This window comes from Corvus kubaryi, unplaced genomic scaffold (genome assembly GCF_017639235.1).
Source record: "Corvus kubaryi isolate FWS band 111438036 unplaced genomic scaffold, C.kubaryi_AGA036_p1.0 split1-65, whole genome shotgun sequence".
Classification (NCBI taxonomy): Eukaryota; Metazoa; Chordata; class Aves; order Passeriformes; family Corvidae; genus Corvus; species Corvus kubaryi.
Window position 1 is genome coordinate 2563127 of NW_024582080.1, and position 144179 is coordinate 2707305.

General features: G+C 43.2%; 1 protein-coding gene across 1 annotated transcript; it reads left to right on the plus strand.

The window, feature by feature from the left end:
- The first annotated feature begins 14140 nt into the window (after positions 1–14140).
- FOXO1 (forkhead box O1) lies at positions 14141–79082 on the plus strand. Its single transcript, XM_042014131.1, has 3 exons — positions 14141–15026; positions 73056–74412; positions 74802–79082. Exons 1-2 carry the CDS (start codon positions 14421–14423, stop codon positions 74397–74399), a joined length of 1950 nt encoding a protein of 649 aa, XP_041870065.1. The 5' UTR covers positions 14141–14420; the 3' UTR covers positions 74400–74412; positions 74802–79082.
- The last annotated feature ends 65097 nt before the right edge of the window (positions 79083–144179 follow it).

Genomic DNA, 144179 nt, shown 5'->3' on the forward strand with positions numbered 1-144179 from the left:
TGGTGGTGCTGATGAAGGAAGTGATGATGGTCTGGACTGATCGTCATGCCTCCTGTAGCACAATAGCTAAGCAAACATTTGAGAAGGAAGAAAGCAGTGAGGGCAGAAAAAACCCCTCTATTTCTGTCCTATTTTTGGCTAGGCATTTCTCATGGTATCAGGACACTTGTGCTGGGCTGACAGGCCAATACAAGCTGCAGCTGATTCAAGCCAGATGATTTTAACAGGGCAAAAGGGTCAGCTGGCCATGGAGGCTGGTCATCTTCCTCCTATTGTAAGTCCTTGGGATGTCTCCCTAGTAGATCTGCTTTGATTTAACACTCTCTGAAAGCACTTGGGAGTGCCTCCACAAGCACTTAATGTACTTAATGCTTCTGGAGCCTACAGTCCATCCCTACAAATGTGCACAAGGTTCTGCATGTGCCAGAATTACAGCTCATGGGGTATCACAGAGCCTCTTCTGCTTCATTTTTTTTCACCGTTTTTGTAAGAATTCCCCATTTTTCCCCTCAGCTGGCACTTATTAAGTTGCAGAGGAAACTTATCCCTGGCTTTCATCCCAGGTTACCTGATGGCTGCCTGAGATCCTTCAGGTTTGTTCTTACCTTCATGAGCCCTTGTCCCAGCATATACCTTCCCTAGGAGAAACCTGGCATCTGACCCTAGCACTGCTCCTCTGTCCCTGTGACCATTTCCACGGTTTGCACGTTCAAGGCTGTGTTCTGCTTTTCTATCAAAGAACTCACTGCTGGAATGATCCTCTAAGTCTCAGCTGACCACGAGATGCTCTGTTCAGCAAACGTAGGTCTGCTCTTCCAGACTTTTCATGCTGCCTCTCAGTGCAGCATCGCTTTCTGAATCAGTGTCTCACTTCTAATGGTGAGAGTCACGTTCCTAGTCAAGGTGATGTTTGTGGCACTGGTCACAGCTGTCTCCTGAAAAGTCTCTCCTGGTCCTGTGTAATATTTCTCTTTCTTACTGTGCAGGTTGTACATGCTCCTCTTCTCAGTAAGAACTTGAAGCCCTGGTCTGAAGACTCTTGTGAAAAGGTTTTGTTTCTGTTAAGTGAAACAGATCTTTTGTGAGCCAGACACTGATAGTGTGTGCTTCTTTCCATGCCTTTGACAGACTTCCATGCTGTTTTCTGTAAGTTCATCCTTGGTGCTTCCTGCTGATGTCTCCCTGGACTTTCATTTTGTATCCCCTTTCTGCACACATTACCTTAAAGTAGTTCTTCCTACCTTCATGAAAAGACAAAAAATCCTCTCACATTCCCAAGGTGCTTCAACACGCTGGAATCCCTGGTTCCTGCTACAAGGTTCCATCTCTACTCGTTGCCCTGCCTCACCATTGCTCTTTGCCCTGCCTCCACTTCTGATATGAAATCAGCATTCTCTGCTGGTAGGTAAGGTGGGCCCTGCAGAAGAGTGGCTGATGGAAACAAGACTTTGTTAAAATAACAGGTTAGCGGGTGAAGGGAGCAATCTGAGATGGGGGAAACGTACCCCTTGTAGTGCCAGTACCAGCTTACTCTGTCCGCAGCTCTTCCAAACAAGAATATTCTGGTGTTCTAAAGGCCATTGATAATGCTGACTATAATCCATGCAGACTTTAAAGTCACTGTCAATCTTCTCTCCTTTTCCCAGCCCATTTTCAGGTCAACATACTCATTTTTAAATTGCTATTAGGACTGCAACACTGGCATGGCATTTTAAAGTAAATTCAGAGAGGTTGAACAACATTAACAGATTACTAATTTATGTAGCTTTTATCAAAGTGAGGTCCAAAGATGGTTTTGAATCATAGAATGGTTTGGATTGGAGGGGACCTTGAAGATCCTGCAAACTCATAGCTAAATATAAATCTGTGTGTTTGATAGTACTGTGTAATAATAGTAACGATGGTATTAATAAAATACTACTATTAGTCTTTTATTGTAGGTCAAGGGAGGTGATTCTGCCCCTCTACTTCACTCTCATGAGATCCTACCTGGAGTGCTGCATCCAGCTCTGGGGTTCTCAGCACTAGTAGGATGTGGATCTGTTGGAGTGAGTCCAGAGGACGGTCATGAAGGCGATAAGAGGAGGAGCACCTCTCCTGTGAAGTCAGGCTAAGAGAGTTGGGGTTGTTCAGTCTGGAGAAGAGAAGGCTTCAGGGAGACCTTAGAGCACCTTCCAGTACCTAAAGGGGACTACAGAGGAGCTGGACAGGGACATTGAACAAGGGCATGTGGTGGTAAGAAAAGAGGTAATGGCTTTAAAATGAAATAGGGTAGATTTGGTTTGGATCTTAGAAATTCTTTACTATGAAGGTAGTGAGGCACTGGAACAGGTTGTCCAGAGAAGCTGTGGATGCCTCATCCCTGGAAGTGTTCAAGACAAGGTTGGATGGGGGTTAGAGCAACCTGGTGTAGTGGAAGGTGTCCCTGCCCACAGCAGGAGGGTTGGAACTAGATGACCTCTAATGTCCTGACCAACCCAGACCATTCCATGATTCTGTGATGTCAAAACAGAGGACCACTCAGCCCTCATGTCTCTCAGGCCAGGCTTTGGGTAAGTGAATTTTCTCTGCCTGCTTTTCTTCCTCAACTACTAATGGAGTTAAAGGTGATTGACAGGGACCAAAACAGTGAATTTTAGATGCTTGAGTCATAGCAGGTGAATCTTGCCCAATGCTAAATAAAGCCACGCACAGGTTCTTAAATGCTCATCTCCCCAGAAGCCTTGGACAGCAGAAAAAGTACTTGAAAGCTGCTCTTCCACCTTATGACTGGGAAGATTGCAGGTACTTTCCCATTTGCCTGGAGATATTGTTAGAAGGCAGCAGAGGCCCATTTTACTGCCATAACAAGTTAATTAACTCAATTTTCCCCCAACTTAGCTGAGCAAAGGTTTTGTGTAAGCCACATGCACTGTACTGAGAAACAGGGCTTTCCTCCCACATTCTTGCTGTGCCCACAGTGATACGGCTAACAAAAGCTGTTGTCTTCTCAAAAGGAAAATCATACTTCTGAATTGTTTCCAATGGCCTGGGTTGCTCTTTTGGTTTCTAGCTAAACTCACTGCATTAGAAGAAATCCCCGTCACGAATTTCCTGCTTCCCCCACCAAACCCTTGTGAATCATCCACAAGGGAACGACACGGCACCGCTACCGTGCTGAGCGTAGCAGCTGCCAGGCTGCTCTCCTCATCTGCTGCAAGACGATGCCCAATTGAGCATTCAACAGCTCTTGTGGGTCGATAATATGAAATCATATCCAAAATTTTTGACCTATTTGTCATCCCAGTTGATTCAAACAAGATATGCCACCATGGTGTTGCAGAAGAGGTTTCCAGAAACTTTCTCACAGCAGGGCTGCCTATGACAAGAAGTGTAAAAAGTCTCTGCAAATCAGGGAACTTATTCTGTGGTGCAATCTGTGTAGGAAAAAGTTCACTCGCCACTTTTTGCTTGGCTCTGCCAGTGCAGATTCAACATCTTGCAGCTTCGATTCCCATGAAGCACTCTCAAAATATTTGTCACAGTCTGCTTTTGCTTGAAACCTACGGAGCAGAGCAAGCTGTGCAGCACAGCATGCCAGCATGCTTGTGAAAAATCCCTTCTGGATGCCTGTCACTGCTCTGCTTAGCACTTTGCACTCTGTCTCTAGCCATTTTCTTGACCTTGTCTTTACCTCCATGGCACTTACCCACTTCCTTGCTCAGCTGCAGATCTTGTTGGCTGGCTCAGACATTGCTGCACACATGGCAATCTGTCAGCTAGGCCGTAACCCTGCTGAGGGAGAGATGTGCTGATTTCATCTGACATTGGCACACGAATTTGATTAAAATATCAAAGAAAGGATCTAGTGGTGTAGGTGTTTTTGTAGACCCGTTTGCATGACTTCACAGATGTTGCTCAAATAGATGGTTTTTTCTGACCACTGTAAGAAAATCCTGGTCATGGAGGAGGAGTACAACCCATGGTGTAACAATGGTGTGTGGGACGAGGAGTTGTGTAACCAATGTGCTGGTGATCCCCAGCTCATGTTTTGCAAACCACTCATCTGGCCACTGAGATATTCTGGCTGCTGATTTCACACCACCAGCAACCACTGAGTCTCCTTTCTCACCTGCAGCTGGATCAAGCTGAAGACAAAGAGGGGATGAAAATGATCTGGGTGACTCCTTCTGCAGAGGCTTTCTTCTGGGCTATGTTGGGCCACAGAATACTGTCTTGTCCCTGGAGAAACAAGAATTGAAGTGAAAGATTAAAATGCAAATCTGTAATGCTGCAAAACTGCAGGAGGACAAAGACACGTTCCTGAAGACCTGTCAGAAAAGCAAATAAAACCAAGAGATGTTCTGGTGAGTCAGAAATATTTGGTCATCACTGCCTTCAAACTACAACCCTTGATAACCAGTCAGATGCAGGGAAATTCAGTGTACTCAGTGGTGAGTTTTACAATCTCTCTGCTCAGCTAACAGATTTTGATAGCTTTTTAGGAACATGATGACATTGTTTTGGGCTTCTTTGCCCTCTTTGTCCTCTCTCTTTCTTGTCTTCTCCTTTTCTTGTCCTTGCCACCCTTCACAGAGACGTCTACAAGATTACTGAAAACCATCTTCTTCACTCTTTCTCCAGCTCTTCAAACTGCCAGATATTCAGTATTGGTTGAAGTTGGTGCCCTGGAGGGGTCTGGATGATGTACCATTCTAGAAGAGGTGTAAAACTCAGTTACTGTCCATCTGTCAGTTTGCAGGGTGAAAAACCTGGACTGTTGGTGGCAATCCAAGTCATCTCCCAGCCTTGGGCTTCTACCTCTGCAGCTTCCTTCTCCACAGCTTTGGGGCTCTGGAGAGGGTAAGTCCTTTCCTCTCCTCTCTGCTTTTTAGCAGGCTCAGGCTTGGAGTCCGGATGGTTTGGAGAACTTTGAATGGGTTATACACTGCTGGGCGGGATTTTGGGTGTTTCTCTGGAGGAGGCTGAAGATCTGCTTCACGTCCTGGGTGCCCCTCTGCTAACAGGGGCTTGGGGAGGAAGAGTCTAGACAGGGTCAGACTGGTGCCTGTATTTGCACTCCTGATTTAGTTCTGATGTCAAAACCCCCCCACTCATTCGATTCACATGATGGAGCGGCAAAGAAAGTGTCTATTTATGGAGGCTGAGGAAAATCCACAGAGATGTGGGTTGCAGTTATTTGTCTGAATGGCGCCTCCTGACATCACGAGTGGCTGGAAAGGCTTGCTCAGGAACAACGGAGAAGGCAGCTCTGCCTGGCTCTGTTAAAGCCTAAACACTTTCAGCATCTAGAATCACATTTCTTCTTTTTCATTATAGAAGTCTTATTTTGCAGGAAGATGTGTAGAGAGGGTAATGCTTTTTGAGGCTTGTGAGAAAAGTGTACTTCTTGCTTGTTTGCCAAGTGACTGCACCATAGACATTTTACAGAGAGTAAGATGAGGTGTGCAAGTAAAAAAATAGAAAAGGTTTCATTTAAAAAAAATTATAGGAATATATCAGCTGAAAGGAAAACACATCTGACAGGTCTGGGAAGTAAAAGAGGAGTCCTGCTTTTCTGCACTCAATTTCCTGTAATGTAAAAATGCAATTGTACGACAGAACTATGAAAGGCTCAAGTTTTTAACAAACCCATATATATTAAGGAGTTCTTTAAAATTCAGTTTCATCCCTTGTCTATTTCATTTTGAGTCTTAAGTTCTTCTTCAAGTGTGAAACCACATTCAGTGGCCATCTCTGCTGGGTCCTCCTGGGTATATGGCTCGCAAGAATTGCTGAGGGTGCCTTGGCATTTATTCAGGTGGATCAAGGGGAGAGCAGCTGGCTGCCTGATACAACACCTCATCAAGAGCTGTCAGTCCCTGAGCCCCTCAGTCGATGTGCTGTGCCCCGTGCCCAGGATGGAGCATCGCTGGGCAAGGGCTCCTTTGTCAGCTCCAGATCTTGCCTCTTCTTGCAGCACTGCCTGACTTTGCTGGAACACCACAGGGAATTGTAGCCTGGGGGTGCTTACTCCCGGCTTGTGAGTGCCGCAGGGACACGTCAGCCATGCCCCAGGATTAAAGGGAAAGGAAATGCTGACCAGCTCATGCACGGCAGAAAGCGAGGCAGGACCAGCTTCCCAGCACACACTCAACCATGTGAACTTCACTGCAGTGTAGACTTTGGAAAAGCAAAATTGCTTCTGACTGCACCAAGGGCAGAAGCTGGATCCATTTGCCCACTAAATCACAGTGCACCCTGTGGTGGGCATGTGAATGTGGCCTGGGTGAGCCCTCTGGGGGACACCCATGCAGACCTTCCCTGGACACCTTGGGGAGGTTGCCTATTGTCCCTTGGAGCTCTGGAATTACAGCCCTTCAGCATATTTTAATTTTTTTAGTTTTGTTGGGTTTTTTTGTTTTGCAAAAGTTTCAATTCACGGTGCTCTGATACACATCTTCTTTCTTCATACAAGGGACATTTCTCTCCTTGTTCCATGCTCATTTTCCTCCTTTCTGTTTTTTTTTTTTTTTTCCTTTTTTTTCTTGATGGTTTTTTCCTCATTGTGACTTATTTTTGTGACTTCCTTATTTCTCCTCCACCCTTTCCTTCTTCCCTTTTTTTCTCTGTTCTCACCCTTTCTCTTCACTATATTTCCCATTCTCCAGTGGCTCTGGTACCTATTGGAGAGGACAGAGTATCCCCTGTGAATGCCTCAATGAACAGATCCCCACCCCAGCAAAGAAATACTAGAGAGTCCAGTTTCTGTCTTAGAGTCAGTTTTTGTTTGCTTGTGTCTTCTTTTTTTTGAGGTTTTGGATTTTTTTTTTTTGTTGTTGCAAGATGCTTCATCAGCCAGCAAGGTTCATAGCCACAATGGGAGTGAAGAGTGAAAGTGGGTGGCTCTCAGGGAGCCACTGCTGAGTTCCATGCAGCTGCAGCAGCATTTCTGTAATGTGTGGGTGGATGGATCTGAATAGCCTCACCTTTTGGTCCTTTGGCCCCCATGCCTTTCTCTGTCTCAATCCCCTCCTAAATCTCATTGGAGATCCCCATCTCCTTTAGGGATAAAAAGAGAAGCCACCAAACTGCTGCCCAGCATGTGCCTTCCCATTACGGATCATGTGGCAGGAACTTGTCTGATGGTGGTTGAGGTTCACTCTTTGGGGCTTCGCATTTGTAATTGTAAAATTGAAACTACGTTGCTCTTCTTATCTGTTTGCAGGCCGGCTCGTGGCGTGCCGCTGCCTCTAGGCAGAACCTGCCACTGGGACCGTGCTGCTTTCAGTTTCATCAGTATGTTCTCCTCCCTCACAGGCGAGGCACGAGCAAGGGTGATGCCCCTTCACCAGATCTCAAAGCACTTACACAGCTAACCATCAGGGTTGCAATGGGTAGACATTTTTTTATACCCATTTTACAGCGAGGTGGAAGAGTGATGCTGTCTGGAGTTGTTGTCCATGGGCTATGGGCATTTACCCTATGGACAGTATTTGTTCTCTACAGACCTTACCCACTGAGTGTCCTGCCCTAGCACTGCCTTCTGGGGTGTGCTAGTCACCAGCAGTATAGGAACAGATGCATGTGTGTCAAAATACTGTCTTACTGTTATTGTCTAGGCAAGTTTGCATCTATATAAATCTAGCACAAAATGCTTATAATGTTATCATGCGTATGTATTTGTGTAGCATGTACATAATCACCTCATTGTATGCAAATACAGTTATATCCATAAGTAAATACGCTTTTCAAGCATGAATTGCTTCAACAATGGAAAAAATATTTGCTTTTAAAAGGAAGACTTTATTATGCCTTCATGCTGATTCTACCTGTGAATTATTTTTCTTGTTGATAACAGGTAGCTATCAGTTTTTCAGGGAAACAAAGGAAAAGAAGATGAAATAGTTGTCAAGCATTGCATAGTACCATGCCATGAATTTTCCTTCCTACGGGCTGAAAAGAAACCACTGAATTATATTGTAACTGTCAAGCGTCCTGTTTTTAGTTTGTTGCTCAAACACAATAAAATTATTTAATATAAAAAAGCTATCATATGGAGCCCGTCGGTTTTTCCTTCAGCAATATAGAGAGGAAAACAAGGTATGAGAAATGCACCAGAAAATGTTGAAACATTGCAGTAGAGTGTTGGAGAATATTGCAATAAATCATATTTACGACAAAACAGAAACCCAACACCTTGGAAAACACACTTGAACTGTGTTTACTTCCAGGCACCTTGGCCTTTGCATAGGGGTGGGCCGGGTGATTCAGCTGAATCTGAAACCTGATAAACTCTTGCCTTCTGTTTTTACATCACAGCCAGTGATTGCACATGACACATTAGGAAGACGTACCGCTATGCAGACACTACCTTTGGTATTTATTGTATTGATCCTGCTACAGATCATTCCTTGGTCATGCTGTACTTCAGTCTTTCCCTTATGGGTGTGTGTATGTAGGTGCCAGAGGATGTATGTTTAAATGGGAGGTCTTGAGCCTGGATTGTGAGTTGAGAGAAGAGCTTGTGTGAAATATTTTCTTCTGTTTAGCTTCTGTTTACAAACTGTGACAGCAGACTCTGGTTCCCAGTAACTTATGCCTCATTTGAGCTCATTCAGTGAATATGCTTTTGTCCAAATGTTAAGAATCATGTTTAGTAGAAATTTGAGCTGCTTTAATTGCACCAACCAGTAAAGTTTTCTTGTTATTTCTTCTCTTTGATTGGAAAAACATGCAAGCAATTCTGGCATAAGAGCTAGCATGACAGAATTTAAGTTCTGATTCCTTATAAAATTGCCGCTTAGAAATGGTTCCATGAAACCTTGCCCTCAAATCTTAATTGTTTACATTTTTGCAGATATTGAGAACAAATGAGGTATAAACAACATCAAAGGAAATGGCTCAAAAACACATAGTACATATTTTTGGTATCTATTTTTAGGAAAAAAAATTATTTTAAAAATTCATGTAAATAAATAATTATAGCAGCACTTATTTTAAGCCAGGGTGGTCCAACGTCAGCAGCCATTAGGTCTGCCCCAAGATCTTGGTAGCCCAACACCCTGCAGCCCCATCTCCTAGCCTGGGAAGCACAACCCCACTTTTGTCCCACTTGACAACTCCTTCTCACCCTTCCTCTTGGCAAGCCCTCTGGCCGCTCTCTGCCACCAAAGCTGCTACAGAGAAACTGGGGGAGGAGGAAGGAGCTGGCTGCGGGTTGTTGCTGTCTGGTCTGAAGACTCACTGTCAACTGCTGGTGGTGAAGAAGAGGAAGAGGAGGAGGAGGAGAAGGAGGGTGAGGAGAAGAAGGAGGAGGAGGGGGATGCAGCAGCAGCTGTGTGAACCCCGGCCACACCAGCCCAGCTCCCTGCAGCAGTCCATGGGGAGATTAAGGTTTGGCTGTTTGGGCAGCTCTGCCATCACCAACCACAGTTCCTCATCTCCTCTGAGAAGAAGGGGTGAGCTGCCTGAAGGCTTTCTGGAGGCTGGAGTTGCACCACATCATGTGAAGATCTGTCAGTTCTCAACGCTGAAATATGTCCAGTGAGGTGGGCAGCCAGTGCAGTCAGCACGTGGCCTCAGTTCCAGCCATGTGGATGTGAAACCAGAAGTGCCTTGCTGCCTCTATGGGAGCATTCAGGATTTTTCCCCATGTGTAGAAGAAGATGGGCCTAAACCAAGACAACTTCAGACCCCTCACCAGTAAGTACCCTGACAACTCTGTGATGACATGAGGTTTTTTATTTTAAGGACCTGGACAAGAGTTGGTCCCTGCCTATACATCCTCTGTGAAGTCCTCTGCACATTATGTGAATTCACAGTGGGCAGCTTTCCCCCCTGCAAAGCAAGATGAGTCATTTTGCCTTTGTTTTGCCATCTCTCCGCAGTGCCCTGTCACCCTGAAAGCCTTTGTGTGCACAGCCTTTTCCTCACTGTTGATGCAATGGCAGAGGGGTCAGAGACCATGTATTTTCCATGTACTGTAAAGTGGGATGAATGGGATTTGCTGGCCTAAAGTCATCTAGCTGAAAGTGTGAACAACCTGGAGTAAGAGCCTGGCATCTCAAAGTCTGATCAGCTCCACCATCTGGGGTGGTGAATCACCCACAGGGAGAACATGTTTCTCTCCACTGACCATGGAGTGACCCTAAATGTGACACCCATCTCTCCCTGGGTCAGACAGACCCTGACCTGCCTGTGGGTGCTCCTGTCTGAGGCAGGAGGCAAAGGGCAAGTGGAAAGGGAGTGGGCTCACCATGTTGTGGTGAGGGATCTTTAAATTCCATCTGTGGTTTGTGCTGTTGGTGGGGAGAGATGTGCAGCCCCAGGAAGTCACTCACAGCGGTGAAGCTCCTGCTCTGAAATGCCGTGCAAGAAGGACTGCCTTTCTCCAGTGGCTCTGTAAGAAGCCTCAGATGGTTGGGAGAGCATCAGACCCTTTAAACTCGCTTGTCAGGGCAGTGTAAATGCCTTGTTCAGCCAGGACGTGTCCAAACCCTTCTGTGAGGCGCAGCCCTCAGCTGCCCTGGGCTGGGAGGGGATGTGAGTGAGGTGCCATGCCAGCTTTCTGGTAACTTGGGCTGCTCAGAAACACGCACTGCAAATCATGTCCCCTCTGAGGGACAGGGGAGGAAACTGAGGGTGCTGAACTTCCTCACACTTCCTCAGAAAATAAGATGATACCAGACACAACTTGGTATTTCATTGCTGCTTTTTATGCTGTTAAAACATTTGTACTCTCTCACCATGCACATATGTGTAGAATAAAAGAGCAGTACATAGAGTACGAGTGCTTTCAACTTCATGTAATCTCCTGCTGAATTTGATCAAAACCTCGGAACGTGAATTATACAGACAGTAGTAAAAAGACAGCACAGATCCTTTATTTTGGCTGCTTCAAACCCAGAATATGAATAGAAGGCTCTGCTTTATTTCAGTGATGATAATAGGCAATCTTCAGGTCTTAAATTTGAAAAAAAAATACAAGTTGATGCTAAGGTTGATAGGAGATATTGTATTGTAGAGGAGTAGAAAATGGGAGCAGGAGTAGGAGTAGAGAAATGAAAAGGCGGCGTGTAGGAGGAGGAGGGCGGGAGTAGAAAATGAATTGTGGTGCATCCATCAGCATTTCAGCATTGTGGGAGATGAGATAAACCTAATGCCGTCGATTTTGTAGATGCAGTAAAATTTCTTGTACTGAAACATCACTGTGCTGAGCTGTTTTAGGAGCAGGGAGCTCCCCTCAGCAGCTGAATGGGTGGATTTGTTCACGTGGCATCGCCTAAGGGTGGTCAGCAGTGTTGGAGTGCACTAGGACAGCAGTGCAGACAGGGTTAGACACTTTTATTGCGCATGGCATGTGTTGCTTTGACTCTAAAATCTGTTGATTCAATCTAAATATTTGATGGAGAGAAGAAATTCTAAAAAGAAAAGAGGCAGAGTGGTATGTGTGGACTGGGGCCCTACAGAAGAACTCACTTACCTGGGTGGTTCTGCCAAAGTCAGAGTGAACTACCAAGATTACTCATCCCAGGAAAGTGCACTGCATTGTCTCACTAGCCTTTATCCTTCCTCCAACCCTTAGCAGACGTGGTCCCAGCTGTTGGCATGCAATAGTCAAAATCCCTGCAGCTCAGCTCTGCCTGTTGCGTTGTGAGTCACGGGGGCCCACTTGCTGAGCAAATGCAGCATTTGGAAGCTTCTGGTTTTATCCTCTCCACCTCCATGTCCCTCACAACTCATTGCAAACTGCTGTCTGCACTCTCTGTATTCACTGCTAACTTTTGAGCTGCAAGAACATCAGTGACATGGGGCACAAAGGTGGCAGAGCCCTGCCAAGAAGGTGAGGGGAGCGACAGCAATGTCTAGTAGGGCCAAGAAAGGGGAATACAACCTCTATCCTGCAGAATGACCTGGACTGAACTACAAATGCACCAGGGCTTCCTAAAATCCCCCAAGAGTAGCTTTCTTCCCCGTTTTCACAGTTGGCATCTGACAAAGAAAGCTTTTTTTTTTTCAACATCTGTGTATACCAATAGAGTTCAGGGAATAGCATTTCTACTTCTGACAAAATAGAAGAGCAAGGACTGCAAGATTTAAAAAAACTCCTTAGAAGAAAGCCTGGGTAATAAATCCACTTCCTTTAGCAGAATGGGTGCCAGTCTGTCTCTTAGATCTCTCTTTTTTTTTTTTTCTCAGACACCAAGGAAAGAAAATGTTTCTGTGTTCTCGAGCACTTCTTTTGTTTTGGCTCCCATTTAAACACATCCATTCGCTGCGCGTCCCTGGCTGCTTCTCACCATTATATAACCTCTGCTTCTCCAAGGCAGGGTGCTCTCCCTTATTGTAGGGCAACTACTGCAGCCGAGTTGTGTAACACTGCCACATAAAGCTGTTCCAAGCTGAAACGTGGCATGCAAGTTATTAGGTTGAACTGGGACTACTTTGCTTTCTTTTCTTTTCTTTTTTTTTCTTTTTAACTGAAAAAAAAACCAATTAAAAAAGGTATTTTCTAAGATCCATGGGCTAAACAATACAAATTTGTGGGTTGAATCCCTTAAAGGATTTACAAAACACAGAAATGACTTAAAGGCAAAGCAACTCTGAAATCTGATGAGCAGCCAACCTTTAATAAGGTATATTCACCTTTGGCATTTGGTAAAATAAACATGACAAAACCGGTGCTTTAAAATGTGATCAGTTACTATGCACTTATGCATATTTTGCACAAACTATACAGTTAGGTGTCACCGCCTGTCTTAAAAAGTGTTTTCATAATAGTCAGCATGAGTATCTAGATGCATGATCTGACACCAAATTACATGCCATGGCCTAAATCCAGTCTTGTACTCTCTTGCCTTCATTAATGTTACTCATTTTCACAAAATATTTTTATAGGAACAACGAACTGCATTTAAACAACATTGTTGCAGAGAGGACGGAAGGGTAACAGTAACAGGTTTTCTGGCTCAGCTTTGACAGTTACCCAGCTCTGGTGGCTCTTTGACAGGCAATGTCAAATGCCATGGCTGGTTGTGAATTTTGTGACTTACGAAGCCATGTCTGAAGCATGTTTTTAAAAAGCTCTCCTCCTACTGAAAACAAAACAGATTTTCTAAAATTCAGGGTTTGCCAGTTTGAACAAGGTGTTGAAATGTGTCTCATCCTTGGGATGATTTCCCTTGCTTAAGCAAATGTCTTCTTTTTAAGTTTAAACGGAATAACACTTCTGTGTTAAGTCAAACATTTATCTATATGTATCTTTGTGTATTGATGGGCAGGGGAGGCAGAGGCGATGTGTCCTGTAACTGCTGTCTCTTTGGAAGGGAGGAATACAAGCCTTAATGAATTGAGCAGCCCTGGGGTTTGCCGGGAAAAATATAAAGTATGTCCAATAGTTGACTTAAAATGAAATTATCCCGTGCTTCGTGCCGGCTCACGGAATAAAACCAGCTCACGGAATAAAAACACGCTCAGCCGAAGGGGAGATTTATCACTTCGGGAGGTGCAGACACTTTTTGGCGAGGAGCCGGCCAGGGAAGGAGGGAGGGAGGGAGGGGGGGAGCGAGGCAGGGCAGCTGTCGCAGCCCCCGGTCCGATGTGCGGGGCTGCCAGGGCCCTGCGGGCCGGGCAGCCGGGCGGCAGCAGCGCTCCTCACGGAGCCAGCGATGCCGGGATGCTGGTGGGAACGGGGAGACGCCCCCCGCTCCCGCGCACTCCCCCAGCCGCCCCGCTGCAGCCGAGGGATGCTCCCAGGTCCCCGCTCATCCCCGGCGGCGACACGCACCGGGCCCGTCGATGCGGGCGGCAGGACCCCGCCGGTAGCGACTGAGGCAGAAACCCTCGCGGGGGCATTTTCCGTGGCCATCCCCCCGCGGATGGCCGTGAGAGCACTTACTGCCTTTGGGCAGCCCCGGCCGCGGCGGGCACCGCCGGCTGCCCGCTCGCCGCTTCTCTCCCCGCTGCGCCGCCGGGAAACAAAAACCACCCAGAAGCAGCACGGGGGCACCGGCACCCTCCTGCCAAACCGGCCCCGCGGCGGGAGGCGGGCGGCGGCGCGGCGCTGCCATTGGCGCGGCGCGGGCCGTCCCTCCCCACCGGGAGGAGGAGGAGGAGGAGGAGGGAGGCTGGAGGCGGGCCCGCGCGGGGCGGTCGCTCCAGTCGGTGCGCGCCGGGCGGCCGGGTGGCTGCTGTTGCAGTTGCCGCGCGGAGGGCAGGGATCCAGGAGCCGGGGCAGGGGCAGGGTTTAGGGCGGCGGGGCCGGGAGGTCAGGCCGGAGGTTTAGGGCAGCGGGGCCAGGAGAGGTGGTGGTCGCGCCGTCGGGGCCGCGCCGATCCGCGCCCGGAGCCTGCATGGGGCGGCGGCGCTGAGCCCAAGCCGCCCCACTGCTGCTGCCGCCGCCGCCGCCGCCGCCGCCGCGCTCCCGCCCCGGCCCCGCCATGGCCGAAGCACCGCAGCTGGTGGACATCGACCCCGACTTCGAGCCGCTGCCGCGGCCCCGCTCCTGCACCTGGCCTCTGCCGCGGCCGGAGTTCAACCCCCCCAGCTCGGCCACCTCCAGCCCGGCGCCGTCGTGCGGCGGGCAGCCCGATGGGGCGGCCGGAGCCGCGGCCGGGGCCGGGGCCGCTGCCTCGGGAGCGCTGAGCGCCGACTTCATCAGCAACCTCAGCCTGCTAGAGGAGAGCGAGGACTTCGCGCCGCTGCCCCCCGCCGCCGCCCCCCCGGAGGCTGCCGCCTGCCGCTGCGGGGACTTCCCGGCGCCCGAGGCCGGCTGCCGCCTCCACCCGCCGGGACCGCCGCCGGTGCCGCCGGTGCCGCCGCCTGTGGCCGGTCTGTCACCGGGCCCCGTGGCCGGGCAGCCCCGCAAGAGCAGCTCGTCGCGGCGCAACGCGTGGGGCAACCTGTCCTACGCGGACCTCATCACCAAGGCCATCGAGAGCTCCCCCGAGAAGCGGCTCACCCTCTCCCAGATCTACGAGTGGATGGTCAAGAGCGTCCCCTACTTCAAGGATAAGGGCGACAGCAACAGCTCAGCCGGCTGGAAGGTAAGAGGCGGGTGGTCGGGGACGCCCCGTCGGAGCGGGGTCCCGGGAGGCTCCGCCGCCCCCGGGCAGGAGCCGCGGCGCTGCAGGCGGCTGGCCACGCCACCCTCCCCGGCTGCATGATGCCCGCCGCGCAGCCTGCAGTGCTCCGGCTCCGCGCTTGCAGTTTAACCTCACATTTCTACTTTTTTTCACCTTTCCAAAGGGAGAACCTCTGAGGCAGAAAAGCGTTCTAGCCCTCCCGCCGGTGGGGCGCTGGAGGAACCGGGGCCGCCCCCCCGCTCTCCGCCCCCCCAGCCCTGCCCCGCCGAAAGCAAAAGTTCACGCGGTGTCACGGCGCCGTCCCTGGGCAAAGCCGGCGGGAGCGCCGCGGCCTCTTGCTCCTACGGGCCGTCCGGCGGGGCCCGGGGTTAGCACCCGTGTGCTGGGAGTGCCGCGGGAGTGCCGCGGGAGCTCCGACGCGGCCCCGGCGCTGCCCGGACCTGGGCTGGGAACGGGGGTGGTCCGTGCCGCCGTCCGCCCCGGCGCGGCGGGGCTTTGCCGTCGGGCGGCGGAGCGGGGACAGAGGCAAACAGGGGTGGGGAAAGAGCGGAGGCAGAACAAGGGTTGCAGAAATACGGTGTGTTTAATGAGTAAGCCGCAGTATTTGTCCTGATGGCTTTGTTAAACTTGAGTTGCGGGAGCGTCTTTCTCGTGTTACGTTGTGGGACGGAGCTCCCTCGTTCCCTGCCTCCCGCAGCGCAGTCCCTGCCGTCTCACCGGAGCGGTGGGAGCAACCTGTTGGCGGCCGGGATTTGTGCTCAGCCCCACGCCTGCGGCAGCCGCAGCCGGTGCTGCCCGGAGCCCCGCGGTGGGATCGGCTGCGGCGCTGCCACCCCAGCGCCCGGGGCATCCGCTCGCTTGGTCCCGGGGGACCCGCGGGCACGGCTGCCTCCCAGACAGCTGCGGGGCGAGCCAGGCGAAGCTGCGCTTGGGGCTGTGTGGCCGGGGTGGCAGCGCCAGGCCCATGGTACCCTCCAGCTTTGCATCCCCGTGGGTGATAAAGGCTTAGCGCTGCTGCGAATAAATTCTCTCTCTCCGAGGCCTTTGTCCAGAAAGTGTCACCCACCCGTGTCCCCGTGCGCGGCGAAGGCTCCGCCGGGTTTCGTGACACTGTTGCGTGAGAGCATTGTCAGAAAGAGCTTGTGCCATCAGCGTGCAGGCAGAGCCTCCTCCGCCCTGTGAGGGATTAAATGATGGCAATAAATGTGTGAGGTGCGCGCACCTAGCGCGGCATCGGCGCGCTGTGGTGTGTTCGGGACTTAGTTCTAGTTAGGGCCAAAGTATTTGCTTCGCTTTCTAGTATTTGTATTATCTGTCTTTTTCTTTTTTTTTTTTTAAGTGTAAACCTAAATCCTGTATTTATGTATTTTTAATTGTACCGCTAGGAATGTTTGTTACATCAGATTTTTGTAAATTTCTGTTTTCCTAGAGGTAGGCAATATCCTGCTAAGGAAATGCAGATTAATCTGTAACGCATTTTCAGCTGAAAGCTTTTAGGGCTTTTAGAAGTAGTTTGTAAGTTTCTATTGATGTGTTGGACTAAAAAATTTAAAGGATAATTGTCTGAAGCCATCTGTCATGAAAAATTTCAATAGGAGTGAAGTAAGTGACTGATAGCTGACAACTTTTAAATAAGGTAACTTGTCACTTGAAAATGCTGGGTTTTTTTCCAGTGGTATTTTAGTCTCCTTAAGTGCCTTTTCAGAATGAGTAGAAGGGAACTAAAATCCAAACAAACCAAAATAAAATTAAAGAGCTCCCAAATTCAAGCGAGCAAATAAGAAACGCTGAAATAAGAAAACTGTGTAACTTACTAGGTGCTTCCTATTTTATTACTGCTCGTCCTGTGGTGCTTCAGCAAGGAAGAAGTCTCGCACACCTCCCTCTAACAGATTGAGCACATCCTATGCCCACATACCTCTGCTGTGACAGGAAGAACCGCTACTGGTGTATTTTTTGGCTGCAGTACTCTCTGGTAGAGTGCAGTGCATCCCCTGCCACTGCCGGTGGGTGAATACACATGTACTCTCCTTCCATAATTAAACAGTCACTGTGTTGTGCATCAGGCACGTGTTGCCCCCATCCCTTTGGCTGCATAACTGCCGCGCTGCTCTGGAAGTAGCAGGCTTGCAGGTTTTACCTTGGCTTGAGCCAAGGAAGAGCAGAGTTTCTTAAGCACACTTTCAAGTTTAGTTACCAGCAGCCACTGGGTGTCAACCCTGTAGTTGACCCGGCTGAGGGTGCAGCCCGTTTGCCTTGTTTATCACCGATTCTCCGCGGCTCAGCTTGAGTAAGATTACTTTTATTTTTTTCCAGATTGGGAGCTGTTGGTTTGCCCGTGGTCTGGGGACCTGCTGTAGGTGCAGGCGTAGGGCTGGGAGCGAAGCCTGAGTCAGCCGAGGGCCCCGCAGAGGAGGAACATCGCTCCAGAGATGAGCACAGATTAGCGACCGACTTTTCTGCTGACAGAGGCAGTGTGGGTTCGCCTCAGAGCCTGGCACTGGCTTAGGGCTTGGGAGTACATTCAGCACTGCTGACGCAGGCTGAGAAACGGGGGGTAATTTTTTTTCCCCTTAAGTAAAACTTCGAGACACTTGGTCTTGTTGGGGTTTACAAGTGCAATAAAGCACCTTTCAGATTCTTCACAAAGTGTATGAAATACACAAGAACTGAAAAAGAACGTGCACTTTCTGCATAGTGGCAAGGCTGTGTTTCTCAGCCAGAAGTTGAGGGCTAACTGCTCTAATGCTTGTGAATATGTACTGCCCTGATTTAATATGTGATGTCGAGCTGCTTTTTCATTTTTCACTGAAGAAAGTTCAGAGGTGTCAGCATTATCTGTTAGGAGCTCAAAACGGCATGCAAGCTCTTCTGAATAAAAACAGTAAAATAAAAATGGCTTGTAAAATAAGGGTATAAGCCAAAGGTATTAACATTAAATTATCAGTAACATAAAATTGTTTAAGTAGATAAAATTGTTCTCAGCTATACATACATAGTAGTTTATTCCAGACTTTCTTGTCACAAACTCTGCTTTATGAACAAATCCTGTGTTGAACTCTAAGGGAGCAAAGTCCCCATGACCCCCCATGGGGTGGCTGCCTTGAAAGAAGCCCTTGGGATGTGCTCTGCCAGACTTGCTGCATTGTTGGTTGTGAATGAGTGCCGATAGTGACCGGTGTTGCTCAGAGAAAGTCGAAGCAAGAACAAGATCTGCTTCAGAGATAACAAATTGTTGTGAAGGTTGCAGGGAAGAATGAAACTTCTCTCGTAGTATAGCAGTCAAGTAAAAGCAACATTTTTCCTTACCTGTGATAGTGGAAGACACAAGGCTTAAGACAGAAGAGACAAGAACTCCACCGCAGCTGTAGATAACAATTTTTTGACACAAATATGATTGCTTTTTGGCTAATCATCATATATAAAATAGAAAACATCTCTGTGATGTGCATATTTCATGATGTCTTTGCGTTATGGCAAGTGTTGAGATTTATTGTAAAGGAGCTGTCACAGTTAAGCTTCCTTGAATGGTCTCATCCTTTCAGTCTGCTTTTGAAAATGGGTTCAAATAAAACCCTGTAACTTTCTTGAACAGGAGACATGGAGTTTTGGTGTTACTCATCTGGAGGTGGATGTGTTGTTGATTTTTCTTAGTGGCAAGTGTTAAGGTCCCATGGGCACATATACCTCCTGGACTTCTAGTCCCAAGGAAACTTGTTCGCCTAAATTGACTTGCTACCATTGTAGAAGGAATGAGAATAGATATCTAGCTGGAGAAGGATGAATGGATGTAAGCCTGAAAGCCTGAGGACAAAACAGGCATAGGACAGGTGCTTTGGGTGGCCTTATCATAGGAGTTCTCTGTGGTCAGCACTATTTTGTAATGAATCGGTCTCCATGCCTGAAATGAAATTCTGGGTTGTTCTGATTCTGTTGTATTTGGTTTGAAAATCACAGGTAGTAAAAAATATTAGAAGGACTGAAAAATCAAGAATAATCTTCACAGAAGTTGTTTAAAGCTTTTGAATCTAGATCAGCGAACAGTTTAAGTTGTGGAAATTTGAATTATTTATTTAAAGTGGAATGAGTATATAGAATCACAGAATCATGAAACAGTTTGGATTGGAAGGGGTCTTAAAGATCATCTTTGTGAGGTTTCTATTATGCATTTTTTTAACTTTTTTTTTAGATGGAAAGATCTCAATTGAAGATCGCCTTTAACTCAGAGTGTGTATTCCCTCAGTACTGGTTACATACCTGTGGGCATTTACCTCTGTCCCTTAAGATGCTTCCCCAGGTGATTTGTGGACCCCCAGCATCATGCATTATGTTACACTTTCATACAGCACACACACATGCATATGCAGGTAGAAGTGTGTGTGTTTGGCTTTCTGTCTGTGGATTCTGTCAGGGTAAATGCTATACAGTCATACCTTTTTACATGTGGCAGATAGCCTCAAGAGCTGCAGTAGAGTCTGCTCTGCCATGACACCTGGCTTCAACCCACCCTGTTGTGAGAAAACTATTTAGTGTCTTGCATACCTGCTCACTGCCACCAAAATGCATCTTGTAGCAGTCTACGTTGTCTGTGAGTTACCTTGCATTTTGCTTAGTTTCAGGTGTGAAAGTTCAGCTTAATCTTTGCAGGTGCAAGGTGCTCTCCTCACCTGTGCCTGAATAACTCATGGCGAAGCTGCGTCAGTGGTTTTGAGCTTCCCATCAGGGCCTTGAATTATGTTTTAATTTTATCTTAATTTTCTTTGCCCATTTTCTGTTTGCTGTGGTATCTGTTCAGCTACTCGCATGATTATTGTTGCAGTGGGGATACTGCAACATGCATATATCAAACCAGGAGTCCCGTGGAAAGGAAATATATACGGACAGTCAGATTCTTGATAGCTGTTTCAGAGAGATGTTTATTTCTCCAGCCGCATGGCCGGGGCTCTGCCCAGGAACTGTTCCAGTCACGGGACCAAGGGTCCTTCTGCCCGCGCAGGGAACACAAACCAACCAATGGGAACGAGGCTGAGCAGGGGCAGGGAAACCCTGTGTCTCCCCTCAGGGCCTCTCCCAGGGCTACACGGCAGGGGAGGGACCCCAACACCTCACCCGTTTTATTTTAATAAAAGGAGAATGAAAACAACTGGATAAACATAACAAGAACAGTTTCAAAACAAAACAAGCCACCCTCCTGAGTCTTTAAATGTCCAAACAGATTCTGTGGAACATCTTAGGGCTGACAGAAGGGAGACAGGACTCTCCGGGCATGCTTTGTGGGGAAACTGAGGCAGGAGAGGGTTTAACTTCTTCCCTCCCCCTTTTCATCCCCCATTCGGCATTAGAAAGGGATTTTTGGGGAAACAATTGGCAAAAGCATGGTTTTATGAGGGAAACCATGGGTGAAAAAACGGATTGGGAATACACTGGGGGTAATAGGACATAGGGTAAAAGGGAAAGGTGGGATTAGGAAAGGGAGACTGTAGGGGGGGCTTACAATGGAAATACTGTCTAACATAACTCCGATTTTTTGCATATATACTGCCTTTTACAGGAACACCATCAGGCCCAGTGACCTGCGATGCTTGTAACCCTTTTCTACCTCGTATAATTTTGAATTCCACTACCTCTCCATCTCCCAAGCTTGGGATGCATTTTTCAGGGTTATTCTTTTTAATAGCAGTTCTATGCACGAATATGTCTTGCTGGTTGTCACACCTTGTTATAAAACCATAATTTTGCTTAACATTATACCATTTTACTATCCCTAAGGTCTTAGTTACTATGATCTTTTTCCGAGTGGCTGCTGTTTTTTGTCTCGCTGCGTCTTTGCTCTCTCCTTCGGTCGCTCCCGTGTTGGAATTGTCGGGGCTGCTCGTGCCTGCGCGCTCTTCCCGGGGTCGCGTTCGGGGCTGCGAGGGCCGGGCCGGGCCGCGCCGCTCAGTTCTCCGTGCGTCGCCTCCTCTGGTCGCAGCTTCGCTGCCGATGCCGGGCGCTGCACCCACATCTTGGCCGCGCCCCCGAGTGACGACTCCCCTGCGCCCTGCTCCAGCGCGCGTCTCGGCTGGGCCCGGCTCCGTTCTACCGCCGCCGCTGCCGCCGCCCGCGCGCCGCCCCTCTCGGTCGGGCATTCACGGGGCTCGCTCCACCACGCGCTGCGCGGGGCCGGGCGGGCACTGCCGGGTCCCGCCGCGCCTCGCTCCGCCACCGACACTGCGGCTCACGTGGCTCCGCCCGCGGGCGGGAACTGCCTCGCTGCTGCTCGCAGAGCGCTCGGCGCACGTGGCCTGGGCCGCATGGTCCCTGCGCCAGGCTTCCCTTCACCAGGACACAGCTGACATTGCTCAACAGTCTCGGTAATTAAATAATATTCACGAAAATATTCTTCCATCGGCATATATTTTGACTCTAGTATTAACTGTGTCCAAACGGTTTTCCAAAAGCCCTTGGTAAGAATTAAATCCCAAGAAACATAGAAAAAGTTCTTAAACAACCATGCCAGGAAGTGTTTCAGTTCTTTTTGAGCTTGAATCAAGCTAAAATTTACAAATCGTTGTTCAAGAATCATTTTAAGTTTAAGATAAATGTCCATATGCGGCTCTGAGAGCCAACAGTCTTCCCACGGTTCCTCCATAGTTTAGATATGGAATAGCAAAGCAAAACCAAGAAGAGGAATCCAAAGTTTCCAGGGTTTACTCACACAAATCAGTCGCTTAGGGATCGGGGATCGTTCTGCTCACAATTTTCCACCATTATGTTGCAGTGGGGATACTGCAACACGCATGTATCAAACCAGGAGTCCCGTGGAAAGGAAATATGTATGGACAGACAGATTCTTGATAGCTGTTTCAGAGAGATGTTTATTTCTCCAGCCGCATGGCCGGGGCTCTGCCGAGGAACTGTTCCAGTCACCGGCCCAAGGGTCCTTCTGCCCGCGCAGGGGAACACAAACCAACCAATGGGAACGAGGCTGAGCAGGGGCAGGGAAGCCCCGTGTCTGTGCCCTCAGGGCCCCTCTCCCAGGGCTACATGGCAGGGGAGGGACCCCAACAGATTATAGGTAAGACTAAACAACAAAACAAAATGTGTGAGTGGCTTTGTATACTGACATAATGAACTAAATTTTCCCGAAGTGCCTGACTTTAAAGAACTTCACTACAAAGACGAGCTAACTGCTCTCTGCTGCCGTATTTTTTATGGCACGCTCAGCTGCCTCCTTATTATCATTATTTTCGTATCACATGGTTTTACAAGTTGTTGGTGAAGTTGGTCGTTTGGGGAACTGGAGCTTTTTGCTGCCTGTGATGGAAAGGGGAAGCAGTATGGTGCAAGGAGATAAAGATGTTTGGATAAGGTATGTGAGATTGTTTTCTTTTTCTCTTTTTCCTTTTTTCTTTTTAATACAATGGTCAACAATAATATAGGAAATACTTTTGGTGGTTTGGGTTTTTCAATAAGGCTCCAGAAATTATGTAGTATTGAGTTGTCTGCTGAGATCTTTTCGATTTCCAAAGCATGATGTTGCCTAAATACGTGTGTCTCTGTTTACCCAACTGGAGAATCATTTTGTAGAATAAGTGCTTGGCTTCTGGAATAAAAATGCAGATTTTGCAGCCACACATTTGTGAAATATGTAGGGCTGTGGCTAGAGAGATTCAACCCTCAACCCCTTCTGTTTTGGGAAAAAGTTCATATATGAAACAAGGATTTCTAATGGAAATGTTTTTAATAACCTTGAGTAATGAATAATAAAGTAAGACATAGTAAATATAACCTGATGAATAGTTTATTGTTTTCCTCTTTCAGAAATATGTAAAAGATGGATATATTTACTTAATTGTCAGCTCTTGTGAGGAAGGAACTTCAAATCACTGATGCTGGCTGCAGCTAGTCATATTTAAGCATATGGTAGTGCATACTAATATTTTAATGAATTTTGTAGCATTTTGTTTGTCATTCTGGTTGCTAAAATGGGTCTTAAGTATTGGGGAAACACTGCTCTTGGTGATATAGGTTGCACTTCAGAAATTAAGTGCACTGGAAAGAGTCACATTTTGAAGAACAGCATCTCTGCTGTTCCATAGAGAGCTTCAGCATGAATTGAATTGATCTGTGATGATAAGTGCTATTCACATTTAAGTATTATTTCTAAATCTACTCAGTAAACATTAATCATGTGTGTTCATCAAACAAAGGTGCATCATTCCTGCGCTGTAGTTTGTGATATGCAGATGTCTGAAGTGAGCAGTGCAGCAGCATGAGGTTTCTTGGTTGGTCTCCTTTCCTAACGGAGAAGGAATAAGAACTAAGATGCTTTTACTGGATTGATTTTTATCTTCTAAGAACTTCATTAAGCCTCATGCTTGTTCTGGGTTTCAGTAGTGGGTACCGGTCTTTACTAGATTGCTTAAAATGATACCTAAGGAGGCACATGTGATGAGTTTTGAAGCACTTCTGTAATGAATGGTGAAGGCTTAGCAATGCTTTGTTTTGTGGTACATGGGACCAGAAGTAGCTCTAGCTTTAAAAATACAGTCACTCAAAACCTCCTGGGACTCTTACAGCTGCTGCATCAGACAGAGATTAGGAATTGCTGGAGGAGTGGAGGGCAGCACTGGGTTTGCTTGGACAACTTACTGCGTTGTTAAAGGCATCTTGCATCACTGCACAGTATCAATGATGTTACAGTTCTGTCTGAAAATATGTCTTACTGTAGAGTTAGTTAAAGGTACAAGTCTTCTCTTACTCTAGTCTTAGAAACCCAGTTTATGGGGATGCTAGGAATCCATGCAGCTGGAAGTGCATTCAGTCCTGTTGCTGCTTTAAGACAGCATGCCAGGGATGGCTGTGATTGCATTTCTAAGTAGCCCATGTTTCTCCAAGTGCTTTACTGGTGTGTGCAATGTAGGCTTATGTTGGTGTGAGCATGTGGGACTCCTTTTTAGTTTTGTCAAGGCTGTTGCTACATAGGTCTACAGGGTGTAGATTCTGGGGCCTGGCACATGCATACTTGAGAGACTATACTGGGGTCATAGTCTCTGAAATAGTACATATTCAGATTTAAATTTGGACTGATTACTAGAAAAGTGCTTGCAAGCAGAGGTGCCTTTAACCATAATATTTGCTGGCTAAGTGATATCTTCTAGCTGTGCTCTGTAATATGCAAGAATTCTTATTTTATTAGCATCTTAATTATTTTTTGGTATCTTTCTCAGAGGCCACTTAGTGCCAGGCCTCCTTGCTGCTTCTGCACCAGGATGTGAAATGATGAAGTGGGCTGCACTCTGCTTCTTGCATGCTGGTGTCTCTCTTAGAAAATGTTACAGATGCCCCTCCTTCAATTCAGTTGCTACCAGAATGAGGTTTTTATCATGCATGGAAATGAGGAAATTAAAACCTTTTTTTAATGAAATGAGCGGTGTATATACATGTCGGAGTGATACGTGTGAGCAGCCTTTGTGCTGTCCATGGAAACTGTGGTTCTGGGGAAAGTTGAAAGTGTATGAGGCAGGAGATGCAGAGGCAGCTGCTTGCTGGTGAGGCTGACCTGTTACTTCCGTAGCCAAGCAGTATTGGTGCCGCTCTCATTCCTCTGTTGATGCTGCAGAAGAGGGTGACAAGTGAGCAAAAGTGCTGTATCTGGGAGAGCCCTACACCACTCCTGCTCACCTGGAGGTGGTTGTAAATTTCCACGCTGGAGCTGGCCCTGTGTGGATGGGCAGCAGCTCCTGGGCAGCCCCACTTGCCGATTCTGCTGGCAGAACCCCCTGCTGATGGTCTCTGCTTTGTGCCCCCCAGCATAGGCAGGACATTGGGCCCTTTAGTCTATATGTGACCTATTGGAATTTATACAGCAAAGGAGGGTCGTTGCTTTTGCTTTTTTTTTTTTTTTTTTTTTTTTAAAGGGGAGCTCTGGGGCGTTGGAGTATGGCCATTAATTTTGTAGGAGAAACTCAGAAGTGTGAAGTGCGTGCTTTTTTCCCTTCCTGCATAAGGGGTGTACACATAATTCAGAATGGGGACTCTGTCAATATACTGTTGGCGGTCTCACTTGCCGTGGCAAGGTGGCAACTCCTTCAGTTTTCTTGTGCTTAACTCCTGAAACTGGGACGTGGGTGGGGTTTCACTTACCCATCACTGACTTTTCAAACTGTGCAGTTAGATAAGACTGAAGCAACTTGCTATAAATGTGGTGACTTGTTAAACCGCATTTATTGTGCAAATGAGCTTACATCCTGCAAGATCAGCAGAAATGCTTGGTGTTTGCCTGGATGAAAATTAATTAAAATTTGGCGACTGAAATTAAAGGAATGGATTTGTTGCCCATTGTGTTACACGAATCTGCCTTTCAGTTCCCACAGTGGGAATTAGCACAGTTGCAAGTGGTTTTTTGGCATATGTGAGTTTTAAGTCGGTGCTAAGTTCTGGCATCCGTAGCCGCCTTAGATTTTTTCTGCCCTTTAATATGTGTTAAATATATATGAAGTCCCTAATGGGAGTAAGGATACTAACAATCCAAAAATATACTGTTGTGGTGGTGGTGTAGGCTCATTTGCCTGTAGCTTGCATTTGCTTAAAACTGATATGAGTTAATCTGCTAATTTGATTGTAATTGTTAGAATTTAAAAAAAAAAAACTACCGGTACCATACATATCTTGGGTATATATCCAGATTTGAATTTTGATTGCCTAAAGCATACTTACAGACTGAGATCTTTAGTGTTTGCCAACTAAATTATATCTTATAGCAATGCTTTGCAATATATAGAAACTCCTAATTAGATATTCAAAAAATGAAGATGCTGTTATTCAGACATGCTTCATAGCAGGCCTCCGCAGTTCTACGCTGTCACGATGTGAAAGGATTATGTACGCTGTGCTCCTGCTCACTGTTAAACGTGTTGATTTCTCTTTCCAAAAATATTCTCTTTAAATCTGAACCTTCAAGTTCAATGTAATTATTTGCCACCCCCCAACCTCTTCTCCCAGAAAACCTGGCTCTCTTAAGGCATCATGGTGGTGCTCTGAGGCAAGAGGGATTCTATGTGCTGTTGTTGTGTACGCCTGGGAAGCCGCAATTAGCAGGTGTAATTCGTAAGTGTTTGGTTAGATCTTCTCTTCTTTCCTTGCCCCTTCACACCGTTCCCCTGCAGGACTGCCCTACGAGGCTCCAGTGTCTGAGCACTGTGGGGCTGAGGGCTGCTCCCAAGTGCCCCTGGCCGCCGTCCTCACGGGTGCCAGCTTTGGAAGGTGTAGAGAGGTATGAGCACAAGGCTGCATGGGGAAGCTTGGAGCCTGGCTTCTGCCCCAGTGCTGGCAGGGTGCTGCTGTGCAGATTTCAGGGAGTGTTTGAGCCGTGACCTGGCAGCTGCCTTGCCAGGAGCAGAGCCCACCAGTTGCGTCCTGCTGAAACGCTTCCGTCTCCCAGGCCTGTTTGTGGGTACTTTTCTGCTTACTGCTCAGGTGTGAAGAGGAGGTCAGGGAAAGTAATTATATTTCCTCTTTGCAGTTACCAGAGAAGTTTGTAGTGATTCACTGAATAGATTTCTCACTACTTAGATCAGTTAAGGTACATCCCTTTCCCACTCCAGAGGATACCATGCTGCTGCCTTTGCTCCTCAGTAAGATCTTTCAATGTCTCTGGAGGTTTAGGTGAGGACAGCAATGCTTGTGCTAACATGCAAGATTTAAACTGAAAGAGAGTAGATTTAGATTAGATATTAGGAAGAAATTTTTTACTGTTAGGGTGGTGAAGCACTGGCACAGTTTGCCCAGAGAAGTTGTGGATGTCCTGTCCCTGGGAGTATTCAAGGCCAGGGACTTTGAGCAGCCTGGTCTAGTGGAAAGTGTTCCTGCCTGTGGTGGTAGGGTTGGAACATGATTATTTTTAAGGTCCCTTCCATCCCAAACCATTTTATGATTCTATGAAGTGTTGTTTTAAGGTAAATAATGTTTATTGATTGAATTCATTATTATTACTACTCATTATTTTTAGATTGATTATTATTACTACTAATTTTTTAAAACGATGTGGTCTTAAGGAAGGTTAAATTGTCAGAGCCAGGTCAGGCTCATATATTTGCAGCTGCTCCTATGCTTGCCCTGCTTCTTTGAGCTGAGCTGATGTGTCTGCAGCTCTAACCAGAAGCTATTTGAAATTCAGGATGAGGATGCAGCCTCATGTGTGATCTGATCAAATTGTGTTACATAAATTAAACATAATTAAAAATGCACTACACATTTCTATCTATCCAGATATATTTAGATTTTGATTAATATCTAGAAATATATAGTGGAGGAAGATATACCAAAAAAAACCCAATTTATTTACTTTTTTTTTTTTTGGATGTGAAAACCCAGAGTGTGGCTGAATGTTTAACTTAGAGCAGCTTTACTTTTTTATAGTCGTTATGGTATCTTGGTCCTGCCATCACTGGGATGGTGTTAAGGCAGAGCTGGAAGCCACTTCAGTGTTTTAGATGCTTGGAAACCTCAGAGATAGATGGAGATGGCTGAACCAGGAGCTTTCTCTTTTCACTTAGTTTGGGGGATTAATTTTATTGCTTTTTTCTCCTTTTTCCTTGATGAGTATGTGCAGCCTCTGAGTAAAACTATGGTGTCAGGTTTTTATGGCTGAGGGTCTACCTTTGTGGTGAGAGCTGAGCATCTCTCCTGGCATTATGTGAGTGTATATTCTGGCTGGTGGGGTTTTAATGCTGATCTAGGGTCTGGTCCCTGGTACTGTTTGTGTTTTGTGTCCTCCTTATGCACAGGTGTGATAAATCCACTAAATGCGGCCCTGAAATACAAACGAGGATGGGAGTTCAGAGCAGTATTTTAAAGTGCAGCCTGTTGCAATTGATTTTGGGAAAAATCAAGAGATGCTATCTTAATGCAGGCTTCTCCATGCTTGTTAGGAAACTTGAGTCACTCTTGAATAATCCAGTTTGTACAGTCTATGAAAACCTGATACTGTGCTCTTGCCTATTTCTTCTTTACAGTTCTGTGGCAATGACATAGTCATAAGCATTAAGAGGAGAAACCATAATCTTCTCTGCTTGCAGCCCAAGCCAACGCTAGTCATCCCCTGATGCTATGAAGTCATTCTTTGCTTTGAGGTTTCTAACTAAAACTCTGTTCCAAATGTCTGCTCTGGGTGAGCAATAGAGGCATTAGGGAAGGAGTCCTGGTGCCCTCCCCGCTGCCTTCGACCTCTCTTCAGACCATCCTCCTGTGGCCAAGGAGACCACTCCTGCAAAATCCACGTTTTCCCTTGACAGTGATCCCTCTTTCCCACTTCTGGAGCTCTGGAACAGAAGATGTAAATGAATGTGCAATGATTGCACAACCTGGTTATGCAACGAGGCTGACGTGGTAGCATATACATGTGTAGAAAACGCCTTTTTGAAGAGATGACATTAAGCACAGTTTCACCACCTTCTCCCCAAAGATGAGGGCAACTGCATTACTGGCTTCACCTGGTTAACTTGCATATTAAAGCACACCAAATACTCAGCTTCTGTTGACTGAGGATTATTGTTGATGGAGCAGAAAAATAAATCAGTTCTTGTGGACTGTTTATTTGGGAAAGAGTTTTTTAGCTTGGGGCCCAGAGCCCAGGCGATCAAGACTACTCAGTCCTGGGGCAGTGTGCTGCACTGTAGTGTTTTTTACTGTCAGCATAATCTGAACCACCTAAGAGTGTGGTTTTTTTCCTTTTTTTCAAATGAGTGATGGCATTTCAGTTGGAGGCATCCTGTGCTACTCCAATAGGTCGTTGAGCAAGTGCTCAGCATTCCTTGCATCTGGGAACCCAATTCCTTGCTTCCTATAGTTTTTAATTTCTCTGGAAGAAGACATGCAGCACTGCTGACTCTTGTCTTTTGTGTGAAGCAGGGGGACTCATGGCATGGTGCTTTTATTGCATTTTTGAGGCAGGCTGCTTAGTAAGGCTGCCCTAACGCTGAATGTGATGCAGCCATTTGTTTTGTCACTTCCCTGGCAAGTTACTCTGTGTGCCATGTCGGCTGATGGGCATAATTACTGATACCTTGGGGCAAGGACAGACTTCCTGAGGTCCCGTCTTCTGTGTTTTCCACTGAGCAGATTTGCATTCAGCTACTGGGCATGTGGAAAGTTGTTCTCCTAGCTAAGATGTGCAGTCTCTAGAAACCGAATCTCTCCCATCTCACCTGAAATGGCTGAGGCTGTTAACATGATGTCCTGTCACTCTTGGCCTGACTGTGGCTAATACATTTTTACTTATGTGTGGGAAAACAATCCTTCTTGTGCCCCAGTTGCTTCCCTTGCTTCTGCAATAATTCCTGCTAGGTAGAACCAGTAAGCGATGTTATCTTCATGTGTAGTGCTTGTTGCTGATTGAAAGGAAAATTCTGCAAACTAAGCAAGTAGACTGACCTGACGACTCCTCATGACAACTGCCTACTTTTAGTTAACATTCAGAATATTTTTATCCTAGTTTACTCCTTAGAGGCTAATAGAGTGCTGCTAGAGTAATTTTCAGATGAATCATGCCATCTGCCATGCATGCTTTGCTGTTTCAGCAGTAGGGGAGGAGAGAGAAGATATACATACAGTAGTTTGAAACAGTATGTTTGCATTCTCTCTAAAACCAATTTAAGTTTCAAAGGTGTTTTTTTGTTGTTGTTGTGCTTTTTTTTGCTTGTTTGGATTTTTTTTGGGTGTGTGTTTTTGTTTTTGTTTTTTTTCCTACCAGGCACTTTATATTTCTTGCTTTGGCTATGAGTTTAACAGGGGGTTCCAGCACTGATACTGATCTGTTGGGTGGTCAGTGCCAAACTTTGCAGAAGCACTCTAGACATGCTTGATCTGAGTTGCTAGTGAGTTAATGAGGACCATTGCAAAGTCCTTTTTTGAAAATACAGTTCAAATGTTGAGCATTTGGGTTTCCAAATTGAGCCAGCTAGAATTTGCACCCTGCTAAAAACAAAAGATAATAATAAAAAAAATTAGTAGAGCAGTAGAACTTGTGGGTTTAGCCTGGGAGTTTGGAAGGAAAGGTTGCTTGTGGAATAAGTTCTGTGGGGCTCATGTTCTCCTGAGCCAGGGGAGGAGTGTCCCCAGCATGCAGCCATCCTACCTGAGAGAAAGTGCAAACTGGTGCTTGGAACTGAAAGTTCATAACCACATTGGATGTGTCGCGTTCCATGTTGTGTTTTGTCCAGAGGCAATTATTTGGGAGACTAGCCAATCTGTTATTAAGTTTCATGGGTTTGGGTTTGGAGAGGGCTAGAATCATAATCTTGAGGAGTTTGTATGTCAACCCTATGTCATCTTTGAGAACCAGGCTGTGATATTAGATAATGCTTTAACTATAACCAGGCAGAGTAAATTCTTCTGTTCTAATACATTAAAAAATCTTCCCTTGCTGCTGTCCCAAAGATCTTATTTTTTCATAAAATAATTTGGCTGATGAACCATTTGCACTGAAAAGTACTAATAGATTGTGTGCTTTGTTCATGTCTTTAAGCTTTTTCCAACTGTTTCAACTCATGTGCTTGGTTTTAGTGCCCTGACAACTGTATTTAAAGAAATTGAGAGCAGAATACTGAAATGTGGAGCAATTAAACTGTTTTCTTCTCTATTCATGAGTTTCACCCCTGCTCCTCAAGGGATTGATACATCTGGTAAACTCCACTTAATTATGTGAGGTCAGTTGAAGGCTTGAGCAATAGCATGCTCTCTTTTTCAGGCGAGAGGGACAATTTTTAAATGCCAGGAATCAAAAGCAAGGACTGCTTGCCAATGGAGAGGAGTTGTTGCACCGAATATCGAGCTGACATCCAAGCAGATCTCTGCTACCCTTAGATGAGGATTAGTTTATGCCCTGAAGCAAACAGATTATTAACTCTTGTAATTTTATTTTAGCATGTTTAACAACAGATACCGTTGCTTATAAAACCCATTTAATCCTTTTTTAATCACTGCAAGTCATTTTTCCAGCAGTTATCCTGCAGCCATGGGTTCCAATGGTTAGTTATTTACTGAGCAAAACATAGTGAATATCTGTTTGCCTGTGTGTATTTTAAGTCATTCTTTAATGCCTTGGATTCAAGTTTAAAATAAAAAAGTCAAAGATAAAGAAAAAAGTTGGGCCTCTATTTCTCTTGCCTTTCCTCCATCTTTATTCCCCAACTCTTCAAATACCTGCATCATCCCCTTTTTTTCCTCTTTACTCTTTGTATGCTCTCTGCTGCATCTTCAATTCCCCTTCAGTTTTCCCTGGCCATTGCTGTTGCTGATGTGAAAGAGCAGCATGATGTGAATCAGGAGATAATCCCAGCAGATTTCTATTAGCTTGGGCTTTGCTCTGTGCCTCAAGGCAGTTATTGATAAATAGCAGCCTTGTATTAGGGGATGTCTAAACAGGAGCACGTGACTGCCCTCTGCACTGGATTTGAGAACATAGGAAATAGCAATGGTGGCGGTGGCATCATGATGCTCTTAGAGGAGGCAGTGCCTTCTCTTAGAGCTAAGGGTGCCATGGGGGAAAGACTGGCAAGCTTTCAGGTGTGCAGGAGGTTCTTCCTGTGTGAAATAAAAGCTGTCAACATCAAAAACTATATGGCCAAGAAGAAATACTTCCATTTCCAAAGATGATGAGAGCAAGAACATCATTGGCAGGTGTAGAGAAGGGACACCAGGGGAGGCAGAAGCCTGAATGGCTTTCCTAAGTGAGAGGGATGAAAGCTGTTGGAGTTTAGAGAGGTTGGTAGGAGCAGAGGAAAAGAAAAACCTGCACAGTTATTGCTATCATTGCTTATCTTTTACCCCTGTTTCCTGCCTACTCCTGGGGCAAGAGCTGGTATTTCCTGTACTTTCCATTGCCAACTAGCTACCGTGCCGTGCAGTGCAGGTGCTCAGCAAAAAAACTGATGCTGCAGCCTGTCCTTCAGTAACCAGGCTGGAGTGAAAGTGCACCAAACCTCTTAATTATCAAGTTATCATACAGGGTGAGACAGAGGTAAGAAGTAACTGACACCAAAAATCGCTTACCAGGTTAGGCGTCTTTAGCTAGGCATGATGTGTAAAAGTACCAGCACATGATGGACGCACGAAATACAATGCGCCCAGAACGAGGGGTGGAGAGCCTCAAGCTTTTTCAGGTTTGTTGCTCAGTCCTGGGATCTTTCAGCATCTTGCAAAAATCTGTCCTCTCCGTGCCAGCCACTGGCATGCAATGTAGCAGTGCTGCCTTGTGTGTGAGGGTAATTTCGAGTTCTGTCTGGTGTGTGTCTGAAATGAGGGTGCGTGTCATAGAAACACAGAATTGTTCAGGCTGGAAAAGACCTTTATGTATATGTATAAAAACCACTTCCTAGTGCAGTGTGAAAGGTTAGGAGTGAGAATGAGACAGTGGTAACATTTATGTGTTTCTGACTGTAGGAGCTTTGTCTCTTGGCTCTGATTAAGCCAGTGTTTAGCCCGTGAAGATATTTTTTCCTTTAACATTGGGAGATCTGCTATTACAAGCGATTTTGCCATCGGGGCCTTGAATACCTGACTGACTTGAAATAATTTGATTAGTCTGTCTTCTGCTGGGAGAATCCCTTGCTCAGGCCTATCCCAGGGATAAATGAATCATGCACAGCAGAAATTGAAATTGCCAATAAAGGCTTTAAGTTTGTTGCTAGTAAGTGACTGTTAAATGAGCTTTGCTGTGGGATATGTGCCTTTTCCTAGAAATGTCTTTAACGTGGACTGAATTATACAGAACTATTAAACTTCTTTCCAAATTTAAGGAAAAATCCCAGAGGCTGGAATGCTTTTATAGTCAGAAACTTCTGACCAAGTTTATTGGTAGTGCTGCTGATCTGCTAGACTACCACCTACACTAAATTTTATTATGTGAGGAATAAAGCATATGTCTACTGAATATTCCCTCTCTGCCGTGTAAACCATGTGTTAATGTTCACATAGGCAACACCAATAAGAAAAATAGATTTTGCTTACTGTTTAAGGTTTGACTTCATCTCGTACTGGCAGCCTGGGGGTCACGTGTGTAACTGCTGATGTGAACCAATTGTGGGAGAGTGCAGTAAGGTTCTGAGGTTCCTCTGCAGCAGCAAAGCTTCCCCAACTGATTAGTTGGTGTGGACACCACAGTCCCTTTCTGAACAATGTGTGAGGCTTCCTGCAGGTTCCTTCCAGTTAGGAAGGAACCTTTATTCAAGCGTAGTGCTTCCTATCCATTTGTTGACTTTTGTGATTCGAAGTACCTGTTGGTGTTGCAAGGAAAGCCCTTGGGTAGCTGTAGAAGGGAAAGAAGATAGCTGGGTGTGAAGAGGGTTATGTAGTCTTGCTTTTAGCTTAGAAGGCTGGTCTGTGTGGGATTGGTAGTTGGTGGAGGGGAATAGGTTCCTGTTCTAAGTGTTCACAAGGACGAACTTCATCAGGCAGAGTAATTCCTGAGAAAGGAGGCAGCCCTTGTGACCTTCCATACATAGAGGTCTTTTTAGACTCAAATTTTGAGACACCATTAGCTTAGGGAAGAGGCCAAGGGACAACTTCAAGTGTTGACAAAATAATGTCATCAGATTCAGGCCTGTAGTCCCAAGTGCATGGGACTAAGATGGTATCTTGGACCATGTTGTTTCCAGCTCATGTGCAGATTTTGCGTTTTGACTCCAGAGGGGACTGGCCCAATTTGACATGTTGTCCAGACACTGAGAGTTTAGGAACCTCTGGGTTTTTCTCTGTACAGGCTATAGTTTGGCAAACTGATTTGGAAACCAAGATCTGAGTATCTTCTTGCTCATACCACAGTGGCCACTAAAGGACTGGAAAGAAGGTTCTGTAAGAAGGATTAAAAAAGCAAGTATCTTCTAGTCTGTAGAGAAATCCCAGGTTTCACTTAGGATAGTAACAGTATGCTCCTCCAAGGAGGTAGAAAGGTGAGAGCCATACATGGGGTTTAACCCACACCTAACTCCCTGCTTGCCAGCACGGAAGCCTTAACTCTGGTCTCCTAAATACTGAGCACAACCACACAATTCACACACAGCAGAGGTGTTTTTTTTTTTTTTCCCAGATAAATGGCGTAACTTCCATGCATATGCGGTCCAAGACGTTTGTCACCCTTTTCCCTTTTGAAAGCAAGACCAGGGGTACACAGCAGTATGATGTGTCCCAGTTGCATATGATGAGTTACGTTCTTTGAGCCAGAGATGGCCATGACATCCATCAGTCTTGGGCCTGCCTCCTTCCAGGACGGATGTAGGGCATATCTGAACTGCAAGTAGTTCTGTGCTTTCTAGAAAGTCTGCAAAGGCTGGATGGTCTTGATATAGGAACAAAAACTGTAACGTGCTGGTAACCTCAGAGGGTTGCAGAGACATTTTCTCGTGTTTGGGAGTAGTAGAGTTTTGAAAATCAAAGCAAACAAATGTGTTCTGATTGTGGTGTTTGTAAGAAAAGGCAAGAGAGGAAATGAGAAAGACTTTGAAATGAGTTAAATCACGAGTGCCATGAGTTGTTACGTTTTTCTGTTTTTTTTCCTCTGTAAAATCCTGCTTTCTGTCATTGAGGCTTAGTTAGGAAAGTTTTACTTTCTAAAGAGAAGACAATATGTGTCACAAAGAAAAGGAATATCTTAAAGGTATGTAATCTGCAACGTAATGGAAGGGTTTGTTATGGAGAAGATCTGCAACCGTAAGACCTTATAGGATTTCCTATCAGTTCAAACAAACAATCATTGCCTGGAAGCATGAACTCTTCATTAACATTGTAAATGTTAAAGAATAAAAAAGAATAAAAGAAAAAGATACAGAATTAAATGCATGTCAAAAAGAAGCTGCGATTAATAAGAAAGATAACTTGCTATGAGTTGTATTTCAGGAAGTAAATATACCCATTTAGAAAATTAATAAAAAGAGTTAAAGGAAAAGCTTGTGTAATTCAAAGCTTGTGTGCTTTTTCCAACTTTGTTGTTCAGTACAAGGTATGACAACTGTCTGCAAATCTTGTCTTTAGATAAATATATTCTTTTCTGTGATCTTTGGGTCAGAAGGAAGGATTTTTTTTCTCTTACTGGTACAGGATAGAAAAGAGCAGACTTTTGCTTTCAGAAACAGCACTGTGTAATGTCACTGAACATATCTGTTCACATCACAAGCCAAAATGGAAATAAAATTTAAAAAGTCCAGGAGCTTAAAATGAACCATTCTTCCTGCATTTTTAAGGGTTGAAGTCCAAAGTGTGAAAGGGATTAAAAATTCTAAATGTATCTGGGGGATATTTATAAACCCCAGTTTCTTACCATTCCAATTGCTGAGCATTTTGTTCTTCTCTGTAGTGTTGTCATCGAAGTTGTTTTGATTTGTAACACTTCCTTGAAGTGTAGCTCTGATGTGAGATGTGGCCCAAAAAATATGGAAACTTTGCTCAGTTTAGAAAAAACCCTTAATGAGTCACAAGGCAGTAATGAATCCAGCTTCTGTGCTCATCACTGGAGTATTCATTATTATGGATGTCATAAAACATCATAAAAAAGAAAAGGTTTGGTTCAAGAGTTAAGTAACCATGCTTGGGTTTGCCTGTTTACTTCCTGGTGGGTAGCAGCTTGCTGGCCAGTCCAAGCTCTTTTATGGACCTGGCGGATGCCCCAAGGAACATTGTTTAGGAGGGGCTGAAGGATGCTGTGGAGTTTGGGGGCCTTTCAGTTGAGGCTTGCAGTATTTGGGGGCTGCTAAAGATAAAGGAGTGAAAGTAGCAAAGTTGGGGATGGGGTACAGATTGTGGGATTGAGGTTATACCCATGGGAAGCTGTGGGTTACATGTTGTGGGGGGGTGATGGTGTGGGTTGATCTGCAGGAGACCATGACATGGTTTGTTGTGCTTGCATAGGTTCACATGCCAATATTTTTACTTATTTTGGCATGCATTTCTGTTGAATGGCAATGGAGAGGAGCAATTGCAAGGGGGACACCTTGAATGTGTCAGAAACCATCACAGAATGGTGTGAAGCCTAGGGACAGGCCCAGGAGGAGAGGGGTTTCAGTGTCCCTGCTGGTGGTGGTGGGGCAGCTGAGGAGGAGCACAGGCCTGGAGCAGTGTGGGGACTGGTGGTGGAACCTGGAGCTGAATCTGGGACCATGAGTCAAAGTCCCATGACTCCATTGCAAGATCATTAGCCCTTTTAAGTAGCTGCCAAGAATTAGGGCTGATGGATAGCACCAGAACAGAACTCAAATTATTCGGGGTTTTCAGCTAGAAAACAGCATGGGGTGGAAACCAGCACTGCAGTGTCTCACAGGCAAACTCTGGTGTGGCAAAACGTGCCTAGGATGAAAATGCCTGTCCTGCTGCAGTTGTAGCTCTGCGCCCTGGCCACTGCTACCCACAGGATGTTGGTGTTTTAAAGGTCATAATAAAATTGAGCTACCAAAGCATGCATAAGAAGCTGCAGAAAGGATATGCAAGAAGTGAAAATAGTTCATTTGTACGTTAAAACTGTACATTTAAAAAAATTTCATTCAAGAGACACCACTCTAAAAGTAATTTTATGCTTTAATCTGCAATTTTGGTATAGTATTGGTCATAAATAACTTAGTTATTGATTACCAGTTCATTAGCAGTAGTACTCTGGGAATTAACATTTGTTTTTCCTACTCCAGTCTAAATTATTAATTTATAATTCGTTGTTCTACATATAAAGCAGAAAGATGGGAGGAATTTTTTTCCCCTACAATAAAATGTTGGAGAAATTTTATTTTCTTAGAGCATGTTATTTTAATTCAAAGAATTTTTTATTCTTTGTGAGTCTAATGTCAATTACTGTGTCTTTCAAATATGCAGAGTCATAGAACTTGCAATCCTTTTGGACAGATATTTCTCTGAAAACAATGAGGGCTGTGTTTGTGATATTCACTCCCATTTTTTTTTCCTTAATAATTTCTGCAAATACTCTCTATTTGTATTTTCTACTATTTTAGGTACTTTTATTTATTTTTTGAGAATGGGTGTTACTTAAAAATTTAATAGTTTGCTTATAGATTTTCCTTTATTTTTCTGGTTTTTATATATTATTCTGTTGTTTAAAGTATTCTACATATGTAGGCCACTCTTGTGTGTATAAAAATACATGTGCTCCAAATTTGAGCTTGAAATAATCGTCTTAGTATATCGGTACTTTTTGTCTAAGTCTGTAAAATAAGATGCTTATTTTCTTCCACTTGTTACTGTCCATCCAGTTTGCAAAAAGCTTAAAGGCCTGATTGCACCTTGCTTACAATACTCCTGCTGTTATATATTTCTGTGCTAAGTAAAGGATGAGTTTTTTTGAGTTGCTAGTGTCTCATGGGTCTCTTAACAGCTTTCAAGGGGACGTTTTGTGTGGTTTGTGTGTAGTGTTGGGGCAGACCTGACAGAAGTAGGGCACTGTTTGCTTGCCAACAATGTGCGAAGCAAGAGATGGCATCTTTCCTCTGGAGTTCACAGCTAGAGGTCTTGAGTGTGCAAACACGCCACTTGAGTTGTCGGCGTGTTGTGAACACTGGGACCTGACTAAAGACAGCTTTTTGGGAGCAAAAGTGCTTCAAGGTTAGAGCCTAGACCTTTACCTCAGCTCAGGCAACCTGTTGTTTACAGGAGCCAAGTGTTGGAATCACTTTGGCAGAGAGACTATTTGTCACAAATTTTGTGTTCTTCAGCTGTTTGTGCAGTATTTTTTCTTCTGTATTTTTTCCTAAGGTATTGTTTTTGTAGGCCATGTTGAAAACATGCTGTTTTTTCTTTTCTAATTTGATTGTAATAAGGGCTTTGTTAATCAAAAATAAGTGCAATAAGGCAGAATGAGTTGGTTATTTTTACATTTTCCTGTTTAAAAAAAAAGCCTCAGTAAGTGAGCCACAATGAGCCGTGATGTATTTCCTCCATCAGGATGGAGAATAAGCCATTTATTATTTCAGCTCTGACTCACAGTGAACCTGCTGACACCGAGACATTTTATAATCATAAGGAACAGGTTAGGGCAGTAACTTGGACGCCAGGCTGGGGATTACCTACTTATTACACTGTTTTACAACCTGGATACTTTAGGTTTTCTGGCAGAATGTCCTAAACCTCACACTAAACATCACGTTGCTATTGTACAATTACTGCTTGCAGGTCTTGGCTGTAGGTGGTGCCAGCTAGACAGATGCCTTCATTATAATTATCCTTTTTGCTATATATAAAGATTTCATCCCTTTAATCCATGTAAAATTTACTGCTCTTGAAAGTAACACTAATAGTTATACTTCTCACCCTTCCTCCTTGTCCTATGTTGTTCCCAAACTGACTGGGGCTGGGCTTGCTCAATCCAGAAATGGAAGATTTCCAAGGAGAGCCTGGGTTCTGCGGGAAGCAGCGTTGATGATAACAGACGGTGCTGGTGGTCACTGCACAGTCCCCTGACACAGTCTTTGAGAACAGCAGTGCTAACTCCAGTGTCCTGGCCAAACTCCAGCTGAATAATTACTTTCTGGCTGCCTTGAATTCCTCTACAGCTTCAGCTGGAGAAGTTGAGCTTCATTTCCCTTCTTGTAAACAATCCTGTGGTGTTGAAGCGAAGTCGCTGCTTCACCGCACCTCAGAGGTAACTGTTTTGCCATTGGGTGAGTGGCTTTGACCTTGCACTTGTGCATAGCCTGAGAAATGCTTGGGTGCGTTTTTGGATGATAAGTCCTGGCTTTCGTTCTTTGCATTCATAAAGGCATCTATCCCATCATCTTCGATGCTTGTGTATGTCCTGGGAATAAAAATAACCAGAATTTGGGTGTTTGATTGGCCAAGCCAGCTCCTAAAATGCTCCTTTTACTGTGACATGTGTGACATCATCTTGTACGCTACTTTTTCAGTAAGAGCCTATTTATTGCATTTACTGATGAATGAGGGCATCTGTGAAGTTTAGAGCCATGTGATAGCTAGGTGTTGAAAGATGACTAGGGAGGGAATACTGAGATCCTCTTTAGCAGATGAGCTAAGACTCCTCCCATGTAGCTATTTAAGCACAGTAGGTGGTCTCTTGCTCTTTGATAAGCAGCACAGTAGGCAACTGGTGGCTGGATGTCTCTAGTCTGCTCAAACCCACAGAGTAAATCAGAGAAGTAGGAAGGTAGGTCAGAAAATCATGTCTACTTTGACAGTCTTCAAAAATAAGAGCGTAGCCAGTGCTCTGCTCTGGGTATTGGTGTTCAGACAGCCTCCTCTCCCCATGCTGGGAGGAAGGCTGGCTTGCTCAGTGAGAGGGACCAGTCCTGCTTGCAGGGGAGTACTGCAGCTCCTTCCACACCCAGGAGCTCTGCCAGTATTTCATTGCTCTTTCCTCTAACAGCAGAGACATGAGGTCTTGTGCTCCTGAGAGCGGAGGTCACTGGTGATTATATAGGTTGGTTTATGCTGGTGATTTGGTTTAATCTGAAATGTGGCTACATGTTCCGTGAGCTGCTAACTGATAGACCCTTGTGTTGACTTGAGTTTTGTCAGTGAATGACAAATGGAGTGTGATTCAGATATGCCCTTCCACATTTAACACATGTAAAAGTTACTTGCAAGAGACAAACCGCAGGCAGAATGGCTGAAGATCTTGGCCTCTTGTCTCGATTTTCTGTGGGGTGCACAAGAGTTGAATGGGTTTTTTGTGAGGAAGATGGAGAAGTTAACCTCAGAGTTAAGCTTATGATAAGGTTTGCTGTTGAGTTAATCTTTTGTATAATATGTATAATCTTTTTGTTGCCAGATACCAAGTACATGTTTGAGTACAAATACTAAGTCAAGATTCCATGACTCTTACTATACATATAAGAGCTAACTTTTTGCCATTTGTTCTCCCAAAGAAGTTAGGCTTTGCATGATCCACTCTTGAACTGCCCTTTCGATGCGTATTCCCACCTCTTCTTGATGAGGGGACTACTCATCATTGTCTTCTTGAAACCTACTCCTCTGTTCAACGCATATATGACTCTTTTGTCTCTTCCCTCCCTGGTTGCTCAGAAAGTGCACTGGTGTTGCAGCATTTCTGTCTTGCAATATCACATCTATTCAAAATCTGATACTTGGAGAGTCGGAATAATTGGTTTCTTTACCAATGCAGGTTGCCCATTTAGCTGTGCAGAGTGATTTGAGCAAGGGATCGCAAAAACTGCTTCCAAAAACTGTTTGCATAGCAAATTTTGCTTGGTGTTTTGTTTTTAAATCATGTTTAGGGAGTATGTGTTACTTCATGTGTTGTCACAATCAGGGTGTAAGAAAGCACACTGTTTAAAACTTAGAATCGAGAGTCTGATGGCTTCAGGCTCCTTGGAAATGGCAAAATCGGGTTTACAAGCAGTTCATTGTAGGAGCTCAGGAATTTCACCAGCTGTGCTGAAGCTCCAGTGTGTGTAAAGACTGTATGAGGGCTGAAGGCATAGACCTTCTGGGAGAAAACTCTGATGGTGAACATGCAGTTTTCTTGATAAGTAAATGTTAATGCCAGGCTTCATGACTTGCTGTGTATATATTAAGCTGCATCTTCATAAATCTTTGCATATTTGCATGTAGAAAAATGTAAAGTACTCAACCAGTGTGGTCCTCCTTAAATCATCCAAGGTTCCAAAATTTTACCTGGTTTCCTGTAGGCTTGTCAGCTCTCATGGGTCTGCACAGGTCTTCCAAGATGCAGAGGAAATACAAGATTCTAGGCTAAAATACCAACATATCTAATCTGAAAAGTAACAGTATGTAAAGATGTTGTGCGGAGTACAGAAGTTGTAACAATGTAAGGGAGAATTTGCATTATAAACCCCTTATTTATCATATAGACCATGTTCCTTTAATACTGGTTTTTGTTTTGTTTTTGTTTTTCGTTTCAATCTGGCCTGAACTTGTGTTCAAGGGAAAACTGGAAGGCACAGATTTTGAACAGACTTTGACTATGTTGTTTGCAGAACCAGAGAGCTCCTCCCAGAACAGGCTTAACATGTGAATGGCCCTGGAGCTCCTGTGGAGAGACAGGTAGCAGGTTTGGAGATAGGATTGTAGTCAATCCGTGCTTTCATTGGGGTCATGTGACTGTGTAAGTAGGAAGAGCTGCCTGATAATTTAAAGTAAGGAATTACCTTTGTATGTCTATCAACAGAGAAAGTACAAGTAGCTGTTCCTTGGGAGTTACAAGGTGGCTTTTTTTAGTGAGATTTTTGTGTTGACAAAATACTTTGTATTTTCTGTGCTGTTGTTGCTTGGTCTGGCGGTAGCACTGCATTAGGTGTTAGTTAACAGAGGCCTTTTTCTAGGCAAGCCAGGTCTCCAGCTGAGAGAGTTTTCTGCTTCATACTTTCCTTTAAACTTAAAAAGACTCAGGCAAATAATTATTTATGAAATAGAAAAGATGTTACTGCACATGGGAGAAAAAGTGATGAAATAAAAATGAGAGTTGCAGGACTAAAGTCTAGGTACTTACCTCCAGGTTAGTAAAGAAACATATAGTGGTTACATGTCCCCTTAGATGCACAATGCTGAATAATGAGCATCTTAGTAATCATAAACCAGGAATGTACAGATGGTTAACTCTACACATGCCAAGCATCTTTCTACTACAGTTACTTAGTATTATTAGCTTCACACTTAATATCAAAAACTGGTTTAAGGCTAAGAATGAATTAAATCCTACTAACCCCGTATTTTCATCACTTTATCAAGCTGGATTTGTATTAAGCCCAAGTATGTGTGTCTCCCTTGTCATTTGCTTTATGATAAGAGTTTTTGTTGAAAAAGTCTAACTGGATATAAGTGTATATTTTATTCTAAATTTCTGAAGAAAACTTGAGAACATGCACTAGTAAAAATTTGAATTTTTCACGAGCAATATTTGAAGAGCAAGTACTTATAACTGGACGACTTCTAAATTTGCTCTACATACATAGACGCTAAAAAACTTCTGTGAGAAGTATTAGAGCCTGTTTGTGGTAGTTATCCCAAATATTTAATAGCAAGGGTCTTTTTAGGAAGCATGCTATTTCATTTAAAAGATTATAGTAAACTCACACTGCAGAGAAAACCCATTCCCTAGCATGTCAGAAACCATGGTGTGATCCTTACTGCCTTTTGGTCTCCACTCATCTCATTTCTTTGAGTCATTGCCTCCTTTGTGAACCTACCACTACGTATCTGGCCAAGAAACCCCTGCTTCCCAAGGTACTAACCGTGAAAAGTCAGAGAAGGCAGCAAAGAATTTTTAAGCTGTTGCATTGTAGGAAGTAATTAGGTGTGGTTTTGAGTCTTCTTCCTTTCTGGGAGATGGAAAGAATCCTTTTTTTGAAGTGCGTTACCTGCACACAGAGCTTTTCTTGCTCTCCATTGCTTTGTACAACTAGGTCCCATCCTTTTTGTTTTTTTAAATTTTAGAATGGTTTATTCTTCCTTGTTACAGTATTCCTTTTACCTTTCCTCTGTTACAAAGTAGCTGCTCCCAGAAAGAGGTTCTGCATGGCATCTAGTGGCTTTTTCTTTACACATACTGGGAATGGACCTTCTAATGATGGTTTCTGCAGAGCTGGGGTGAAAACACCTTCCTGCATCCTTGAACTCCAGCCCTTGTGCATGATCACATGAGGGTGTTGGGGAATGTTATGGTGTGTGTGAAGCTGGCAGGGTGACGGCAGCCAGTGCTGCTTGGACCAGAGGCTGAGACGACTGATGTGGTGCCCAGATGGCTTATTTTAATTCCCCTTCACACAGCCCTCTGCTGCACTGGGAGGAGCCGTCCACATTTTTGTGGGAGGGAAGCTCTCTTCAGCAGCATCAGTCATCATTCTAGCCTTGTAGGACTGTGGGAAAAGAAGAAAGCCCGAGCCTCAGTCCATGTCGTTTTGCCCCATTCCATAGCCTCCTTTCCCCAAGGTGAAGAAACCCCCTGCCTGGTGCTTCCTTCCCTTCTGCAGCAGCCTGAAATTTGCCTGACCACGATTCAGGATCGCGGCTCAACAAGGTGGAGGATTGAGCTTTTGTAGAAGGAATGAGGCTTGGATGGATCTGGTTAGTTGAGTCTGGGTTTGAGAAGATAGAGGATGGGCATGCTGCAGTGGGAGTGTGTGTGAGGTAGAAGGATGGAGGAGGTCATGCTGCAGGGAGTGGAAAACACCTTTTTGGGACTGTTCTCAGCTTCCCACTTACAAACCTGGTAATGCCACCAGATTCAGTTTTGCCTACGCTGTTGAGAAACCTTGAGCTGGTCCTAGGCAAGTATCAGTCACACGTATTTTGTCTGGGTGAGGATTTGATGCCAGAATTGCTAATCGGATCAGGACGTCTGGGTATGCTTTTTTCTACAGCAGTGTGTGGGCAGAATGCTGTGCCTCATGCTCCCGTGGGTGATTGAACTTGCCGGGTTTTATAGCTTTGAGACTTTGGCCTCTATCACATGCATCAGCATGAAATTGGTGCCAGGCTAGAGCTTCTAAAAGAGGCATTTATGTGGGGAGGCCGAGTTCAAAAAACAGCTTTGGAGTCACTGGCTGCAGTAACACACTGGTGGGGCTGTGAAATATAAGGGAAGCTGTTACCAGAAGTATGAGAATATGCACAGCCAAAGCCCAGTCTTTCTGCTGTGAATGCCCAAATGGGAATTTTGACTGAAATGGGGTAGAGAAACACAAGTGAAAGTTGTATTTTTATTCAGTATATATATCTAGGTAAACAAATTAGAAACTCTGCTATTGCCGGAAAGGGCAGCTTTTAGGGGATCTTAAACTTATGTTTATATTGGAATTTCAAAACATATAAATAAATGGCATGAAGTTACAAACATGGAAAACAGGATAGACACATGACCAAGTGTTTATGAACATCTATCCTGTCCCAGACCTGCAGCACAGCATGTGATGTTGTTGTTTCTCCTCCAGCAGAAGGTGAGGGGGGAGTCACTAGAAAGAAGGGAGTATAACTTGGTTTATAGTAATCTGAAATCCTTTCACAGGGAGTTTTTTAACTTAGAGCACAGAGTACTCTGAATCATCTAAAACAAACTTATTTATTTTTCAAAGACACTTTCTAGTTCCTTAGTGTGTGATTTCTGTTGTAGTCAGTGTTTAATGGTGTTGGAAGCTGCAGCAGCTCTCAAATGCACCCAAGTCCCTTGGAAGCCACAAGTCTGTGTTTTGGTTTGGCAGATGCTTTTCTGTAACGGACTAACTTGTTGCCACTATTAGAAGACATCTTGGGAGCCAGAGAAGTCCTTCTTCTCTGGGAGGAGGTGCTGAAATTTTTCCTGAGTCAAGTGAGAGAGATGCTTGAATTCCTTGCATGATGCTCCAGTGCTGCGAAGCGTGCTGCGAGCTGTGCTGCAGTGCAGAGCCACTCACTGTGGGCTTTCCTAAGTGCAAATCCTTGAGATCTTCTGTAAATACAAGCATCCTGCAGCCTGTACTGTGCAGTGTCTCTTTAAAATGGTAAAGAGCAAAATACATTTCCTCCTCCCAAACCTTGTAGCCCTGAGAGGTCTGTTGCCAGCCCGGGCAGGGTCCTGGTCTCGGCATCGTTTCCTGCATGAACCTTTGCCCTCCCATCTCGGGGCACCATAACTCTGCGGCCAGGCTGCCACAAACTCTCTTCCTGTGATTGTTATCCTGACATCTCCCTTCCAGTTTGTTTTACAGCACAATGAGTGAAGGCAGGGAGGAAGGAGTGGGAAGGAGCTCCAGTTGTAAAAGGATTTCTCCCCTCTTGGTATTGCTGTCTGTCCGCGGAAAGCTGTGCCTGGCTTTCTCCCCTGCTGGGGAAGGAGGATGTACAGGGAGGAGGCAGGCAGTACCCCGTGGCAGGGGATCCATGAGGTGTAGCTGGAAGAACAGGGGATATTTGACCTATCAGGCCTACTGTCAGGATTAAAACCAATTAATATGAATGCATTTAGCACTGCCTGCAGGCTCTGTTCATTACCTGACCGCAGTCAAATGATGTTTTAAAAGTGAATTTCAGAATATAAAACTGGCCTTTGGGAAATTAGGCCTAAGATCCTTGTACTCCAGTCTTTTCTCTGCCTGGGATCTGCTCTAATTAGATGAAGGCATACATCCATCTAGTGAAACACCTTCATGTTCAAGCAAGGGCTTTGAATTTATTTTGTTGAAAGCATGTACCTGTGACTTAAAGTAGATGGATAACTGGGACACTGAATTTTCAATTTCTGCATATATACTCATAAATACTACATTTTTATTTTTTAAATTGGTCATGTTAAATCAAATTAATAAGAAATAATGCTATTGCTGTCACATCAGGCTCCTAAAATATGATGTTGCATTACTGTTATCTGTGTGCATAAAATACTTACTAAGTTTTGCAAGCTGAGAATCTTCATCAAGAAGGTACTTGGTGCTGTTGAAGCTTTTGGTCATATTTCTTGCTAAGAGGCAGAAAAAAAAAGTTATTAAATAAAAGTGTGAATCCTGTTGACTACCTCAAAAAATGCAGTAAGGGTCTCTGGTCTTTTAGAATAACTTTCACTAAAACCATTACAAGCCACCTTAGAAATGATGTGTTTTGCATACTACCCCAAGTCCTAGAAGAAGACAGAGTGAGGCTAACTTGCATGTGCAGACATGTCTGCAAATAGCAGTAAGGACAGAGTTCACTGTCAGCTCTGAACGGGGCTTTTAAAGGCACATTAAAATACTAGGGGTTATTTAAGTTAAACCTCTGGTTAAATATGAAGTCAGGGCAAATGTGATACACAAAAAGCAATTGAAAACACATACTAGGCAAAAATATTCAAGAATTTGTGTGTTGGTATGAGCATTGGATGAAAGTATGTTATGTGAACCTGCCTCTGCTTATTCCTTTGGGAGTGGAGCTATGGAAAAGGAGGTGTTACCAGCTGTTGTGCAGTGTAAGACTGCCTCATTTTAACATCTAAGGATTATATATACACACACATATATAAGGAAATACATATATATATATTGTACACACCTATAAATGTAAATATTTAAAAAATAGTGTTTCTGTTGCTAATTTGTGTATGATGTGTCTATGTTTAAAAAACCAGAACCATGTAAAATGGCCAATTCCCAAATAATGGTGCTGCTGCAAAGGAAGATGCACCTATGTGCTCAAATCCTATTTCTGCAGCAGTTATTTTCATGCTGTGGTTTTCAAGCTGGAGCAAAAGTGTTGTGCCATTGTCCAAAGATTTAGGTGAATCAGACGTGAGACATTTCTACTTGTAATGAGGTCTTCCATTGTTGTAGTCTTACTGCTTAGTTTCCATATATACAGTTTCTTTTTAAATAGAAACGTCTGTTTCTCTCATTTTCTCTGTACTACGGGTCATAGTTATTTTGATTCTCCCAGCACATGGTTTAATAAAGCCCATTTTTAATAGGAAGTAACTGAGTAGGAAATACTGGTTGAAGGATAAGACTTAGACAGCTGCGGCATACAGGGGATTGTTTTCTGTTTTTACAGGGTTGCCACTAGATTTAATGTGTAGCCTGGGGAAACTTCTGGTAATGTTTACGTAAATTATCTCGGCTTTAGCAGTGTGGATGAAGGTATCCCAAGACCTGATTTCATGCATAATCCGTTTCGTCTATTTGCTTTTGGTTTGTTTGTTAAGGATAGAAGATATTCTGAAAACAACAAAAAAAGCATTCATGGAATTGTAGGTAAGAAGAGGGATTTTTGCTGGATCACAGGTAAGAGTAAGCTATAAATTTTGCAGATGGAATGATCTGCAATGGGAGAGCAGTGTTTACATGCAGCTCTTCAAAGGAAGCTGTGTGGGGAGCTTCAACATGTGGTGCTGTTAATGAAGCCTTTAGCTGTTATATCCAGAAAACTAATGCACACTTGGATTTTGCCTCAAAATCCTGGTTTTCAGAGATGAACAAATCCTCTCCTCCATGAATATCACTGCGGTTTCTCAGTGTGGTGGGAAGTTGGTGCAGAGTAGATCCTCCCAGTTTGTCTGCGGATCAATTGTGACTTGTAGGAGAAGCCTTAAGAAGTAGGTGTAGGTGAATTTAGGAGGAAGACTTGTTTCCAGTGTAGTACATGTGGTACATACTCTGCTCAGTCTTTTTTTGTAGCCCGATTGTCCAGGGTTGTCAGCTCTGTGGGTCACTGACTCGGCTACCCTCTGCTCCTGGCACAGTGAGGCCTTTTCTGCTCAAGGTCTCTGGGTGCTACTGCAGTACAAATATTTAATGATAAAACATGCTTATCTCCCGCCAAAAATCTGGCAGCATCCTTATCAAGATATTATTAAATTGTCAGTTCAACCATATGCCGAGCATTTTAGGCGAACAAATGTTCACACTGGCTCTTGCGCAGTACGTGAAGGCTCTAGAGAGAGACAGGTGGCCGTGTTTACACCATCGAGCACTGCCCGGTTCCTTACAAACAGAAACTTGCATTAAGTGCCTCTTGCTTTATAGCAGATTCAAAATTTATGGACTTGATATGCTTGAGACCATGTTAATTTGATTACACTTAAAAACGTTTATTGTAGGTTGGTGAAACCTATATAGTTTGCATATTAAAGATGTCTCTGCATTGTCCATGGGAAAAAGGAAATATGGGAGAAGTAAATTTGTCAGACCCTCCCCACAAGAAAAAATAAATGCTTGGCAATGAAACAATGGTTTAAAGTTTATCAGTACTTTTTCTTTCTGAGTAATTAACAGAAAAATGCCTTTACCAATAAATTTGATTACCTCTAGTGTTTGCTGTTGCTAAACACTCAGGAAGATCCTGGTGCTTTCGTAGGCACTCTTTTTCATCTTTTCATCCCCTTTCTCCAGATGACATCACTTATTATTGCACCTTGGTTCTTGGAATACTTGAGCTTTAAGATCCACCAAGTAGTTGTCAGCCTTTTCATTTTATCTTCAGATTGTCTCTTTTTTAGGAGTGAGAAGTAAGGATGTTGTTCTGTCACTGTACTAACATTTTTTCCCACACTTTTCTTCTTGGAAGGTAGCCTGTTTGGCAAAAAATCAAAATAGTCTGATTTTTGTGTACGTGCTTGGAATTTTCTTTCAGAAATCTGTAGCAATACTGCACAGTCTTAGTTGCGGGTCATCAAAATGATATATAGATGCATTTCACTGTTGAATTTTTTTTCTCTCCTATGCTCTTGTTTTAAAAATAAATTAATAAATTAGTCCACTGTGAAAGCTGTCTACTAGGACAGCTGTTTGCCTCCTTTTCATTAAGAATTGTATTATCTTCTGGGGGACTGCTACAGCTTGTGGTGTTTGATTGCCCTTCCTTTTTTCTTCTCCTTTTTTTTTTTTTTCTGTAAGGGCAGACTTTGTACCAAACTTCCATAATGAGGAATGAGAGAAGAGGGAGATGATATTTCTTCTCTTGTCTTTATTTGTCGATGGCATTTTAATGCATCAGGAGGTAATGAGCTGAAAATGAATTAGAATTTATACTGAATATTTTCTTCAGAAACAGAAATGCTTTCAGAATGCTTAATGCAAATTAATTTCAAGGAAACTGCTTAGCTGTCTTTATTGATGGGTATTACTTTGTACTAATTCTGTTTGTTGTGCCTGTGTAATTTCTTCAGGAGAGAGAATTTCACAGGCCAATAAAAGTTGAAAAGTAGAGACATCAAGAACATTAGTACTTTCAATCTTTGATACAGTTTTAAGTAACCTTCCCTTACTCAAAGCACTAGTTGCTTTGCCAGTGACTTAATTATCTTTTTGACCTGTGTATTCCTTTCTCTGCAGCCTTTCTTTTGCCAGCCTGAGAGCCTGACCATAAAGCTGTCCCGCAGCTCCAGAGTACCATGAACATTGTTATCCTGCCTCCAGATGCCTCCCAACAGTGTCCTTGCACGTTGAAGCTGGAAGAGTCGGACACCACAGATCCTTTCAGAGTAGCCTTATGGCTGATGGATGTCCCTGAGGGTACAGAGGGAGTGAGGAGAGGCTTCCTGCTGTTTTGAGCAGACCTCCTCAGATGCATGCTCTGGGGATGCTCTGGGCCTGTTAAGGGTGATTTAAACATACAGTAGCTGAACTACAGCTTGCAGTGACTGCATCTGAACATTGTTTTCCAAAGTAGAGAAACAGTAATATCTCCTTAACCCATCTGTTCTAGGGAGAAGTCATTGTTTGATGACTCTATTCTGCAGGGAAATTCCACTGTCTCACCAAAACCTGCTCCAGAGCGGTGTAAACCAAAGTTGTGTTGGGCCAGCTCTGTTTCAAGGGGTGGATAGAGTATATTGGAGCAGCACTGACATGGTTTTGGAAAGCTCTGACAGTGATGAGTCAGTGTCCAAGGTAGTTTGGGAACATGAGGCCCCCCGTAATCTTCTGTTTAAATATTTGAAAATATTTTATGCTTTTCATAAAATACAGTGCAATTCCTTTGGCATTGCTGTGGGCCAAGTTGTCAAAAGAGCAGAAAGGCAGTGTGGATCAAAGTGATGTTTAAAACAGGGTAAATGGCCATCCCTCCCATGGCCGTGTAGGGCCTCCAGGCTATATAAGATGGCCAGCAGTGGAGACAGGCTGAGGGAGACACCACAGAATTAAAGGGTAATGGAGGCAGGAAAGTACCTCTGGGAGATTGTCGGGTTCAGCCCCTTGCCCACAGCTGGATCTGCTGAGGCTGTGCTCAGGACCAGATCCAGCTGGGTTCTGAATATCTCCAAGGGTAGAGACTCCACAGCCTCTCTGAGCAACTTTTGCCACTGCTTGGCCACCATGACAGTAAAGGTGTTTCTTTTGTCAAAACACAGAAATGGTGATCCCCTAGGGAAAAGTGGAGATAGTGCCAGAGACCTGGTGAGGCAGGTTACGAAAGCAGATGACTGCTTTCTATTTTGCTAAAGGATCTGAAGCACATTTCAAACAAATTGGAGATCATTGTTGAGAAGTCAGAAGCTTCTTTGTGTTTGAACTCTGCCTCTAGCCATGAGAAAAGTGCCATGCTTGTATCCATTCACAGTGTGGTTGCAGAGTCAACACCCCATGTTCCTAACTGGGCCATGCTGCATCCTTCCTAACCACCTCCTCCACCCTCCCCTCTCTGTCACATCTGATGTGAATGTCTCATACTCATTTCAGGGCCTCATTAAACCTGTTGTTGTTTTCCCTTCCACCTATACTCACTCCTGTGATGTTCCCACCAGCCTCTAGTGTGCCTGCAATATCTGTCTCCATTGCCTACTTGATGCACCTGTACAAAACCTATTTCGTGGTCTCTTGTTGGAGAGAAACCTTCCACAAAACTGCTTAATTTTCCTCATTCAAAAGCCTATTTCAGCTCTTTGTAGTGTTTTAAAGACTTTGGTGACAGGGTGGGCTGCTTGTGTGCTCAAGCTACGCCCCTGCAGATGCACGTTCCCTCATTGGTTCAACATTATACTGCCCCCATATCACTGGTTGTCTGTTCCTGTATTCTTCTATGTCAGATTGTAGCATCTTGACTGAGAGGCTGCTGGTTTTCCTCCTCTGCAGAAGGCGTGCTAGAATGGGATGAAGTCCCTGAATTGACAGGATAATCCACAACACAAGAAAATTATGGTGGATCTATGATGTTGAGATCTGATTTGTTCTGTAGGTGGACTTGAATGAACAGCTCCCTTGTACAGGGAGCCCCGTGGTCCAAAGGGTGCAATCAGGTTTAAGTACTAAAGTGAAAACATATAAAAGGAGATAGCAGAAAAATCTTATGCAGTCTTGTAAGCTGACCTTTGTTAGATGAAGAGACCTGAACTCTTACGTAGCCTGGGCTTGGTTTGTGTGGGGGGTAACAGTTGTGGGATGATTTGTTTTTTGCAAAGGTGCTCTGCATCAGTTTAGGCAGGGTTATCAAGAAAGATCATGCAGATGAAGCCCACAGAAAATAAACTGGAGCAAGTTTGGTTGCTGCAAATTTTGGCATAACTCTCTGTGTCTCTACTCCAGTGTACTCCATCCCTGGCTTTTGGGGAATACACTGCCCAAATCATCCTTGTGCTTGTGGTGGCAAGAAGCTGCTGGTGGCTGGGTTGGAGGCAGGGAGAAGTGATGTAGTTGCTGGTGGGTTGGTGTGGTCCTGTTGGCTTTGGTGACATGACCAGCCTAATCTGGGCACCACTGGTGTTACCCTGTCTTGTCTGTGGTTGTGTTTGTAATCTAAAGCAACCATCAGCTGGCAAAATTTGGTGGCTGTGAGTGCAGTGATTCCTGTTACAAAGTTTCTAGAACATGCTTTTTTCCCCCCTTTTGAGAGGTGTAATATAGGTAACATCACTATATAGAAAAAAATGAAAGGTCTTCTTGCATTAATAGAGAAAATTAATTTTTCTTTCTTCCTTCTTCTCCATCTGTCTGTGGCCTAAAGCAGAAGCATCTTCCTGCCACAACTGAGATACTACAGAAGTAAATGACACTGAAGTTAAATGAATCCATTTAAAAATAAGAATATCTTTATAACTGGATACAGAAAGATCTCTCATCACAACTGTGCTTAAGAGTTTTACTAGTGGTAAATCAAACTTTGGGATACGTTAGCAGTCGTTGGGACACAGCGACAGTTAAATGCTGGCTTTGAATATCTGAGCCCTGTTTTTAAGGGTGCTCTCCATTATGGAATAACTGAATTGAGGATTAATAGTGTTTCATCCCTGAGATTACTGTTACACTGATGGCTCTGAAATTCTAGTTTTAATATACCTAGTATTTTTAAAAGGCTGGAATTTCTAATAACTGTATTTGTTCTTGTTAGTTTTTTATTCTTATTGCAATGCCCAGATGCCCCGTGATTTGACCTGTTCAAAACAAATTTCTATTGGATGAGCATTAATGCAGGCTTTCTTGTGTGTGTCTTTTTTTAAAGATACATTTGCACTGTGGCTTAAAAATGTCTTAAATGTGTTGAAGCAACAAAAATGACACGACTGTCCAACACAAACGTATTTGGTCGAAGATGAACATGATGGAGAGCCAGTTAAATGCTGGAAAGTGGTTGAATTTCTAAAGTCATCAGCTTGATGACTTGTTGGCTTTTTGGGGTTCAGCAAGTAAGTTTTGGTGTAATTGCCATTTGAGCTAATTATATGTTGAGAATTGTGTATACTCTGCATGGCTGCTCTGGTAACACAAACAGCTTGGATTTTTCTGGAAAACTCAAGATTGTAAATTGGAAATTTATGCTATGTTAAAGAATGAACAAACTTCAGTGTGTGGCTTTTTAATTACTATAACCAAAAATATAGATGTATACTGTATCTGCTGATGAGGTGCTGAGTTTGTTTTCTATTCCTCTTATCATATTCCTTTGGACTGTTGTGTACGACTGAGCTTTAAGTTTAAGCCCTGATTTCTATGCTTAGAAAAAGTTTTGTTGACTTCATATACAGGGAGAAATGCGGAGAGGAAGAAAGGAAAGGGAGGACACTGTTTTCTTATGTGCACCAGACTGTAATGCTCTCTGTTATCATAAAGTGTCATTATCCCATTCTTGTTTCACTTCTCCTTCCCCCATATCCATATTACATTTTTTAAGTCTTTTATGCAAATCAGTTCAAGCCAGTTGTTTAGTCATCTTAACGGAAAAGTTTGGTCTTGGATGGGTTTCAAATTAAAAAAAAAATTTATTAGCTTTTTTGTCTCAGGCTAGAACTGTTCATGTGTGCCTGTCTCCTGCCAAACACCACTAGCTTTGCATAGCCTTTATGAACAGTACTTACCTGTATGAAGTTGGCCATTGCTAAGGAGGACAAGCTAATGGTGAAAAGTTTGTTGAAGGCCCTAGATCCCAGGGATCAGAAATATATTGACCAAATATGTCTTTTAAATCAGGGATCTGTTTTCTTCCTCTTATTGCAGAATATCCTGGAATTCTGTATCAGGTCAGTAGGTATTGACCATAAAAACAACAAAAAAATAGAGTAAACATGGTTGTCTGGCTGAGTAAGGTTCTCAAAACCAAAAAAAAGCAGTGTGGAAGCACTGTGTCCCAATGCCCAGGAATCACTTAAAGGAAGGTCACTACCCTCCAATGAACTTTGCTTTTGATTCCCCGTATAAAAGGGGAGGTGGAGCAATAATGTGCGGGTTTTAAGTTTCTCCATCCCTGTTTATGAGAGTAGTCTCAGACATCTGTTTCTGCTGTGGTGCAGTCATGCTCTGGTGCCCCCCGCCGAAGCGTGACGCGTCTCTGTGCTCCACGCACACGGTGCCTGCCCTGCTGCTTCGGGGAGGGAGAGTGTTTTGGAGACCATCTGAGCTGTGCCTGGGCAGGCTGAGAGACCTGACCAGCATGCCCGTATTCCAGCTGCAGGCAAAGATGTTCCTGGCCCTGCATGATAGAATGATCCCCCTCCTGCCGCAGCTCAGACGCCTGCAGATGGTGGGCATGGATTTTGGGGCTGCCTTGAATCTCAGGGGTGAGTCCATTGGTAGTGGGATGGCTGACCACCTCCCCATAGCATGCCGTTTCTGGGTTATGCAGCCAGGACGTTGGCCTTGGTTGCATTTCCCCAGCCTCGTGTGTTTAGCTGAAGCTCAGACTTCAGAGGCTTGTGGTTAGCGAGTGTCTTGTGTGTGGCGAGGGTGGGACCCTGGGAAGGGCCTGCAGTGCCCTGCAAAGTGAACAACCAGTTTTTGTTTGAATTTAACTCTTATTTTTGGAACCATGGGTGACTTATTCTTGGAACCCCATTTTTCAGAAAACCCATCTGCATGCAACATTGCCAGGATTTCTGGTACAAATATTTTGTCATTTGCTCTTGAGACAATCTGTTGTTTCAGTCCTGGATGAAGTTTTGTAATATGTTGCTTGAGATATCATGGAAAAATATCTAAGTGGTGGTGTAATCTTCTAAGTGAAAACACAAGGTTAAGAATTCTTTTCATTTTTTAAGGAAAAAATTGATTATTCAGGTTTATCAATTAATAAAGTCTGTAAATTAAACAACAAAACAAAATACAACCCAAGAGATCAGTGCATCTATTTTTTCTGTCCTTGAAGCAATTGAGTTAGAAGTGAGCTGCCTTTACTTTTCTGAGAAGTATTTGGAGTTCTCACATTTGGTGCTCATTTTGCTCCATTCCTTCTCACCTATTTTACATGCGCAGAGCACTCATTGTGCTTGGAAGCCTGTGTGTTTTCATTTGACTTCTTTTCCTCTAGCAACAGAGCTCATTCCCTTCGCTAGTACCTCCCTTAGTGTGTGTACAAAATCCTGCCTTTGCTTGAGCAGTGAGGTAGCAGAAGAGTTGCTGAGAACTTTTAGAAGTTGGAGATTTAAAACCAAGGTTTGATCTTTACTTTTGAATGGCAATTTTTATTGTTCATCAGATTTGTGTGATGCTGCACAAATCTCTTCATGTATACAGAGATAGATGGTACTTTGGTGTGCTGTTTCAGTAACAAATGGCATATATGTATACTACATATACCTTTCCTAGGGTACCCATTCAGAATCTTAGAATGGTTTGGGTTGGAAGGGACCATAAAGATCATCTATTTCCAAAGCCCCTGCTGTGGTCAGGTACACCTTCCACTACATCAGGTTGCTCAGAGCCCCATCCAACCTGGCCTTGAACACTGCCATGGATGAGGTATCCACAACTTCTCTGGGCAACATGTTCCAGTGCCCCACCACCTTCACAGTAAAGATTTTCTTCCTAATATCTTTTTATTGAGTTTGAAGTTGTTCCCCTTTGTCCTGTCACTACATAGCCTTGTAAATCATCTTTCTCCATCTTTATTGTAGGCTCCCATGAATACTGAGTCTTACAATCAAGTGTTTGTTGTAAATGTTGCCCCTTCTGGTGTTGCCAGCACTGTGGTCTCCCCTTGGGTGATCATGTAGGGGCACAGGAGGATGCTGTAGGCTGGTTGCTCATGCTACCACCGTGAATAGCTACATCAAAGGGGTAACGGCTGTAATTCTGCTTACTGGAATGACTTTTTTTCTTACTTTTCAGTCTTTGGTGAATCTCATGAACCCTGAAGACAGACAGAGCCAAACACTCAGGAAGCAGCTCCAAGATGCTGTGGAAGAAAACTCTAATTTGAGTTAGGTCAGCTTTGTGCATCTGGGACAGCTGTTGCAGATGAGGTTTCTAACCGTAAAGAGAGAATGATCTCCTCCCACTCCAAAACTGGAGCATGAGTCGTGTGGTTGCCAGGTTTATTTTGGCAAAATAAGCATTGTAGGTGGTGGCTGATGCTAAAGGTGCGCTAAGAAAAGCACACCTTTAGCATCATCTAAAAGCTGCTTTTCTGGGATGAGCAACTTTGAGTTTGAGAAGGCTTTGCATACCCAAAAAATTCGCGTAGAGGCCTTATGAATACTGCTCCTTTCGGCACTTGCCCCTCTTCCCATTCCTATATCTGGACCTAGGAGCACGCAAGTGGTGCTCCTTGCTCACTCATTGGCAAGGAATTCATTCTCCTAGTGCTCTGCTTCCTCTTGTTTTGCTCTCTGGATACCTCGCTCCTGGCAAACTTTCAAGCAGTGCTAGCTCCTTTGTGCAGGAGAGGTGGGCAGGTCTGACAGCACGTAGCTGTGCTGGTGTACTTAACTTTCACTTGTCTTCTCCCTGCAAAATAAATAAATAATTGACGTGTGAAGGGGAAAAGCGTGGGAGGAAAAATGTCAGGAAATTCAAAGGTGAAGCTATTTCCTCCCTCAGTAATATTTTTCTTCTACGTGTTGTTTCTTTTCTTCAAACAATGGGGTGAGTTAAGAATGGATTCAAACTATCAGCCTTGCCATTGTTTATTTAAATCCTTTCATGTGTGTGACGGACCTCAGGAAAAGCCCACACTTCCACTGTGAGCCCTCTGGGCAGCCTCTCTGTAGTGCAGTGCCAGTACAACAGGGCTTCAGTGTCCTTTGGGTCCCAAAGTGCCATTGAGTTAAAATAAATGGTGAAACGTATAAGGTGTGTGATTTAAAGGTGTTGGCTGTAAAATCTGATAGCTCTGGCAAGGCCTAATTTTTTTTTTTTAAAAGCAATTATGTAGCCCACACACTCAGAACAAGGATTTCAGATGTTAATTACTTAAGCAGAAGGTGTTTGTGAACTTCTCGTGTGTGTTCGTGTGTGTGTGCACACTTCCATTTGGGGAAAGGGGTGTTTTGCTGAAACAGGTGAAAGTTGGTTCTGTAGTGTAAAACAGGAAGCAGATGGGTACTAATTAAAGCCCTGTTGATAAAACCGTGACTGAGCTTTTGAAGCAGCTGCTTTCCTTATTTTATATATAGCCGGTGTGTGCTTCATATAAGAGCCAGGCTCCCCACACTGCATTGTTTTTGTGAAGCTGGAGGAAATGCACGTGCATGTGCGTGCGTGCTGCCATGGCTGAGTGATGCCGCTTGCTGTTTGCTTCCTTCTGTGCCCAAGAGAAAACGGTGTTTTCCGAACGTCTAACAAAGGTGCCAGGCACCTCTTCATCTCCCTCCTCTTCTCCTTCCAGCTTTCCACCCTCAAGCAGGCACCAGGCTGGTGGGAGTGCCTGTTTCCAATGGTGCTGTAGATACGGGAGGGCAGCTTACTGTGTGTCACAGGTTTTATGTCCCAACTCATTGTGGAGAGCTGCATCTGGGAGGGAAACCAAAACATCAGTGAGGGTGTCAGCCTCTGTGTGTGTGACTTGCCATTGTCATGATGGTCTTTAATCTTCACAGGTACTCTTTATATTGCTTTTACTGCCTTTTCTCTTACCTTGGGGCTTGTAGAATGAATAATAAACTAATCTTCAGGAAAAGAAAAAAAAAGGGAACAACGAGATTTAAGCATAATGTAGGCAAAGGAAAAATTGCACCGAAGCAGAGCAAATCTTCATATGGTAGAATCATAGAAGGGTTGGAAAGGACCTTAATGCTCCTCTAGTCCCAACCACCCCTGCCCTCAGCATGGATGCTACCCACTAGATCAGGTTGCCCAGGGCACCATCCAGTCTGGCCTTGAATGCTTCAGGGATGGGGCATCCACAGTTTTCCTGAGCAACCTGTTCTAGAGCCTAACCACCCTCTGGGTAAAGAATTTCTTCCTGACATCTAATCTAAATCTCTCCTCTTAGTTTAAAACTGTTCCCCTTGTTTTACCACTATCTGCTTGCGTAAAATGTCACTCTCCACCTTTTTTAAAAGCTCCCTTTAGGTACTGAAAGGCTGCAGTGATGCCTCCCTGGAGCCTTTTCTAACTAGCAGCATTAATTTTAGTATTTTAATGCCATCAGTAGAAGAATGTGTTTTGAACACAGAGAAATAAATGTTAGGTTTCTGTTGACTTGAGTTGGTAAGTTTTGTCTGTATATTGAGTCATTGAAACCTGTTTACTGGCAGCATTTTGGTGTGGGGGAATTTATTCTTTCACTGAGGAAAGTGCCAATGTTCAATCTTGATGTTGGGGATGTCTTCATTCCAGTAGAAATAAGCTAAATTTGGTATGGGCAGGAGGAGAAAGAGGAGGAAAATTTTGGTCAGTGATGGGCTTGAGTCCAGTAGCGGGCAGATTGAGGGGATGGCAGCTGAGGTGTGGAGCAGTGTCTTCTGTATGGGGAAACTGTCGTTGCATTGGCCAAGTTTCTTAGGGGGTGGTGCTTGGGAATTGGGACTGTGTTCGGCTGAAGCTCTCATGGGGTGCTCTCTGGTTGTCTGTTTGAAGCTGCAGCTTTCCTATTTTCAAGCTGCTGCTGAGGTTGCAAGTTCTTCATTTCATCTGGAGCAGAAACTGCTTGACTGGCAGACTCCCTACCAGAAGCAGGTGTTTCTACCACCCCATAAGCCTATGACTGCCTGCCTCAGAGGACCTGAACAGCCCAGAGTGTTCAGGGAAGCATTTCCTGGTTTGGCAGCCAATACTCTTTCCCTCTAAGTGACTGGCATCTACAGTGGCTTATCAAGCAGTTGTGATAAAATTGCTGTAGAATACAAGCCACGGTCTTTAAAGCTCTGTTAACAGTGTTAGTTGGGGCTATTCCCATCATGTCTTTTCACTCTCTTGGGAGGACAGCCACAAACTGGTAGAGCTTCTTGACCTGTGATCTGTTCTTGTTTGGTCCCTCAGTGTGAGGAGCTGATAGGTTTTTCATAGGAATAATTCCAAGAGCCTTTTGCTCCTCATAGCAGGAGTGAGAGGAGGCAGCCAAAGCATCCATCTCATTCCCTGTACCTTGCTAACATTGCTGATGGATGAACTGTGCACTTCTTTGCTACTGCATCTCTCCCTGACTGCTGTCAGATGAAAGGAAAACTGGCTGGTCCCATAGTGCATGGAAGAATGGCAATGCCACCTTCTGCTTTGGACAGCGTGTCTCGTGGAGGATTTTTTTACTCCGCTGTCACCTGGATTGTCTGCATTTCTGGTTATGGGCTCAGTGAGTTGTGCTGCATCACTACAGCCAGAACTATTTGCTGGCGTTTACCAGGTGCCAGAACCTGGGTTGGGAGAGCTTTCCTTCAGGCACAGACTGCAGGGTTATGAATCCTCCTCTTAAATGTTGTGGTTTTTAGAACCCCTCAGTGTTTGTCAAGAAGCTATTGCTGTTTGAGTGTACTTTGGCATCGTACTTGAGTTAATCTTCTCTGGCCTTATTCTTTAAGTCAGCCTTTTGACAAAGTGTGGGGGCCAGGTTTAATTGTAGATGGTTCTTGCTCTTTTTCTAGAGTCAGCAACTTAAAATTGTCTAGTTTCTTCCTGTGGTGCACGTGTGTTTAAGCCCGGATTACAGGAAAGCCAGTGCAAACAGACAGAGGACATTTGACTGCCACTACCTCCCCTGGCTGCCTTCTGAAGGATTTTAAAAGTATTTTGGAGCCCTGAGGAACATGTGGGCTACAAACTGCGAACAGCTACAGCAGAAAGGATGTGAGCTTGTCAATAGACTTGATTAAAAAAATTGGAAATCCACATGGTCTGGGCTGTTTGAGAAGCAGGCAGCCTCTAAGGCAGCGTAGAGAAGTCAAGCAAGCTGATGCAAAAGTTGTGGTGTGCCTTTAGCTGTGACAGGAAGCAAGTGCCTTGTCACTGCTGCTCTCTGGCAAGTTCTTTCTTAAGGTAAAAAGGCCTTTAAACAGCATTTCTGTGGTGTTTGTTAGCCAACCACACTGCACAGAAATCACTGCCAGGGGATTTGTACAAATCACAGGCTTCTCTCCAGTTCTCCTTAGAGGTGAATATGTATCTTAATATTTTGGTTGATTACACTCAGTCTTGAATGTTCTCACTTGAAAAATTTAACACAAAAGTAGACAGAAATAGGTAAGAATTAGAAAAAACCCCCAATCTTTTCAGTTTAAAATATTACTTAATTTTTAAAAAGAGATGTGGAACACAGAGAATTGTATTTTTTCCTTGTCGAAATTACTCAGCTACTACTCGCCTTGGAAAATCAGTCAAACGTGTTAAATATATATATGTGTGTGCGTGTGTGTGTGTGGGATGGTTGCTGTTGTTCCGAAACCTTTGAGCAAGATAACTCTGCACTTCCTTATCAGATGCCCCAGAAATGCTTGGCATTGAAGGAAGTAGACAGCAGTGGATGAGTGAATGTGGGGTCCTTGAATAATTGACAGAGGAGGAAAAAGGAGGATTGAGCCCATGGCTGCTTTGCCAGTTTCCGTTATTTGAGGAAACTGGCAAAGCAGCCATGGTAGGTCCTAAACATCTCTGTTGCCTTGAGAATTTCATTAAAAAGACTGTCTAAGAGCTATTTAAGTTCCTTAAAATTGCAAGTACCTTTTTTACAAAGCCAGTCTTGGAAGAAATGTTCTTTTCTTCATCTCCCTCTCCTTCCTAGGTAAATGAGGAATTCCTAAGACTTCACTAACAGAGGAGAGGTGGAAATCCTTCTCCATGATAATTGAATGCTTGAAATACAATGTTTAAGTTAAACCTATAGAAAAAAGAGCTTTGAGAAACTTTTGAAATGTAGTTCTGTAATTTCTACTTTGTCACAGGGACGTTTTGTATGAATTGTGTGGTGTTTGGAATGATTGCTCTCTTTTTTCTAATCCAGAGGGCATTTTCTTAGGGGTCATGATGGGTTTAGTAATCACATCCACTGCAGACTGTGATCCTGCTGAGCAGCAGTGATGGCACGTAGTTCAAAGTCTCTTTCCTAACTCTCTGCTGTGGTGTCAGGGTGAATGTAGGCAAACAGTACCTTGCTGGGGCTCTGCCTCATCCAACTGTGTCACCTGCAATACCTGGGTGCATGTGAGCCGACTTCAGAAGAGCTTTGTTGGCTTACCTATGATTTCAAAACCAGCCTTCAGCAAATATGTTTACTTTATATTTGGCCCCTCTTTTTCTTTTTTCTTTTTTTTTTTTTTTGACGTCCTATTTCTTGCTCCTTTTTGTGTTTTGTTCTGAGCATTCTTGTAAGTCTGTGTTTTACAGGTTGCAAAACTGTAAAATTGTGAATTATCTTGCTGGTGTAAGCCAGCAGCGGACAGGAAGAAAGTGGAAAATACTGAATAGGCAGCATATTGCTGCGTAGGCATTTAATGTTGTTACAGTGTGATATAAGTTAAAATATTGCTTATTTCCTCTTTGCTGTTCAAAACAACCTGGAGCATGTTATGACCAGGATCTAAACAATAACTGAAAAAGTAAAAAAAAAATGTTTTAACAGAGAAAGGCATGGCCTGCCAAATACGCTGCGTAATTTATGATTACATGAATAATCAACAAACAAAATACTTGAAAACACCTGAATTTCCGGGGGAAGACTATAATTTCTTTTTAAAACCAAACGAAAATCTGGGAAAATTCCCTGCAATATCTTCAAAACTGAAAATAATCCAAAAAATTGAGCACTAACTGTGAAGGCTTCAGTGTCTCCTGCAGTTCCCAGCAGTTTAACAGATCTGTGGACATAAACCCAAATATGTAGCAATGACAAATTATTATAAAATTTCATAAACAAAATTGGTTAGATAAATAATATTGGAAAACATGCTTCAGTAAACATGCTTTCTTTTTTCTGTTTCATCCCTGTTTTAAAGAGGGCTTTATGTGACCCACAGAATAAGTAACTTCCTGTGTCTTGATAGCTGTTGCAAATGACAGCTCCTACTGCTATTTTTAATCTGACGTAAATTAATGTCCTGTACATTTTATTTTTTTGTTTATTTTTTTGAAACGGGTGCCCCATTCTGACCAGCTCAGTTAAAGAGTTTGCACATCGTTGGACCTGCACAGGGGGCTGTGTTGCTTCTGTCTCTCACTGTCTGCAGGAGGAAGAACTAAACTGCAGTACTTGAAAGAAGCAAAAGCTGTCAGGAGACAAATACTGAGCAAATCCCTGTAGAGGGACTTCCTTGTTGCACCCCTTTGGCTTGATTTAGGGCATTTTATCTCCAAGTGTCAGCTGTGCTTTTGCCTTAATGTGCTTTAATGCATATCTAGGGAAAGCTGAGGGAAGATCCTTCCTCATCTTTGGGCAAAAGCGTGGGAGGGATGGGAGGCCTGTGGCAGGCTTCGTGATTGGGAATCTGACTATTGCTGTCCTTAAATCTGAATGTTGAGGCTGGCAGGCTCGGGCTGCCCAGTTACACATGGGCTTCTCCTTGAGGGGGATTGGGGTGATGATGGTGAAGTTTGCACCATGTGAAGACTGTGACCTCCAGGAGGAGGGAGCCTAATCTGGAAGCTGATAAGAGCTTTTTGGGGTTAAGGAATTAGCACAGAGGAGCGGAGGCTTTTCAAAAACAGTGTTTTCTTTTCTGAACTGATAAGAGTGATATGATGTCCTTCCTGGGACACCTCCTGTTCCACCTGATAAAAGCCAGCTTGTGCCCAGGGCAGTGGGAGAATGAATGAAGACTGATCTCTGAGCAGCCATGGTAAGGCCAGTTTCCTTGTGTATATCAAATGGAAAGAAATAGTAATGAGGGGTGATTAATTAGACCTAGTTGGCAGGAGAAATCTAGCACCCAAAATGTCTAGCAAAGCTCATTTTTGCACTGGTGTCCCACTCTGGAAGCTGTGTTATTTTGTGCCCAGTGTGGTCCTGCACCTCTAGCAGCAGGTATGTATGTAAAAGATCTCAAGCCACAATGGTGCTGCTAATTTTTCTTTTCATTGACCTCATTGTAATATTTTACTGCATAAAAAGACCCCTATGTTTGGGTATTGCAATGAGTGCTGGTGCATCAGAGCTCTTGGGCTTTACTCTGTTAATTCTTGTCATTAAAAACATGGCTTTTTCTTGTCCTTTTTACTTTTCTTGTTTGTGAAGGAGGAAAGCAAATAAATACAGAGCCGATGGTTTAAGTCACTGTTGCCAGATGACATTCTATGGGAATGTGGACTTGCCAGTATGTAGATTGTAAATAGTTCTTTGATTTAATAAGGGTCTGTTAAGTACAGAGCACAGCCTACCGTAGTGAGGGACTAGGAATGCTTCCAAAATGGTGTGAGGGAAGAAATTGCCCTTTAGATTTCCCTCCTCTGGGTGCCCATCTTGCTCTGAGAAATGGTACTCTGCCTCCCATAGCCTACTGAAAATTGTGAGCGTGTCTGGGGGTGACTGTTCAGAGTTGGTGCTACATGTTTTGCAAGATTGGACTACTCTGGCTTTATAATATTGAACAGATGTCATAAAAACCAGTGATGAGTGCCAACGTTTCTGGAACTGCAGCCTGAAGAACATCACAGAATACAGACTCTGAGAGGAAGATGCTGGCATGAACAGTGCAACCACCCATCAGGAGTTCTCTGAGTCCCAAGAAAATCAACTAAAATCCCTTTTAAGTATAAACCTCACCTTTTGAAAGAAGGTGACTGCAACTGGCAGTTGGGGAGGGGCAGTGCACACTCGGATATTGCCAAAGGCTATATTGAAATTTGGATGAGGGTTTTTTGCTGGCTTTGGAGTAGTAAATTGTGTTACACAAAATCTGCTAGGCTGTGGGAGCAAACCCGAATTGGAAAGAGCTCTCCTGAAGAGAGTGTGCTGGTGGTCTGACCTGCTTCTGTAGTGGAGGAGAGTAAGTACCAAGGCAAACTGTGTTTAAGAAGCTGGAGAGAAACATAATACCTAGTTTATGTGGTGCCTCTTTGGGATGTACAAAGAGGAATAATTGAAAATATATAATTGCTTCTTGTGAATTTGGAGTATAAAAACAGAACACAAAGAAAAATTAACAAATATTGACTGTATAAAGCAATACCTTTACATATTTTTAGATATGCAGGAGTTTAAAGAGAACTTAAGTATGATCCCATTTAAGCTATTTTTTATTAAAAACGTAAGAAAACAATTCTTTTCTGCTACTACTTTGTTAACAGGAAAATTGTATTTTATTTTCTTTTTATGTATGAGACAGATAAGGGGTAAATTGGATAGAGGAAACATAAATAGTAAAACAGTGACTGTGTGTACTGGACTGTACTCAGATGCAAAAGAAACTAAGGGAAAGAGAAATGTCCCTTTCTTCTTTCCTCAGTTTCTCTTGTTTACCACATCAACATTAGATATTTACAACACTAGGTGAAATCCATAGGGTGGTTGTTACTTTTAAGCTGACACTGTCCCCTTACAAATATGAAACATTTAGCATCTTAACCACTAGATGCACTAAATAGTTTCTAAAGATGCCCTAAACAAAAAAAAAATCCTCTTAACTCTTGTTTTAGTTTTCTTTTTGTAGTTTTGGGGACTGTGCTAAAATTTTGTTAGTATATCCTTAAACTTGCTATAGTCAAAATAAAGATCAAATGCATATTGAGATGTAGCCTAAGAGATCCTGCAGCTTGTAAATAAAAGGCTTTACCCTTCTTTTCACAAGACTTGCAGTTTCCTCAAGTCAGGGATTTCCTGTGGGGCACAGCTAACCCTGCTGTGAAGGAAGCTTGCTGCTTTCATTGAGTCTTTGTTTCTGAAAAACTGGTATTCAGTGACATGCATGACCACAGAATGTGAGTTCTTCAGTCCTTCCTTGCTAAATGGAAAGACTGCCTCTGCTATGCTAATACAAGTGTAGTAAGGAGATGTATTTAATTTTTTTTTTTTTTTTATATTCTATGCAAAGGCTCAGTCAACACAACTTTTTATGCTGTTGGATCTGTACATCCCCTTTGGGATGTTGCTTCCCAAGGTAAGAAATACAGACAGCCCTTGAGCTTCTCCAGGCATGGCCAGCCCATGGGCAGCACAGTGGATGGGGCAAGTGTCATGGACTTAGCCCCTGTCTCCAGTACATCCTGCTTTGCTTTACCTGCCTCAGTTTTAACTCATTTTCAACTGTTGTGGGCTGCACATTGCTTGTAAATCCATCAGGTGCTGATGATCATTCCAACCCTTTAAGTTATTGGTGGTTTTGTGGAAGCAAGTAGTCTTAATTCATGAAAATGAAGATCTGTGGCTTCCTAGTAAAGTATCCAGCTGAAACCAAACATATAGGTCTACGTTTGCTTGTGCCTTTACCTAGACAAGTGGCAAAGGTCTGCTTTGGTCATTATGCAGGGATTTTAGTCTGTAAAATTTATGTGGCTTCTCAGGCAGGGATCTTTACAGTTGTTTCACTTAACCAGTTAAAGCTTTTTCAGTAATCATATCTGGGATTTTTGATTTTGGAAGTTTTCTGGAAGTTTTTTGTGTGGACTCAAAGGCCACTGCAAAAAATCAACCCTATTTTCAGACTACAGTGTGTTTCACCTCTGCAATTTGCACTTAAACACTTGGCCTACTTCTGACCTTATTGCTTCTAATTGGTAAGAATATATTTCCAGTGTTCCTTTTAAGATGATCTGCTGGTCTAATTAGCATTGATGTATTTAGCATGTATGCACATTTGTACCTCTTCATTAGAGCTAACAAATGTCAATAAAAGGCAGCTTAGTTTTAGGAAGAAACAAAGCTGGGGGGGAAAGCTTTCTATAAAGTGCTGTAGTCTGTGATGAATTGGGTGTACCAGTGGAGAGTGGCAGAGGTGAAGCAGGCAGTCTGTTAAACAGGAAACGAGTGATTAACATTTTTTGTCCTACTGATCGTAATTATTCCCACTGGCTGAAAAAAAAATAAACACCCCTTAGTCTCTCTTTACTATAGCTGCAGAATGAAATTTTGAGCTATTAGTCATTCTGGCATTGTATGGATGAACTGCTACTTTATTACTCCAAATTTTGGGGCTTTTTCAGTTTAATAAACTTTGCCTATAATTGTGATTCATGTTTTCCTTGCAATAACCTGCTCTTGCTCTGCATTTGAGGACAGCTTTTCCTCAGACTGTTATGGCTGTGTGGTGCCTGTGTCCCTGCAGAGTTGCGTTCCTGGTCACTGCATTAGAGCCCACAGTGAATAATTGTGAAAGGGCTACCTGCCCGCCACAAATCACAGCAGCTTTCCTCAGGGCTTGCTGCACTACAGGTGATTCCAGTGCTTTTCATCCCTTTGATGAGCACACCGTAGCAGTGGTACGTGGTGCTCACCTCGGCTGCACTGTCATTCATTCGGTCTGGCAGTGGCATAATGCAGGTGTTCCCTCGCCTTCAGTGAACAAAATACGTAGGCTTTTGTATTATTATTATTCCCATTATTTTATGGGACTGGTTTGAAAGACTGATTATTTCCCTGGCCTCTGCTGTTTTATTAATTGCAACCTTTACCAGCTCTTCTGTGATAGCAGCTGGGTCTGCAGTTAGGTTACTCAGATTTTCACGAGTCCTCCTGCTTTGCTGGTTTTGCGTTACTGATGTGATTGCACAGGCTTCTTGTGAAGGCCAGAGGTCTGAGAGTGCTTAAGGAGAGCAGAGAAGCCCTAGTTTTAAGGGCATCCTGACTTTGAAACATTCCTCTTCAGTGAGGCCTCTCTGTTGGCCTCCTGTGTGTCCCTGGTGAACTTGGGAAATGCTTGTTCATCATGAGCTGTATATGTGCATATGCATATATATGTTTCATATTTGTGGAAAACAGAAATGTTTATTTACAAATATGGAACCCTTATATTTGTCAAACACTTGTTTTCCATCTGTTGGAATAGAAAGCTTGCAGCATCAGTTTTGTAAAGCAGTATTAGAATTTGTCTGGATCACCAAAAATAGCTATCCCAGCTATCTCTGAATTTTTTGATCTGATATTTGTTTCTTGCCTTATTTTCTACACTTCACAACTTTTAACATTGTGATAAATGAAGTTGATAAATGAAGCTATCATTTATCCTGATGGCTATTTGCCTTTTTTTTTTTTTTTGAAAACATTGTGGTAAAATGGATAGATTTTAGACGAACCTGCTGGCTGTCTTGGTTTCCCAGATGATTTTACCAGAGGGACGAAGATCCATTCAACAAACTTCATTTAAAAGTCTCATGTTTTTCATGTACATTTTTGTCTCTTTGTTTTTCCTAGCCAGTGTCACATAGTTTCTTCGGCTTTGAAATCCTAGCAAATGTCTATATATATCTATATAAATCATGCCTGTATTGTGCTCATAGAAATAAATGTTGTTATAAAACACAGTATTGGCACTGATAAAGGTGATAGTTAACCTGGCTGTGGCCCTCTGTGGCCTTGTGGTCTTGCTCTTGGAGGTATAGAAAACCTAAGAGTGGTTAAAAGTTTTGGTTGGGGTCATCATATGTGGAACAGTATCCAGGTGTGTGCAGGATGCAACCTGGAGGATGGCCAAGCACCTTCAGTGTTCAAAATTTTTTAGCATTTGACAGCTATGAGAAGGAAGCACAGGATAGTATAAATCTGTGAACCTGAAAGCAGAATGTACAGGACTTAGATTAATGCCACTGATATAAGGCCACAGGAAGCCCCTCTGTGTTCAGGAGACGTGTATAGCAACCATATAGCAATAACATGCAGTCCATCCTGTTCTTGTACATTCATGCATGGAAAAAGGGATGTATTGCTGAAATCTTGCCACATGGAACAGTTTATGGAAGTGTCTCCTCCGTGTTTGGAGGTGGTGTTTCATGGGTGGTGGTCTGGAGAAGACTCTCACTGTGCCACCCCGTGTAATGGAAAGCACAGAGAAACAGTGCAAAGTCCCTCTAGGAAGAGAGAAGTATTTCTTCACTTTTTCCAGCTGATACTTCTTAACTGTTTAACAGTAAAGGAGAAAAAATGAAGTAAAAAAAAAGCACCTCCCCAGGAACAAAGGACCCAAAAAAGCATGACCTGTTTGGGAGGAAATCCTGCCCTTCCACCTTCATGCAGCTGCAGGTGGCAAATTTCCAGCATCTTCTAAATATGACTCTGACGTGAGGCTAAGTGACATGATTTTTGTCCATACTCTTATTGGACAACAGAGAAGGTTTCTGAGCTGTAATAAAAAAATACCACAACTGGGTGGCGAAATTAGCTGTTTCATTAGTGTTTGAGGCCTCTGACACTGCAGCCTGATGTGTGGTTGTGTTGGTGAATATCGTAGTGTCAGGAACCTTTTTGAGAGAGAAATGTGTGCTGTCTGTAGACCAAATGCTTATGACTGTCCAGCACTAGCTCTGAGGCAAATCCAAGCTCCAGGTGCACCATTCGCATCTGAATTTTTTGTATTTCATAGTTATTAGGTAAGGCAAACAGGATTGCCTTACACCAGACTGTTGTACCAAAGGAAATTCTGGTAGGTCTGGAGTTAACAATGTTTTCTTTCCTCCTCGGCCTCTTGATCTAGCCCATGCAAACTTGGCAGCATGGTTGGAAACCACAGCAAAACGGGTGCAGGCAGTGTAGCTGTTGCAGGCAAACCTGCCTGTTTTGCCAGGCATGATCTAACTTAGCCTTGGATAGATGCCAGATGGTGCCACTTGCCCTGGATAGCCCCTGCTGCTGCTGTCCGGCTGTTAATGCTGAACGAGCCGTGAGCAAATGTGCTGGAGAACGTCCTGGCCTCTGCACACTTTCCTAGGAGTGTTAATGACTTCTTTTTAGAGTGGTGCTTGCCACTGAGGCTCCAAGAGGAGGATGATATGAACATCTGGACCTGCTGTAGAGTCCCTATACAAAGACCTGGAGAGACAGGTCGAATGTCTTCTCTAAGAGCATATGGAAATCCTGGGGTCTTCACTTCTCTGCTGCAAAACTTTTGCTTTGGTGTTGTTGCCACAAGGAGATTGTGCTGGTTCGGAATGCTGCTGTTAGCTGTCAGTAACAGGACATGCTACCACAGCTGGCTCATGTGCCAGCCACCACTGATCACAGCAGACATCTCCCAACAGCAGTGATGTTAGCTGTATGATCTTTTCTCCTACCAGTCCTCAACCCTGACTTTCTTCTCCTGAGCATGTTCCTGTTGCAGTGTCCTCCCAACTATCAGATAAAATTAATAAATAAGAAGCTTCCCCTCTTCTGCAAAAGCAATCTTGAGTATTGTATTCCCTCAAAGTTTCTTTCCAACTTCCAAATCTGTTTCAGATACTGTTTGAAGAGATCTGAGAACTTCAGTCAATGTATTGTGCCTCAATCTGTATTTGCAGTCATTTCAGCTGATGGTAGAACAAGCCGGCAACTTGTGTAGAGCATCCCCTTGGATGAGGTGTAGAAAGCAGTGGACTCCTGGGATGTCTGAATGGAAACTTAGTGGGCAGTCATTAGATTGTAAATTTTAATGGCAGTCCTTGACCTGTGTGTTACGGCAGCATTGTTGCTCCTGTGGCCACCCAGTTTGTTACAACTGTATCTGCTTCCAGAGGCCAACTCCTTCCTACCTGTGTTACTAGTTATTTGTGAATCTCCCTGAGATGCCGTGGCATGCTTTATTGCAATCCTGTCAAGCATATGCACCTTGATAGCAAATACACGTGTTTTTGTAAAGTGCATTGACTGTCACATCCATTCCTCACTCTCCCTTTTGGTGGCTGTCATGGCACTGTGGCTGCATAAATGCTGCCTGTGCCCATGGATGTATTAAGGCAGGAGAGACCATGAGTACTTCTAGGTGCTTTTACAAATTTGGGGTCTTGCAGCTCCCCAGACAATCACAGATCCACAGTTAGGTCCTTCTTGGAGAGGTTTGCAGTTGGATTAAAGAGCTCTGCTTCTCTCTGCTTTTGGTGCTCCAAGGGCTGGGGTAGAAGAAAGACAGCCAGTGTCCCTGGTCTCACTTCAGTAAGTACAATTTTGTCAAGTTGAACAGAGCAACTGTGTCTTCAGTTGTTCAGTAAAACACCATTTTACTAAAAAAATAATTAAATACCTCAACTTCAATTGGGATAGGGATATAATTTTTTTCAGCAATTAGTCAAGTTGAACTTAAGTTGTGTGTTTTGCTATTTATATCTTGGGTTTAAATGCAGTATTGGGTATCAGTGGAGCTGTTGGAGATCTTAGAAATACAGCTGAATGATATAAATATGTAGATTCAAAGGAATAATTTTCTTGGCTTCATGAATTTTATTAGCCAGGATGTGCTCTTCACATTGCACGTAGCTGATACTGGTTTTGCATATTTTGAGTCTTAAATCAGAAAGTAGCAACTAGCATATCCACAGTTCGTGGTCTGAATGCCGAAGTAAGTTTACTTATCTCAGAGGCAAAAACTCAATCCCAGGAAGCACTCCGCAGGTGGCAGCAGCCCTGCTGCCATCCTGACCCAGATTTTGATAAAATTCCAGTGCAGTTACGCGCAGTGCGATCTGTCATGAACTGCCACTGCGTGAAGACCTGCCTCAAAATGCAGATGCTTGCTTTTGGAGTCATTCAGGCCAGGTTTTGGGAGGCTTTGCTTCGAAGTCCAGGTGAAACCTGTGGCTGAAGGCATCTCTGCAGCGTGCTGGGGCTGGTGGTGCCGCTGCGTGCCCCAGCCACGGACAGCTGCGCCATTCCTCTGGCTGCCAAGATCCACTGCTGAAACTATACTTTTTTATCAGGTCATGTTTGCATCTGGCAAGGATTTGTAGACACAACATCATTAACAGCAGTGTATATTTTCACAAGATTTACCTCTTCAACACTTTTTCCAAGTTAGTAAATCATAGCTTCTTTAATGTCCTGCTGGCTGCGTGAAAAACAGGAATTTATGTAACAAGCTCTGGGCCGCAAACCTTTTCCTGTTAGGAAAATTTTTTTTCATTGCTGGCAGAGTTAGGAGACAGCTCTGTTACTCAAAGAGCGACCTCAAATGTCCTCGGTACAATAATACCAGATTATAACATTTTTGATGACTAAGGAATAGCAGTGATTCTTAAATATTTAACGCGTGTGTAGCAGAGAAGAGGGAGCTGAGCCTCATCATGGTGTTTTCCCTGACCGATGTTTTGTATGTTTGATATGCCTATTTTGATAGTAAACAGTGATCCTGAGCCAACTGAGTATGTTTACAAAATACAGTAAAAAAACGAACTGGCGCAGGAGGTCTTTTAATCAACAGCCATGCAGAGCAACTTTCTTGCGACATTTCTAGAGCTGGACTTGTGTCAGCCACAGATTCGGCTGTGGCCCTTGAGTGAAAACAACAGGCTGCGCCAGGCTGGCCTCACGAGGCTTCTCAGCCAGCCCCTGGGGCTGTGGGCAAGTCCAAAGATGGATTTCCAGGCTTACCCTCCCTATATGTTAGCTGCACCTCGTGCAAATAAAATTCCAAGGCCTTCCTTAGCACCCTGTTGCTAGATCAAAGATGGTATTTTGATAGTAGGAAATCAAAAGTGAAGAGATACAGTCCTGCTTTACAGTTTCTAGGAGAATGGCTTCCTTTTGAAATTGAGTAAGGAAATACTCAAATCACAGAGTCAGCACAGAATCAGAGAATTCTTTGGGTTGAAAGACACCTTAAAGATCATCTAGTTCCAATCCTTCCTGCCGTGGGCAGGGACGCGTTCCACTAGACCAGGTGGCTCCAAGCCCCATCCAGCTTGGCCTTGAAAACTGCCATGGATGAGGAATTGTTGATGGTGTTTGTTTAACTGGGATAACTTGTAAAGATGGTTCTTTGGAGGAGAGGTTGGAAAGGCTTCTGAGTTTAGGCTCATGGTTTGACTCATTGCTGTGCTGGTTGCACAGCCAGTGCCTTGAGGCCATGCTCTGCCATCTTCTGGTGTTAGGGAGTGTCTTGTGCCCCTGTTCGGGGTTCAGCTGCCGTTCTGGGGGCATAGTCTCAAGTCAGTAGCTCCTGTAAGGTGTTGCAGGACTGTAACACCTCTTGCTGCCCTCACCTTCTTGAAGGTCTCCTCTTATATCCCAGAGTAGCCATTTGTATTGAGCTCTGCAGGTGGCCAATGCTGCTTTGTCTTTTGGACTTTCCGTGGTCCAAAACGTATCATGGCTCTTGCAGGGAATTTGAGCCCGTTGTCTCTGGTTTAAGCCGTGAGATGACTGCTTGCGCCTGGCATGCCTACTTATGATCTTTGCTCCTTTTCTTCTGTCAGATGTATAGGGAATGGGGAAAGACGTGCGTTTTAGAAAGCAGATGTAGAGAAGTGAAGGTGGAGAAGGACATTTTTGAAGCTGCTGCTGTCACAGGCAGCACTCTGGGCTGGGAAATTCAGCAAGAGCAGCCAGAGACCAGAGCAGTGACTGTGTCCATCATCCTCTGTTTTACCTCACAAAGCATGCTCCATGAACTGTACCATCCTCATGGTTTGGTGCTGTAGTGGGTGTTGGGTGTCAGGTTAAAAACTTGAGAGAAGATAGATGGGAGTTAAAAGATAGGAAGACAGGAAATAAAGAACAATGCTTTTGTAGGTCAGGCTGCCATTTAGTGTTTTGAAATAACTGGTCTGCTGGCATTTGGGTGAAGATCAGCCTTACTCTAGTGCTTTCTAGGAACAATCTTTTAATTTTGGCTCCCCCAGAAGTTTCTTCAGACAAGTTGCTAAAAATTACTGTGAATGGAAGGCAGGTAGTGAATTACTGATTTCTCTGCCACCGAGGTTTAATTTCTGGTTTACACATTTATTTCATGTGTTGTTTTTGTGGTTCCCTCCTCCTTGTTCTGCATGAATTGGAATCCCAGCATAGACCGTGGTACTGTCTCACCCTTCTATTAACATCCATGGCTGCCTGTTGCAGCGCTGTTTGAACATGTGGCCTTTTGTTAGCAATTGTGTCAAGATACAGGAAAACTTTTCTGTTGATACAATGTTTTTTACATGTGCTCAGCAGAAAATTATATGAAGAAAAATAGGTTTATCTACAGCTTGGTAATGCAAAGATTAGTCTCTTATTAACAGGTCAGCCTGTGGTCTTCCATTTTAAATTTTTTTTTATTCTTTGTCTGTATTTAAGAACAAAACATGAAACATTACTCATGGCTGAGGAATTAAAAAAAAAAGCTCCAGTACCTCTGATCAGTCTTGGCACAAGGAATCTGGTGCCCTCAGGTACCTGAAGAGTCAATTTTGCATATTAAAATGTTGATTTTGAAAGAGAAAGAAAGATGATTTTAAGACCGAGGGTTTCATTACAATTTTGTCTATGCTGTTTACATTCCTTTGTCTTCCATGATTTCTTAGGCAATTTTTGTGTTTATTTATAAAAATTAGAACTTAATCCTCAACTGGTTTTCTGTATGTATTTTCTCATATAACACAAGTGATATAAACCTCACTAATGCTCAGTGGCAATAGTGACAGTTTGCGTGTCGCATGTCTGTAGGGTTTTGGGATGTGCAGGATGAGAATCCTTTGAAGACCATAGAACAGCATCTACCATTCCTGAACTTTGCATAAAATAATAATAAAAAAAATCCGTAAATACAGTCAGGTTCACTCATTAGAGTGAAACTGATAATGAGGTCTTCAGGCATCTTCTTGATCTTCTGACTTATTTTGTCTCCTTTATGTGGAATTTTTATTTCAGAACAGTCTCTGCAGTTTTATTTAACTTTTTATAATGTCAGATGTGATCGAGGCAGGTGACAGACAAATTGGCCTGGCGACTCTTTTCAAGCTTGTTTTAGCCAGTTCAGGGCAGCGAGCTGATAAAAGATGTTTCCAGGCTGGCATGTTCTCTTATTTAATGATTCCTCTGTGTTTTCTAACAAAATGAGAGTATGCTTACAGAAACAGGTATTAGGTATGCCATAAAAGATGCATGTCTTCTCCATTTCTTACATGCTATTCTGTTTTTCAGAACTCAATCCGTCACAACCTGTCTCTGCACAGCAAGTTCATCAGAGTGCAGAACGAGGGAACGGGGAAGAGTTCCTGGTGGATGCTCAATCCTGAAGGGGGGAAGAGTGGCAAATCTCCTAGGAGGCGAGCAGCATCCATGGATAACAATAGCAAGTTTGCCAAAAGCAGAGGCAGAGCTGCCAAGAAAAAAGCAGCCCTTCAGTCTGGTCAAGAGGGAAGTGGTGACAGCCCGGGATCACAGTTCTCAAAGTGGCCTGCAAGTCCCAGCTCTCACAGTAATGATGACTTTGATAACTGGAGTACATTTCGACCTAGAACAAGCTCTAATGCTAGCACAATTAGTGGAAGACTTTCTCCTATTTTGCCAGAGCAAGATGATCTTGGAGATGGGGATGTGCACTCCATGGTATACCCATCATCAGCCACCAAAATGACTTCTACTCTACCCAGCCTTTCAGAGATGAGTAATTCTGAGAACATGGAAAATCTTTTGGATAATCTCAATCTCTTGTCACCTAATACATCAATGACTGTGTCAACCCAGTCTTCATCTGCCACCCTGATGCAGCAAACACCAGGTTACTCATTTGCATCCTCGACCACAAGTATAGGTTCACCAAATCCTGACTACAGGAAATTCACTTATGCTCAAGCTAGCATGAACTCTTTGTCCCAGATTCCTATGCAGACTCTCCAAGACAGTAAATCAAGCTATGGATCGATGAGCCAATATAACTGTCCTGCGGGACTTCTGAAGGAGTTACTGACTTCTGATTCTCCGCCACACAATGATATCTTGGCATCAGTGGACACTGGTGTTTCCCAGGCTGGCGGCAGGGCGCTGGGCCAAAGTGTGCTGATGGTCGCCAACTCGGTGATGCCGAATTACGGCAGCCAGCCACCCCACAACAAAATGATGAACCCTAATGCCCGCCCTCACCAGGGACATAACCAGCCAGCACCTGCAGTCAATGGCCGTGCCTTGTCACACACAGTGAACACCATGTCACACACATCAGGGCTAAATCGCCTGTCAACAGTGAAGACTTCGCTACAAGTGCCTATGAGTCACCCAATGCAGATGAATGCCATGAATCCGTACGCCCCTGTTAACAGTTGCAATGGCTACGGGAGGGTGGGCATTGTTTCCCTCCACCAGGAGAAGCTTCCCAGTGACTTAGATGACATGTTAATTGAACGGTTGGACTGTGACATGGAGTCGATTATCCGTAATGACCTTATGGATGGAGAAACGTTAGATTTTAACTTTGACAGTGTATTGCCTAACCAAAGTTTTCAGCACAGCGTAAAGACAACCACACACAGTTGGGTGTCAGGCTAGGATGTAGTAGGAGGTAAGCTGTGCTTTTTATAATAAATCTGCAAAACAACTAAAGGGAAAAGAAAGAAATGTCAAGATGCTTAAAATCTGGGAGTTATTCTGTGTTGGCATGTGAACTCCCTCAGTAAGTCAGTCACTTTCCAGTCCTTTGTTAGTTTGAGAATCAGGTTTGCACTGGTGCATTAGGACTGTCAAGTATCGGCTTCTCTTACTTCATGTGGAGCACTAATGTTTTGTCATTGATGTTTTAAACAAAAAACTTGCTGGTTACTAGCCAGTAATGAATACATTTTTTTTCCCCATTTAAGGTATCTTAAAGCTAGCTTGAGCATATTTTAATAGATTTATTCATCTGTTGTGAATGTTAATTTGTTCTTTTTGTTGTTTTTTCTTTTTTCCTAGGCTATGGTTAAATTCTCCAGACTTGTCTGACAGCAGGAGCTGAGAAAAGCAGTACAAAGATGTCCTTCACCTTTCTTTTTCATTTTCTTGACAAAGCTGTGCACATGCACTAACTTTTTTTGGGGTCTTTTTTTTTTGTTTTTTCTTTTCTTTTTTCTTCCTTTTGTCAGAGTTGGCAGCAGAGAGTATTTTCCTGTACAGGATGTTTGCCCAAGGTTTGCAGGTTATGTGCTGCTGTAGATAAGAACTGTGCCATTGGAAATTTCATTACTCTGAAGTGCCAAATTCACTACACCATATAATCACAGCAAAGACTCTTACTTACATCATGTTGTGCTTTCAGTTTTGTACAGTATGATCTCTAGAAGAAGAATTGTTTTTTAAGACTATCTGTTTTGGTCCAAGAAAAGTTTATAAACTTTTGTAAGAATACTGTGATGATCTCATGCCCTAAGTAAGTTTAACCTTTGTTGATGTTACCTGTGTTTTGATGAATTGAGATAACTGTGGACTTGCCTTGCAGCAGTATGAACTGCATTATTTTACTCAAAATTGCCACACATTTCATATGAGAATAGAATAGCCTGTTAAATATGATCCTACGAAACTCACTGACTATTCAAAGCAAACAGTAGGTTAAATGCCATTTGATAAGTTACCTGTATTCGTGTAAATTTATGCAAGAATATATCTGGATTTCATTGTCAAATTAATCACTTTGTTGTTGGGCTTAAGATAATTTTTGGAATACTTTCCAAGCTATTTTTCTTATAATTAAAATCTACTTTTGTTACATAGGCAACTTTAAAAAAGAATAAATCTGAGATCTGGCAGCATTCATAACCTCCTCATTTTGTACAGTATTTTAACTGGATTAAGTACATGTTTTTATAAATTTCCCTAGCACTTGGAAGTGCTAATAAAGGAAAAGCTTAATAAGGATCTTGAATACAAAACATTTCTGTCCCTTTTTTTGTTGTGTGATGTATAAATATAGACAACTTTATGTTTAGAAATATTTAATCAATTTTATATATGCATTTTTAGAAATGTCATCTGCTTCTATTATCATTTTAACTTTGACTACCACGAAGTGTTAAGTATTCATTGTTAAGATGCTTGTACAATGCTTCACATTTATATTTATTTCATGGAGGTCTCATAATGTTTGTGCACTCAGGAGCAGGACCTTTTGCGGAAAATTTGTAATTGTAGTAAAATTAATGATAAAATTGTCATTTGTCTTAATTAGCACTAGTTTTAGGGTTCATCAGTGTTTCTGTTGTAAAGCAGTAGATTCGAAGAGGCAAAAATGCTACTTTTGAGTGGGAGACTAAAACTTTGACCTTATTGCAGGACAAAATATTACTTTTTTTTTCCAAAAGAAAGATAAAGTAAGTGGTGAAGTTATACAAATGCATGAGGTTTAGGGTAGGGGAGAGCATTAATAACAGAGATCTTGTTTCTGTGGAAAAACCTGCTCTTTTTGGAGTAGGCATACTGACAGCGACCTGAGCATTTTCAGGAGTGGCTCTTGGAATAAATGATTTCTGATTTTTTTGTAATTGCATGATGCAGTTTTCATGGATGTGTGAATAACAGGCCTCACCTGTCTTTTCACTGGTTGCTACACAACATTTGTGTTACAGAAATTCTTGGAGCTTTTTTATGCACTGACAGAATTAACAGCTTTTTTGCTAGAGCTGGCTGTTGTGAGGAAGGGGGGAAACAAATATTTTTACACTGATTTTTCTTTTGTCTAAACAGCTCACAACTGCAAAATGTCTTAATTGAAACTCATCTTCCCTGTAGTGATGGTGTGTGGTGGAGAAGGAAACGGGATTTGCCAAGTAAATGAAGTTTAGTAACAAGCCATATATTTAATGATCCTGTTATGACTTTCCTAAGGCTCTGCAATGTATTTATTGATGTGCTAGCATTTAGCTCCCTATTGGGCTTAAATCACTACTAATTACTGCTGGTCCTACTTTTTTAGATATGCTATTGTGGTTGTCAGGCAGTTCCAGAGGCGGATGTGATGCAGGATCTTCCCCAGCATGAAATTGGTCTTTGAACTTGTTCTGAGCAAAATCAAATGTTCTTAAGTGCCAAAGCCTCAATGGAGCCACCTGCTTTTACAGGCAAATATATCTAGTAGCATCTTCACCATCAAATACATAGTCTCTGAAACGTGATAGTAAATCCTGGCAGTGGAGCAAGTGGAGGGCTCATATAGGGGTTTCTGAAGATCATTCTGTCTGCTGCATGTGCAAAAATGTTTGCTCCCAAGTAGGCACTGATACACATAGGCCAAAGTAGTCATAAAATCCACCTCTGCATGCAAAGAAAGCAGTAATCAATGTTACACTCGATGGGGATGCAGCTGAACATGCTATATTTAACAATATACCTCCTGTTTATTATTTACTGCTACTGTATAACTTCCTGTAAACAGATATTTTATTCATTTCCTTTTATAACTATGAATAACGTAAATGTAGCCTTTCCTTAATTACTACAGTCTGTAAAAAGCCCTTTTAATTATTACGAGAAAACGGTTGTAAGTAATCAGAGATTTGGGCTGCATGGTCAATTTGGCATTTTTTGGGGTTTGGGGTTTTTTTTAGTTTTGAGGTTTTTTGGGGTTTTTTTCAGTTGTTTGGGTTTTTTTTTGTGTTCGGGGTTTTTTTGTGGTGCCATTCTAATGTTTTGCAATTTTAATTCTGGAATACTATGGAATTGGTGGAGGAGCATGTTGTCTACCTTGAAAACAAGCATTATGTGACCTCTAGTTATAAATCCTTTTTCAGTAAAAGTACCAAGTTTTTGGAGTAACTTAGTTTGTCAGAATTGTTGTAAATGATTGGTTTGTGAATTGTGCAGATGAACTTACCTATGCAGCCTTGTTTTTGACTTTTCTCTGGTTTGTACTGTTATTAAAAGTTTATTGTATTATAGAGCTGTTCAGATATTTTAAATATAAAGATGTATTGTTTCCATAATATAGCTATATGATATATGTTTAGGTAGTAGATGCATTAATTGGAAAGCTCTGCTTTGATAAACTGACAGTTTGCCTACACTTATAAGCAAAAATGATATTGCTTATTATTGGCTTAAGTCAACAGAGCATCCCTGAGAAGTTAAAATTGGACCAATTATAAAACAGTATAAAATTTGCACTTGTTAAACCACTGGATGTATGTTAGTATTTTTTTATTTTTTTACTGATTTGAAATTCCTATTTTCATTATGAAATTGCTAGGATTCTTAATTTATGACTGATTTTAAATAAGGTATTCTCATTATTATTATTATTATTGTTATTATTATTATTTTGGTAATCGTAATGTAAGATGCAGCATGGTTTATGCAAGCAAAAAAAGCAAATTATTCGACATGAAAACTGGCCTCTTTTTTGAAGGTGTTCCACAAACCAGCAATATCTGAGAGATTGGCATGTACATACTGCTAGTTCTATTTGCGAGTGGTGTGACAGCTCTTCAACGCTTCACTGCTCTGACTTAGTCACATTGCAAAATTAAAATTCATGCGTGGATATTTTCAGAAAAAGTGCCTGATGTACTTCTACAGACACATGAGAACAATCCCTGACAGTTTGTTGTATAAAGCCATAAATGTATATAAATTATGTTAAAAAGGTTTTGTGTCCTTTCTTGTATACAGAGAATGAGATTTGTACCAGGATTCTACTTGTGATTAGTAATCCTTCTACTGAGATGTTGTTGTAATCACTTTCCTCACCGTGTAACCTTTTTAATGGTGATGATCCCGTTTGGACAATCCTGATGGCATTAGCAATTTTATACAGAAAAATACCTCATGGTACCAAGTCTTGCCTGGCGAGATGATAACATATTAATGAGCAAACACTAACTGCAGAATAGTTAACAAATTTTCGATTACTTGGTATACAGGAATTTTTCTCTCTTGGCATTGCTTCTGGATTTGGAACTGTAGCAGGTACAGGAACCTAATAGGGCTGTGTTACCAGTGTTTAATCACAACCTAGTGTGCTAAAAGTAACTTGTTTACAAGTCTTTGAGACTAAACGCAAGAAGAATCCGTGCCTGACTCCCAGGGCTCACGAGACATCTTTGTGTAGAGATGTGTTGTTACTGGAAGCTGCACGAAGCAGCATCAGACCATGTTGCCAGTGCTTCAACAAGCGTAGTTCAGAGAAAATGACAAAAAGTCATGAAATCATTTCAGAATGGGTATTTGTAAGTATAAGCTCTTAATAAAATTGCTATGACATGAGATGGTAATTAGTGTATCAGAATGTTATGTAATACATTATTAAAGAATAATAAAAAAAAAGGGGGATGTTAGCATCCATCAAACCGCAGGAAAGAATTAGACTTTTAGTCCAAATTACTTGTTAGAACCTAGTGCTATTAAATGTGGGAGAGAGTGGGTCCAAGCCCTCTTGGCCCTCTTTCCTCTGTTTTTTGCCTCTGCCCCTCCTGAAGTCTGCACCTTTTCTCAGAGTAAGTTTTTTCCTTGCTGAACATTTGCCAGCCTGCCTGGTACTGCTCCTTTTGCAGCCATGCTTTAGGCTGTGGCAATGGGAGCGCTGCTGATGTGAGCAGGGAGAGCAGGAATGTCTAATTTTTTTTTTTTTAGTTTTTTTTAAAATTTAGATTGTGTTTCAAAACAGAGCTGGAAGAAAGGATGGGAGGCTGCCAAAGCAGACAGCCAATAACACCCACGCCACAGTTGTCTTATGAGGCCCAGATCCCTGCTTGCCTGCAGGTGGGGAGGGAGAGGGGTGGCAGAGAGCAGGCTCTAAATGAATTGCTGGCAAAAAAAATCCAGTTTGATCTTAAAGTGAGCAGAGGTAGACGTAAAGAACATGAAAGAACTAATTGCATGTAAAAATAGAAATATTTAAAGATAGCTAAAATATAATTTCTGCTTGTACTTTGCAGTTCCATCTTTATTTTAGGTTTGCCCTTTTTTCTTCAGTGTACATTTTGGAAGGGTTTTTTGCATGTCAGGGGAAGCTGAGGATATCTTTCCTGACATTTTCAAAAGCCTGACTTCTGGAATGAGAGGGTTGTAAGATCCAAAGATACTCTATTTGGGTGTTCATGATGCTGTTTGTTGGAAAGGATGCACATCTACTTGGTACATGACTAGTTACTGCTGTCAGGAGAGATAGTCAAAGCTTGTCTCTTGGGAAGGGACTGGCTAGCAATTTATGCCAATCTGGCAACAAGGGATTTGAATCTGCTGATCAAGAAGGAAAACCTCAAAGCATCTTTGTGCTCTGAGTCAGTTGTACATCATTGTAATAAACATGTTTTTGTGCAGAAGCATCAACTACTATGTCACCTCAGTTGATAATCCAGTTAAAACTACAAATGACATTAGGTCTTGCAGCCATTTACTGTGCAGCTGGTGTGCAAAGATGGGATCTGTGAAGATCCTTGGAAGGAATAACTTGCAGTGATCAGTGCCTGTGGTCATGCCCACTGCTGCAATTGCACGCAAATCCCTGTTCATTACCTGATTATGTTTTGCTTGGGGTAATGTTCTGGCATGTGCCAAAATGACAGCTAGAATGAGGAGGCAGGGACAGCGCCCCATCTTATTTTATGTTCTTCTACTTGCTGTTGGACCCTGGGGCATGCAGAAATTTTGCATGTATTTTTTGCAAGTAAACTTCTTGTGGGGGTGTTTATTACTGAGATGATGGGAAAAGGGATGAGGGCTTCGTGCAGTACAACTGGAGGAGCATTGCAGGAAGCTACTGGTGGGTATAATAGGGCTGTGGAGGGAAGAATCAGACAATGAGCTCTTTCATAACTTGGAACATTTTGCATCCTTCCTGTCTGCTCATCTGCAGTTGCTCATACCATCCTTAAATGAAGAGGCTTTTCCAAGCAAGATGAGTTGAGTGTTGGTCTCTTCTCCTAAGTAACAAGAAAAAAAGAGGAAATGGCCTTATGTTGCCCCAGGAGAGATTTAGTTTGGATATTAGGAAAAATTTCTTCACCAAAAGGTTGTCAAGCATTGGAACAGGCTGTCCAGGGAAGTGGTTGAGTCACTATCCCTGGAGGTATGTAAAAGCCGTGTAGATGAGTTACTTAGGGACGTGGTTTAGTGGTCGACTTGGCAGTGCTGAGTTAATGGTTGGGTTGATGATCTTAAAGCTCTCTTCCAACCTAAATGATTCTATGGTTGTGTTTCTTTCTCAGTACCCTAGAGTGACACAACCTGAGCAGGCAGCAGCCCAGACCTTGCACAAGAGCCTTGCTGGGTTTCCAGGGAACTGTGTTTGGCAGGAATGTCTAAATTGTTTCTGAAATATTCTGTCAACATCAGTCAAGTCAGCAGAGTTCATGGAAAAGCCCATTCTGAAAGTGTATATGCATTGGAAAGAGTGGGGAGAGATGAGAAATTCTGGGATGGTGAAGCATGTTAAGTGGTTGCTTTAAAGGACGAAGAAGAGTGGATTTCTCTGGGGAAAGGGCTAATGTTGCAAATAAAAGAGGATTTCTTTTTGTTGAATTTTGAAGTTGTGTCCAGTAGCAACCACAGACAGGACAAAATCCTGGCCTGAGTTGTTGCTTCAGTTTTTTTGACCAGGTGGAAACAAGTCGTGAGCTGTGAAACCCTGTGAGTACTGGAGTTTCATTTCAGGAGTCCAAATAAGTTACCACTTCCTGCTCCTCCCTTTTGTCCTCCTTCCCCCCACCAACTTACAGCAGTTGAGTGTTCCTGTTTGGTTGGGGTTTTTTTATTCACCCTGCTCAGAGAAGTTGGACTAGGCAAGACTCTGTGTCCTTCTTTCATTCCCCACAGTGATGGCTGAGCTGTGCTAAGGAAGTTCTTTTCCTCCTCCTTTCTCAGCCCATTAAACAGATCTCTCAATTTAACACCCAAATGACCCCCAAAGCCAAAGTTCATTCCCAGGAGCCATCATCCATTCCTGGATGACTCCAGGAGCCCTTTGAGGTGGCAAGTTTTGTCTGCTTGTGGCTCTCCTACTGGGGGGCTTCTGAATTGAAAATAGCCTGGAGATGACAGGAGAGTCCCTAGGAAGGTGGCTTGTCTTGGAACCATTCACTGTTTCACTGCTGGCCCTGTCTCACCCAGCCTCAGCATCCTGTAACCATGTCACTGACCCTTGTTGGTCTGCAAGGTAAGGCTTTCACAAGAGGGCTTTCTGAGTAGGGTTTCCACATCTTGTTCTGCTATGGCCAAATCCTTCTGGTATAAGCACATCTGTCTGGAAGTTTATTTTCAGTATAGAATAAGAAATAGAGCACTCTTTCCTACAGACTCCTTGAGCAGCTGTCTCCATCTCCATGGTCCTGGTGTGGTAGGTAGAGAAGGGCAAGAGCCTGCTGGTGACTGAGAAGAATGCCAGGCAGATGGGGCTAGTAGTGACTAATTATATTGAATATGCTGGACTCTAGCTGCTGGGGTCCTGCTGCTCAAATAGGTCCAGACATATTAAGTTAAAAAAATGATGATGCTGGTCTTTGCAAGAGTATTTCAGCATATTTTGTGACTAGCTGACAAGCCAGCAGATATGATTAACTGTTGATAAATGTGGAATAGTGCACTGGGAGAAGGGGAAAGTGAGTCTAGCACATATGGATCCATAGTGAACTGTGGATGAGGTGTGAGAAGGATCTTAGAGTCATTGAAAGGATTTCTTGCAAGTGTCAGCTCACAATTAGCTATGGACAAAAAAACCTGCAGGAGAAATAATAGTAGGACTTGCACAGTCCATAGCAGAGATTAAATAGCAGAAAGGATGAGTGAGGGTGGGTATAGATGAGGTGATAGGGGTTTGTAAAACTGAGTGCTGTGGAGAAGGTGAATGGGAAGTGATTAATCAGTATTTCTTGTGACACAGTTGGAGATACCCAATGAAATGATCAGGCAGCAGGTTCAAAACAAACAAGAGGAAGTACTTCTTCACACAGTACATTATTAAAATTTGGAACTCATTGCCATGGGATGTGGTGGAGGCCAAAAGTATAAATGGATTCAAAAAAAGATTATACAGATTAATAGAAGATATGTCCATGCGTGGCTACTAAACACAATGGTCCGGATGCGGCCTCTAGCTCAGGAAGTCTCTAAATGGCCAGTTGCTGGAAGCTTGGAGCATGTACCAGGGAAGGGACTACACAGTCTGTGGCCCATCCATTATGCTATTTTCTCCTCTGCATCTGCTGCTGGCCACTATTAGTGACTGGATATTGTTGTAAGGTCAGATTTGATCTGATCTTACAAGGATCGTCTTCAGAGTCTTAATTGTGCTGGGAATAAGTACAGCCAGAAACAGATGCCTGACACCCTTCTGTGAGGAGGTTTCAAACATCCGCGAGTCCCTTTCCAATTCTCTGTCAGTGGTCATGGACATTGTGTTGGGTGTCTTGCTCGATACCTCTCACCGGGAGGCATCAACTGAGATTATGTTCTCAACATAATAATCTGTGATGTAATAAATACAAAATATCTAGTTAGATTTTTAAACTTTTAGGGCAGAAAAAATTGCACAGATATTTTTCAGAGGAAGACATAGCAGGGGGAAACAAAATCTCTGTTCATCCCAAGCAGCTCTTCCCTAGCAACTCTATGGAGGCTGTTCTAAGGGCAGGGATAAGACTGTGTGTTTCAAATCCATCCTCTCTCCCACACCCATGACTAGAGCACTACTTTTTTTACTTTGTTGGCCAGTAAGGGGTTAAAGTCATCCATGTGGGCATTTGAAAGCCTTTCAAATGTACTCAACAGTGATGCTGGACAGTGAGCCAAGCAGCACTGGTCTAGAAGTAGTCATGTGGCAGTGGCAGGAGGTTCTCCAGTGCTGATAGCCCCAGTCAGCCAGAAGAGAAATGTGTGTGAAATGTGCAGTTTTGCTGCTGTTTAAAGATCTAAATGATGTAGAATGGAATTCCAGTGGAGGACAGAACAGCATTTTCTTGCCAGATCCATAGTTTGAGCTCTTTCTTTTGGATGTTAAGAGAATGACACCAGACTTGTTAACTGACAGTGAGTGATTAAGAAATGCTGAACTAAAGATGAAGGGAAGGTAAGTCTTACCCTGCCCGGAGCCAAACCAGCCCATTATATGACTTCATGTGAAGAGACACTGAGTAGACATTGCAACTGAGTCTTGAATGCCAGCAGCTATAAATACTGTGTGAGGGTGAATTTATGCTGTAGCTCACCAGTCAACATGCAGGAAATCACAGACTTCACTCAAGTGTTGAAAATATAATGCTAATGGACTACCATATGCATTGCAAACGTAGCTTTCTTTCCTTAGATCTGTGTCCAAAGCTGCTTCCTCTGTGAAGCTTTGAAATGTGAAGTCTGATCAATGCTGACTGTTCTCAAAACATTCAAAAAGAATTTTTAAGAAAGCTGTCACCTCTGTATGTTCCTCTTCAAGACTGAGTGTTTATTTTCTCTAAATTTCCACTTTTAAAAGAAAAAGGAGATACCTAAACCTCCATTAAGGCAAACTGTAAGGTGTTTAAATTAACTTAATGTTTGGTACCTCAACCGACTGAAATCTGGACTTTTTAATGTATTTCAAATTGAATAATACAGAACCATGCATTTTATAAAGCACTGTTAGGCTTTATTATCAAGCAGATCCATTCCCTCTTCCCTGTCTTTTCTCCCTCTTCCCTGTCTTTTCTCCCTCACCTTCTCCTTGGTGATAGGTTTGGCAACGGTTTAGGGACACGCAAATCATGGGTGCAATGTCAGCATCTGGGCATCCAGAGTTCCTTCCTGTTTGTATTGGCACCGGCTCTTATTTAGCAGCTCTTCTTTTGTGTGCTTTGATTAGCAGTGTTTGCAAGGTGTGGAGCACTTTCCAAACAGGATGAAAACAATCCTGTTTCTGAAGAAGCTTGTAACTGACAATTTGTAGTAAGCAAGAGTTTTGTATGACTGGTTCTGAAGGCTTCTATGTCTCTCCTAAAATTTTCCTAGTTTGCCCTGAGCCCTGTTTTGACTGCATTAGCCACTGGCAACGTTAAGATGTGTTGAGGTCATTATGAGAACTTCAGGAAGTTCTCTGCCGCCCACTCCAGAAGCTGCGCAGATACTCTGTGGCTGCAAATGCAAAGTGAAACATGTGAGCCTACTACCTCCAAATAAAGTTAATTAGGAGGTGATGTGTGTCAACTACTTTTTTTAAAATTTATTCTTATTTTTTTTTTCCCCCTCATATGCAATGATCTGCTGGTATTTACTCAGTCACTTACTGAAGCTTTGTGGAGGAGTTATGACTTCTTGCACCTTTGGTGGGGGGGTAAAGGGAACCCAGAACATAGCTGACCATGACAGCTCCCATATTCACTGTTACTGTGCATCCTCATAATTTGAGGAAGGCCTCGTAATTCCATAATTTAAGAGGTAATTGCATACCAACAACACAGTTGCCTTTTGCGCATTAGTTAACTGAGTGATGATACAAAGCTGTTTCTGGCAGCCAAGGGATAAAATCCAGCTGGCAGATCTGCTGGCGCAGGGTCTCAGTCAGCCCTGCACGCTCTGCGTTCCTGGGGCTGCTGTGCTAATTGCTGGAATGTGACTCCTACCCACTGCGCAAGGGGAGAGCACGAACCCTGGCCAGCCAAGGCTTGCCTATCCCATTGCCAAACCCATGGCTCTCCCCAGCTCCGAAGGCTGCTGTGCTTTAGGTAAGTTGCTGCTGCTTCACAAGCACCCGTGAGCTGCCCACGGAGAGCCCTGAGCCCTCCCTGCTGATAGCTGCCTGTGGGGGCTCACAGTGGCACTGGTTTTATGGGGGTTTTTTAAGGGTTTGGTTTACCCACTTGGAAAATACTCATAAAAGGGAGGATGTAGGGAGGATGATCTCTGATTCTGTGTGTTCAGGTTCTTAGAGGCTTTAGTGGTGCAGACATAATAAATTGTGCTCAGCAGCTGCAAGAGCAACCTCTAACTCCAGTGGTACTGGAAACCATAGGAAGACAGCATCTGTGTTTACTAGGGGTGTTCTCTATCTGTTGAAAAGATGATCCAGTTCTCTAGGGGACTGTCATGTTTTTTACAGAAGTAGTGTTTTAAAAATTCCTAAGTGTGGTTTCTTTTAAGGTCAAGATACATTAACCATATTTGAAAATTATTTGCTAATTTCTCACTTGAGAAGGGATTCTGATATACCAATAGGAACATACACAATGACATATTTTGACTTTTTTTTTCAAGGCAAGAGAAAAATATTGCTCTGATCAGTGAATTTAAATTTAAAAAATATAATCTCTATTCCTTCATGCTCTTTTAGCTTATTGAAAACTCTGAAACACATTTTATCTATACATTTGAACAAGGCACATCTTAGTCCCTAGGTTTGTGTGGAGAAATACTCGACTTGCTTTTAGTACGACACAATCCTAAAGAAATCAAATGTTGTAGAGCATAGATGTAAACATACTCCTTGACAGATGATGGAAACCAAGGAGGGCTGGGCTTCTGGGTACCTGTTTTTTAGTACATTCCTATGGTCCTTGACTCTATGAAGAGTTTTATACTCCTGCTTATCAGCATTGTATGTGGCAGAATGGGGTCCCACCTGACTGAATGTTGGAAAAAGCTTCTCCAGGAAGTCATTTCTGCTTTGCAGTCTCTATGGTCTTTGTTGTGAAAAGGGAAACAGGCTGGGAAAAGGGGAAACAAATAAATGGATGGAATAGCATACTGGCAATCAGTGTTACGATCCAAGCCTTTCATATTTGATTTTGATGGGTTTAGTAAGAAATAAGCTAAGGGGAAGGAAAACCAAAAGGACATGAGTTGCAGAAAGGAAGGAAAGTAAATGAAAGGAGATAGGGAGAGGAGGGGTAAGGGCCAGGTGGAGAAAGAAATGGCAAAGGACAGATTCAGTTGCTGGTCAGTGCACAACAGAGAGACAGGGAGAGTTATCAGTCATTTGAACCAGTGGCTGGGCAAGAGGTACCTGGTCTGAGAGTCTCTATAGTGCAGAGAGCCAGCAAAAATTGCTGGGAGAGCATGTTCTCAGTCACACGTCCAGGCAAAGCAGCTTCCTGGCCCCTTTGTGCAATGTGACAGTGTGTGGTCTTTCTGCCAAAGCTGATAAAGCCAAAGCAATGAGCTTGATTGAGGTATTCATAGCTAAATGAATAACTGTGTAATACTGTGGAGTGTATTTAAGGTCTTGTATAAAATGAACTGTCTGGACTACATATGGAGAGTATTTGGCCACCAGGCTGCTGGGAAACAGCTCCTTGAGGAGTCATCAATGGAATTTGTGTAGCTGATCAGGTGTGAACCATAAACGTGAGCACATTATCAGTCACTGCGAGAGTCTGACATCAGGTAGAGACATTGTCTGTGCAAGCTTGGAACCAGTGGAATCGAAACGAGGCGGATGGCAATGGAGATGGAGGTTTTTCAGAACGAAAAGCAGTGTTCAAAAGACAAAATGTTTCCTGAATCCCTAGGGCTACAAGCAGGCATATACCCTGGGCTTTGTTTCTAAGACATCGAATCTGTTCTCAATTTCTGCTGAATACATCTTTGCTTGCTATATCAGCTTCTAAATCTATCACCTATTTGTGCACAGGGTTGGGGTGGGGCAGATGAATTTGTGGTGTCTAGGTAGACAGTCTCAAGAAAATGGTGGGTGCATGCACACCTCAAAGACCTGTTGTCAAGGCTGGTTTTCTTTAGGGAAACTGGAAATGGGATTCATCTAGCCAAGGGCTGAGTTTTCGGAGAAGGCTGTTAGTTGTCTGCTAACCAGCAGTCACCTGCAAAAACAAACTGCTGAGACACACCTTTCAGCTCCAGCCAAACCCAATACTGTCCGTGGCTCCACATGTTAGTGACTACAGAGCCTCAGAGACTCTGGCTACTTGTCCTGACCCTTTTGCTGACCATGCAGGGGAGCTGCTCAGGAACCAGCCCAGGGAGCTGATTCAGCCAAAACATAACATGCCAGAAAAGAGGTCTTGGAAATGACAGAGTTAGCAGCTGTGGCTAAGAGACGGAGCTGTGCTAGGTCAGTTCCCTCCAAAGAAAGGCACAGGGAAACCCAGGCATTACTATCCAGCCTAAAAGGCAGATGTTGAGACCTACACCACTGACTGCCTGTGAACACAAGTGATAGAGAGCACTGGCCAAGCAAGAAAGTTTTCACTTTTGTGAAAGCCCTGAAGGATCATGCTTTAAATATTATTTCTTCCATGTCAGTTCAATATTTTTTCTCTGCAAAGCCAGGTCCATTTGATTTACGGAACTACAAACAATGCTTCTGCACTAGAAACTTTGGAATAATTTCATCTTTTTATCCTGTTGCCAACCTATTTCTTTTGAGAGTGACCTGGCTGCAGCTAAACAAATGCTGAAGACAAAACCTTAAAACTGGAACATGGTTGTGGATTTAGCAGCTTAAAATTTCCAACAAATGCAGTAAGGCATGTCTGACTTGGGGTCTAAACTTACTCCTGGCATGGAAAGTCCCCAGTGCTTCTTTTTTCAATTCTGGTCTGAGAGGTCTAGCCCCATTTATGATTCTAGCCACCACATTCCCATTTATTTGATAGAGTTCTTGACAATTGACATATCCTCTCTATCCACTCTCCCACCCTCTGGTAGCTCTGCTTCTCAGTTTAGGCCCCTATAGAAACTAGCAGAAACCAACATATGCCTAATTTGCAGTATAGGAGGATTTCTCGGAGGCCCTTTACTTTTAGACATGGATGGATCCGTGCAAAGTAAGGCTGTCTGTACCACAGACTGATGCTCTTTAGCTCCTCGTAATACTTTTGAAGAAAAAAGTCTGTTTGGAGGAGAAGGTTGAGACTTTTTCCTTCTCCCATTATTTTCCTTTGGTTTTGGTCTGTGCAGTGTTGTTAGAATTTTTTGAGCCTGTGGTTGGTATACTGAGGATTTCACTGGCAGAGAGTTGGGGCTTCTCCTTGTACTGGACAAGGGCTTCACAGCCAGGTGTAGCAAGCTGCTGTTTCCAGTCCAACATCCTGTCCAAACTTTGGCTTTCATGGCTTTGTGATAAGGCATGAGCATGCCCATAACACATGATACTTGAAATAGGTCACAGTTGAGATATTTTGCTGTGTTTTTATTAAACTGGCTGATGTCCCCAGTTTGAACTGTCTGGTTCTAGCAATAAAACTCAGCAGCTGCGAAGACTATCGGGTGCTGAGGGACCTTTAAGCATAGGTTAAGCCTGATGTCTTTAAGGCTGAGATGTTCAGCTTTGGAGACTTAATGCTATAAAACTGCATTTGTTGGAAAATTTAAGCTGCTAAATCCAGAAATGTGTTCCAGTTTTAAGATCTCAGCTTCCAGCCATCTCACTTTTAACTGAAACGGGCTGGTAAAAAAAAAAAAAAAAAAAAATTACTCCAGAACTTCTATACCATGTCTCCAAACCTGTGGGGCTGCCTACCTATTTCACAGGAGATGTTAGGAGGTCAGTTAATGACAGCTTATAAATATTTTGAGTTTTTCAGAGGAAAATACATATGAATGCCTAAATGTAGTTTCTACAGAGGGTTGTGGAACAGGCAGCAACAGAGGGTGTTTACTTAGGCCAGAGCTTCCCTGTCACCTCTGTGCACACCATAAAATGGAGGTCTGTATGTACAAGAGCCTTGCATGGGAAAACTGGAGGAGCCCTTTGGCCATCCCCTGATACTTTTGAGGAACTGGGCTGGTAAACACAGCAGGTGCTTAAGCTAACTTGGAGTTTTGGAATCAGAGCAAACACAGGGTTAGAAAAGTACCTAAAAAACTCCTTGTCTTGCAATGTTTTTTTTTTGGTTTTGTTTTGTCACCTGGCACGACAGAAAGTGACCAGATGTCCTCTGAGCAACTTTTCTTAGTAACACTATCCTCTCTCCGTGTGTCAGCTTGGCCATTTGTCAGTGGATGGGATTCTTGTTAGGCAGCTGTTCTTATTTGGTTTAACAGTGACCCAACAAATCTGAGTTTTCTGCTGGACTGAAGAACAGATTTCACTTGATAGTCTGAAAATAGCCATGTCACTTTCTATTTCTTTTCCCATTGCTCTATTATCTTTGTTCCTAGGGCTGCCAGGATAGTGAGAGTCCCAGACCCAAACTAGCATGGACAGGTTAAGCTGATTGTTTACTTCTTGGTCACATATGGGACTGTAATAGCCCTTGGCTGGATTTCAGACAGCAAAGGTGTGCAATTCAGTGGCAACTCCACCCCAGACAGAGATGAGGGAATTATTCTCCCTAATTTACAGTAGCGAGAGCAAGCGTTCCCTCCCATAAAGTTGCAACACAAGATGTGAACCGGCCCAGGTAACTCCTGCCTTTCATTTGGCCTCTGCTTCTCACCAAGGTGGAAGAGCAGAAAAACAAGCAGCAGGTGTGAATGTTTTCATTAGAGATGCTAGGCCAGCATTTTTATGTATCTTCTTAAAAAATCTCCATTTCTGCCAGGAGCATGGACAAACCAAGAAGAACTGTTGGCAAGACCTTATGTCTAGTTACTGAGAAAAACAATTGAAATGGTATTTTTTGATGTGTTTCTTCTGTTGCTCCTGTCCCTCTAGGTTGAGGAAAATGGTCAACTGCTTCACTGGGGATCAGTAAAGAGTATCAACTAACTTTGTGAATTTTTTTAATACTATGTCAACAAACTGGTGACTCTTCACCACTTTAAGTGTCTTGATGTAAACTGCTGCTGTGCTAAAGCAAGGATCTACTTGGTGAATCATAGAATCACCAAGTCATGGAATGGTTTGGGTTGGAAAGGACCTTAAAGATTGTCAGGTTCCAACTCCTCTGCCATGGGCAGGGACACCTTCCACAAGACCAGGTTTCTCAGAGCCCCATCCAATCTGGCCTTGAAAACTTCCAGGGATGGGGCATGCACAACTTCTCGGGGCAACTCGTGCCAGTGTCTCACCACCTTCACAAGAATTTCTTCCTAAAATCTAATCCAAACCTATCCTCTTTCAGTTTAAAGCCATTCTCCCTTGTTCTATCACTGCATGCCTTTGTCAGAAGTCCCTCTCCAACCTTCTTCTAGCCCCTCTATAAGATCTCTCCTGAGTTTTTTCAAGGCTGAATAGCCCAAAGTGTTGTCCCAAACATGGGTGTCTGTTACCTGGTGCATGGCACCAACTCACACACCAAGGCAAGCTATTTTTACTTTTTATTCTAGTTTGTGCAAAGTAGGGGGCTGGGTGGTAACCCACAAAGCATTGGCTCCCCAGTCATCAAAACTTTACACTATTTATACATTTAAACAAGTGCATCAGCATTCATTGGTTACAGATTACATAACTTTTTTATTAATTATTACTCAACTCCCCTGTTTGTAGTTATATCCCTCACTTCTCAAGCTAATTAGTTCGTGTTTGTAATTCTTCCCTCCATCACTCTGATTGATCATCTTCATGGCCCTCCTCTGGACTTGCTCCAGCAGGCCCATATTCTTCTTTTGTTGATGGCCCCAGAGCTGGATGTAGCAGTCCAGATGGGATCTCACTAGAGCAGGGCAGCAGGGTAGAATCGCTTCCCTTGATCTGCTGGTCATCAAAGAAACCGTCAGAAAGACACCAACAGCCTCGATCCAAGTACACTGTAGTGAACAGGTATCTCCTGCTTGCTCGTTTCTGGATCAAGATCCAGTCATAAATGTAGAAACTCTATATTTGTATGTCATACACGTGTTATATATTTACATATGTGTACCCAAGCACCGTACAGTGCTCATTTAAGCCTGCGTAGTATAGCCATTGTTACCTGACAGTAGTCAGTGAACCCAGACTGATGGTGTAAATATATGGGATTGCTCATGTGAAGAATTCAAGCCACCTTGCAAGAAATTTAGCCAAGCATCTATTGATGGAAATCCAGAAGGAAGCACTGCAGCAGCACTGCCTGACCACCTGCATGATGCAGGCCATGGGACAACAGCAACGCACCTTCTGCCCCCAGTTTAGAAGCCTTTTCTGGAGGAAATCTACTCTGAGTCTTGGTGCGTTGTCCCAGTGCTGTCAAAAGTGAACTTGACCTCCAGTTAGGCTGGGTGGGTTATCTCCCTCCCAGCTTCAGATCTCTGCATGAGAGGTATTCAAGCTTGTTTCCCTCCACCCCAGATTCTCTCTCTGGTAAGGAAAGAACCATGGGCAGTTTTGGGCCATGACTAATCTCATCCAAAGTTAGATATCTAAAATGGGTGTAGATAAACTGCATCCTGCAAGACCCTATTTTTGTCTGTGGGCTATAATGGGAGTCCAAAGTAACCACCCCTGCTGAAGGTGCTGCATCACATGCCTCTGCCTTCAGCCTGTGAATCTTGTCCTTGTGTTTTCTGACAGTGGATAAATTCCTGTTCCTTGGTAAAGTTTTCTTTATCTTTTTGAGGAAAAAATTGGAGTGATTGGTTGTAATCTTCATAAAGCACACCTTTAAAGCCCCTTGGCCATTCTTTGAGGTCCTCTCTGATTTCCAGTGTTCCCCTCAATATCAGAAGTAGGTGCACTGAAGCAGCATTAGTCCTATGATTCCCACAATGGATTTAGTACAGATCTATTCATAGATTCAAAGTTTGCATTGGTGTTTTGGCTGCAGCACTGCAAGTTTGCTATCAAATCGTGACCCATGATGGGTCAGAGCCATGGATGCCTGAGGGCATCCTCTGCCTGTGGAGCGTCCCTTAAGACTGTTGCTTGATGGCTATTGCCATTGACATTTTGACAATATTTTTTGATTAAACTTACCACACATTTTATTGACCTCTTCATCTTCTGTCTTTCCGGTGCAAATGTTGGTGCCCATCAAAATCCTTTATATGTATTTAAGCTGTTCTACCACCCCTATCACTGCTATAAAAAAACTGTCATGATAGGACACCCATTTATTTCATAGGAGTTATTTTCCATAAATATATGTTGTTTATCATTATCTATATATAATTCTACATAGTTCTCATCCTTTTGCCAATTGGGTTGATATTTTACTAGGACCAGCATTAGACTGATAGAATGGGGTTGACCTATTTATTTATCCATTAGCCTGGGGTACTAATTTGACATTACAATTTGTCCATGCTCTTCCTCTTTACCAATTTTCTTTCACCCTTGAGTGCTGAGGGTTTTTGAAATCCTGATGCACGTCTGTCTTTACTTGCCTAGTAGCTTGCCTAGCACAGCACTAATATTCTGAGTGGAGTCACATAGAAGTTACGGTACAAATGGATCAGAAATATAAGCATTTGGACTGTCTTGATTATCCTACTCAAAAGGCATGTTTATTGCTTAAGAGCAATAGCGTAGACTATAATAGGTTCACTGTAGTGTTAGAGGTTTTCTTCCTCTGGTAACCTAAAAATGCTGGGTGGGAAGCTTGGAAATCTGGCTCTAGAATGTGAGCAGTGATTCTGAGAAAAGTTGGTGTTTGTCTGCAGATCCATATAAATGAAAAGTTGAGTCAAATTTTTTTAAGCCATATATGGACTGTCTGTATTATTAAAGCCTAAGTTAGCAGTTCTTAAATTGCAGTTTGTGGATCTCAATGATCTGTGCGGCCATGGTAAGTATCCTTTGTATTTCACTGGCACATCAGATTTGCCACTTGCAATGTGGCACCTTCCCTTCTGTGAACTGCGAGTAGTCCACCTTCTTCAACCCCTTTGATCACAATCTCCCACTGTTAACAGGATCACAGCATACTAATTTCTTTTCTGAAATACTCCTCAGACCACCATATATGATGGACTCTGCTGCTACACTCCTCATGACTCTGAAATAGTCCATGGGGGAAAAAAAAACCGTCCAGGGACCTAGGTTTGCTCCGTGGTTGTCTTAGGACCTACGGATGAACTAGAACAGGTTGAGTGTCCTTAGCTGTTTGCAGCCCAGAGACTCCTGCAAAACAGGCTTAATTATTGCAGTCACTCAGAGGCATTGAAAGGCATTGCTTTTTGCTGTAAAAAAAGGTTGTGGACCAAGATGTGCTGCTAGATTTTTGTAGAGGTAATTAAGGGGCCATCTACAATGTAAACAGTCCAAATAAATTTGGCAGAGTCTCTGCCAGAAGCTAGATAGTGAAAACTAACCTAGCTTATGTTAGCCCACTGACTACATTAGTTTATTGTCTTGAATTTAAATCCTTTGCAAAGGATTTAATGATGTTGAGGATATTGGCTTTCAGTTGTGCCTTTGGGTTATAAGGATGTATCTGGCTAAAAAAAAATTTAGAGAAAGGAACAAACCTATAGACCTGTCTGACTGGTTGATCTTGGAGACAGCACAACTATCTAAATGAAAAATATCCTTCTAAGGATATTTTTTGATGGAAATGGAGTTGTTTACTAGGAGGAAATGGATATTATCCGGTGGAAGCTATTGCCAAGGTCCTTCTATTATTCACACAATCAACATATTCCTAGCTCTAGGGAAAGGTGCTCCACCAAGCAGGGCTATAATCCAGGAGTTACTTCTCTGGGAACAATAGGAAATTCAAAAATGTCGAGAAACCTGTAGAGGGAATGGAACATTTGCTCTCCAGGATAGTTGTTTATGAACAGCTTGGGTGCTCTCTGTGGGAGGATCCAGGCGTGTCTCTGCTGGCAGGAGCTAAAGCTCATGTCACCCTGAACACCTACACAGCAGGATGTTCTTGCCAGCCAGGGACTCCAAGTCTGGAGTGAAGCCACTGAAGTTGGACTTGTGTTGTGTACGTGAATCAGGTGGACTCTTCCCATGGTTTGGCAGAAAGATCGAGGGATCAGGGAGAACCTTTGGGTTTAGGGTGAGAACTTGCACTGTCTGGGTCTCTTCCAGCTCACAATGTAGAATATTGATTGCCACATCAACATCCCAAAACAGATTTTAGCTCTGGTGAAGAGGTGATGGAAAAAGCAAACCAGGCAACGGAAAGGTCATACAGGGCCTCCAAGGATCTCCTGTGAAGTGTGTGTTGGTGTCTGGCAGGTAATACTTTGAAAGTCTACCTTCGCCCGAAGAAAAGCTTAAGACCACCTTGATGCTGATTTTCAAATAGAATATCAGCCAATAGTTCCACACTGGGAGAGGCAAAATGAAAAAAAAGCCAACTCTAAAGCACAGAAACACTTTTGAAACGGAGAGCTTGCTGGTGCACATATTGCTCTGCTGTAAATTTTATGTCTGCCTGTAGATCAGAACAGGAAGCAAGGCTTTGAGAGCTTCTGTAAGAAAACCTCAAAGCTTTTGATGGTAGTATAAATGTCAAGTATGTTATAAAAAAGAGGAAAGTACCAGACTCTGTTCTGTTCAAGACAATAGGGACTTTATAACATTACAGGAAGCTGCATGTAAGAATTACAGAGAAGTTAAAGTCTGTGGTGTTAATGCACTGTAATAATGGAGGTCTCCTAGAATTCAGTTTATCCCTCTTTCAGTATATTCCCAGGCACAAGCAGTATCACACTCGTTGAACTGTGGAGTGTAGACTTGTCGTTTTCAAAAGCACTTAAAGAGAATTTTTCCCCAAGCTCTGGTCCTCCTAAGTAAAGAGGTTGAATGAAAGTAGTGAAAACCAAGCTCTTATGCTTAATTTTTCACCAGATAAGTTGGTCAGTAGAAAGCATTGTCTGTAGCATCTGATCTTGAAAAAAGGACAGAACCAGTGATATTAGAAAGATCGTGGGAAGGCAGGCTATATCTGGACCCTGCACAAGCAATGAGCTGGTAATTATTCACATCTCAAAGATGTTTGAATTAAGCAGGAAAGTAAAAACTTCTGCCTCAGACCTGAATATGTGCTGAACATAAAAGGTAAGATTACTTTATGCTTGGACACACTGTAGGAAGGTTAGAATAAGAAGTGACCCTGAAAATAGTTCAGCAGTCTTCTACTCCTTTGCTGCTAGCCTTGTACCAACCATCTGTGATTCTGTCTTGGCTGAGCTGAAGCAGAACCAATTATAGTCTACCCAAGACTAAATTGTCTGTTGATAATTAGACAGTGGAGAAACTGAATTATAAAGTACAAATATATCCATGGGAGAATATATTAAGGAGTCCCGAATGACTGTTCTATCTCATTCAGAAGCCTTTTTGTGTTTTTCTTCTGCCTTTTTTACCATAGGTTGTTGTTGGGGATTTCTGAGTTGATCATATGTATGGACCAAATGCACTATATTTAACATTTCAGGGTTTTTGTTCCCTATTTTATACCAGTAGACCAGTGCTGACTATGTATAAAGATGGATATGTGAAATTTTAAAAACAATCAAGTTGTATTTGCAAGCTGACAGAGTAACATGTGATACGGACTACCAGAGCCCACTGGGGCAATTTCTAGACTTTATTTTGTTGTTGGGAAATGTTTATCCAGTCTAATGAGTAGTAGGGGGAGAAGTTATCCTGTAAACTTAAGTAACATCTTGCCTTTCTAAAAACATATATTTATGAGCCCAAGAAGAAAACCCCCTTTTTCACCTTTTTCTAGCATTATCCCTTTCCACTAGCCTTGCTAGAACATGCCAGCTCTCCCACACCAGTAAATATGAGAACAGTAGATGTGGTGAATATGAAATTTCCTGAATTACTGGTGAGCACTAGGCTAAGCTGTTGCTTACAGCTGTCTTGTGTTCTCACCGCAGGAACAAGTGCCAATCTGCGTGGCAGGCTGCACAGGGTTCTGGATCCCCAGAGCTCCTTTTCTTTGTATAAAGATTCTTCCTGATTATTGACTTCTTTCTGACCACATCCCTCTTTGCCATGGGAGATGTCTCCTTGGTGGAGACAGTTACCTGCTTTGTGCTGCTTCTTGGTCACATCTCTGTCCCTCTTGCTACTCCCTAGTGACCAAAACGATGCTCAGAAGGGGAGTCGCTGACAGCTCTCTCAAAGCTTGCTTGTCTCTGCCTGCACTCATGGTAATTAATAGTATCACAGAATTGCAGAATATTCTGAGTAGGAAGGGACCCACAAGGATCATCAAATCCAACTGCCGGCCCTGCACAACACCATCCCCAAGAGTCACACCATGTGCCTGACAGAATTGTCCAAATGCTCTTGAACCCTGTCAGACTTGGTGCTGTGACCACTTCCCTGGGGAGCCTGTTCCAGTGCCCAACCACCCTCTGGGTGAAGAACCTTTTCCTAATATCCAACCTAAACCTCCCCTGACACAACTTCAGGACATTCCCTCGGGTCCTGTCACTGGTCATCAGAGTGAAGAGATCAGTGCCTGCCCCTCCTCTTCCCCTCACAAGGAAGTTGTACACTGTGGTGAGGTATCCCCCCAGTCTCCTCTTCTCCAGGCTGAGCAGATCAAGCGACCGTGGCTGCTCCTCACACGGCTTCCTCTCAAGGCCCATCACCATCTTTGTTGCCCTCCTTTGAACACTGTCTAATAGTTTAATGTCTTGTTTATATTGTGTCACCCAAAACTGCCCCCAGGACTTGAGCTGAGGCCACCCCAGTGCAGAGCAGAGTGGGACAATCCCCTCCCTTGCCTGGCTGGCGATGCTCTTCCCAGGTCTAAACCCAAACAGTCAAAGGGGTAATTTAGGGTGGTGAAAATTCCAATGCAGTTCCCAGCTGACACTAGTGGGACTTGACAGTGGGACTTGGTAGTGTCTTGTACATGTGTAAGTGATTCTCTGAACTGTGTCTCTTGTTGGTAGGGAAGGAAGACCAGAGAGTAGAAAAAGGAGTATAGTTTTCAAAAACTATTTTGAAGCCTTATAAAGCTAGCCTCCTTTTAAGTCCAAGAAATTTAACTTCACAGAAATATGATGATTTACACTTGTGAATTGAGATTTGTCATGTCAGCAACTTGCACTTGCTTCGTATTGCTTTCCTAACTGTGCTGAATCTCTGTGTCTTTAGTTTTTATTAGTTAGATCAAAATCCTGGTGCCTGGAGTAGGATTTGTGTAGCCAAAGAGTTAGGAAGATTGAAGTCTGGATAATCACTATTATTTCAGCTCTGCTTTCAAGCCTTCAGAGGTCATAAAAATCATCCCTTGCCACAGATATTACTTTTCACACACTAAAAGAAAAGATTAAAGTAGGGCTTCTTTGTTTTTTTTTTTTTTTCTTTTTTTTGGTCCTGGACTTAGCCAAAGATTTTCAGGAAGTATGTTTCCCTTTCTTAAAACATAAACATGGGGTGATTGAAATGCAGGGTATCATTTTCATATTTTTAATTTCCTACTGCAGCTCACACTGCAGCAATCATACTTTGGAGCTCCTCAGGTCATAGAGATTTTGATAACTTTAGAGATATGCTCAAGATCTAGTCACCCTTGAGTTAAAAGGATGCAAACTGCGTCTAGCAAACATGGCATTTCCATAGAAGATTTGAATTAGTTTGCTTTTATAGTGCTGTTGCAAAACAGGCACACAGAACCACCTCACAAGCAAAACAGGGCATCAAAAAGACAATATACCTTCCTTCCTGAGGCAGATATTTCAGGAGTTGGGGAAACACAGCTTCCTGTGTTCTCACATGGATTTAGATAATGAAACCCTTGACTGATTCAGAAAGAATGGAGCATATCACAGTTTATTACGATGTTACTGTACAATGTGCTGTAGCATTAAATAGCCAGACGTAGTGAAGCCTTCCGTGTACATGTCCTAGAAAACAATCATAGCCCTCAGGCTGTGACTGGTCTTTTCACATTGTACTCAGGCTGGGATGGGAGGAGCTGGAGATGAGTGGCAGGTAGGAAAAAAATAAAGGCATAGTAATCATGAGCATAAAGAGTTTAGAAACAGCTGGTTCATTTCTGTTCTTTCAAAGATGTGATTATAGGTGGGGCTGGTAACTTTGGTTATCATTAAAGTCATGTGATACCTGGCAGCTCAATATTATGCTTTTAATTATTACTCACGTTCTCAAGGCTCAACCAGGCAGGCTGAAGTTTCCAATGCAGTGTGCTGCCATAAGGTAAATGTAACAGGCAAATGAGGCCAGAATGGCTTCCCGCCCCGCCCCCCCCCAAAGAAGAGGTCAAGGTAAAATTAAAAACAAATTGAAATTTATTATCACTCTAGTGTTTTTTTTTTTAATGCTCTCATTTTCATTCTTCCCTCTGCTTTGTAGGAGAGATTCAAAATACTGTAGGAAATTGTTGCTTTTCTATAAAAAATGGTTCTTTTCCATCCCTCTGAAAATCTCTCCATGTATATTCAAGTTACAGTCATGTGAAATATGCATTTTGCACAAATTTGCACGGTAGAAGCTTGCAGGTCTTTTTAGAATTCAAATCTCCTGAAGACACCTTCCTGACTGGCCAACTTCCAGCCCTGGCAATGTCCTTGTGTGCAGACTCCATCCCTGCAGAGCATCTGTGTCGGTGGTGGGCTGGAAAGCATCTCCTGTGATGGTGTCTTGAACTGCTATGGACAGCTGCTGGAAGTGAGAACAGAATGGAGAGAACAGCTCTGCTGTGCATGATCTTTTCCTGATGCCACAGTAGTATGGAGGAGAAAGCTGTCTTCGAAATATGGGGAGGTTTATATGGAGCTCAGCAGGTCAAGGTGGCAAGAGGGGAGAGAAACAGTGTCGGGAGGCTGAGAAATTCAGTGTAAGTGGACGAAGGATTTAGCAAAGAGGAAGGTGGTGGGAAGACAGCTAGCATCACCTCTGTGGCGGTAGAGAAGGAGAGGGGCTGACTGAACAAGGAAAACTGTAATCAGTGAAGTCCAGTGTCCGAGGCTGGGTATGTTCTTCCCCATGTGAATGAGAAGGGTGAGAGGCTTTTCTCTTCAGACAGGATCCTGACCTGGGAAATGTTTGCTCCTTCGCAGGGTCCTGATGAAAAATGCCCTAAGCAGGCATACTGTGCTGCTTCTACTTCAATGTAACCAACTTGTTTTTCCCAAGCACGTGGGAACATGGAGAACCATAACCACTCATACTAATGTGGATTTTGCTGTATGATCTCTGAACACCTGAGGATTTCTCAGTGCAAGATGGCAGCATTACAGTACTTGGGGAAAAGAGCAGAAAAGAAAAGGCAGTCTTTGACTGGAAATGAATTTCTAGACCTCTTGAAATATTTTCATTACTGCTGATGCATCTGTGTAAGAGAATTGGGAATTTTTGTCTTTCACTTGATTCACGTCAGAGTCTTGCTGGAAAGCAAAACACAACACAGCTGTTATCAAGAGACTGGAGTTCATATTCAGTTGGAACATTTGGTGTGCACGGGGGTGAGCAGTGCTGAGACAGCATTGCATCAATGGCACTGCTTGTCAGGCTCGCACGTTGCCTCTCGGCATCAGGCCTGAGACAGCTTTCGGATAAACAATTTGTCCTGTCTTTGAGGGCATTGCCGTGTCATGTTTCTACCTGAACAGAAGCACGACCATGCTGAAAAACAGCTACTAAACTTGGGTTAATGGCAAAATCATGGAACTTTAAAGCAACTGCAATCAAAAAATTGGCTCCGAACAAGTCAGCCAAGGTGAAGTAAGGCTTCAGCAGTGATTTTCTGGTGGGAAAGTGAGTTAATTGAGAACGGGGTACCTCTAATTTTAATGGGTGGTCCCTGTTTAAATTTTCTTCTCCCATTTCCTTTTTCCCAATTTAACAGAATTAGAACTGATGTGTAAAGTGCTTATATTACTAGGAACAACAGTAGGAAACCCTTTGTTAACCTTAATTTCCCATCTAATATTTCTCTGCAGCGTCAGCCAGTCTCCAAGGCGATAGGGTTGTTGACAATAACTCCACATTGCTATGTAACTGTGCAGCTTCTAAAGAGCAATTTGTTTATTTTGCCCCTGCTCATTTGTTGATGGTGGGTTTTTTTCTTCTTTTCCCCAGAAATTGTGGAATATACTTCTCATATTTCTCAAATGTTAAGTAAATGCCAGACCTGAGTTTCCTACTTAAGAAACAGCCCATTTTTATCAAGGGGTAAATCCAGTTGCTTAGGATCTACTGTAAAACACTGAGAATCCTGCACTTTTTAGGAAGCCATGAGAATGGGAGAACACTCAGTACCACAGGAGTTACAGTTACCTGAAGAATCTAGACTTTGCCATTTAAAATGAAATAATAAGTAGAAACCCTACATAGGAGCACAAACCCCTGAAAATGTCCAGCATGATACATGGATCCATTTCTGGGCAGTGTGACGGTGGGTTTGAGAGCCCATGTGGCTCTACAGAATGTACCCAGAAGCAACACAAGTGTCTGTGTCTGTAGAACTCCCTTGGTAATTACAAGACTCCAAAATGTTTGTTCAGTTTTGTTATTTTACACAGACATTTTGATGAAAGAACCACAACAGTTCATGATGGAAATGTTCAACTCAGTGAAATGTCAGCTTTTCTAAATGTATCTGGTTCATCAATTGTAGTCTTCCAACAGAGCCTGTGTCATTTTCCTCACCACCTACCTATGGCACCTGCTCTGCAGGGTTGTTGGTGTGATTTTTATTCTCCTGGCAGTGGGAAGTGTCAAGACTTTGAAACTATCATATTTATTTTTCCTTCAGGAATGGTAAGAAGGTGGTCTGCTCAAGATGTTTCACCCATTGCTAATGTATGAAAGCAAAGCAGAACAGGTTCTATCTCTGTGTCAGAAGAGCTCTTCCACCCCCTGGAAAAGTAGCAGGTGAAAGAGGAGTAAAGCATCTAAATTAAAAGTCTATATTGTAATTCAAGCTCCATCCAACTCCATGAAAAGAGTGTAGATCCACAGGAGGGACATTTGGATGAAAGAAAACACAGCATTTTGGTATTTTACCTCTTCTTATCCATTAAATAGATTTAGGAAAGCTGGAAAATTCAAGTGTAGGTTTTGCAACATCAACAAGCTCTTGTCAAGGAGAAATAAAATAAATAACCTTAAAAGAAAAAGATTCAAGGTAATAAACATGACAAGGTTGAAATATCCCTTTGCTTCATTCCTGAAGGAAAAAAAAAGTGAGGCAATTCATAGAAACAGTGACTCAGAGCAGTAACAATTAGCGAAAGAAGTAATTAGCTTATGATTAGTCTTTTTTTCCTGTGTGTACTCATGTTTAGGTGAAGTATATTGTTCTTACAAATGTTGAACGGACATTTATCACATCCTCTGTCATAATTACTAGTGACAAGTCAAGCCTGAATGAAAACAAATGGAAGAAGTAAGTGTTTATCTCACTGTGAATTCTTTCTGATAATGTCTCATGAAATTCTTTCCATCTTGTACGTGCGGAAACTGGAGGAGCATTTTAACCCTGGGACATACTGACTGTACCACTGTCGTTAATTGGAAAGAGCATCCCCTTTAATTCCCTCAACAGTAGATGAAAGAGGTCAGTTTCATTCCCAGGAACTTTGCACTTCTATAGTTTTCACACATTTTTTAAACCTGAATTGCACTTAGTTGAATTGTACAAAGCACACAGTCAGTCCCTCTGATCTGCTCATAGAACACCCAAAAAGTCATCAACTTTTATACTGGGGGAACTAAGCCTGGATGAATTTCCTCCCAGTATGAACTGTTTTGTTTCAGAAGAGAAGTACAAGAGGAGATCAGATTCCCTCTGATGGGCATTCAAACTGAGAGGTGCGGTACCATGTTTTGAGGATTACTCAGTGCCCTAAAAGGTGAAACGAGCTGAAACCTCTGGAACTCCTGCTCATTCACAGCCTTTCCTTCTAGTGGTGAATTGGTGCTGTGAATTGTACTGGATATCAGCAGAGGAAGGAAACAAACCTGTTTGGCAGAAAAGGGCATTAATGATATTACCATTTGTTTGCTTCTGGAGACTAGACTGGATTAAGAAAAGGAGGTTTTAAAGGGGAGACCTTCAGAATAGCCTTACAGTGGTCACTCCTTTTGGCCCTTGAGAAAAAATGCCTGTGGATTTCAGTTACAGCTTTATCCTAAAGATCCTGAACTGAGCCTTCATTTCTGAAGCCAACTGGCCCTGTGGGGCAACCCGAATCTCAAAGAAAAGGACCCCAAAATTGCCTGAAATAGTTTTCTTAATTATTAGATGACATGGTTGAGGATTTTTTTTTTAATATTCTAAGAAATTTTACATTAAGTACAGGCTGAAGCCACATTTCCCACAGGTTTAAGAAACATGAGCATGAGCACTAGGTAGTGTGTCTCAAAACAAGGCTATTGTGTGAGAGCCGCTGGAGACCACTGTATGGAGCACTGGGACACTGTAGGTGTTTCACTGTGGGGAGATTGAGTGTGTTCATGTGGATCCTGTGAGCCCTCCAGGGCTTTCATTAACTCTTTGTTGCAGGGCTACTCTCCAGAACATGCCTGTTGGACTGGGGGAATGCAGAGACCAGGGAGAAGAAGCAGCTTCAGGGGGACAGCTGATGGTTTGGGCAAGGCACCCCAGTGACTGGATGTTAAAGGCAGTCAGTTTGAAAGGGGAAGGACAAACTCACAGGCAGGCTTTTCACCTACGAAAGGTGCCAAAAAGGTGTGTTACTTCCATCTGCTTTGAAATCTACCAGTCAATACAAAACAAATCACCAAATTAATAGATTTCTTTGGCAATTGATCTAAAGCCAAGTGCCTTAAACCCTCTGCAGTTTTAAAAGTCCCAGGAGCTTGGTTTGGGCTCCTAAATGTTGAGAATATCAATGGTAAAAAAAGGTCTCTCCTCAGCATGTTAAGAAACGTACTTGATGTCCTTTTAGCATCTAGAAATACTGACTTTAGATGCCTTGTTATGGGATGGAGTGGTTGAGATGGGGATGAGGGAGTTGGGAGCCTGACTGTAGTCTGAAACTTCAAGGAAACCAAGCCAACAAGGCAAATGTGATTTAGATGCCAGTTTGAGCAGGTTAGGTGGAGATTCTATAACCATAGCATGAACATAAAATCTGAGTCATATCCAGCACAGTGGGCTATTGTGAGCAGCAGGATCAGGTAGGTCAGATGGTCTGTGGGTGATTGTGGTTGGACCCCATAGTGTGTCTGTGGTAAAAGGAACCACCTCTGGGACTCAGTTGCTTGTCTTGCTGTTTGGGATCTCTGTGTAACACTACCCTGTTTTGATGGGATCACTGGTTTACAGAAATTTTGTGCCATTAGTATACAAAGGTGGTGTGAACATTGTTGGAGCTGGTTCTAATATTTTTTCTTGCATGCTTTTTTATTTTTCTGCCTCTTCTTTCTTCGGCCTTGCTTGAGAGCAACTCAGAGATTCCTCCCCTGGCATCCATTTGCTCTTGTACTCAGCATCTTGAAGGTGTGTTTATGCGATCGGTCATGAAGCTTTACCAAGTCAAGGTCAGCACCTGCTTCTGGCCCATACATAGACATGGGGAGGAAATATATGGATGGATCTCTGGATGCTGGTGTGGAAAGGGGCCCTCAAGGCTGGTAGCCAGCAGTTAGAAAGAGGTTCCAACCAAACTCCCAAGCTGTCATGTGCACCTGGAGACAGAGACTGAGCATGAAAGTCTCATCTTTAAAAGCCAGCTGCTATTTAGTTTGCTTGCTTTTTGGAGAGGTTTCCTCAGCAGATGAATTTCATTGGGAAAAGAAAACAGTCTTCTGGTTTAGGGCACAGCCACTCTGGAAAAAAGAGAAGAGAGAACTATTTGATGGTGGACTATGTGAGGCGGAACTCAAAGTAATTTGGGGAGCAACAAGTTTGGCAGTACCACTGAGTGACCTTAGGCGAGTCTGTGGAATCACACCACTTTGAAATGGACAGATCCATATTTCAGATAATTTATTACATAACAGCCCTTAGACAACTTCCCTGAGGTGAATGAACAGAGAATACTTTCAGGCCACACTGCTTTCTCATTAATTTTCCAGTCCATGCTGAGCTGAAAATACAGTAAAAAGTAGGTTTTTTTTCATGCAGTATTTCAGTATTTCCCTCCCAGTCTGAACAGAGGAAGCAAAGAAGAATGGGAAAATAAATAAAATCAAGTATGTTATTCTGGAGGATCAAAAGACTTTAATTTGAGTTTTGGGGTAGAAGTTTGAATTGCTTTTTATTTTCTATGAGTTTATTTTCCTTTCACCCTGGCTCTGAACACAGTGTACTTTCAAGATAACATTGTTCAAAACCTCATGAAATTTACACATAAAGTCTCGTAAATGAAAGGGAATATTTAAGTTTGGAGATAGTTGTAGAGTGTCATGATCTAATTACAATAGCATTTTTGAAGGATAACAAATGTCAAAAGAAATAAACTGGATGTTATGGAAAATAAAAGTAGGGCCAAGAATCTAAGGCTAACCAAAGAAATTAAACATTGAGGCTTTTCCTTTGGAAGGTTTTAAATCAATTTAGTGTTGGTGCAAAGTGCCAGATTCATAGCAGAGGAAAATGATGCCTTTTATTTATTTACAGGCAAGGCTGGCCTGCGCCTGTGACAGCATCTCTGCTTTAGACTATTGCTGTACTTTGACACTCAGCTGAACTGACCACCAGGAAAAGCAGCTGAAAAGTCCTTCTGTCTCTCTTTCCTTCTGTCCTCTAATCTTGCCAGCAGCCTGACTATACTTTGCTTTTGAAAGGTTTTGATCATGTGGATCTATCCATCAGGAGTTACACTGGGACAAATGACTCCTCGCATTCAAGTCCAGGAACAGCTGTCAGACAGTCAAAAAAAACCCCAACGTTTTTATTTTTTATTTGCACACAAGTTTGAATGCCTGTGGATCAAAAAATGGACTTAGGACAGAGTTTCACTTTTTGGAGCACACAGTTCATGCTGAAGCTTATTCATGATGTATTTCCACCATGCTAAATACCAGACAAGGAGAACCTCCACAAATATTAGCTGCTCTCCAGTGAGGCAACATGGTGAGGGGCTAGCGAAAGAAAGTGTTGGTTTTCAAACTGATTGTGAAGAGTGTAGGTTTCTGACAGCAGTAAATTCACCTTTTCTTAGCTCTTTAGAGCAGCTTTCTTTCATGAGCCTTAGAAATTGGCTTATAAAGTAAGATATGTAAAGTTTGTACTGTGGGACTCCCTTGTGGGAGTCCTCAGGTGCTAAGTTAAGAAGTCAAATTGGAAGATCAGGAACTATTCCATAAAATACAATTTTTTATGAGGTTTTATTTCCTACTGAATGTAGAACTGAGGCTAAATAATTTTTTTTTTTGGATATTCCATGAGTAGCTGAAAAGAGAGTCCTTTCATAGGGCCCTGGTTTCCGTGGTGGGGCTTGATCACACAGTGAGCAATGGCTAGGTACCTGGAAGCCTCTCTAAAACACACAGTTCAAAGCATTCTACAGCTCATGCAGAAGGTGTTAAGACATCAAGCACATCTTTTTTTTGAAGAGGATGCTGCAGCCTTGTAGTCTTAGGCTCCACATTGCTGGCTGCTAAGAAATCAGGTCAGAGATGCTAAATACCTTCATGCCATCCGGACAGTTGCACACAGTGGAAAGGACAGGCAGTGCCTGTCTGCAGCTGCAGATTACACAACTTTGAATCACCAGGGCTAATGGGATCCACTGACTAACTGGGTGTTTCCAAGAGGCAGCTATTTGCCAAGGAAGTGATGGAAGGGAAGGTGTCTATAAGAATCTCTCTCTCTGTGGCATGTGGTGCCACAGATGCTGTGAAATTTGGCCTGGGATAAGACAGAAGTTGCACAGAGCCAGTCTCATGTCTGGTTGTCTAGGGCCTGGTTGTTAAAACAAAGGCTGAAAAGAAATTAGTGATCTGGTCTGAAAATGAGATACAATAAGGCATGGCAAGGAAAGTCTGGAGGGAAAACTAGTACTCAGAAGGCTATTCTCAGGCATCTGAAATCAAATTCATAGGAAAGAGACAAAAATAAATGGCAGGGTGAGGAATCTCTGGGACACGTTGTGGATGAGGGGAGAGAGGTTGGCGTCAGGTTTTGTGCTGCCCACTGTAATCAGTGGAGGGGGGGATCCATGCTCCCCATGTGAGCAGCCCCCGTGGGTCACAGGCCCTTTCCAGAGAGTTTCTGTGCTGCAGCAACCCTGGTGAATTCCCTGTAACTTGCAGCTTTGGGGAATTGCTTTGCTCTCTTGAGCAGGGAGGAAGGTTTGCTGTGGGCAGCATTGTCTGCTTGGGATGGTGTTCCAGGGTGGCCAGCTACTCAGGGCTGCTGCTGGGAGCAGAAAGGGCTGACCAGCCAGCAGCCTCCCATGGGGAAAGAGTTTTCATGCAGAAATGTCACAACTGGGTCTTTCAGGAGAGACAGATGTCTCCCTGCAGAATTCAAGAGGAAAACATGAAATTACTCCTCCCGTATATGATAATAAACTTGAAATGGCCAAAGGAAAAAGTACTTAGTGCTCACAAAAACGTTTGGCTCACTGAAAAGCCCCAGAGACAGCAGCACTTCACTGGTTTGTATAGAGGCTCTGCACTGGCAAAAGAACTTGCCAGCTTTTATGCACTGCCCCACCAATCTAAATTAATTTGAGATCTTTGGGACTGACTCCAAAGGTGATAAAGTCGGTCAGCTTTCATTTCCTCTTATTCTTTGATCTCTCTCCTGAGGCTGCCTTCAATGGAACGTAATGAATTGATTTTATTGTTATTCTTGATGATGAGATGACACAACCCCATTGGGAATAGAACAGAAATTGTGAGGGGTTTTTTGTTGTTGTTGTTGTTTGTTTTTTTATCCAAACAAGAGTTCAAGAATTTTAATATACTGGGACTGTGTTTTAGAGAGGTTGCATTGTGCTCTGCTGATCTTCATGCCATGTGCATTTGGGAGGTGTCTATAGGTGGGCGGTGTGAATCTTTACCTCTGCAACTCTGCAGCTGCCTTTGTGATACACTCCTCCTTTAGCCTTGAAAGAAAAATTACAGAGTGATTATCAGACCCACATTTGTGCTTCTGTGATAGGAAAAGTATATTTTTGTTGAGAAAAGGATGATTTGTCCATGGCCTATATGCACAAAAGTAAAAATAATTTTGAACAACCTTTACATACATTTTTTCCATGCACCTTATAGAAAACCGACATTATTTTTTCATATTTCATATTTTCATGTTGTAAGGTTATTTAACAAGATCTACCTGTTCTAATCTTTGTCCTTCTTGTCACTAGGCTGAATCTTTTGGCATTAAAGAGCCTGGTGGCTGTTTGGCAGCAGAGGTAAAGAGAGTTTCACTGCATTAGTCTTACTCTTTTGAATCAGGGTTGCCACCTTTAGTGGCAATTTAGTAAAGAAGACTTTTATTTTCCCTGCCTGTGAGACAGGATGTCTTTGAGCATATGGAAATGATCCTCCCAGTTTTCTGACTTCCCAAGAGAAAAGAAATGTCTTAAAGTTGCTTTACACCTCCCTGAAATGTGCCTGTGTTATGCCACTGTATACAATAATACCTTTGGCTAGTTAGCTTTCCAGCATGTATCCTCTAGTGTTTTAGTGATAAATCCAGTGATAAGGCAGTGATCCTGAAGAGTTCTGGCAGCTCTGTCTTTTTTTTTTTTTTTTTCTCATTAGTGTGCTAGTAGTCTGAGGTTTTATAAATACTGAGACTAGTGAAAAAAAAGCACCTGAAAACTAACAAAAAAGCCCCTTATTCCAAACCAAACCAGTTTTTTTTTGTCTATGTGGTGCCTAGTTACACACTTCTGTTATCCGACCTATTACAAGCTCCAGTATTTGCAGTAATGGTTACTCCATGATTGTCTACACAAGGAACAATAAATGAGAGGATTAGTCAATCCATAAATAATTGCTTAAATTATTTAACTATTTAATAAGTATTGAATTATTTAAATGGTTAGGGATTATGTAGCCTGATCCTCCCACCACACTGCTCTGCAGCAGGATTAATGTGGGTTTCTTACTCCCATATATCTGCTCAAGCTAATTCTTCATCTCAAAATGGCTTGCAACACTAACCAGCAGCAAGCTTTACAGTCTTCCATGCTTTCTCTGCCTTTACTTCTCTGTGAATGCTTTTGGCAGATCTCTGGATGTCTATATGCAAAGAATTGTACTCTGTCTTAAAAGGAAAGCAAGCAGCATCACCCTTGGGAAGGCCTAAATACAGCCGCAGAGGGAGCTGGTGTGAAGCACCTCATATGTTATTAAATGCATACCTAGGTGGGGCCTTCCTGTGTTATGAATCTCCCAGCACTGCAGGTAACCAACCTTCCACAAACTGACTCTGCCTCATCCTGAAACTAATTTTATTTTTTACCCTCTTTTCTGTTGAGAGGCTGTTTCAGAGTCTCCAGGCTTTGTTCTAATCAACAGTCTGATTATATCGAAGCCTCATTTACATCCAAACCAAATTTACATCTTTGTCCCAACACTGCCTTTCATTTTCAATAACTCTGCTCCTTTCCTGGTGTTTTCAGTGCTTTGTACAGAGAAGAATCATAACCTTTCTTTTAAACTCAACTCATACAACAGACTCTTCATGTCACTCATTATTTTCGTTTGATTTTGTACTTCAGTTTCTCTTCAAGGTGAAGCTAATATTTCTTGGGCATGGATGACTGGATTAGGCATATTAACACTAGATTTATAGCCATCAGAAAGCAAAATAAAAATACCCATACACATCAAACACAGGAACTAATAGGAACAGAAAGAGGACATATCTTCATGACTTAACCTGTGACTTAACCAACCTTGAAAGCTGTCCTGCTCAGCTTAGAAATGGTCTACTTAGTCTGAGAGCAGGGCAGCAGGGATGATCAGGGATATGAGCTGACTGAATGCATGGGACCTGTTTGGCCTGAAAGAGAGAAGAGTCTTGGGAACTTATGACAGGAAGATTATAAAATTTGGGAAAAGGTTGATGGGGATTGACTGCTCTGTGTTACATCCTGCAGAAGAATTAGGGGAAACATTATGAAATTATTTGAAAGTAGGCTCAAAACATAAAAAAAGGGAGTGATTATTCGATAAGCAGTAAATGTAAGGAAGTCCTTGCAGAAGGACAAAGTGGATTCAAGAAATTTACACTGGCTCATGAGTAGATTGAGAATCATTTAGCAGAAAAATCCATTGTGGATTGCTTAATAGTCAAATGACAATTAACAAAGGAAATCCCCTTAGCTGAAAATGTTTCAAGGCTGTGAGAGTATTAGAAGGAAGTCTTAGATGCACTGGTCTTATTCTTCCTGTTCTTACTCTGGCCACAGCTGAAGAAACGGCAATGGGCTAGGAGAAGTCTTGGCCTGAGCTAGTACAGCCATTTTTATGTTATTACCATTCCTTGTTGCACCACTGCTCTATGTCATGACAACCACTACCTGTCTTCTCTGGGAATATCTTGGCTGACATATCCTAGGATCACATTTGCTTTTTCTCATAGTTGCGTCACCTGATAGTTTGTCATCCTGTAATTAACTAATGCTCCCTGCTTCTTCTCCTCAGTCATCTCTAGTTAATGAGCTCTCAGCTTATGGTAGCAGTTCTCACTATTACTCCACAAATACATGATCTTGTGTTGAGTAGCTTTGAATTTCATCCCGTTTTAGTTTCTCCTGTCACCTTGCTCCTCCAGTTCCTGGCTTTGCAAGCCTCTCCTAGAAAAATGGGACCTGTCTCCTTTATGCTATGAGAAAATATCAGCAGCACGCTTTCTTTGCATATCAAGGTCACTTGCAAAAACATTAAAGAAGACAGACCCAGGGCTGCTCCCTATTTCTGTTAGTAGCTTCTCCACAGACTGATAGTTCCCCTTTCATCAAAATTCACTTCAGTCTCTTCTTCACCTACTTCCTTCCTGCTTGAAGTTCTGCTATTTGGGCCCTGATTTTGCCCAGCCTCTGCATGTGGAGGACCGTCTGGGCAGGGTCTGGGTCTTTAAAGGCAGACAGTACAAGTTTAACCTCGCACTACTGAAATCAGCTGCTGTCTCCCCTTACCTTTGACTTCAATGATGATGGTGATGGGCCAGAATAATATCACAAAAAATGCCATTCATATTTTTTTTTTGAAAGAGCAGATCTACTTTTATAGCCAAATATTTGTTTTCTTTCATGAAAAACAAACATGGAAAATTGCATTAGTTTAGGATTTTGATGTTCGCTTCTCTCCCATTTAGAAAAATGACACAGTGACACTCATCACCTTTGATTAAAACTTCATTTGCCTCTGAACTATGTTTGCCTATGTAATATTGACTGGTGGGCTCTGGTTAAAACCAGAATGTTTTGCTATCTCATTGCTACGGTTCCATATAATGTGAAGTAAGTTACAGGGATGGTGCCATATTCCTGCAAGATAAGAGGTCTTTAGGACATCTAACCCTCAAAAAAAGAGTGACCAGATTCTGATTATTTTGCAGACGAAGATGAGGATGACACTTGTGAAGATGTCATTCCCCAGCAACTGAAGTTTGTTTAGGATCAGAGTTGCAGAAGTATCTGGTGCCTGAAGGTGCACTTGAGTACTGGAGATGATGGTTCCAAGGACCTGATTTCACTGAGCAGGGAGCCCCTCCTGTGCTTTGATACCCACTTCCTTCCTTCCAACGTTTTGGGTGCTTCTTTGTGTGGTGAGAGACATTTGAAATTGTCTAAGAGGTCTGTGTGTAGGTCTTACGCAGTTAGTTTTGTGCATATGGAGTAGTGCTACTTGGGCACTGGTGTTTTATGGGTTTGTGTCAGAGGAACTGTAGACACTTCCAGATTCTGAGCCAGTATTTTCTAGAAGCTTATATCCATGTACCTCTCCTTCAGGCTTCCTCCTAGCTAAATTGCAATCCACCTTTAAGACTTTGTTTCTTAATCACCAAGACTGGGCTAAGAAGTAGTTTTAATATAAAGAAGTCTGTCAGTGTCTCTCTTTGTCTCAGCAGAACGTTCCCTGTTTCTTGAAAATCAGTGCTCTAAAAGAAGAAAGTTGGCAGACCTGGGATTTGCCATCCAGGTGCTCACTCCCCAAATCTTTATTTATGGGAACTGAATGCCTTTCTATGAAGTTGTCAAGAAAAATAATGTGGGGCAGGACAGGTGCTGTAGTCAGAGAGGAAATAGAATCCTTTAAAATTTCATCACGTGTCAGCTGCTTTTTTGGCAGGAGTGTGTAACATAATTGTAGCTTTAAAAAGTGAGCTCAATAGACCTCAGTAAGGAGGTGAATGTCCCAGAAACTCTGTTTGCATGCACGAGCAGAGCTGCAGGATGGCTTCCCTCCCAGCCAGACCCTCACTGTCTTGCTGGCACTGCTCTCTCTATGGACTCAACAGTGTGGCTCCAGGGAAATCTAAATTACTTGGAACTTATCAAGAGGTTGCTCGGTTACTTAATCATTATAATGGCTCACTTGTAATTTCCTCCAACCCGTGGTATGTGTGTGTGTGTGTTTTACAGAGCCTCCAACAATGATAAGCACACTGATTATAATTGGATAGACTTCCCATTGGCATAAATGGACAGAACACCACAGGTCTTAGGATGTGCACCTTCTAGTAGCAGCACAGGGTCTATAGGTTGAAACCACCTGCTTGCAGAGAAAAGAAATTTTTCTAATGCATACACTTGGTAATCAATTGCCTGTGGCTATTCATTGAATGAGTATAAACCCATCCCTTTGAGAGTACTTGCATTTAATTTTGCATTTAATTTGCAGAATAGAAGCTGTTTAGTTACATTATCTGTCACTGCTGGTGTGCATGACAGGGACTGTAATTTTACTGTCCCCAGTTAAAAAACAACTGTTGGGAGCAGTCAGTGCTAGCGACACTGATTTCTAAGCAACTTTAGGAACAGCTTTTCTTCTTCTCATGTCATCTGGTCAAGGCTGACTTACAATTATGCATTCAATGAGTGAACAAGAAGGAATTCTATTTTCTTCCTCTACTCTAAGCAATGTCTTTTCTTCATGGCTAAGGAAATTCCATCATGGTGGCAACGTCTCTTTGAAGTGTTACAATCCCTCAGCTAATACTTAGCACTTATCTCATGCTTTTGTGTTTGTAGATTTCCAAAGAGGCTAAATATTTTCACCTCTGTAAATGAGGCTGACAGAGACCTAGCCAAGTGAAGTGATTTGTGCTGGAAAGAAGACACACTCTTCCTGATGTTTATGCGGTTACCATCAGCTCCATCTCATTGTGAATTGCAGCTCAACTCCTAAATGGATTAAAGGAGATGAAGCTCAGCACCTCAGAGGGAAGCAACATCTAACGGAAACAAACTTTGCAAGCCAGCGCAAAAATAAATCTTGCACGTAAGGTAATACATAAGGTTTACACATCAAAATCATTTCAGTTAGGAAATAAATAGAGAACTTTAGAACAGACATAGTCTCTCAACATGCTTGAGCCATAATCAGAGAAACAATGGCCACACATGAACTGCCCTCAAGGGCTGGGCTGGGCTGGGCTGGGCTGGGCTGGGCTGCCCTGCCCTGCCCTGCCCCGCCCCGCCCCGCCCCGCCCCTCCCCTCCCCTCCCCTCCCCTCCCCTCTCAATTCCTGCTATTTATTGCCTGCTGAAATGGAAGGGCTGAGATCCTGCTTGTTAGTGGGCTGCTGTGTAATAAATGTCCCTTAGCATTTCCCTTTATTTGGCACAGTCTTCTCTTCCCTTTGTACTCCACTGTGACACAAAGAAAATTCTCTCTGCAACACCCTGGTGTCTGTAAAGGGCTTTTCCAACACTGAGATTCTCATGTATATCTCTTTCAGATGAAGAAGAGGGTATGGGATTTCTTGCAGCCCTTGGTGGGCTGCCTTGGCATGGTCAGAGCAGCTCACTAAGGGTGTGACACTAGAGAGAAAGTTGTGCGTCATGGGAAACACCCTAGGAGTGTCTGCAGGGGTAAGACTGAAAGCAGGTAGGTAATTCTCCCCAGCAGGTTTAGAATGGATACCTAAGGATAAGGCTACAAAAGGCAAGTCGACACTTTACTGGGAAAATTTTCCTGACTCCCAACAGTTATCTGTCTAGGTACTTCCTCAGCTGATAAAGAGGAGAATCACCTTGTACTTAATAGCTATCAATAGATCATTTCTTTTTGCCAGGCTCTAAAAGTTTTCACAAGCTGTAAAATTGTTCAGTTACCTTTTAAAGTATTTAATATCCACAGTAGTCAGTCGTGAGTAGCACAGCTAAACCCTGTGTGTGAATTATGTCCTTTCATTTGTTTGGAATCTGCCATCTGCTAGTTTAATAAAAGGCTCCCTAATTCTTTGCGTGTGAGGGTACAAATGCAGGAAAGCTCCTTGTTTCCTACATAACTCTCAAGATTTGAAGCATGTGTATTTGATAAATGTATACATTGTATACATGTGTGTTTGATACGTATGTGATGTCATGTTTCCCCTCAGTCCCTGTTTTCCATACAGTCGGAGGATAGTTTGGCTTGGGAGGGCCTGAAGGATGCTGAGGGCATTGTAACAGGAGAGTACAACACAGCCAGGGACACCTTCTTGCTCTGAATGATCACATTTGATATCATCATCAGTCTGTAGAACACTGTGGATTCTGCTCCTTTACGTCCATTTAATCTGTTGTCTAAACCAGATGAAAACTGTGCTTAGAAGTAGATAAAAGGATTTAATCCTCTCCACTGATAGTGTTGTAAAAAAGCCAAATTTTCTGTCCCTGGGTGAAATATGGTGCCCATTTGATTGATGTGTCCCACTATGGAACAACTTCCTTATTCTTTCAGCTAGTTAGAAGAGCATGCTGTGTTTGCTTTTCTTTTGAAAAAGGCAGGATAAGAGAAAGAAAGTGTCCCATGCCCATTCACAATGCTGCCAAAGCATCTTGCTAGTTTAGATTCTGTTTAATAAAAGAGACATTACTGTGCTCTTCAGTTCTGGCCTTGGAGGCGGGAACCTGACCCACTGTGCCTTGATCCTATTAAAGCTCCATTTTAATAAATTCTTGCAGTAATAACACAAATTAGGCACGCCATCTTTTCTGCAAAGTATAGGATTATCTGGAGAAAAAAAGATTAGCAATTGAAAGTCAAGAATGAGCTTTGTAATGAATCAGTTGGAACTATTCAAGGAAGTTGCAAGAATTATTGTTCCAGATTAGGTCTATGGCAAGTAATTTTCAACACTAGGATTGTTGATGCCTACTGGACCTATGCAGCAAGAGGCCTATGTATGCAGAAGAGAACATGCCCTTCACATTTCCTAGTTATGCAAAGGAAGTATTTTATGGAACAATCAATCTATTCAAAATTGTATTTGACAGAGTATTTCAGATCACTTATCAGAGCTCATTTGATAGAAAATCTGCACTTTCAGGTACTGAAAGAGAATAGCTCCTGGCTGGTGCTATTAATATTGATTCTGCTGGTGTGTTCCCTTGAACAGAAAGTCTTGAATCACAGGAACAGACGGTGCAAGCTCTTTGCCGTTTCAGATGGGTCCTAGGCCCAACTTCAGGTCAGGTGAATCAGCCCTTTTCTGTTTCTTTGTTTCTTAAATGTAAAATGGGACAAATAAATTTTTGTGCCAGAAAGAGTCAGCGCTGTTGCTCATACCAGCAGGAAGCGCCTGTTTTCTTGTCAGTTAAATCCACCCAGCTGAGGTCGTTCTTGGGTGATTCTCACAGAGCTTCTATGGCACGCAGATGGCTGAGGTGGAAAGTCTCCCTCTCAGCCCTGGGGTCTCTGCTTTCTGGTCAGTCATGCAAAAGCACTGCAGACACATCCTCAGGTGTTTGAAACAGGCCTGTCCATTTTATCACTGCAAAGAGTGGGGTTTTGTGTGCATGCAGCTGCAATTGCACTCTGCCTGTCGGAAATAATATGGTACTTCTTTTTTCTACTATCACATATGTTCTCTAGACATTTATATTTCCATTTAAATACAGTTCGGTTTCTCTCACTAACAAAGACCTTGAAAGCCAAAGCAGTAACTAGGGATAAGTCATTGGGAGCTGTACTTTATTTTTCACCTCAGATGACACCTGCTGACCATGCCCTTCCTGGGTAAGAGGCAGGAAGTCTTCAGAACCCGACACACCAGCTACACACTTATCTGCTCTGCACACTATTAGTATGACTTTCCTAAAATAACATTTTTTGGTTGTTTAGTGCGGAGACATGGGGAGGGTCTGGCTGTAGGCTGCAAGCAGCAGCCATGAGATGAGTTTTCCCACAGTATTGAGGTTTGTGATGGTGTTCTTAGCAGTCTTGCAACCTCACCTCTAGGTTACGAAAGGTTTTGCACAGTAACTTATTACAGGAGCTGGCATCAGATGTGCTGATGTTCACACAGATAGTACACCACACGTAGAAGCAGGTCCTTCACCAGACACACTTCTTTTGTAACCAGCTCATCTCTACTGCTTTTCCCAAGCATGGGTTTGGCCTCTCAAAGCAGTTTTGTTTCAGTATCATGCTGTTCTCTGACTAGACCTTCTAATTTAGCAACATCAAACAGCTGATTCCTTAATAGGGCCATTTTCTAATTTTCTCTTACTGCTGCATCTTTTGTTCCTGACAGCTGCAAAGGTGCTTCCCTTGTGTATTTCTTCTAACAGAAGTGGCTTATTCGTAGTCTCAAGAGATACAGACCCTTAACATCTCATGGCAACACATCTTTTGAGTGTCCCATATGGTGCTTCTCTCAATGTCCTGTGCAGGAATTTCTGTCTCTGCTCTGACCCAGATAGCAAAATTTGCTACAGCAGGCCACTGCCTTGCCCCCATTGCCTGAAGTGCTAAGGCAGCTGCTGGCAATTTGATGGGCAGGAGCACAGAACTGCAGACCAGGAGCTGCGCTAGGCTTCCTCTCTTGTTATTTCATGGGGATACAAAGCAGGAATAAAATCTCAGGGGAGTGAGCCCAGTGCTATCAAAGCTACAAGAGGGAAGAGCACTCCGGCAGAAACCTTTTGGATAGTACAGAGCACTCTGGCAGAAACCTTTTGGATAGTACAATCTCTCACAGGAGGCTCTTGTGTCAAGTGTGGGTGCTAGATCAGTGAAGAGGTTGCTCTCACAGTCCCTCCCAGCCCCACAATTTGTGGTTTTTCAGGTTTGCTGGCAGCAAGGGAGGAAATGCTCTTGCTGCCCTGTCTGCTGCTTTTCCGGACCTTGCAGACCTGCTCCTCAGACATAAAAAGAGTGTGTGTGCTCCAGAGAGCATGATAGGATCTGGGTCCTCCAAAACTGGCCAAAGGATCACCCCAGGGCCTCGGCAGCTGCTTCTGCTCACACAAGGGCTGGGTTTCAGCTCCTAATAGTTCTCTATTAGCAGCATAGGTGTTTGTCAGAGACATGCCAATGGGAGTTCATGGTGGCAGGAGGAAAGCTTGTCTTTCCAGTAGCTGCCCTCTGTGAGATGAAATTGGTCTTGTCAAGCAGGGAAGGGTGAAAAATGTGGCACAGGCCATCTTGGGAACCAGCAGCATTTGCTCCTGGGCTCCTAGGATGCAATATCAGGAAGGGAAGGAGGAAGTCTGGACAGAACTCGAGGTCTATTATGTTGACTGTCCCAGTCATACTGAGGAAATCTGGCCCTTTTGTGACAAATGGTGACTTTAATCTGCCCTGGCAGAAGAATTTGGTCATTAATTTTTATCTAACAGTGTGAGCAGTGTGGGGTCTGGGACAAAATGAGTCTTCAAGCTGGCCTGCCTCATGGCAGCAGTAAGAGACAGTGTCACAAATCAGAGGCAATAAAGGATGCTTTCCACAAAACTGCTGATGTGAGGGACGGGCTGAGATCTCCTCTCTGAGCTCAGAATGAGCACCTGCAGCTGATGGCATGGAAGAAAGGGAGGCGGTAGGTCATTTGACTAGCATGGTATCTTGTACTGAGCAGGCTGCTTCCACAGGGGTACTATTTGCCACGATCACTAGGCTTTACCATAATCTTGCTGTAGGAATGAATGAGTATGTTTATGCTAAGATGCTTAGCATATTCCAGCAGCTCTTTATAAAGATCATTATCTATAATTAGGTAAGTGTGTTTAACTGTTATTGCTCTTGTGCTAAAAATTGCTGCAAATGGAGCTGAGGAGGGAGAGGATTCTAATTTAGACATCAGATAATTGGACCTAATTTGCTTAAGAGAACTACTAGTTGTGGCCACTTGAAATAGTCTTAAGCTCAGAAATAAAATGCTTTTCTAAAAGTATTTAGTGCCACTGTTCATATTTGTGTCAATATTTCCACTAGAGATGTGGTTTTGTTACTGAAACTTAGCATATGAAAATATCAGTCAGTGCATTGCTGAACATGGTGGTTCTGATTTTGCCTTTTCTCACAGATGTCTGAAATGAGAAACAGGCTGCCATTTCCTAAGCTTTAGTCAGTTCTGCTGAACTATGCTGCATTTCATTGGTCCTGTTCACACAGATCAGGTTTCCAGGCAGGGTTTAGAGGTACATGTGCTGCTCTTGCAGTCACAAGTGTGGTAGTGATGGATTCAGATGTAATTAATAAAGGTAGCTGTGAAGCTAATGCTGCTCCCTAAAGGCTGAGCTTCACCTCTTTGCACAAGCCTGGCCCTAGGTCTAGATTTCATGATCAGTTTTGCGAAAGACTGTGCTGTGCTTACATGCTTTTGGAAAAGAACTGCTGAGTTAATGTAACCATCCCCACTCTCCTCTGCTGCACTGCACTGGTACCCAGCTGCCCTTACATTTCCTGAGCCTGCCCTGGGACCAGCACTGTTCCTGGGTAGGGTGGCTGCCATAAGTGCAGAGTGCTTGTGTTACAATACGTGTGATGGACAGTACTCAGAACTATGTGGACTGTGGGCTTCAATGCAGCCCAGATTTACTGTAGACATCTCCACAGAGTCAACTTTGCCCTTACTCTCTCTCTATCCCAGCTCTGTAGCCTGTTCAATGCCTTTTGGAGGATTCTCATATACTTTTCACTTCCAGAAAGAATGGACCCAGCTCCCGTAATTTTGAAGCAATTACTTTTAAATACCTGTACTGCATTCTCAATTTTGTCACTGAAAATTTAACTGATTTTTTATGCTTTCTGTTTTATCTGACAAGTCTGCAGATGGAAATTGACTGCTTGTCTTAGTTGATACGTGAAATAAATAAAAAATTAGCGATGCTGCTTATACAGAGCTGTCAGTGTGCAATATTTGGGGCTCAGTGTTATTGTCGGAGTGTGAGGACCAAATAGTTGTACAGTTTCTTGGGTGTCTTTGCTGGAGCACATGGGCAGTACAGGCTGATGGCTTCATGGACAGGCCAGCAGTAGATGCCAGTGGCCCCCAGGGATATGGGCCTGCTGCAGACTGAATCCTCTGCAAGCTTTGTGGCAAGGGCACGTTTCCACGTGAGACTATTTCAAGGAAGAAACCTATAAGGACCTGAGCTCTGTCACTGAATAAGCAGGCAAGGCATGGCATGAAAGCTGTGGAGGTCGGAGAACTGTATTTGATGTGTGCCTTTCCCACCATTACCACAATTATGCATGAGGCCTTGAATCCAAAGGTATTTCAACAAAGTTCTCTTGGTGTCTTGACAATTATGGCGACTGAATCCAGAAAATCAAATGGTGAGCATGCACACAGGATGAGTGCTGCACTGGCTCCAGTCATTGGGGCAGATGGGCTCCAGTCAAACCTAAAGTGTGTGCTCAGACCATGTCTTGGTGAAGGCTACTTGTCCAACAGGCAGAAAGAGTGGAACCCTGACAGTCAAAAGCTTCCTCCATTAGGTTCAAATTCTCCTTGATAGCAAGGTGAACTTTTATCTGTGGAGAATTATGGTGTGAGGCTTTCTTAATCTTGGTTTTTGAATGCTGTACAAATGGGTTATGAGGAGGATCTGAGCCTCAATCTCTTGTACATCATATGAAAGCCCTGTTGATCAGATTATGAAGCCAATTACCAACTGACATGGATAAGGGAAGAAGAAGTGATGTAACTCTAGATAGAAGCCCACCCCAGAATATCTGAAAGCTTAAGAGGAGATGAATCAGGTAGAACAATTTCTAGATTGCTACTTAGTCACCAGGTAAGTAACCACGGAGATTTATGTGCAAATGTAGGTTTTAAAATACTGTCTTCTGAGAAAATTACACAAAAGTCTTATGAGAATATATTCTGCATCATGTATGTTTTTGCTGTCTCTTTTCCCCACCCAAGCCCCCCATAAATTTTAAATCCTTTATCTATTTTCAATCAAACTAAGCAAATGGAAAGAGATCTCAAGGATGCCAGATTTCTCCAATGGTCCTTTACACTGTATACCTTGGATACCATGTGTGGCTCCTAGAGCCACTTTTTTGCTCCGCAAGGGCAGACTTACAGGCTTAGTGGAAGTCATGAGAGAGCAACTGGGTAGCTAGAGTGTAGGAGTGCTAAGTGGCCAGGAGACACATGCTGCTGATCCATTCAGCGTTTTGGCTATGCCTGTCCTGCTATCACTGTGTTGATGTTTTATCTTGTTGAATTCTACAAAAGAGATTTTGGTGTGAAGAAATATAAATGTAGTGTGGGTGCAAGAGGACCAAGATACAGAGTAAGCATGGAAGCAGAGCTATTAGATAATGAAAACAACCCTTATATACTTTAAGCACCATCTCTTTCCTTTGTGTCTTTGCTAGCGTAAGTGAATCCCAGCCTGGCTGGTTTCCAGGATCTCTTTCTTTAGATAATCCATGCTCCCTGGGAATTGCATGCACTTGGGGATGAGGATTCCACCAGGGAGTGGGGAGCTGTAGGGTCAGACATTACAAAAATAAGAATTAAGTACCTTTGAGGACTTTGTCTGAAGTGAATGGTGGAATGAAGGATGTAAACACAAACATTTAATCTAGAAAAGATGCTGCACACTCTCTTTTTTGCAGCAATGATTTTGTTATGAGTCTTAACACCCTGATTAAGTGTGGCTGTGGCACTGATTGCTTCATCAGCCAGCCTGAGGTATTGCAACCTAGTAGAGAAATGACTGAAGAACAAGATGACCATCTGCTCTGGAACCACTGTGTATTACCATCATCTGTGGAGAAGAGAGATACAACTGAGTATCCTTCTGCAACAGTCACTCTTGGCTTATTGACTTGCTTATTCTCCTTGGATATGTATTCACTCAACAGATCACAGCAACCCCAAAGAGATTAATTACATGTATTTTTAAATTCCCTAAGTGCACATTTGCATAACCAGCATTTTTAAATATTCATAAATACATATTTGCTTGATAGATTGTAGCGGCATCATTTGCAGCTTCAAAAGGGACCTTCACTTAATCAAACCAGAAATGTTAATCATTTCTCGAGGCTCAGACATATGATCAGCATATTGTAGCACAATAAATATATTGAGTATCAGCTGGGGCACAGTAACTGAGTGCATGCTCCTGCCCTTTGGCACATGGGAGGAAATCTGAACAGTTTAGCCCCCCGTTACTGTGGTTTAGACAGGGTCTCTTTGCATTTGTTACAGACAGAAAACAGACTTATACATAACTGCCATGGATCAGCTCATTTGGGTTAAGTGGATCCTACATCCTTGCTGGCTCCTGTTTCCCAGTGACAAAAGCCTTGCACGCAGGTCACTGTGGATATTCCCAGACAGGCTGTGTGTCTGCATGGCACTCCATGCCCTTGGCCACACAGGGTATGTCCATAGTGTTAAACAGAAAAGGCCACGAAAGGATCGTGAGCACTGGAGCCATGACTGACTCTTCAGCTTGACTCATTCCCTGGCTCTCTTTTGAGATCTTTCAGTGAGCTGAGTCCAAGACACAGTCCCAGCTGAGCTCTGGGAACAGCTCCTGTTGTCCCCCAGGAGGGCAGCAGGTGTGTGTGCCTTCACCCTGCACAGTCACCCGGTGCTCTCAGAGGGCTGTGTGTCCTCAGCCATGCCCACACACCTCTTGTCGCCCCAGGAGTATGCAACATGGGCCCTCTCATAGTGCCATGACACTATACCTTGGGCTAGAGCCAAATCCCCATTACTTCAGAAATTTTCGTTTAAGAAATGCATGAAAATAAATAATACTCAGTCACTGGAGCAGGCTCCCCAGGGAAGTCATCATGGCACCAAGCCTGTGAAGAGTTCAAGGACCATCTGGAAAATGCTTTTAGTCACATACTTTAGGTAGTCCTGTGAGGATCAAGGATTTGGATCCTTATGGGTCCACTCCAAGTCGAAATATTCTATGATTCTATGGGTTTGATACTGTTATGAGGGACCACAGTGGAAGAGATCCAGGGCCATGTGCTATAAAATATAGAGTGCCTCTGCCATCGAGGGCTAGTCCCAAAACATTGTGGCTGTGGGCTGGTCGGTACATGCCACACCTGCAGTGTACAGGCAGAGCTGCTGAAGCCAATAGCAACTTGCATGTCAGACACTGAACTGCAGTTTGCCATTCCCCACTCAGCCCGGCTGGATCCTTATTTAGTTCTGGTTGCAGGGAAATAGTCCTGATCACTCAAGAGAAAGAGGAGTGTAATTTTTATTCATGCAAGCAGATCGTGGCCAGGTGTTACAACAAGAGGGGCTTCCCCCCCTCTGCCTTTTCTTTCTCATTCTTTGCAGTATCAAAGCAGGAAACCTCAAAGCAGGGTGACAAGGAAGTTAACTCCTTCTGGGTCTGCCTGTGAGGTGGTGAGTCAGATGTGAAGGGTGGTCCCTCAGCAAGTAACTGAAAAGAAAAAAGAGAGGACAGCTGTTCCCACCAGCTGAGTTTTGAGCTCAAGTTCAAGAAGAGAGGAGCATGAATTCATAACAAACCAGAAATGTCAAAATTGGCACTCACACATTACAGATCATAGCTGGGAGCTGCAGGAAGTGGGGCTATGAGAAAGGATTAAGAAATGCCTCTTGTGATGTGGGTCTCGTGAGAGTAGGGTGCAGGGGGAAGGCAGGGGGACAGTGGGTTTGGGGGAGGGAAGGAATAACGCAGAAAGAGGGAAGGAGGATTATGTGATTCACATGCATCAGCATCCCTGAGCTCACAAAGAGGTCTCTGGTGTCTGGGCTGTTGGTCCCATATCCACAGGTGCACTTTGGGGTCAGTAGTGACTGGGTGCTCCCAAATCTGCTGTGCTGCCCTGTCTGTAGGCTACATGGCATACATGACATGCTGAGTAGCTGCCAGCTCGTGGACTGTTTGCCTAGGAGGAGAAAGGCCATGAAAGGGGAGCCAGTGACCTGAGCTTGTGCATGATCGTTCCTCATCAGACCACATCCGTGTAGCCCTGCTCTTCTGAGTCAGTGTGGGACACGTGCATTTTTGGGTGATATTGCATAAACTGTGACATCTACACCAAATCAGACCCTCCCTGGCTTGGTGAGTGGGAAGCAAGGCTTTGGAAGCAGAACCTGCTTGGCAGATTGCCCCAAAGCTGACCTTATGTCCCAGTGCTTGTATTTCGAAACATTTTCATAACATCCCATCTTAACGGAAGCGATTTTGTGACCTTAATTCTTCAGGGCAAATTCAGTCAGAGGTCCAAAGTTGTTTAGGGCTCAGTAGTTGATGGCTGAATATCTTATTGAGAATTATTGTGATTTGGTCCATTGTGAATAAGAGCCAAAGTACAATTACAAGTATATAATTTTATTTTAAAATGGATACTCCTTTATGACTGGATACCAGCCTCCAACCATTAGACCATCCCCTATAGTCAGTCATTTATTTTGGAAACACACAAATTCCAGCCAATCACAACAGCAGTTTGATCACTGAGGAATAAAACTTTTTATAGCACCCGAAAGCCAATCTTAGCTTGAATATCATTTTGTCAGGAACCTACTGGCCTTTCAAACTTCACAGCAGGGAATGGTGGAAGATGCTGACACATCAAAGGTTTGGTTTTTTGTATTTCATTGCTGATAAGTCCTTTTCAGAAGGATAAAACCATCTCTATTTGTAATTTTAATGGTAAAGAAAAACTACCCCTACAGTTTTGGTTGAGTCAAGATTGTGATGGCAATGAATGCTTAATATGAATCCCTGATTCACGGGTACCAAAATAAGCCCCTTACATCAAACAGCAAAGCAGTCTGACATGGAACAAGCTTATCTGACCTGTGTTCATTGAGAAGCAAAGGGAGGATGGAATACTGAAGTGGATTTTTGATTTGTACAGATTTTGTATCTGCAGGAGAGGAATCTGGAGGCTGAGAGTTACCAGACCCATAAATGAATCTTTGAATTCCCACTTGTCGGGCTTCCCTTTGGATGTACATTTTATAATTTGGATATATCTTAATTCATAAGGGACCATAGAGCTCTGACCTACCTCAAAGTGTCAGACCAGCAGCTGGGCTAGTTTTCACCAAGAACTTAGGAAAATAACTTAATGTTAGTTGTTCAACATACCCTTTTGGGAAATTACGACTTTTTTTGGCCACTCTGAACCCTCCAAAGTTCCTGCCTGATCAGATTTATTTTTATCATTAGCAAGTAATCATGGCACAACATGAAAGTGTGCATACTTATTCTTTCTAAACTGAGTTATTAACTAGCCCATATTAGGATAATGCATGGCTCTTCATGACCTCATGGTGGAAAGGGAAAAGAGAGATGACTTGAGTGATTTATTTTTCTTCTTTTCACAGCCATTAGTACCAGGGCAATTTTTTCTGTTGCATGGAAAACAGACCAGTTGGTAGCTCTAGGCTTATGTATTAGTTATGTTATATTTAGCTAGATTTTTCAATCAATAAAATTTAAATATCTCTGTCAAAGCATAATTTCTAGTTCTTCACTGAGAAACTGAATCTCATGACACTGTACAGATAGGTAATAAAACACTTAATTACTAGTCATGCCCAAACTAGGATTAAAGAATTCTTATATTTTTTTTTTACAGACTTAATAGTTTTGGCAAATCTATCTGTGGAGAGGTGAGGAGACCCTGCTTTCCCTACATTCACATCTAGTTTCTGCTCCTTTTTATGCTTCAGAGAGGTGACTGTTGTGGGATAAAGGATGGAGATGACCGGTAAGGTGATCCCAGACCTAGGGGTCCTGAGTGTGGAAAGCCCTTTGGCTCAGTCAGGTGCTTGCTCCCCAGCCAGGCAGGGGCAGCTCCTTCAGGGCTGCAGGAGCAAGTGGATCTCCTGCTTCCTCCCATGCCACAGTGCTCCAGGGCAGGAGGAGCGCTGCCCTTCTGGCAGCCCTTCTGTGAGGTGAACACCAGGGATGCTGCAGCCGAAAATACCAGCCTCAGGCTGGGCACAGTGAACAAGGGGTAGCCTAATATGCAACTGAAAAACCACAGGCTGAACCATAACCAGCCCTGCTTGTTGTTGGTAGTCCGGAAGAGTTGAGTTTAAAGGGTTAGGGGATGCTGCCACAGCCTCTCCAGGACACAGCCTCAGTGCTGCAAAATGAAGGGGTCTTACAGGGAGTCTGGGCTGCAGAAAACCCTAAGCCTTTTTTAATGATCGTGTCTGCAATGTGCAAACCCTAACAATATACTGCAAACCCTAACAATATACTAAGTTCCTACTGCCAGAAAATGAGATGTTTGATTTAAAACCTCGGATGCATTATTTTTGGACAATCTTGATTTCAGCTTTTTAGGCCCTTGGTTCTTGGTGAGGAATCCACAGGGAAAGTCACATGCAGACATGCCTATGTGCACAAACACAGAGAGACCCAGAAAGCAGACCTTCAGCTTGGTATATTCAGTTTTGCACTAGGACCTACGCTGTTGACATATTCTAATCACAGCTACAGAAATGAACTGATCCCTTGGCCTGCCGAAATGGGGACTTTATGACCAAAATCATCCAAAGTTCCTCTGGATGCTCCGTGCCTTTGTGATTACAGCTGTCTTGTAGGTGAAGTGGTCTGAAATGCCCTCAGACTGGCGAGGGCTTGCTATGTGGTTCTGGTGTCCACGGGGAGTACTCGGGTTTCTTGCACTGCCTTTTTCCAACTGAGTCTCAAGGAGACAGGACTGCCATGTTGTCCATGTCATGGAGCATCTCAAAGGGATGAAAAGCCCTTTCTGCACTCTGGAGTCAAGCTCTAAATTTTCTCAGAGGTTATTTCTTAGAAAAACTTACAGGCCTCCCTGCTCTTTCATAGGTTCACATGTCCCTCAGATGCCTGCACATATTGCACAAGGCGTGAAGTTGCCTGGATAAGATGCCCCATTGGCATTCCACTGAACTGTAAACTCTGATGACATTCTTATCTAATTTTTGCCACGTAAAGGAAGCATCTAATACAGGAACCTGAATGCTTCAAATTTCTGCCATCAACAATGGTGGAAGAGTGAGATCTCTGAGAGCAACACAGGGCCTGAGTGGGCTGGAAACATTTGTCGCCTTCCACTGACTAATGAGGTGACCAAGGGTGAAGAGGCACTTCAATTATGTGCCTGAGCCAGAGGGGGTGAATTCATGTACAAGCCCCCTGGAAGTCCAGAGTGGGACCACTGAAAACCACTCCAGTGTTCATCTGCTCTCACATCTGCAGTGTTTCATGTGCCATCTGGTTCATTCTAGGGGTTGTAGGATTTTCTTCTACATCATAGCCTCTGCACGTGTTTGAGCCTCCACACAAGCACAAAGCTTGCAGATATTCTTGCCAGATAATGGAAGTAAAAAAGGAGGTGGCTCAGCCATCATTTGGATGGGGACCAAGTGAATGATAGGATCTGAATAGAATAAAATTTTAATGGAGGGTTTGTGATTGAGACTTGGAGATTCTGCTTGGCTTTTTTTCCGTTTCTTTTTAGTTTTTAACTCTCATTATCTGGTTTCCATGGAAAGCCTTTTCAATGGAACAGGAGAACATCTTCAATATTTTTCTTAAAAAATTTAATGAAGAAATAAGATTAATCTCTGTCGCTTTCTTTTTAAAGTCAAGAATCTCAGGCACTGAAAACTGGACTAGCTGAAATGGATTGGTTTCTCCTGGACTCCATTTTCCTTCTTGAAATGTAGAGAGCAAATAAGAGCTGCTAGCCAGAACACCATTGAAAATGCCCTTTCTCTTGTGTCATTAAACAACTGCTCTCTCTTTTTTTTTTTTTTTTTTTGCTTTAGAACAGCCATGCATGAAATAAGCACACATCCACGAGTCTGCCTGTTGCTAAAGTGGTTTGATTATGTTGCAGGGAGTGCCAGTTTAAATTGCAAAGTCAGTAGGCCCTCTTGGAAGCTTCTTCTTTTTGCTCATTGGCAAAACAACTTGGAATATATATTTGGCCTAATCCAGCCTAATCTGATCTGTTTCACAATGCCATCTGGATCTCATTACAGGCTGGGTGCTTTCAGTATTTGATCCAGGCAATTTTTCCCCTCTTAATGTCTGTTCTTCAAGAATTAAGTATTTTGGAGAAGTGTAGTTCCCATTTCTTTCTTATTCATTGTGTGGAAGATACCCAGGAGCAGCCACTGAGATATTTATTGCCACTAAGGAGCCAATGGCTAATCGAATCTGTTGCTATCAGTTGTTGTCTTGGGAGTGGCTCAAAAACATTTCTGTATCTTTCAAGGATGGCATATTCCTTACCAAATGTTAAGCCTGAGTAAGCCCCTGGTGGATTTGGATGACAGCACAGCGTTATCTCAAAGCATTTCTCAGTGACTGATATGTCTTCCAGTAGATGATCCTACTTTCTGGGAAGAAAAACTTTCTAATGATAAGGATAGTTATGCTCTGGCACAGGTTGCCTAGGGAAATGATGAAATCTCCATCACTGGAGGTTTTTAAGAACCGGTTAGACAAGCAGCTGCCAAGAACAGTTGATGTATAGTCAATTCTGCCTTTGGGCACTACTAGATGACCTCCTGAAAACCTTCTAAATATTTTGATCACTGAGCTTATAGCTGAACAATTAATCAATCAACAAGAAATTACAACCAGGGAATTGCAAACAATAGTTTGTTTGTGTAACATTAAAAGAACAAGTAGAATAAAATGCACTCTTTATATATGATGCTTTATTAAAAAAAAATCTGAATCATTAGAGAGACATCTACAAAGATACAGACCTAGGAAGTTAGGTGTGAATGTGGAGGATCCTCATTCCAGAAAAAGCAACCAAAAAAACCAACAAGAGAAAGCCTAATTACTGTCTAGAGATTTCATTTATAGTGCTTAAGGGAGAGATATTCATTGGAGAATGTGTTTTGAGATAGTCTGTTGAAGTATATCTAAGTTACACAGGGGTACCTGCCCTTCACCTCTTACCCAGACCTTACAGATATAGAGCACTTTGTGTTCCAGAGGCTTAGACCCATGATTTAAGATACAGCATGATGGAGACAGAAATTTATTTCACACCTTCCTATATAGGAGCCCCTTATTCAAAATACATGAAAGAAAGAAAACATTATATGGCATCCCAGCAGGTTCTGACAACTAAAGGGCACCAAAGTGTGATCTTGAAACAATAGAGCAGAGACTTTTTATGTGGCATTTGAAGTAATCTGGCATCAGGTTTGGGACATATGGGTGTAAATAATGTAAAGACAAGACAAAGTGAAGGACAGGCATTTAGTAAACACCACAGTTTGTGCTATGTGTGTAATACATGTGTCTTCACAGCTCAGGAGGAGATTTTCTTCATTTTTTAATTTTATGTAGTTGCTGCTGTTGCTTGTTTTGTGTGAAGGCCACAGAATGCTGAAGAGATGTATGGGTGACAGGGTGGCTGCACCCAAGCAAACCGGAATAGGGATGAAATTCAATGTCTGTGGCTGGGGGAGGAAGGTGGCAAAACTTCATGAGGAGAGAAAGGCAAAATCTGACTCCTTTCAAATATGTTCACATGCTCACTGAGGGGATCTCCATGGTTAATGCAAGGTAGTCCATGATACCTGTATGTTTCTGTTCAGTTACTAAATAGTTTTTGACATGCAGAAAGGTTTCTTTCTCATTCCGACTGGATGATATATTTATGTTGGCTACAGTGTCTGCTCACTTGCAACCACAGCCTGAGCTAAGACATTCCTTACGAGTCAGATAGAAGTCCAGATGAGCCATTGCTTGTTTTAGAAAGCAGATATTGGACTATGAGACTTCTCTACCTCTCTCATCCTTACTGCTATTGGATTTTTTTTTTTTTTTGACAAGCAGAAAGGATTTGAACGAAGTACCTGATTGTAGTTCAGATAGGGGCATGGTTTCATTAGCAGGGAAAAAAATCTCTCCTTTAGCATTTCTGAGATTATAATATCTCACTGCACAGATTCTTTATTCTTTTTCATATCAGTGCTTTCTTTTTTTGGGTATAAATATCAGAATTTTTAAATCTAAAAGGCCTAATTTGAAGGGGCCAGATTAATGAACAAACTAAAGGTATAAACTTTTGTTCATAATTTAAAAGTGAAATAAGAAGAAGAAGCAAAAAGACGTTATTATTTCTGTTATGTGTTGGATCTGGGCCCAGAGCCCTTGCTGGCCTGTGTGAACAGGACATCTGTTTCACTTAGCAGGTGAATTTTTTATCTTGAATAAGGTGATGGTCCTATTCCTTTTGGTTTCACTCAGCAGGTATAATGGCACATCTGTAAAGCAGTACAGCAATTCTCAGTCAGGTTTTCTTTTTCCCTCTCCATAGCTTTCAATTATAAAAAAGAAACAAACCTGAATTTATTTAAATTCAGTAATAGTTTAATTGGATAACAATTTCCATTTCAATAATTTGTCTTCCTTTCTCTTACCCACCTCCAGACCCCATGTCCCCAGAGACATAACCTCTACTCTGCCTCACTAACCCCTCCTCCAAACTTTCTACCTTTCTCTGAGTGCAGCAATCAGTACTGTCATACACACTGCCTTCTCCTGCTGCAGTGATCCTGGCAGATCCTTATGTGGGCCTGGCCCCAGATCCCACAGAAAGGTGGGAGACTGGACTTGTAGGTCTGGGTGCAGCATCCACACTGTGCTTGCCTCTGGCTCCCCAAGGCTCAGCTAATCCCAATGGCAATAAACTGGGAGGAGCTGCTGACTCCCTCAAAGACAGAAAGGCCCTGCAGAGAAACCCTGACAAATTTGAGGGCTGGGCAATCACCAATCATATCAAGTTTAACAAGGAAAAGTGCTGTATTCTGCACCTGGGATGGGGCAGCCCTGGATGTATGGACAGACTGGGGAATGAGGGGCTGGAGAGCAGTGCTGTGGAAAGGGACCTGGGGGTCCTGGTTGATGGCAAGTTGAACATGAGTCAGCAGTGCTCTGGCAGCCAGGAGGGCCAACCCTGTCCTGGGGTGCATCAGGCACAGCATCACCAGCTGGGCAAGGGAGGTGTTGGGGTTTTAGGAGTTCTCCTTCTATTTTCTTTTTCTCTTAATTTTTCCCATATATGTTGCCAGGGGGACAAATTACTGGATGCTTCAGAAAAACAAAAGACCTGGCCACAGAGGGAGGGTTCCAACTGGCTACTCTCTTTTGTTGGGGTCCCTTCCCCCTGCCATGGAGCCCTGGGAGAGGCGCCCTGGGGGGGAGACACGGGGTTTCCCTGCCCCTGCTCAGCTTCATTCCCCTCACTCACGGTCGCGTGGCCGGGGACCCCAAGACAGGGATGGGGTCCGCGATACGGCGCGCTCTCCCGAGGGGGCCGGGCGCATCCAGCGCAGGCACTTCCGCCGGCATGTGCCATAGGGATGGCGGCCGCGCGGCCTCGGCCGCGGGACTATGGCCATCCTTTCTTTAATAGGACCATATAAATGCTCTTGAATAGCTCCACTGGCTACCATGGATCCACGCAAGGGTTCAATCACTAATACATGTTCTGTTTGATCTTTCATCTCCCACAAGATCTTGTCCCAAAAACACCCCTGACAAGATCCAGGAGGTTCAATATCAAAAAGTAAGTCTCGAGAAATATAGGAGAAATTTTTGAAAAGCCAGTTGAAAAAAAGTTCTAGATCTCCCGGTTCCATTACTTTTTTGTTTTGTTGTTCAAGGATTCCTTTAACTTCTAGGTACATTTCCTTCTGTGGCTCAGAGAGCCCCATTTCCCACGATTCTTCCATAGTCCAGAGAGAATATCCAAACCAAGATGAGAAGAGAGAGGTCTAGAGTGGTTATTTTACTCACGAATTTTCCTCAGGGATTGGTATCTTGCTCGCATTCCTCCACCAGTTTGTCGCAGCAGGGATTACTGCGACAAGCATATTTCAAACCAGGAGTCCCGTGGAAACGAAGTATATATGGACAGATTCGTGGTAGATGTTTCAGAGATGTTTATTTCTCCAGCCGCATGGCCGGGGCTCAGCTCAGGAACTCCGCAGTCACGGGACCCGAGGGTCCTTGGCATTATCAGGGAACCCAAACCAACCAATGGGGGAATGAAGCTGAGCAGGGGCAGGGAAACCCCGTGTCTCCCCCCCCAGGGCCCCTCTCCCAGGGCTCCATGGCAGGGGGAAGGGACCCCAACATCTCACCCGTTTTATTTTAATAAAAGGAGAATGAAAACAACTGGATAAACATAACAAGAACAGTTTCAAGACAAAACAAGCCACCCTCCTGAGTTTTTAAATGTCTAAACAGATTCTGTGGAGCATCTTAGGGCTGACAGAAGGGAGACAGAACTGTCCGGGCATGCTTTGTGGGGAAACTGAGGCAGGAGAGGGTTTAATTTCTTCCCTCCCCCTTTTCATCCCCCCCCTTGGCATCAGAGAGGAATTGTAGGGAAATGGAATTGTATAGGGAAGCCATGGGGTGAAAAACGGATTAGGAATAAACTGGGGATAGGGTAAACTTAGGAAAGGGTTCATATTGGGTATAGGGTAAAAGGGGGAAGTAGGCTGTGGGTAGGGAAGTTGCTGGGATGGATATTGTTTATAATTTTGTGCATAACGGCTGCCTTTGACTGGAATACCCCCAGGCGCAGTAACATTTGCTGCTTGTAAACCCTTCTTTCCTTGCACTATATCAAATTGTACAACTTCCCCATCTCCTACACTTTGCAGGTAATTTTTAGGGTTATTCCTTTTAATGGCAGTTTTATGGATGAATAGATCTTCCCCTGTATCATCTCGTGTTATAAACCAATAGTTGTTTTTGACATTGTACCATTTCACAGTTCCTGTGACTTTCATGGCTACAACTGCTCCTATCATGTGCTTGCGTGTTTGTCGTGGCTGCTGGTCCCGCGTGGCTGCCGCCTCGCCGACTCCAATGTCTCGGCCAGGCCCCCGCGTTGCGGCTGCTCCGCACTCTCCGAGCAGTGCTGCTCTGGCGCGTGTCTGGGCTCTGCGCGGCCCCGCGTTGCCATCGCCACCGGCCCCGTGCCCTGTGAGCGGTTCTGCTCCGCAAACTCCACGCTGCTTTGAGAGCGGCCCTGTTTCGGCTCGGTGCTGCACTGCACGGCTTCTCGTGTCACTGTGGAAACCGCCGCTTCTCCCTCCGCAGGGCTCTCCGAGCCGTGTGCTCAGAGCGGCCTGCCACGCCGATGCCCTGTTCCTGGCTGCTTGTGGCCCACTCTTTCACCTGAGGTTTTCTTGTGTAGGGCAGGGGATTCTGCAAGATTTGAACTGGGAAAAAGGGAGGTTGGGTACATCCCCTGGCTGGCTGGTGTTCTTGGCATTTGGAGGGAGAGGAGGGCTCCCATTGTTGTGGAGGGAATTTGTCAGCGCTTCAGGCTTCTGCTTTCGGCTGCCTTCCTTCTACTGTGAGTGGAGCCTGCTCGCTGGAGCGGCTGTTGCACCAGGGCCCTAACACCCCACCTTACTGAAAGAGGCTCCTGTTCACCATCTGCTCAGGTGCCTCAGGGAGAAACCCCGGGATTCCCAAGCCCGCCTTTCCCTGCCCACTGGGAGCCGGGCTGCGGCCGCCCTGCCCCTGCTGTTGCTTCGAGCCTTCGCTACTCTGTAGCCCTGCATGCCCTGCCTGCCCAGACCTCCGGGGGTTCCGCTGCAGCTCCGGAGTTCGATACATCTCATTTGCCACCCAGGATTTGTGCTCGTCCCTGCCGTTCCAGCCTGCTGTTCCCGAGGGTCCGGCCGGACACTGGGATTGGCTGCCCAGCGGTTTGTGAAGCCTTTGCCCCATCCCTTCCCGGGATCCCAGGCCGCCAGTGCCGCGCGCTCCCCGAGCTCGCTCCGGAGCGCCCCCTGCAGCCGCGGGGGAACCATCGCACCTGCCCTGCTCACCGGGAGCCGCCAGCGCCCCTGCCGGCTGCGAGCAGAACTGCACCCGAAGGGAAAGGGCCCGACAGCCGAGAAGGCTGGGACTGGGTTTGTGATTGTTTGCTGTTACTGCCATAGTTATTGCTGTTTGTTTGCCTTGTTATACACACATAGATATATAATAGTAAAGAACTGTTATTCCTATTTCCCACATCTTTGCCTGAAAGTCCCTTAATTTCAAAATTATAATAATTTGGAGGGAAGGGGGTTGCATTTTCCATTTCAAGGGAGGTTCCTGCCTTCCTTGGCAGACACCTGTCTTTCAAATCAAGACAGGAGGGGATTGTCCTGCTCTGCTCTGCACTGGGGCAGCCTCACCTTGAGTGCAGTTTTGTGCACCAAGATATAAGAAAGATATGAAGCTACTAGAGAGTGTCCAAAGGAGGGCAACCAAGATGGTGAAGGTCCTTGAGTGAAAGCTGTATGAGGTGTGGCTGAGGTCACTTGGTCTGTTCAGCCTGGAGAAAAGGAGACTGAGGGGAGACCTCGTTGCAGTCTGCAACTTCCTCATGGGGGGAAGAGGAGGGGCAGGCATTGATCTCTTCTGTGTGGTGACCAGTGACAGGACCTTCAGGAATGGCCTAAAGTTGTGTCAGGGGAGGTTTAGGTTTGATATTAGGAAAAGGTTCTTCACCCAGAGAGTTGTCAAGTTGTCAAGCACTGGAACAGGCTCCCCAGGGAAGTCACAGCACCATCCTGACAGAGTTCAGGAAGTGTTTGGACACTGCTCTCAGGTGCAGTGTGTGACTCTTGGGGATGGTCCTGTGCAGGGCCAGGAGATGGACTTCAATAATCCTTGTGGGTGCCTTCCAGCTCATGATATTCTGTGATTCTGTGATTGCTCCTCAGAGAGCTGTTAGAGAGAGGGTAAAAGGGGTGAGGGGTGAAGTCTTGATAGTCCCTCCTTCTCCATTATGAGGACCACTGAACAAGAGAATTCTTCACTGTGGTTATTTTGCTTTGACAACTTACATCCTTGGTCTTCTGTACAGAATACTTAATCTTTTTATTTGTTGCTTCTCTTCAAGTTGGAGGCACTTAAAATATTTCTCCAAAGTGTTGGTGACCCTCTTTTTATTTACTGGAATAGCATTTCTATAAAGTGACAGTGTCATCTGTATTGTGCTTATATCTCAGGTTCTTTCCTTGGCTCTTACCCAGTCTTTATTCAGAGCTCCCATTGGCTCACTGAAATCAATATGAGGTAACACTCTGTTTTTTCTTTCTTATCCTTTTGATTTATTTTTATACCTCTGAGGTCTAATTGTACAATGAAACCACTCTGATTAGGCTAGGCATAACTGACTACACAAATCTCAGAACTGTGTAGCAGCAGGTCTGATGGGAATTTAGCTAATTAGTGACTAAAAAGATGTCAGGGTTTAGCATGAAGTGGGTAATCCATCTTAATAAATGGAAGTGAAATGCAATGCAGTAGAAGCACTGTTGCAACACTGAAAAAATATTTTAGATTCTTCCTTCTTATTTGAGGAGTGTCAAGAGATAAGACAATGGGTAATATCACACATAGTAGCTCATGAGCACAGTGCTCTGATCCTGGCTTCATAGCAGATCAGCATCCTCTGGCTATAGACTGCAGTTTGTCTCATGAATCTTTATAATGCGTTCATTTGTGTACCAGCATTTTGACATCATTCATCAAATACAATTCTTAAAACTGTAAGATTTAGACCAGAAGGATCTTGGGTTTTAAAAGAGGAAATGTATTCTTTTTATACGACAGAAATTTGAGGTTCATCATTGTCAAATGTGTGGATGTATTTCCACTCAGTTTTATATCCTATACAACTTGTTGTAATCAATATGATAAGAAGGATAAGATGTAATAGATTTTTTTAGTCTGTTGCTCTTGTAAACAAATGATCTAGTAATGCAATTTGCAAAGGCCATTAAAATTAAATCAAACTCTTTTACAGGTTATGCATAATTATTACTTTTAATTTACAAGTAGACCTGGGCCACATTTAAGACTTAGGTCAACTGGATTATTTCTTCCGTCTCGTCTTCCATATTAAATCCCAGGTCCTAAGAATCAGTTGTATCTTAAACCCATCCCTATGTTTGAAATAAATCTGCCGTTGTCTATTAAGTTTTTCGCTGCCTTTCATACTTTTTACATGTAAAGCTTTCCTGGGGTGTGGAAAGCTTTGATACAATCTACTGAACCCTGCTAAGGGGATGTTTTGGGCCACAAATAGAGACCTATGGAAGTGAGGACAGTAGCAAAAGATCAAGAAGTAAATAAAAACATTAAGGAGCAGGGGAGTAATGAAACTGAAGATTTCAGCAGGAAGCAAGAAAAGAAAGCTGGTTGCAAGGACAGTAAACAAGAAACACATTGTGCAAGTATTGTGTGTGAATGAATGGATAGAGACAGGAAAGATGGTTTTGTAGCTTGGGCCTGTACCCTGACACACACAGTTCTTAGAACAGATTCGGTCAGGTACCTAATATTTCTGTCCCTCACTTTTCTCTCTATAAAACATGGATGATAAAACCATTTCAAACTCACCAGGTTTTTATTGTGACTCATTTGTGCTATTTAGAAGCGGGGTGTGGAAGAAGGAGCACCAGTATGGCAGGAGGAAGGGAAGAAACAACCAAGATTAAACAGAGAGGAAAAAAAAGAGAGGATGAAGCTCCATGAAGACTGAATTATGGCAGGCCAGAGGAAATCTGGCTAGTTCAGCACTCTCATTTTTAATTTTTTCTCCAAAGATGTTCCACATACTCAATGTGGCTGCCTGCAGTGACATCTGCTTTGGAGGGAGAGGAAGGGTGGGAAAATCAGGGCACTCAGCACTTCAGCTTTTTTCTTTACAATACACCAAAGTCTTGTTGAAAGCAGGGATTCTTAAGAGAGCCTCCAGGATGTGGCTGTCCCTCAAAGTCTTATGGATTTAACTATTTGCAGCACTAACCCCTTGTTTCTTTTCACTGACAGCAACCAATGCCAGCTACGGTTGTTTTTCCCCTCTATCAACCCCCCTGGCTTCCCTTTCAGCTGACACTGAAGATTAGATTCAAACTCTAAGCTTGTAAAATCTTTGAGGAAAAGCCTTAATGAGGATCTGATCCTTTTAAACTCTGATCTAATTACTGTTAGTGCAATGCTTCTATTTTAGATGCTGCAAACAGATCAAATTTGCATGTTTGAAGATGGCACTGTTTGGTGGACAAGAAGCAAACCCCACCCTGTAGGTTAAATACATTTTCATACATAAATAAAAATATGAATAGCACCTATGTAAAGCAGCTGGCGTAATTTCATAAGAAGTTTGGGAACTGAGACTGGGGAACTACAGGAATACAGAAATATTTTTTCCCTTTACTGTATGTTCACTGGTCTAATGGTGGCAGAGGAGATTTGAGGCCACAGTGGTGTAATCTGTTAAGTGTATCAGTAGGGAATAAGGGCAAAGAGGACCGAAAGCTACAGACCCAACCATGAAGATTGCTCTGGAGTGCACAGAAATATTACCCAGAGCACGATTGAAACCTCATAGGCTCTAACTTAGCGACAGCAAAGGAAGGTGAGGTTGAGTTCTACAAGCCAATACTTGATCTATTTCCACAGCTCCAGTGTTTTGTGTGCTTTTATTATGTGTTTTTATCCCTGCTGGGATATGACTCTGTGTGCTGAACTTCAGACAGTGTATGAGGATGTTGTTCTTGTCACATGCAGTGGGTAGCTTTGCCCACGATGGAGCACATGTGTACATATTTCTGTACAAGGGGTGCTGACAGAGAAGACCTATCTGAGCTGTAGATACGGATGTGGTTGCTCCACAGTCTGTGCCTGAAACCCCCTATGCTTTTTTCAAGAGATGGAACAATGATGCCTGCTTTCCTGGCTGTAAAACTGCCAGTCACTGCATGGATGCCTGTGCTGCTGTTTGGCTTGGCTGGCAGCCTTTGGAGTGTGAAATGCTACCACTGACAAGCCAGGTGTGAAGTAAATTTGCCACGTACTGCTTAATGGGGTGTTACTTAACTTCAAACCCTCATGGTGACCACTTCTAGGTTAACACCCTTCAGTAACTAACCAAAAGACAAACAGTAAGCTGGAGAAATGTTAAAATGCTATTATGAGCCATGGTTTTGTCCAATTAGCAGACTCTGCTTTAGGCTTGACTCAAGTGGCTTGTCTATATAAGGATGTATTAGTCATTTTCTTTTTTTATTTTTCTTGACCATAAAAACAACAGATGTGATGCTCTGTGGTCAGCATAGACAAGAATGATTCATGGCTAGGCATATTTAAACCTCCACCAGAAAACTCTCCATCTGAGACCCTTTCCACCTCTTCCCCCTCATTTCAGATAACCAGAGCCAAAAGCACCTGTCACATAATACCTCTCAAAATTCATCAGCAATTCTCTCCATATGTCTTAGTTTTGAGGTGGCTGGGAGATATCAGCTACTCCTGCCTAGTCTCTTAGGACTGCGTGGACTTAAGGAACACGAAGATAGTGATAGAGAAGAAATTCTTGTGCAGCAATGATGTGGGTGAGCAAAGGAGCTGTTACAGCTGAGCAAGGACCAACTCACACGTGGTAACTTGGTCTTGTGTAACAGGGCGAGTTTGGCTCTGATATCTGTTCTATGGCCATCTCTGAAGCACATTGGTGAAGAATTTAGAAAATGTTGGAGTCAATGTTTTCAGATGAAGATATGGAGAGGGATGGGCTCAGAAAGTAAGGAAAAGGGGCTGTGAAAGAGGTCAGCAGTGAGTGCTTCATCTATGAAGTAATTGTAGGAAGAGCTGGGAAGAAGAAATTTAGGCACTGAGGTTGTGTGTGAAGCTATATGGGGTTTGGGAAATAGGGGAATCAGAAATCCTATTACATATGGGCTGGGGGTCTTGTCTTGGGGAGGTGGGTTTTGAAGAAGGGTAAGAAGAGGGCTTCCACCAGATCAGGCAAGAGAGAGGAAAAGGTTGTTATGCCATGAACGTTTTGATGTTAACAATGAGCCTTCTTGTCTACCCCTAATATATGTGGAATTTCCTGGAGCCGTAGGGAAAGTGCTCTGCTCAGGCTGGGATGTGTCTGCACACCACTTCTTGCTGTACAAGAAGCTTGGTGTTGCTTGTGAAGCAGGACTGAAAGCTGGGGCTGTACGTACTGTTGCCCTCCTCTCAGTACTGCTACTCCTCTCAGGTCTGTTCTCCTGCCACTTCAGTAACACCTCGCTGTCTGGTGGCCTCCCAGAGCTGCACCCCCAAGGAGTGGCCTGCTAAGGACTCTGCTGAATGGTGACTCATGAATGACGGTGAAATGTCCCAAGGAAATCAAACTGATTATCTGAGTCCCACTGGGTAAAGAAAAACAATAAGTAAGAGATATATCAATGTTTAAAATATGTAGAAAACACACCACAATGAAATTCAATGTAGGTAAAAATAAGCCAGTCCTTTAGAGGTGATGCAAGGTCTCCTCCCACAGAAACAAGAGACTGGTGGATTAGTAAGCTTGAAAAACTGGGATGGGGGGCAGGTAATGGAGATGAGACAGCTCTGATGAACCTTGTCTGACAACTGATCAGATGTGAGATTAGGTACTGTAATGTGGAGCACAAACAAGACAGGCCAATGAACTTTTCCAGCTGAAGAGTCAGAAGCCGTAAATCACAAAGAAGGAAAGCCCTGGTTTTGCACTCTTGGCTTCTAGCATGGAATAGGCTGAACCCCTCCGGTGCTCTAAGTACAAACATATACGTGCACCAAGCATGTTACAAGAACTCCAAGGCTGCAAAATTCAGCTCTTCCAAATTAGGCCAAGTGTGAAGGCTCCTTTTGGATTTTTACTTTAATAATAATTTTCTATGTCTATTTCCTGGCACAGTCTTTAACTGTCTGATGAAGGGCTCAGAAGCACTGCTTACTTCAGTGTACAGGATAAACACATCCTTCTGCCTCATCCTGTGCCAAATCTGGCTCCTTGTTCCAATCTTTTTCTCCATGACCAGCCAACTTCCTTTCCTCATTGTAAGCTCTCCTGTGTTAAATTCCCTCTTCCTCATTCAGCAGGTGCTCTAATGACCTCCCAATGCAAATTCCCTAGTTGACTGTAACTAACCTGGTTCAGTGGAAGATATCCCTGTTCATGGCAGAGGGGTTGGAACTAAATTGTTTTTAAGGTCCCTTCCAACCCAAACCATTCTATGATTCCCACTTGGCACTGCATCACTTTGATTTTGTCATCCGTTTCTCTTTGCTGAGGGGTTCTTCCCTTTTGCTGTTCCCCATCTTCACTCGTGCTCCTGGTCATCTCTCCAGATTAGCTCCATGGGTCAAACTCCTTCTGGGGCAGCTTGTCTCATGTCAAAGTTTTGCACAGGATGAATCTGCCCAGTTCTCATGTACAACATGGCCCTTTGTCAGGTTGTCCATTCCCTTTCCCTCAGCTGTCTATCTCACAGTCAATCATGGGATGTGAGGGACTTTCCTCATCTCTTTCTCCAGTCTCAGGCTTTTTTGTAATTCTCTCATTCCCAGTTGTCCTTCCTATTTTTCTACACATTTCAATTACTGTCTCTTGATCCTGTCCAGTTATCAAGACATGGGAACTTTTGGTAGAACCTTGGAAAGGAAATGGCAGGACTTTTTACAGCGAGAAAACAATAAGTGAGTTAAAGAAAAATCCATCCATCCCTTTGCTTGAGGGGGCAAGATTTCCCACCACACATGGGTTCCAATGCTACTCAGACTCCCTGGCTTCTTTGAGATCTGAACCCATGTGGGCAAGCTGTAAGCAAGGGCCCAGGGTCCTGGTCTAGCATGGGGTTTGTGCAGAGCAGCTGCCTGACATGAGCTCAGCCACAGGGGTGCATATCTGCATATTTTCTACTTGCAGAAATCACCCATGTCAGAGGCAGGGGCTGTGTGGTCAGTGAAGCATCACATAACATGAGAGTTGCTACTCATGAAATGAAAAAGCTCAGCCAATTATGGTGCTCTTCCTCCTGCACTGCTACCCAAAGCCTCCCCTCTGTGGGGAGCAGTGAGGACCATCTATCTCCTCTAGGCTCTACAACCTTGTCTATTCCTGTCTACCCTGCAGCCCTGCTGCTTGTGAACTGGTGCAACTGGTTGTCCACTCATCACCCAAGAGTGCCAGTGTTCTCCTCTGTCTTGTTTTCCATGTTTAGGTTGGGGCAATGTTATAACCTTGTGGCAATTTTGAGGGGAGAATTGAGAAAAATAATGATTCCACCACAAAGTGTATGGCATTGCATCAATTTTGGGAATCTGAGATCTAGTTGCAAGTGAGACCCAGCAGAGAAAATCTTCTTTATTTTTGCATGTGTTCCTTCCAGTTTTTGCTAAAGTAATGAGTGTGTAAACCAATCTTATTATAAGGTTGATATTTCAGTTGCTGCTCTTGTTTCTAACAGTTCCAAAAGGAAGCTCATTAAATCTTGGTGGAAGAGTCAAGAAACACCATTTTGTACTTGTTGATTGTGAAAGCTGAAAGCTGGGACTAGAGTCAGATTTCATGTAAAAGTGACAAAAAAAAAGTGACATCTTTGGATGTAAAGAACATAGTTTAATTAATCAGAAATTGTCATGATCACATAAGAACTGTTTGGCTTCTGAATCTATGCCAATAACATAGCAAGATGGCACTTAGTACCTTGAGTAAGTTCTCTAAATTGCTCTGAAAAGGTTTTATTAGTGCCTGACAGGCTTTAATGATTCTAGATACGAACTTAGCTAAAATTCTACTCCCTCTGAATGGGACTCTTTAAGCCTTTTAGAGAGCCTCAACTTAGAGTTGTGCTTACACGCCAGTTACAAATCGTAAATTCAAGGAAATGGGGAGTTGAAAAAGCCACTGGCTCTGGAGGGCTACAAAGCTGGCTTTTTGTCCAGCCAACAGAGATATAGGGGCTGTGTTTTCTAACCAGTACTTATAAAGTGCCTAATGTGGACACTGTGACCATTTGTCTCCAAAGGCTCTGTGGGGAGCCAAGCCAAACTGCTCCTGTCTCCCTGAACTTTGGCTCCAAAGCTGGAGCATTAAGGCTATTTTAGGTAGTCTGAATATAACCCTAAGCGCGTGTTTATCATATTAGCAGGTAGCAAATGGTTGGAATTAACAATGGTACTAAGTGTAAGCTGCAGATTTTATAAGTTTTCAGAAATCCACTCTTAGACTAGTACTGTTGGAATTAAAAAAAATACATTACAAATATGAAAATATAGCTGTACTATCCATCAGACCTTTTGAGGGGGTGCACAAAGAATGAAGACAAGAATGAGGTGCTTGAGTTAATGTAGCCTGGGAGACAAACATCGGGGCAGATGTGTCAGATATTACCTGCTTGACAACCAGAATGTTTGCCAGGTATCAAGAATGATGAATATACAACCGTCAGTTAAACTAATCATTTTTATTTATCAGCAAGAAAGCTTACTGTGCTGTTCCATGTCAATAGGCTACTGATGTAACATAAAGTGAGTTCTGTTTTCATACATGAGTGTTGACTTCTCCCACACTCCTCCAAAGAAGCAACAACAACAGAAACAAAAGACTGATGGAGGCTGAAGCGAGCATTGGGGCTGCAAGTGATGGGAAGGTCTGAGCAGCTCTTCGCATCATGGAGCTCATTTCTGCAGTGACAGACGGGTGGGGGACACAGGGGACACACACAGGTGCCTGCCATGCAAGGCACAACACAGACACAGACAGCTCTTGAGCCAGCCCTGAGCGCTGGTGGCTGAGAGCCAAAAGCAAGCCAGGAACCATCCTTGTGTAGGCGATGGGGAGAGTTCCCTGATACATAGGTGCAACCTGCATATCACTATTGGCAGGACTGTGGAAGTCCTCAGGACAAAGGAAGCTCAGAGAGCACCTCCCTCTTATGTGAAGCATCTATATGAATCAGACTTACAACTTCCTTAAAACTGGAGTTATTTAGGTCCGAGGTTTTGCTTTGGGCCCCTCTCAGTGTTGACTTTAACTCACATTTGGACTGTCTATGTCAATACTACGATTTTTAAACCCTAGAAAGCACCTACTTTTAGCTACTGAAGGAGACAGTTTCGATCTGTTTTTCAGTAAAAAGGTACTACAAGGATAGGCTTAAAGATATTTATCCAGATACTGTCCTTTGGAATGATTACAAATATAATAATGCTCGGTGTACTGACTTTTGTCAGCCTTTCTGATGACTTGTTAGCAAATGAGCTGCTTCTTCACAGACTAACATTAATTTGTTCAGCAAACTGCTTAAAATGCAAGAGATTTCAGGAATCCCCAGTTTTATTTAAGTTTGGCTTATTATTACTTTACTTTCATAATTAATGGTACTGATATTTAGTTGGAGTATTGATAGAATAGCAATATAATTAGTAACACTGGTAGCTTTATTGAAACATATTGCTATTTTAAGTATATTATTTTATTTTCAGAGCATCTGGAGGCCCCAGATATATTGGGGCCACAGCATAGGGCAGTCAAAGAGCAGATTCTACACAAATCTTGTGATCTTTATAAGGCTTTGTTTGGTAACATCTTCAAGCTTGTAAAAACCTCTATTTTTTTTTTTTTTCAACTGAGGAAACATATTTACATTTAAAAAACATCTTACTGCATTTGAGGCAGGATAAATGCCAAGTGGAGGACAAAACTCCAAACTACACCTTTCCAAAATTGCTTCTGGCAAGGATGGCAAGTGTTTCACTCAATCATTAGTTGTGGTAGCATTGATGGAGCCCTGGCAGATGTGTCCCGTATCACCCACCTTTTCAGCTGGGGCTGCAGCAGAGCAGGGGGACCATGAGCTCTTGCTGCCACGTGAAGCAACAATTGTAGAACACTACCACAATGCCTCTACTTTGCTGAGCTCCCCAAGAGCAGAAGGGTCTGATTCTGCTCCTTGAAGTCATCTTCAGCTCCATCTGTTTCCAGCAGCTGCAGGTTGGGATTGCACATTTCCTCTCCCTTCGTCTTCTTGTTCGCATTATTTTTTTTGTGAAAAAAAAAAATATATATATAATTGAGAAATGTAGTTTTGAGTTGACTCCAATATTCTTTAAATTTAACTTAAATTAGCGGAACAGATGTGATGGAAAACTTTCCCTTGAAAGATACACAAAATGATGGGGAAGCAATATGCAACTCTTCATCTAGTAGATTTAGATACACCTTCCTTTGGTTTCTTATGGGACCTGAATGTTCCTTCAGTTGCCAGGTTGTTGAACATTTTGAGATGGTTTCTTCCCTTTTTCTTATGATTAGGCTGATGCCCTTTGCACAGAGTGATTAACTGGAACAGTGAAATGTTGTCTTTATCCCTCTACCCCAGCTTAAATGATCTGCTGTACGGTCAGTCCCTAGGCCCTGTTTCCTTCCATGGAGCACCAAGCTGTTTCACAGTTCTGTGGGAGACTGCGGGACACCTCCTCATAGCTCTTCCAGGACCCCAGGGCTGTGGAGCACGTCTTGGCCTCAAACCCCACACAACACCTGACTGCAGGTCACTCCATCTGTGCTGCATTTTCATTAGTTTCATTAACTCCCTGCCTTTCTGCCACTGCATTTTATCTATTCAAAAACCCTCCATGAGTGTTACAAAATTGACAAATGGCAGGTAAGTTCTCAGCCTTGTTTGCTGCTTGGTCTCTTCTCTATTTGCTTTGCCATGTGCCAGGTAGTAGCTACACTAAAGAGACAGTCAAGCTAATAAAAGCATTCTTTCTCTCTGCTTAAGGGGAGATTAAATAGAGGTATATATATCCCTTACTGAAATGGAGTTTATCACATATTTTTTGTAATGATAACCAATTCACCCTCGAACAAAGACTTTGAGGTGCATCTGAGTATTTTTGTTGACAACCTGGCAGTCGCCGTGTGGTCCCTCCTGCAGTCCTGTTGCACTGACCTCTACGGTACTCTTACTGATGTCCTCTCTTAACTGCATGCATTGCTGTTTGGCACATTTATCAGTAAAGTGACTTGAATTCTAAGAGTTTTATGGACTGGAGTCGTGCTGCTATTCCTAAAAGTACGTTTTCCTCAGATTTGTGGAAAATGATAGCTGCAAAATGTCAAATTTAGAAGAAAGTGGGTGGAAACCTGAATTTTGTCACTTACACTTACTGCTTCAGCTGGCACTAAATGAGAGTTTTCAGCTCCCCGCTCCCTCCCTCACCTCCTTCATGGCAGCAGAGTGTGATCGTGCCTAAATATGATGCTGTGACGGGGTCATGGTGAGCTCCTCTTCCCGTGGTCCAGGTGGAACACAGTGTACGGAAACGCTGTTGCACAAACATAAGTGCTTTACACTTGCAAGCGTTAAATCCAGCTATGGTTACAGGGGAAGGGTTTCTGTGATGCATTCCTGGTCTTCTGACATAGTTGCAACAATTCATATGCATGCTGAGGTTGAGG

Bases quoted from the DNA above. Each gene is read 5' to 3' on its own strand.
- FOXO1 (XM_042014131.1), top strand. From the start codon at position 14,421: ATGGCCGAAGCACCGCAGCTGGTGGACATCGACCCCGACTTCGAGCCG. The intron at 15,027-73,055 runs GTAAGAGGCGGG...TCTGTTTTTCAG, and splicing joins ACAGCTCAGCCGGCTGGAAG to AACTCAATCCGTCACAACCT.